The sequence below is a fragment of the Salvelinus fontinalis genome, chromosome 15, assembly GCF_029448725.1.
Source record: "Salvelinus fontinalis isolate EN_2023a chromosome 15, ASM2944872v1, whole genome shotgun sequence".
Lineage (NCBI taxonomy): Eukaryota > Metazoa > Chordata > Actinopteri > Salmoniformes > Salmonidae > Salvelinus > Salvelinus fontinalis.
In genome coordinates this window covers 3,480,489-3,602,614 of record NC_074679.1, presented here as the reverse complement: position 1 = coordinate 3,602,614, position 122,126 = coordinate 3,480,489, and the positions used below count along the sequence as shown (strand labels likewise).

The 122,126-nt window shown below is 46.6% G+C and overlaps 5 protein-coding genes and 1 gene segment (V, D, J or C); 1 reads left to right on the top strand and 5 right to left on the bottom strand.

Moving 5' to 3' along the window:
- Positions 1–13,457: 13,457 nt before the first annotated feature.
- LOC129811276 (arginase-2, mitochondrial-like) lies at positions 13,458–24,938 on the bottom strand. The gene is made up of 8 exons (XM_055862452.1): positions 24,690–24,938; positions 24,510–24,582; positions 20,761–20,935; positions 20,136–20,295; positions 19,205–19,299; positions 16,491–16,595; positions 16,204–16,340; positions 13,458–15,801 (listed from the first exon to the last, which is right to left on the bottom strand). The coding sequence occupies exons 1-8, from the start codon at positions 24,798–24,800 to the stop codon at positions 15,614–15,616; spliced, it is 1,044 nt and encodes a 347-aa protein (XP_055718427.1). The 5' UTR covers positions 24,801–24,938; the 3' UTR covers positions 13,458–15,613.
- A 943-nt stretch (positions 24,939–25,881) lies between these two features.
- On the top strand, positions 25,882–73,761 carry LOC129811275 (RNA-binding protein 25-like). Of its 2 annotated transcripts, none has more exons than XM_055862451.1 (18): positions 25,882–26,041; positions 26,395–26,506; positions 26,827–26,876; positions 26,979–27,155; positions 30,832–30,889; positions 39,062–39,222; positions 39,606–39,803; positions 45,173–45,256; positions 49,789–50,111; positions 50,741–50,852; positions 52,372–52,461; positions 52,622–52,695; positions 57,930–58,080; positions 60,273–60,750; positions 63,598–63,908; positions 68,664–68,762; positions 72,715–72,762; positions 73,174–73,761. In XM_055862451.1, the coding sequence occupies exons 2-18, from the start codon at positions 26,413–26,415 to the stop codon at positions 73,264–73,266; spliced, it is 2,601 nt and encodes an 866-aa protein (XP_055718426.1). In that variant the 5' UTR covers positions 25,882–26,041; positions 26,395–26,412; the 3' UTR covers positions 73,267–73,761. The 2 variants fall into 2 exon arrangements, with proteins under 2 accessions (XP_055718426.1, XP_055718425.1); XM_055862450.1 differs by having other exon boundaries at positions 30,832–30,904.
- Positions 73,762–77,698: 3,937 nt separating this feature from the next.
- On the bottom strand, positions 77,699–81,780 carry LOC129811220 (proline-rich protein HaeIII subfamily 1-like). Its single transcript, XM_055862379.1, has 3 exons — positions 81,700–81,780; positions 78,227–79,037; positions 77,699–78,168 (listed from the first exon to the last, which is right to left on the bottom strand). The coding sequence occupies exons 1-3, from the start codon at positions 81,778–81,780 to the stop codon at positions 77,699–77,701; spliced, it is 1,362 nt and encodes a 453-aa protein (XP_055718354.1).
- Positions 81,781–89,710: 7,930 nt separating this feature from the next.
- LOC129811274 (T cell receptor beta chain MC.7.G5-like) lies at positions 89,711–116,116 on the bottom strand. Its single transcript, XM_055862449.1, has 9 exons — positions 115,878–116,116; positions 115,563–115,715; positions 115,298–115,449; positions 109,217–109,230; positions 95,972–96,012; positions 92,359–92,709; positions 92,134–92,163; positions 91,843–91,949; positions 89,711–91,020 (listed from the first exon to the last, which is right to left on the bottom strand). Exons 1-9 carry the CDS (start codon positions 115,924–115,926, stop codon positions 90,997–90,999), a joined length of 921 nt encoding a protein of 306 aa, XP_055718424.1. The 5' UTR covers positions 115,927–116,116; the 3' UTR covers positions 89,711–90,996.
- Positions 116,117–116,438: 322 nt separating this feature from the next.
- Positions 116,439–117,501, bottom strand: LOC129811219 (T cell receptor beta variable 6-6-like). The segment is given in 2 exon segments: positions 116,439–116,830; positions 117,453–117,501. Coding segments are annotated over 2 exon segments (441 nt in total).
- Positions 116,662–118,586, bottom strand: nitr11a (novel immune-type receptor 11a). Its single transcript, XM_055862448.1, has 2 exons — positions 118,378–118,586; positions 116,662–118,189 (listed from the first exon to the last, which is right to left on the bottom strand). Exons 1-2 carry the CDS (start codon positions 118,427–118,429, stop codon positions 117,792–117,794), a joined length of 450 nt encoding a protein of 149 aa, XP_055718423.1. The 5' UTR covers positions 118,430–118,586; the 3' UTR covers positions 116,662–117,791.
- Positions 118,587–122,126: the final 3,540 nt, after the last annotated feature.

Sequence of the window (122,126 nt, the reverse complement as noted above, 5' to 3'; positions counted from 1 at the left end):
CCTCCCTATAGGCTGTCTCGTTGTTGTCGGTGATAAGGCCTACCACTGTTGTGTCATCGGAAAATTGAATGATGGTGTTGGAGTCGTGCCTGGCCATGCAGTCATGAGTGAACAGGGAGTACAGGAGGGGGCTGAGCACGCACCCCTGAGGGGCCCCTTTGTTGAGGATCAGCGTGGCGGATGTGTTGTTACCTACCCTTACCACCTGGGGGCGGCCCGTCAGGAAGTCCAGGATCCAGTTGCATAGGGAGGTGTTTAGTCCCAGGGTCCTTAGCTTATTGATGAGCTTTGAGGGCACTATGGTTTTGAATGCTGAGCTGTAGTCAATGAATATCATTCTCACATAGGTGTTCTTTTTGTCCAGGTGGGAAAGGGTAGTGTTGAGTGCAATAGAGATTGCATCATCTGTGGATCTGTTGGGGCGGTATGCAAATTGGAGTGGGTCAAGGGTTTCTGGGATGATGGTGTTGATGTGAGCCATTGCCAGCCTTTCCAAGCACTTCATGGCTACAGACGTGAGTGCTACGAGTCGGTAGTTATTTAGGCAGTTTACCTTAGTGTTCTTGGGCACAGACACTGTGGTGGTCTGCTTAAAACATGTTGGTATTACAGACTCGGACATTGAGAGGTTGAAAATGTCAGTGAAGACACTTGCCAGTTGGTCAGCGCATGCTCGCAGTACACGTCCTGGTAATCCGTCTGGCCCTGCGGCCTTGTGAATGTTGACCTGTCTAAAGGTCTTACTCACATCGGCTGTGGAGAGCATGATCACAGAATCTTCCGGTACAGCTGGTGCTCTCATGCATGTTTCAGTGTTATTTTCCTCGAAGTGAGCATAGAAGTACTTTAGCTTATCTGGTAGGCTCATGTCACTAGGCAGCTCTCGGCTGTCGGCTTTCCTTTGTAGTCTGTAACGGTTTGCAAGCCCTGCCACATCCAACAAGCGTCAGAGCCGGTGTAGTACGTCTCGATCTTAGTCCTGCATTGACGCTTTGCCTGTTTGATGGTTCGTCGGAGGGCATGGCAGGATTCCTTATAAGCTTCCGGGCTAGAGTCCCGCTCCTTGAAAGCAGCAGCTCTAGCCTTTAGCTCAGTGCTGATGTTGTCTGTAATCCATGGCTTCTGGTTGGGGTATGTACGTACGGTCACTGTCATCGATGCACTTATTGATGAAGCCAATGACAGCTGTGGTGTACTTCTCAATGCCATTGGAGGAATCCCGGAACATATTCCAGTCTGTGTGTATCATCTGCTTCCAACTCACACTCTCAAACACGTAGATCCCCTGAATGCAGCTCACTCTCCAGATCCCAATCACCTGAATTCTGATCACCTGTTCACACACCTGCATATCATTTACACACACTATTTAGTTCAGTTCTTTGCAACCCATCATTGGGTCAGGTGGGCATGATTTGAAAGCTTGGTTTATTGCCCAACTAAAGTAGCTAAGTTATAAAATATGATCTTACAGGGGTTATGCTTTTACAAGGCAATTCAGAGAAACAGAATTTTGGTGTCCACCGAAAGGAGTGATGAGTGCAGGTGCCACGGCAAATGTTCTTCACAATAAACTACCCGGTGTGTTCCATGTCATCTGGTAACGACGTCAAACGGGCTCATTCTGTTCAGAACTACCCGGTGTGTTCCATGTCATCTGGTAACGACGTCAAACGGGCTCATTCTGTTCAGAACTACCCGGTGTGTTCCATGTCATCTGGTAACGACGTCAAACGGGCTCATTCTGTTCAGAACTACCCGGTGTGTTCCATGTCATCTGGTAACGACATCAAACGGGCTCATTCTGTTCAGAACTACCCGGTGTGTTCCATGTCATCTGGTAACAACGTCAAACGGGCTCATTCTGTTCAGAACTACCCGGTGTGTTCCATGTCATCTGGTAACGACGTCAAACGGGCTCATTCTGTTCAGAACTACCCAGTGTGTTCCATGTCATCTGGTAACGACATCAAACGGGCTCATTCTGTTCAGAACTACCCGGTGTGTTCCATGTCATCTGGTAACTGTACATCAAACATAGTGATCATAAACATTGACACTTTATATGAAATGTATTTTATGATTGGAAATGTGAAGTGCACATTTGGACTCGCAGGTGTTTAGTTTGCTTGTATGAAATCAAAGCGGTATTTATTATAATCCTCAACGGCTCATCTTTTCAGAATACATCAAGTCCTCTTCATTTACAGAATTCATCTCACTCAGACAACAACACATTTTCTAAAGTTTCCCAATTAGCAGGAAGGATGGGGATGGGGGCAACTTCCTGTCAGGTGGTGCTCAAGTTCAGAACAGCTGTCAGTCAAAACCCCCATACAGAGCTGTGAAGAACAGAACCAGAGCTCTGAACAGATGTATAACATGTTACTGGACAGCCTGACCTGATGTATAACATGTTAGTGGACAGCCTGGCCTGATGTATAACATGTTACTGGACAGCCTGACCTGATGTATAACATGTTACTGGACAGCCTGACCTGATGTATAACATGTTACTGGACAGCCTGACCTGATGTATGACATGTTACTGGACAGCCTGACCTGATGTATAACATGTTACTGGACAGCCTGACCTGATGTATAACATGTTACTGGACAGCCTGACCTGATGTATAACATGTTACTGGACAGACACTACATTCCAGTTTAGTCGCTTATTAGTGGCCAAATCTGCCATTTTCAACCCGTGTACGGGTATGAGTGTAAAGGGTTAAGCAGGGAAGGGGGCACTCATGTTTCTGGGATATGTAGTGGAATGGCAGGTGACACCAGGTGGTTGTGGGACCAGGACACAGCGATAAAAGAGTATAAAGTAACAGGAAGTAGCTATGCAGATCCAGGAGGTGGTGGGAACAGGACACAACAGGAGGTGGGGATAAGAGTATAAAGTAACAGGAAGTAGCTATGCAGATCCAGGAGGGGGTGGGACCAGAACACAACAGGAGGTGGGGATAAGAGTATAAAGGAACAGGAAGTAGCTATGCAGATCCAGGGGGGGGTGGGACCAGGACACAACAGGAGGTGGGGATAAGAGTATAAAGTAACAGGAAGTAGCTATGCAGATCCAGGAGGTGGTGGGAACAGGACACAACAGGAGGTGGGGATAAGAGTATAAAGTAACAGGAAGTAGCTATGCAGATCCAGGAGGGGGTGGGACCAGGACACAACAGGAGGTGGGGATAAGAGTATAAAGGAACAGGAAGTAGCTATGCAGATCCAGGAGGGGGTGGGACCAGGACACAACAGGAGGTGGGGATAAGAGTATAAAATAACAGGAAGTAGCTATGCAGATCCAGGAGGGGGTGGGAACAGGACACAGCACACAGTAGGATATAGGGGCTCCCGAGTGGTGCAGGAGGCGTCACTACAGTCCCTGTTTCGAATCCAGGCTGCATAACATCCGGCTGTGATTGAGAGTCCCATAGGGCGGCGCACAATGGGCCCAGCGTAGTCCAGGTTTGGCCCGGGTAGGCCGTCATTGTAAATAAGAATTTGTTCTTAACTGACTTGCCTAGTTAATAAAGGTTAAATAAAAAATAATAATATATATATATAAATATAGGAACGTGTCCATCATGACTGTCAGGGCTAAACCAGACAAAAAAGGTGTGTCTATAGATTGGGATTAAGCCTTAGGTCAGAGATGAAGCAACTACTTTTCCACGTATGGACAGCCTGACCTGCCGTTTTATTGTGTGCAAAATTATGGGATATCAACACAATCCTGAACAATGGGTCATCTCAATACTTAACTGATTTCCAGTTATACATTCTTACCCTGCAGTGAACTCTGACTGCTCACCAGAGGAGGGCATCAGTTGCAACACCATGAGATGGTGCAATCTCTTTTGGGATCTTCCCAAACTTTCGTAAGAAAGACCACAACCTCCATTTGTTCTCTGTCAACAAGCTCGCTACCAGTCACATATCTGGTCCTATCAGTGACCTGAATTCTCTGTCAACAAGCTCGCTACCAGTCACATATCTGGTCCTATCAGTGACCTGAATTCTTTTTTTTTTGGGGGGGGGGGGGGGGGGGTTCATAGAAACGATTCATAGAAACGTATCAAGCGATTCATGAATGTCTTACTACCCGGGTGGTTAAATATTCAATACATGATCTAATGTAACATCAAAGCTAACATAGATTGACGTATCAATTTGACCTGTAAATGAAGCTTCAGCTGGTAACCGTGGTAATAATGAAGAAATGTTGTGATGTTTAGTCCCTGCGTTGCTTTCAGGTCAATGCTTCAATTCTCCATCAATTCTTTCTCTGAAAAGGGTGTCAACATACTGACATATCTAAGCCTTTATACTTAAGGCATGAACGAATCCACATATATTCAGAAATATATCATATCTGTAGTTATTACCTGATCATTTATCTCTCCGTATTTATAAAAAAAAAAAAAAAAACTTAATTTCAGCTGAGACAATTTTCTGACCGTTTTCCTTTTAAAACAATAATGCAAATAATGAATTATACAAAATGATTTGTGATACAGTAAATGGTCATTTGCAAGGGTATTACTTAAACCCTTTTGCTCTTTGGGGAATGTAGGTCATTCACGCTGTACATTAACACACAGAAACAGCACATCCTCCAAATAATTACTCTCATAGAACAAATAGTCCCGTAGAGATCTTTTTACATGCACACAATATAGCTGGGTCACCCCGTCACCTAGCATCTAAGAATGTGTTTCTTAGATGCTTGGTTACACATGTTTTGTTTGATAACAGTCTCCAGGTTCAACATGTACAAGCAAACAATAACAGGGAGAAGGGAGAATCTAAACAGCAGTTACCTTGCCAACTACGTCAGTCAACTAGTAGTGGCACGTTTCTGCTCTGCTTGCGCAACACACCTGAAGCACACATATATCACATCCCTTCCTGTGACACTAGCTTGTCTTTATATATCAGATCCCCTTCCTGTGACACTAGCTTGTCTTTATATATCACATCCCTTCCTGTGACACTAGCTTGTCTTTATATATCAGATCCCCTTCCTGTGACACTAGCTTGTCTTTATATATCAGACCCCCTTCCTGTGACAGTAGCTTGACTTTATATATCACATCCCCTTCCTGTGACACTAGCTTGTCTTTATATATCAGATCCCCTTCCTGTGACACTAGCTTGTCTTTATGTATCAGATCCCCTTCCTGTGACACTAGCTTGTCTTTATATATCAGATCCCCTTCCTGTGACACTAGCTTGTCTTTATATATCAGATCCCCTTCCTGTGACACTAGCTTGACTTTATATATCACATCCCTTCCTGTGACACTAGCTTGTCTTTATATAACAGATCCCCTTCCTGTGACAGTAGCTTGACTTTATATATCACATCCCCTTCCTGTGACACTAGCTTGTCTTTATATATCAGATCCCTTCCTGTGACACTAGCTTGTCTTTATATATCAGATCCCTTCCTGTGACACTAGCTTGTCTTTATATATCACATCCCTTCCTGTGACACTAGCTTGTCTTTATATATCAGATCCCTTCCTGTGACACTAGCTTGTCTTTATATATCAGATCCCTTCCTGTGACACTAGCTTGTCTTTATATACCACATCCCCTTCCTGTGACACTAGCTTGTCTTTATATATCAGACCCCTTCCTGTGACACTAGCTTGTCTTTATATATCACATCCCTTCCTGTGACACTAGTTTGTCTTTATATATCAGATCCCCTTCCTGTGACACTAGCTTGTATTTATATATCAGATCCCCTTCCTGTGACACTAGCTTGTCTTTATATATCAGATCCCCTTCCTGTGACACTAGCTTGTCTTTATATATCAGATCCCCTTCCTGTGACACTAGCTTGTCTTTATATATCAGATACCCTTCCTGTGACACTAGCTTGTCTTTATATATCAGATCCCCTTCCTGTGACACTAGCTTGTCTTTATATATCAGATCCCTTCCTGTGACACTAGCTTGTCTTTATATATCAGATCCCCTTCCTGAGACACTAGCTTGTCTTTATATATCAGATCCCTTCCTGTGACACTAGCTTGTCTTTATATATCAGATCCCCTTCCTGTGACACTAGCTAAACAAGCATACAATGCATTGAAATAAGCCCACACCAAATCAAATCAAATTGTATCTGTCACATACACGTGGTTAGCAGATGTTGATGCGAGTGTAGCGAAATGCTTGTGCTTCTAGTTCCGACCATGCAGCAATATCTAACGAGTAATCTAACCTAACAATTTCACAACAACTACCTTATACACACAAATGTAAAGGGATGAATAATGTACATATAAATATATGGATGAGCGATGGTGTGCGGCATAGGCAAGATGCAGTAGATGGTATAGAGTACAGTATATACGTATGAGATGAGTAATGTAGGGTATGTAAATGTTACTTAAAGTGACTAGTGATACCTTTATTAAGTCCATTTATTTAAGTGGCCAGAGATTTGAGTCAGTATGTTGGCAGCAGCCTCTCTGTGTTAGTGATGGCTGTTTAACAGTCTGATGGCCTTGAGATAGAAGCTGTTTTTCAGTCTCTCTGTCCCAGCTTTGATGCACCTGTACTGACCTCGCCTTCTGGATAATAGCGGGGTGAACAGGCAGTGGCTCGGGTGGTTGTTGTCCTTGATGATTGATCTTGTTGGCCTTCCTGTGACATCGGGTGGTGTAGGTGTCCTGGAGGGCAGGTAGTTTGCCCCCGGTGATGCGTTGTGCAGACCTCACTACCCTCTGGAGAGCCTTGCGGTTGAGGGCGGAGCACTTGCCGTACCAGGCGGTGATACAGCCCGACAAGATGCTCTTGATTGTGCATCTGTAAAAGTTTGTGAGGGTTTTAGATGACAAGCCAAATTTCTTCAGCCTCCTGAGGTTGAATTGGCGCTGATGCACCTTCTTCACCACGCTGTCTGTGTGGGTGGACCATTTCAGTTTGTCCGTGATGTGTACACCGAGGAACTTAAAACTTTCCACCTTCTCCACTACTGTCCCGTCGATGTGGATAGGGGGCACTCCCTCTGCTGTTTCCTGAAGTCCACGATCATCTCCTTGGTTTTTTTGACGTTGAGTGTGAGGTTATTTTCCTGACACCACACTCCGAGGGCCCTCACCTCCTCCCTGTAGGCTATCTCGTCGTTGTTGGTAATCAGGCCTACCACTGTAGTGTCATCTGCAAACTTGATGATTGAGTTGGAGGCGTGCATGGCCACGCAGTCGTGGGTGAACAGGGAGTACAGGAGAGGGCTGAGAATGCACCCTTGTGGGGCCCCAGTGTTGAGGATCAGCAGGGTGGAGATGTTGTTTCCTACCTTCACCACCTGTGAGCGGCCCGTCAGAAAGTCCAGGACCCAGTTGCACAGGGCGGGGTCGAGACCCAGGGTCTCGAGCTTAGTGACGAGTTTGGAGGGTACTATGGTGTTAAATGCTGAGCTGTAGTCAATGAACAGAATTCTTACATACGTATTCATCTTGTCTAGATGGGTTAGGGCAGTGTGCAGTGTGATTGCGTTTGCATCGTCTGTGGACCTATTGGGGCGGTATGCAAATTGGAGTGGGTCTAGGGTGTCAGGTAGGGTGGAGGTGATATGGTCCTTGACTAGTCTCTCAAAGCACTTCATGATGACAGAAGTGAGTGCTACGTGGCAATAGTCATTTAGTTCAGCTACCTTAGCTATCTTGGGAACAGGAACAATGGTGGCCCTCTTGAAGCATGTGGGGACAACAGACTGGGATAGGGATTGATTGAATATGTCCGTAAACACACCAGCCAGCTGGTCTGCGCATGCTCTGAGGACGCGGCTGGGAATTCCGTCTGGGCCGGCAGCCTTGCGAGGGTTAACACGTTTAAATGTTTTTCTCACGCTGGCCATGGAGGAGAGCCCAGGCTTTGGCCGCGGGCCGTGTCAGTGGCACTGTATTGTCCTCAAAGCGAGCAAAGAAGTTATTTAGCCTGTCTGGGAGCAAGACATCCTGGTCCGCGACGGGGCTGGTTTTCTTTTTGTAATCCGTGATTGACTGTAGACCCTACCACATACCTCTTGTGTCTGAGCTGTTGAATTGCGACTCTATTTTGTCTCTGTACTGGGACTTAGCTTGTTTGATTGCCTTGCGGAGAGAATAGCTACAAAGAAGAAGCCCAACAGTGCAGCTCAACCTTTAAACGTGAATCATCTTTTGACATCAGTCTTCCTGTTTTCAGAGGAGCTTAAGAGATTGGTGAGATATTTAGCTGAAAGACAAGGGGAAGCATAGGAAGTGACACTATGACAGTCACGTAGTCAATGACTGGAACGAACTGCAAAAAAAAATCACTGAAGCTGGAGACTCATATCTCCCTCACTAGCTTTAAGCACCAGCTGTCAGAGCAGCTGTCAGAGCAGCTCACAGATCACTGCACCTGTGCATAGCCAATCTGTAAACAGCCCATCCAACTACCTCATCTGTTATTTATTTTGCTCCTTTGCACCCCAGGATCTCTACTTGCACATTCATCTTCTGCACATCTATCACTCCAGTGTTTAATTGCTATATTGTAATTATTTCACCACTATGGCCTATTTATTGCCTTACCTCCCTTATCCTACCACATTTGCACACACTGTATATAGACTTTTTCTATTGTATTATTGACTGTGTGCTTGTTTATGTGTAACTCTGTGTTGTTTGTGTCGCACTGCTTTGCTTTATCTTGGCCAGGTCGCAGTTGTAAATGAGAACTTGTTCTCAACTGGCCTACCTGGTTAAATAAAGGTTAAATAAAATAAATAATAGGTTAATATCCACTTTTTTTTTTAGCACGTAATCATTAATTTTCTACACCAGGGGGCACTAGTGAGCTGTAATGGTCACTGACTAAACCTCGATTACATAAACCTCCTACTGGCATACAGGTTAAATTCACCTCTAACTAGTACTACCATGAACTGAGTAGACATTTCACTTATGATTTGTTTAAATGGCACATGTTTCTCATTGGTCAATCTCCATATCTGTATGTAGATGATGTGTCAATTCTTTAGTCTATAATCCTGATTGTGTCAGCACCATTGCACCAGGTCAAATTCTTGTTACCTGTCAGTGTGCTCGTTGATTAAAGGTGATTATGATTCCAGGAGGAAGGGCATGGAGCAAAGAGCTGTTCTTACCATAACACCATGTCCACCAAGCTGCTCTGTACCACAGGGACCTGGGGAAGCCTCAAGAGAGAGGGGAAGAGCTCTGACCTGTCCTCCTCCTCCCGGCCAGCGGGGGGCACCTGCCTACAGCATCTTCTCTCAGAATGAACACAAGTGTGAGTCTACTGACTTACATGGTGTATTGGGAGGTTGCCCCTAGACACTGATCTGAGGGGTCAGTTTTGCATCCCCCCCCCCACTAATGGTTAAGGTTACAATTGGGCAAAGGGGAAGTTGATCCTAGATCTGTACCGAGGAGTAACTTACATACACCATTCACCTTAGCCCTACAGTACGATGAGTAGTGTAGTTTACAACTGGTAGCGGTAAAGACGATACAGTCCTGATATGTGGAGATATTGAGATGCAAGACAACATTCCTGAAAGGGACACAAAGAACCTATTCAGGGCTTAACTGTTCACCTGACAGCGTATTCCACTTTCCATGCAGGTATTGATGATGATTGATTTATATTATCTGTTTGGTTTCAGAGCTTCAGCTTCAGTCTCAGAGGGTCTTGCTGCTCCAGGGACACGACCACCTGAACAACGCCAGTCAGAGTATAGAGAGGAGTCAGCGCATCGCCGCAGAGACAGACCAGATCGGCGCTGACATCATCCAGGAGCTGGGTGATCAGAGAGAACAGCTTGAAACCGCACCAGAGACAGAGCGAGTCTGGAGACATAAGGCTCTGAGTAGGAAGGTATTGGGGAAGCTTCTCCTGGTAGGAGAGCTGATCTAGGATCAGTTTTGTAGATCAGAATGAATGAGATGATATGGACAGATCCTAGATCAGAATGAATGATATGGACAGATCCTAGATCAGAATGAATGAGATGATATGGACAGATCCTAGATCAGAATGAATGAGATGATATGGACAGATCCTGGATCAGAATGAATGAGATGATGTGGACAGATCCTAGATCAGAATGAATGAGATGATATGGACAGATCCTAGATCAGCACTCCTACTTTGAGATGCTTTGTGGATATGGGCCTTGGTGTCAGAACTATGGCAGGCTGGTCCCGAGTCTCTCCCAGCCTGGTCCCGAGTCTCTCCCAGCCTGGTCCCGAGTCTCTCCCAGCCTGGTCCCGAGTCTCTCCCAGCCTAGTCCCGAGTCTCTCCTAGCCTGGTCCCGAGTCTCTCCCAGCCTGGTCCCGAATCTCTCCTAGCCTGGTCCCGAGTCTCTCCTAGCCTGGTCCCGACTCTCTCCTAGCCTGGTCCCGAGTCTCTCCTAGCCTGGTCCCGAGTCTCTCCGAACTGGCAGAGGCGTGAAAGCCTGTCGATCCTGCTGAGGCATTGGAGTACGATGATCCGGCGGAGGCGTAGCAGCCTGACTAGCCGGCTGGGCGTCAAAACCTGACGATCCAGCTGAGGCCTGACGTGGGATGGGCGCCTTCTGAGCCAACCAGGGCAAGAAACCTCTTAAGCCAGCTAGGACGTGACAGCCCGGCAAGCTAGCTTAGGCAATCCCGGTTGCATCGGTGTTGAGCCCTGGACCCGACATCACCACCAACGAGAATGTCAGCACTCCCCGATGCTTCGTATGGTGGCTTCTGCATTCTGTAAGGACCGACGCCGGCGATGAGAAGCAGGTACAGGGAGCCAAACATATGATAAGGAACAGACATAAAACAAGACAGGAACAGCGTCAGCACATAGGTAAACAAGGACATAAGACAATCAATGCTGAAGCGGGGAACAGAGCGGGGAACCAGACAGATATAGGGGAGGTAAAGACAGAGGTGATTGAGTCCAGGTGAATCCAATAATTGCTGATGCGCGTGACGGGGGAAGGCAGGTGTGCGTAATGATGGCAGGAGTGCGCAATGCTGGGTAGAATGGCGCCCTCGAGCGCCAGGGGGGAAGAGCCTAGAGCAGGCGTGACAATTATATCTGTCTATCAATTCAATTCAAGGGGCTTTATCGGCATGGGCAACATGTGTTAACATTGCCAAAGCAAGTGAGGTAGATAATATACAAAAGTGAAATAAACAATAAAAAATGAACAGTTAAACATTACACATACAGAAGATTCAAAAGAATAAAGACATTACAAATGTCATATTATGTATATCTATCTAGACCTCCTCCACAACACTGGTTATATCTGTCTAGATAGACCTCCACCAATAAAATAATAGTATCGTGATTACAAATAGAACAGGGGCGTGGTGTAGTACATTCCATGTAAAGGAACAATAAAGTAATTGAATCGCACCGAGTAGTGATTTTAAAATAGAACAGGGGCGTGGTTTAGTACGTTCCATGTAAATGAACAATAAAGTAATTGAATCGCACCGAGTAGTGATTTTAAAATAGAACAGGGGCGTGATGTAGTACGTTCCATGTAAATGAACAATAAAGTAATTGAATCGCACCGAGTAGTGATTTTAAAATACAACAGGGGCGTGGTGTAGTACGTTCCATGTAAATGAACAATAAAGTAATTGAATGGCACCGAGTAGTGATTTTAAAATACAACAGGGGCGTGGTGTAGTACATTCCATGTAAATGAACAATAAAGTAATTGAATGGCACCGAGTAGTGATTTTAAAATAGAACAGGGTCATAGTGTAATGTAGATAACAGCATGGTGTGTTGTTAAGGGCACCTGTTACTATCCCATGACTTCCCACAAGTGGCTGAACAGTTATTGTTATCTTCCTCTGTTCTACTCAGGGAAGTGTTTTTCCATTCAGCATCAACCCCCAGGGAAGTATAGCTTTCTTCATAACAGAGATACAAACTAACTCCCTTAATAAATATGAATATTAATGACTGTATTAAGGAAGTAATTCAAATACTGAGCTATAATGTATGCTCAAAATATTTGGCAAATTATATTATTTTATACCCAATACAACTGCTCAGAGAAATATATTTTGTTTAGGGGAGAGTGGGGGTAAATTGAACCAAAAGGGGTGAAAGTTGAGCCTCCCTTGTTTCTAGGAAACCACACACAAAATGTATAATTTGACTAAATATGTAGGAAGAGGTCGGTCGTCATTTCCATGGAGTCTGTGAATCAAAGAAACCACATGGGAAAAAGTAGCAAGCAAGAAAAACATATTTTCACCAAGTCAAATGAACATATGATGCTTGTATCTAAACCAAAGTAGATCGTTTTAAGATTGTTCTATACATCAGTTCTGGTCTCTATAAGCTACAATATGAAGTCCTACACCTAGCATGACAGTGCATCCATATAGCTGTGTGGGCTAATACAGTCAAAATGTTGAGCCATTACCACAAGCCTGTTCTCCCCAATTAAGGTGCCACCAACCTCTTGGTGGGGAAAAAAAGAATCGCAATTGCATTTCCTTGATTCCTCACTTCCTCTCTCCTCGCCTCCTTCTCAAAACCCATTGGATGAGAAGGTACGAGAGGAGGAACCGTTCTCATCCAATGGGTTTTGAAGAGGAGGCAAGGATTTTACCAGGGTCTTCTCACTATTCCCTGTGTCCTTTACTTGAAATCCTCTCCTTGCTTCCTACTGAAGTTGAGAGAGAAATGCGGGGAGAGGACAGGATGAAAGACTATATAGTGACAGCCTTTTAGAGTATGTGATTATTCCAGAACATATCGGTGTTGTCACGTTCCTGACCTGTTTTCTGTTGTTTGGTATGTGTTTAATTGGTCACGGCGTGAGTTTTGGGTGGGTAGTCTATGTTATGTGTTTTCTATGTTGGGTTAATGGGTTGCCTGGTATGGCTCTCAATTAGAGGCAGGTGTTTGGCGTTTCCTCTAATTGAGAGTCATATTAAGGTAGGTTGTTTCACATTGTTTGTTGTGGGTGGTTGTCTTCCGTGTCAGTACATGTTACCACACGGGACTATTTCGGCTTGTCTGTTCCTGTTCGTATGTTCTTTGTTTCATGTAAGTTCGTAAGTTTAGGTCTGTTTAGTTCGTTTTGTTGTTTTGTATTTCTAAAGTGTTATTTCGTGTTTCGTCGTTTTTGTCTAATAAATCATTATGTCCACATACCTCGCTGCGTGTTGGTCTGATCCATGCTCCTCCTCATCCGAGGAGGAGGAATATGACGATGATCGTTACAGGTGTCTTGTAGCCTCATGAAACCAGACTGGGCACACTAAACTCTCCATATACTGTGTAGACCTGGTTATATAAGACTGAACATTATATAATAGACTAAAACCAACTAGACTTGCTCAGCCAGTCATAAGCCACGCGTCTCCGCGGTAACTAGTAATGAACACACATCTCCGTGGTAACTAGTAATAAACAGACTGACGTCATTGTGGAAGACTAAATTACTTTATTTAAAATACAGATTCAGTGGTCACATCAAAAGGCATGTTTTTACATTTAGTAAATAAAATAATTATTTCACTCTTATCAGCATTTACCATATCCATTACGTACACTACTTTTAACTTATAGACATTTACTGGAGAAAAACGTTACCTAGTCATTTAAAACTGTTACAAATGTAAAACCATACAGTAAATACATAAACATGGATTCATAATGATGATTATTCAAATGTAAAACTACAAAACACAATACTTCTAATAAAATGTGTCAAAACCACATCTGGTCCAAAAGTGCATAAGCTTCACTACAACAACTCAACTGGCACAGCATCCCTACCAACTGGCACAGCATCCCTACCAACTGGCACAACATCCCTACCAACTGGCACAGCATCCCTACCAGCTGGCACAGCATCCCTACCAGCTGGCACAGCATCCCTACCAACTGGCACAACATCCCTACCAACTGGCACAGCATCCCTACCAACTGGCACAGCATCCCTACCAACTGGCACAACATCTCTACCAACTGGCACAACATCTCTACCAACTGGCACAGCATCCCTACCAGCTGGCACAGCATCCCTACCAACTGGCACAGCATCCCTACCAACTGGCACAGCATCCCTACCAACTGGCACCGCATCCCTACCAACTGGCACCGCATCCCTACCAACTGGCACAGCATCCCTACCAACTGGCACAGCATCCCTACCAACTGGCACAGCATCCCTACCAACTGGCACAGCATCCCTACCAACTGGCACAGCATCCCTACCAACTGGCACAACATCCCTACCAACTGGCACAGCATCCCTACCAACTGGCACAGCATCCCTACCAACTGGCACAGCATCCCTACCAACTGGCACAACATCCCTACCAACTGGCACAACATCCCTACCAACTGGCACAACATCCCTACCAACTGGCACAGCATCCCTACCAACTGGCACAGCATCCCTACCAACTGGCACAGCATCCCTACCAACTGGCACAACATCCCTACCAACTGGCACAACATCCCTACCAACTGGCACAACATCCCTACCAACTGGCACAGCATCCCTACCAACTGGCACAGCATCCCTACCAACTGGCACAACATCCCTACCAACTGGCACAACATCGCTACCAACTGGCACAACATCCCTACCAACTGGCACAGCATCTATCTCTACCAGCTGGCACAACATCCCTACCAACTGGCACAGCATCTATCTCTACCAGCTGGCACAGCATCCCTACCAGCTGGCACAGCATCCCTACCAGCTGGCACAGCATCCCTATGACAACTCAACTGGCACAGCCACTACGTATTTAGCTGAGGTATATGTCCAAACCAAACAGTAGTAGAATAATAATAACAGTCTGATCCTAAACGTAGTTTTGAGGCAGTTTCATGCTTGTCGTCGTGTCCGGCTTCATAAAACCCCATTACAGAGCTGCAGCGTCAAGTCATCAGCAATGTTGTGTTTTTGTAATTATGTCTATGGCATACCACTGATCACCATGTCTATGGTATACCACTGATCACCATCAAATACAGTCAACATTTCCCTAGTGGAGCTGGGGAGGCTGTCTTTCCAAGGCCAGGGAGACCAGCTGATCACAATCAATTACAGTTTACATTTTAGATGACAGCTTTCTATAGCCTGGGTACCCGTCTGTTTGTGTGACTATTTTGTGCGATTCCTTGTCCTGACAAACATATGACACGATAGCAAAGCTCTGGGCCCAGGCTAAGTTTTTCCAAGTCCTCTTAGTAAATAAGGCATATTAGCCTTTAACTGGGCTTATTAGTTATTATAAGTTCAGTCATGATTGAGGTTTGACTGACTGTTGAACAGTTTGCCATACAGCACCACACACACACACACACACACACACAAGATGTAACAAAACACTTTTCAACTACTGCATCAGCGTGTGTGTATGTAAAGTCTTTTAGAATTCAGGAATGCCAAGTGGTCATATGTTGAAAGTTCTTAGTCTTCTAGAAGCTGTGTTCTAGAAGCTGTGTGTTCTAGAAGCTGTGTGTTCTAGAAGCTGTGTGTTCTAGAAGCTGTGTGTTCTAGAAGCTGTGTGTTCTAGAAGCTGTGTGTTCTAGAAGCTGTGTGTTCTAGAAGCTGTGTGTTCTAGAGCCGGAGCTGTTCCGTGTCCTCTTTAAGCGTTTGCGACTCCTGAGTGATGGGACCTCCCTCACGGGTCTGCCCTAGGGCGGATGCGATGACGTCCACCGCCATGGAAGCAGTGCTCTCCACCGCCTCACGACTCGCCCCCAGGTCTGGGTTGACCTCAACAAGGTCCATCACTGACAACAACCCTGGAGATTAAACACAAAGTACAATCTATTAGTTTCAGATCATTTGGTAGAACGTTTGCAGACAGAAATGTTACTTCAAACATAGAAACTGGACGTCAAACAATGTTTCAGATTTAAATGTTACTTCATAGACAATGTTTATATTCTCATCGTACCATAAGTATAAATATAATGAAGGTTACGTATCCACTATTCTCATCCTACCAAGAGTCGGCCATAACTTAGAGGAAAAGGCTCCAAGTTTAATGACAGACCTTTCCTCATTGTTTCTTATGAATGTGTTAGTGTGACTGTGGCTGATCATTATCCGTGCATTTCGGTGTCTATGACTGCCATGTGAATATATATATTTTAAACTTTTATCTTCTCAAAACAGAATACTTATAGCATGCCCTAACATACCTGTGTTGTGGATCTCCTCTGTGATCCAGATTCCTTCTCTGTAAGTCAGACCTCCGTTCACTGGTGTTCCTGTGGCTGGGGCCAGAGACGGGTCCATCGCATCAATGTCAAAACTCAGATGGATCGGCCGCTGCTTCCTGTTGGACAAGAGAAGAAGAAAACGGGTTCAGAATACAGTTCAGCGAATCAACTTTCAACTCAAATTCAACTGTCAACTGAACACATCCAAACTGTCAACTAAATACATCCAAACTATCAACCACAATGGTATAGTGTAATTAAATTACCTTGACAAGAGGTGGTCGAAAGTGACTTCCATGACTCTCTGGATACCGAGCCTGTCGATGTCTCTCATTGTGAAGTACTGGACACCCAAGTCCTTCAGGATGTCGCTGTGAGGAGAAAGGAGAGTAGAATGTCATTAGTATCATGTCTGGAAGTATATTTGGATGTTACGGGTGTAAATTTCACATTTGAGTCAGTTAGCAGACAATCTTATCCAGATCAACATACTATCACAATACAGAAACACAAAGACGAATGTGTGCAAACCAAGTGACTGTGGTTTACCTGTGGTATGACTGGTATGTGGTTGTCCCAGAATAATGGGCCTTGTTTACGTGGGTGCAACATTATGAAACGTTCACATAGAAAATGTTTACTATTACTTACAATCATCCAATGTTGAACAAGCTGATGCTGGGCCTAAGTAATGCAATAAACTCTTCTTTTGGTTGGTGATGTGAAAGGTGATATGTATCATGTTAAGAGGGGAACTTCATCTTAGAATGATAAGTACGTACATAAATGGAGGACACCAAGATGAAGAAATATGTGGTTGTCCCACATACCCACACACCTTAAGTTGAATGCACTGTGAGTCACTCTGAATGCACTGTGAGTCACTCAGAGTATCTGCTAATGACTAAAATGTAATGAAAGTGTATACTACTGCTACACGTTTGTTTGTTTATTTGCGTTGTTTGTAACTTATTTTGTACATAATGTTTGCCGCTATCGTCTCTTATGACCGAAAATAACTTCTAGACATCAGGACTGTGATTACTCACCATGGACTGGCAGAATTCTATTGTTCCTTTATTGAGTCTGACGAGCCCGACGCGAATGATATACCGCTTTCTCGGGAACAGGCCCAGATCCCCGTGATTTGCGTTTAGAAGAGGCAGAGAAAAAGGGGCAAGAAGGCGGGCTGCCGTCTGAAAATTTGTAGGCGATTGAATAAACCTCCACTTCCTTCCATTCTGCTAGCAAACGTGTAATCTTTGGAGAATAAAATAGTTGACCCACGCGGAAGATTAAACTACCAACGGGACATTCAAAACTGTAACATCTTATGCTTCACGGAGACGTGGCTGAACGACGACACAATCAACATACAGCTGGCTGGTTATACGCTGCACCGGCAGGATAGAACAGCGGCGTCTGGTAAGACAAGGGGCGGTGGACTATGTATTTTTGTAAATAACAGCTGGTGCAGGAAGTCTCGAGCTATAGCTCGCCCGAGGTAGAGTTTCTCATGATAAGCTGTAGACCACACTATCCACCTAGAGAGTTTTCATCTGTGTTTTTCGTAGCTGTCTACATATCACCACAGACTGATGCTGGCACTAAGACAGCATTGAATGAGCTGTATTCCGCCATAAGCAAACAAGAAAACACTCACCCAGAGGCGGTGAACCATCAAGGCGACGAACCATAATTTACTACAGCTCAGCGTTCAACACCATAGTGCCCTTAAAAGCTCATCAATAAGCTAAGGACCGTGGGACTAAACACCTCTCTCTGCAACTGGATCCTGGACTTCCTGACGGGCCGCCCCCAGGTGGTAAGGGTTGATCCTCAACACAAGAGCCCCTCAGGGGTGCGTGCTCAGTCCCCTCCTGAACTCCCTGTTCACTCATGATTGCAGAGCCATGCACGACTCCAACACCATCATTAAGTTTGCAGATGACACAACAGTGGTAGGCTTAATCACCGACAACGACGAGACAGCCTATAGGGAGGTCAGAAACCTGGCTGTGTGGTTCCAGGACAATAACCTCTCCCTCAATGTGATCAAGACAAAGCAGATGATTGTGGACTACAGGAAAAAGAGGACCGAGCACGCCCCCATTCTCATCGACGGGGCTGCAGTTGAGCAGGTTGAGAGCTTCAAGTTTCTTGTGAGATTTGGCATGGGTCCTCAGATCCTCAAAAGGTTCTACAGCTGCACCATTGAGAGCCTGACTGGATGCATCACTGCCTGGTATGGCAACTGCTCGGCCTTCGACCGCAAGGCACTACAGAGGGTAGTGTGAACGACCCAGTACATCACTGGGGCCAAGCTTCCTGCCATCCAGGACCTCTATACCAGGCGGTGTCAGAGGAAGGCCCTAAAAATTGTCATAGACTCCAGACACTCTGGTCATAGACTGTTTTCTCTGCTACCACACGGCAAGCAGTACATGAGCACCAAGTCTAGGTCCAAGAGGCTTCTAAACAGCTTCTACCCCCAAGCCATAAGACTCCTGAACAGCTAATTAAATGGCTACCCAGACTATTTTCATTGCCCCCCCCCCCCCCCCCCCCTCCTCCTCCTCTTTTACACTGCTGCTACTCTGTGTTGTTGTCATCTATGCAGTCACTTTAATAACTCTACCTACATGTACATATAATCTAAACTAACCGGTGCCCCCGCACATTGACTCTGTACTGGTACCCCCCTGTATATATTCTCGCTATTGTTATTTTACTGCTGCTCTTTAATTACTTGTTACTTTAATCTCTTATTCTTATCCGTATTTTTTTTTTTACGGTATTGTTGGTTAGGGGTTTTTCAGTCAGCATTTCAATTTAAGTCCTACACCTGTTGTATTTGGCGCATGGGACTAATAAAATGTGATTTTTACCTACTGCTATACTACTACTTAAACCAAGGGTTTTAACTGTGTGTTATAATCCAGATGATTGTACTTAGTAGTGTACAGAGAAGTGTACTTACTACTCTCCCGGGTCTACGTCTCTCAGGCCAATGTAGACCAGGTCTTTAGCCGACAGGAAGGGCTTCACCCAGGAGAAGCCTGGCAGCTCTGGCATCTACAGACAACAATGACAAGAGGTGAGTATCAGGGCAGAGGAGTTTCACTGTCGTGAAGTGTAGCCTTGTTGTCGTGACAATAAAGCCTGCTCTCAGAACATGACATCATAACAGAACATCCAATAGGAGTAGGCTATACAGCACAAACAGATCTGGGACCAGGCTTGCCCTGAGACATGGTTGTAGACTCCTATGGTATCTTAATGAAGGTTATACAGCACAAACAGATCTGGGACCAGGCTTGCCCTGAGACATGGTTGTAGACTCCTATGGTATCTTAAAGAAGGCTATACAGCACAAACAGATCTGGGACCAGGCTTGCCCTGAGACATGGTTGTAGACTCCTATGGTATCTTAAAGAAGGCTATACAGCACAAACAGATCTGGGACCAGGCTTGCGCTGAGACATGATTGTAGACTCCTATGTTATCTTAAAGAAGGGTATACAGCACAAACAGATCTGGGATCAGGCTTGCCCTGAGACATGGTTGTAGACTCCTATGGTATCTTAAAGAAGGCTATACAGCACAAACAGATCTGATCTGGGACCAGGCTTGCCCTGAGACATGGTTGTAGACTCCTATGTTATCTTAAAGAAGGCTATACAGCACAAACAGATCTGGGACCAGTCTTGCGCTGAGACATGGTTGTAGACTCCTATGGTATCTTAATGAAGGTTATACAGCACAAACAGATCTGGGACCAGGCTTGCGCTGAGACATGGTTGTAGACTCCTATGGTACCTAAACGATAACAGATAGTTATAATAGTCTACAGGCTTGTCTCGTGGGAAGAACCAGGCTAGTGAGAATGCCCCAAGGCCTCATTCTCTTACCTTGTTCTGCAGCTCTTTGATCATGAAGGCCACCGACTGTCCGTGGAGGTTGCCTGAGGGAGAGGTGAAGGGCGTGTTTATGTCAGCGTGGGCATCGACCCAGATCAGACACAGGTCAGGACACTGCCGGGCGTGGCCTTCCACTGAACCAATGGCCAGGCTGCGAGGAGAGAGACATCAGGAAGTGAGTTAGAATCCGATCACCGTTATTCCACCCTCCCAGGGAACACGGACCTATATGTGTCACTATCATAAAGAAACTGGTTACTGCCAGTTTCCAATGTCCCTACTTAACCCAGAGTTTAGTGTTCGACCATCTCTGCAGCACTCCACCAGGCCTTTATGGTAGAGTGGCCAGACGGAAGCCACTTCTCAGTAAAAGGCACCATGACAGCCCGCTTGGAGTTGGCCAAAACACACCTAAAGATTCTCAGACCACGAGAAACAAGATTCTCTGGTATGATGAAACCAAGATTGAACTCTTTAGTCAGAGAGTTCTAGGGTCCTAAGCCTGCCTAGTACTTAATTTCATAACACTGTCAATGTTGACAGTTCTATAAGTCGCTGTTGCTGAAATAACCACAGTGTTCTCTGAGAACATGACGTGGGTTGTTGTGGTATGTACCTGTGGTCTCCTCCAAGCATGATGGTAGTGTGTCCGGCTTCCACAGCGTTGCTGACGGCCCCTGACAGCAGTTTGTTAGCTCTGCCCACAGTGCGAGGGAAGGGGACGTGCATGTAGGGCTCGTCCTTCTCCAGATGCTGGAAGCTCAGGTCTCCAAAGTCATGCACTGGGTAATCTGTATGAGGAAATTAAAGGTATTTTTTATGTTCATTATTGTTAAAAAAATATATATTAAAAAAATTGATTAATTTAACAGCAAATGGATGAATTGTTGGGAGTATTTTGTTAATGGCTAAGTGCATAACTAATGGATTCCTGAGACCTAGAAGTCGCCCCAGATCTAGAAACAGCCTTGGCTTTTCTGGGTTTGTTGGATGGACTTTGCTTTTAGAGCTTGTTGTGCTATGGTGCGTGCGAAGGGATGTGAGTTTGTGGCCCAGACGGTTGTGGCGGAATTTTCACTATCACATTAAGCTACACGCATACATACATACATACATACATACATGAAGTCTGAAGTTTTTCAACCACTCCACAAATGTCTTGTTTACAAACTATAGTTTTGGCAAGTCGTTTAGGACATCTACTTTGTGCATGACACAAATCATTTTTCCAACAATTGTTTACAGACAGATTATTTCACTGTATCACAATTCCAGTGGGTCAGAAGTTTACATACACTAAGTTGACTGTGCCTTTAAACAGCTTGGAAAATTCCAGAAAATTATGTCATGGATTTAGAAGCTTCTGATGCTACCAAATACTAATTGAGTGTATGTAAACTTCTGACCCACTGGGAATGTGATGAAAGAAATAAAAGCGGAAATAAATCATTCTCCCAACTATTATTCTGACATTTCACATTCTTAAAATAAAGTGGTGATACTAACTGACAGGCAATTAATTTTTACTAGGATTATAAATGTCAGGAATTGTGAAAAACTGAGTTTAAATGTATGTAAACTTCTGACTTCAACTGTATATATATTTTTTTACCTTTATTTAAGTAGGCAAGTCAGTTAAGAACAAATTCTTATTTACAATGACAGCCTACCGTGGAACAGTGGGTTAACTGCCTTGTTCAGGGGCAGAACGACAGATTTTTACCTTGTCAGCTCAGGGATTCGATCCAGCAACCTTTTGGGTTACTAGTCCAACGCTCTAACCACTAGGCTACTTTCCACCCCAAAGGCATTAGGTCTTTCTCCAGGCTCTGATGTCCAACCCCCTCTACCCTTGCTCTCCTTACACCCCCCCCTCTCATATCATCTCTGATTGCCAAGACGTAGTCATTCAAGCTGTCGCTGGAACCCCTGTATGTCTGACTGGGCAATACTTTCCATGTCTTCCATTTCCCATGTGTGTCCTCTCAGGTTTCTCCAAGATAAGATCACCTCGTTGCTACCACTGCTACGGTGGCAACGAAGTAAACACAAAGGAATTTGTTGGAAATTGGGTTGCAATGCACCCCCCATCTACTAGTACTGGCACCTCGGACTAATGACGAGTTGAAGTAAACAAGGGATTTTAAACAACATCTGTGGGTGACAATATTCCACCGGAATGGTGGGTGTAGAGTTACTCTGCTGATTAAGAGGGGATCAACGTGGTACCTCGTTATGTCTAATACACCCCCCCCCCCCCCCCCCCGTGTTACCATCTTAGACCACTGGACAGGAATAGCTGAATCCAGTACTCGGGGGGGGGGGGCATCTCTGTTCATGCAATCATGATCTAATACAGTGTGTATTTACACTTGACGCAATGTCAGTGATATTTGATGCAGTTCAAAGGGATGTTTCCCCATCTTGACAATGACTGAACATCTCAGTCTTCTAGATATTAAAAAGAGGATATCATTTGTTATTCTCCCCGTTGCCAAATTGGCATCAGAAAAAGTTATTTTACTTTTCATACTTTTTGTTTTTAATAAACTTCTCATCTCAGCAGTTTGAAGTCCACTTTTACAAACAACTAAAATAGCACCATGTAGCATATCAAGTGAATGTGATTTTACGAAACAACTGAAATAGCACCATATTGCATATCAAGTGAATGTGATTTTACAAGAGATCATGAGTGATATCAACAAGGCACATGCTTGGACACAGCAGGAGATGAACAAAGCATCGGTCTCAAAGCTCTCGATAGACTAAAGGCGTTTACTTTAGGATGAGTAAACTGGAACATTTTGTTCCCAATGAGCTGCAAATTACAATAGAGGTCACAAATTCTTATAAATGTACCAGTAGTCTGAGCTCATATAAAAGCACTTTAAATGCCATAAAATCCCCCTGGACTAGTGTATTTAAAAATGGTGTTTCTTAAAGACTTTGGGGTTTGATGTCTTGTTAAAAGTATGCCAGTGGTCCACATCCAACAACAGAGAGAGAGAAAAAAAACACAATCTAAAGATAGGCTTCTCATATTACACTGCAGACTGTCCCTGGGAACGGTTGACTGGGTGGGACTTGACTGGGTGGGACGGTTGATTGGGTAACTGCCAGAAAAGCACCTTTGCCTGTGCCATGAGTGCAAGCTGTTGATCTGTCCCACAGCTGAGTGCTCAGGGATGAGATGGGGCTAAGATTACAGGAAATGACTTGCACATTCCAGAACTGAACGTGGGGATCTCTACACTGGAACATTTGTGTCTCACTTTAACTTTTACACTCAACTAGGTGTAGGCTTGCTTGCTGCACTTCATTCAGATGTGTTGTGTGTGTGCTGAGACATCATAGGCCTCACTATTTATGACCTGACAATAATCCCATTGGTTTAGAAGTGGAATCATCTTGTCTGAGGAAATGAATGCCCCTCTGCTCAGACCGGTCCATATAGTCTCCTAAGGCAGACAGGTAGCCTCACACATGGACAATGTTCTACGATTTACCAACTAATGCTTTAATGCGACACGTTTTGCAGGGGAAAAACTCGTTCTGTGTGGCATCCCTAGCCAAGCCTAGCCTATGTAGATTATTTTATCTTTTCACAATTAAGATCTGACCCTTTTAATTATTAATTATTAGGATGTGTTTGCATATTGTCTTTCGCAATTTGTGCGCCTACTTGCTCAGATTGGTCCACGGTCTGAAACAAGCCCACGGTTTACTCTGGATTGGAAGACAGTTTGGGTATTACCAAAGACAGCAACGTTATCGTATGCAGTCACATGGAGCCGGATGTGTGATACAATCTAACTGTTAGGTTTACACAAACTATTTTTTCGTACCATCTTTCAAACATTCAAGACGGCGATAGGGGCTCCAATTAATCTATTATAGGCGGGAGGGTACAAAGGGAAAGCTGTAGTCCTAAATGGGAGGAGAGAGTTCGCTTTTTCGGGGAAGGCTCTGTATGTGCGTAGGGGGTGACGACAGCAGAGACTTGCTCATTCTTTCTCGCCCATGTGGCCCAACAAAACCGCTCTTTTACCGTTTTATTTTCGAGATAATAATCGTTTTAGATAAAAAAAAAAAACATCTGTTTAGATCGCCAGCAATCAAGATCTAAACAATATCCTAATTATGGTTGTTTTCTTTGTTTGGCAACATTAGCTTAGACCCATTTATAGTAAAAGACTGATGTAATACATGCTTTACTTCCCCTAATAGAAGGAAAAGAAGAAGCAGCTCTCACATGAACCATTAACCTATTTCAGGGTTAGAATAAGTTTTCTATAGAATTATTTTAATCCAACAGTACATTTCTAAGTTTGTTTTATAATTTTAAGATTTTCCATCACTTACCCAGATGTGAAAGTCTCTCGATCAGACCAGCATCTCTGATGGCTTTGGGTCCATTTTCCACCCCTCTCCTTTTCTAAAAGAAAAAACGACAACGTTCAATAATTCTGGTAAACGAAATAGCCTAATCAAAAAATCATATTCAATAAATGAATCCTAATAGTATATGAGCTTTTTCCTTACCTGTCCTTTTGAGAATGGGGCTCCTAAAACAGCCACAGAATGAGTTCTGCTCTGACAGGTATTGTTGAGTTGCGTCCGTAGAAGACGACACAGTGGCCCTCTTAAAGTCATTCTAAAATCCTATTTAATTTGTCCGTTAACTTCAAAATAATTGATAACAACCGTTTAACGACCAAGGCTGCGATTCAAACGCTCTTCTGTAAGATCCCCCGTCTCTCTTATGATGTTGATGCTCTGCCGGGGGCTGGTCTTATGCTCCCTTTGATCTCATTAATATTCATGAGATGCCAAGAGCACGATCAACAGAAATGTGTAACCCTTAATTTATCTCTAAACATCACTTGGCCGTATTATTATTTTATTTTTTTATACCCCAAATCAAATTATTATTATTTTATTTTTGATTTAACCTTTATTTAATTAGGCACGTCAGTTAATTAAGAACAAATTATTATTTACAATGACGGCCTACACCGGCCAAACCTCATTGGGGAACGTGCGTCAATACCATATGCCACACCTTCGCACTAGCCAATGAGATGTGTCCAATAGATGGGTTTGTTCCGAAGGAGTGTCTTGTGTTTCTGAAACGCACCCATGATCCCGCAATTTCGCAGGGGTGGAAATTTCCACCAACACAGCAAACTGCGGTTGACAAACATGTTGCTTGACCTCGATGTCTGCTTTCCGTAATTGTGCAAAACATATTAGATATCAGTCTGTACCCTATGTTTACATGCAGTGGAGTGTGACCTATTGGCCATATACCAATTTGATATTTGAATAAGCCTGTTTTTTTTTGGGGGGGGGGGGGGGCTAAGAAAGGCTTATTAAAATAGCAAATAGGTATATTTTTTATTATGGGCTATTCAGTAAAAGTCAACCATTGTTTTTATTTTGTGGAAATACAATAATTTAGATGAATTGTGTTGTTGTTATTGAAGAATATAATGTAACAGAACGTTGCCCGTGGGTACAGCTTCTCATCACCTAAATACAGTGGTTTGTGTCTGTTCTGTTGACCTGTTTTGGAGCAAAAACATACAAACCTAAACGGTGGTATGGGGCCAGGCTACCGTACTATAATAAACAGGGGTATTTTGGACCAGTATGTACCTCTGTCGCCCCCAAGTGTTGAAAAATTGTAAACGTTTATTTTTATTTTTTAAATGGCATATCCCATAATGCATTGCAAAAAATACAGGTCCTTGTTACAGGCATAACGTAGCTAGCAAGTTAGCTATTGACGACCGATCAAATATCGTTCATATAGTAATTTAGACTGACTTATATGAAAACAGATATAATACATTGATACAAGAGTACATTGTGTGCACGCCGCCTGTTTTCAGGTATGTTAACACTAAACTATTTTAGTAAAGGGCCATAACGGTAGCAAAGTTAGCTAGCTAGCTAACTTGCGTGGTAGCGGTGGTATCTACCAGCTAGCAGGAAATGTGAACTAGAAAACGCTTTTGTTGCATTGATTAGCTAACCAGCCAGTATATAGAATTTAACCTTCTTTGTGGAATGTTTAAATGCATGGCTATTATAGGTTGTGTTGTGTAACCAAATATCTACGATAGCAGTAACCTAAGCTAGCCGGTATAGCTAGCCTAGCTAGTTTATCCCCGCAGGCCAGAATCTATCCATGGGTACCCCCATGGTAGTCCCTAAACCTGTGCGTCTCTTCTTGTTCCCCCAGGTCAATCCACCTCCCAAGATGTCGTACCCCCCTCACCTGAACCGCCTCCCCCAGTTGCCCCCCGGGATTCGCCCTCCCCACTTCGCAGGGTTCCCCCAGGGAGTCCCAGCAGGTGGGATAAAGTCTAGTAGAGCTGGGCAATATGGACAAATATCCATATCGCGAAAAATTGCCTGAATTGATGCGATAACGATAAATAGAACGATACGTTTATAACATTCATGTGCACCACCGTTATTTTTTTAATTTTTATATTTCAAACAACTACTAGTTTGTTGGTTGTAGTCATCAATTGTCCCATTAACAATCACCCATATTAGCAAACATATTTCATTGATATCAGATCATTCTTCGTCCACTTTAAGGGATATTGATCTACGGAGTGAAGAGTTTGAAGGTGATAGATTATGATGTCTCTCGGTCTTCTCCCAGGTACGCCCATGATTCCAGTCCACATGGGGATAATGACCTCTGCACCTACGGTGAGCTTGAACTGTTATTATCACACACACAAAGTATAAGTTCATCACACTGGCTGGCAGACAACTCTTATTTCCTAATGTGTTTACTGTGTTTTATTGCAGGTCCTGGTTCCTACCACAGTGTCTATGGTCCAGACGCCTCCTGCTCAGAGGAAAGATCTGAACCCAGTCAGAACCAAGGAGATCCAGGAGGGGGGCAGTGGAGGTCCCACCACTACAGTGTTTGTAGGGAACATCTCAGAGAAGGCTTCTGACATGCTGGTCAGACAACTGCTAGCGGTAAGCAGACCTGGGATTGAAAACATGGGTTGGAATTTTATATAGAAATACTTTTGTCCAGCTGAACCAAATCACACAAACACACAGGGGTTAAAGTTCTCAGTCACTGTGACGGATTTCTGTCGTATGGATTCTGGAGAGGTCGTTTTTCAGATCAGTCGGGGGGTTTGGAGATCACATAGCCTAATACAGAAGCATGTCTGTTCTACAAAATATATTCCCAAATAAATATATTCCCTTTATTAAATATATTCCTTTTATTAAATATATTCCCTAATAAGTTCTCAAATATGACATTTTCTCTGTTACGCTGTGTGCACTGCACTGACATGCATGATTGTTGCTGACACTCTGATGGTCAGATGAAGTGAATTAAACAATCTGTAATGCTTACCACCACGGCGCTCGACACAGACAGCGGTGTCTAGCCTAATGTAGCCTGCTGGTAAAGTCATTCAAAGCCTCTACTTTATCACTCAGGATGTAACTTTCCAGTCTACTATTTTTGCAATGTAATGTTGTTTGGAACAAACTCAGACAAACCTATAGAATAGTTGACCTGTTTACTTTAGTCGGCTTGTTCAATGCCAGATAAATATTCCTATCGAGGCGCATTGAAGTTGCAAGAGCCAACCTTGTTCCTGGAGAGATACCTACTGTAGGTTTACATGTATCTAGTCCAGGGCTCTCCAACCCTGTTCCTGGAGAGATACCTACTGTAGGTTTACATCTATCTAGTCCAGGGCTCTCCAACCCTGTTCCTGGAGAGAGACTCTCCTGTAGGTTTACATCTATCTAGTCCAGGGCTCTCCAACCCTGTTCCTGGAGAGATACCTACTGTAGGTTTACATCTATCTAGTCCAGGGCTCTCAAACCCTGTTCCTGGAGAGATACCTACTGTAGGTTTACATCTATCTAGTCCAGGGCTCTCCAACCCTGTTCCTGGAGAGATACCTACTGTAGGTTTACATCTATCTAGTCCAGGGCTCTCCAACCTTGTTCCTGGAGAGATACCTACTGTAGGTTTACATCTATCTAGTCCAGGGCTCTCCAACCCTGTTCCTGGAGAGAGACCCTCCTGTAGGTTTACATCTATCTAGTCCAGGGCTCTCCAACCTTGTTCCTGGAGAGATACCTACTGTAGGTTTACATCTATCTAGTCCAGAGCTCTCCAACCCTGTTCCTGGAGAGAGACCCTCCTGTAGGTTTACATCTATCTAGTCCAGGGCTCTCCAACCCTGTTCCTGGAGAGATACCTACTGTAGGTTTACATCTATCTAGTCCAGGGCTCTCCAACCCTGTTCCTGGAGAGAGACCCTCCTGTAGGTTTACATGTATCTAGTCCAGGGCTCTCCAACCCTGTTCCTGGAGAGAGACTCTCCTGTAGGTTTACATCTATCTAGTCCAGGGCTCTCCAACCCTGTTCCTGGAGAGATACCTACTGTAGGTTTACATCTATCTAGTCCAGGGCTCTCCAACCCTGTTCCTGGAGAGATACCTCCTGTAGGTTTACATCTATCTAGTCCAGGGCTCTCCAACCCTGTTCCTGGAGAGAGACCCTCCTGTAGGTTTACATCTATCTAGTCCAGGGCTCTCCAACCCTGTTCCTGGAGAGATACCTACTGTAGGTTTACATCTATCTAGTCCAGGGCTCTCCAACCCTGTTCCTGGAGAGATACCTCCTGGAGGTTTACATCTATCTAGTCCGGGGCTCTCCAACCCTGTTCCTGGAGAGATACCTACTGTAGGTTTACATCTATCTAGTCCAGGGCTCTCCAACCCTGTTCCTGGAGAGATACCTACTGTAGGTTTACATCTATCTAGTCCAGGGCTCTCCAACCCTGTTCCTGGAGAGATACCTACTGTAGGTTTACATCTATCTAGTCCAGGGCTCTCCAACCCTGTTCCTGGAGAGATACCTACTGTAGGTTTACATCTATCTAGTCCAGGGCTCTCCAACCCTGTTCCTGGAGAGAGACCTACTGTAGGTTTACATCTATCTAGTCCAGGGCTCTCCAACCCTGTTCCTGGAGAGATACCTACTGTAGGTTTACATCTATCTAGTCCAGGGCTCTCCAACCCTGTTCCTGGAGAGATACCTACTGTAGGTTTACATCTATCTAGTCCAGGGCTCTCCAACCCTGTTCCTGGAGAGAGACCCTCCTGTAGGTTTACATGTATCTAGTCCAGGGCTCTCCAACCTTGTTCCTGGAGAGAGACCCTCCTGTAGGTTTACATCTATTTAGTCCAGAGCTCTCCAACCCTGTTCCTGGAGAGATACCTACTGTAGGTTTACATCTATCTAGTCCAGGGCTCTCCAACCCTGTTCCTGCAGAGATACCTACTGGAGGTTTACATCTATCTAGTCCAGGGCTCTCCAACCCTGTTCCTGGAGAGATACCTACTGTAGGTTTACATCTATCTAGTCCAGGGCTCTCCAACCCTGTTCCTGGAGAGATACCTACTGTAGGTTTACATGTATCTAGTCCAGGGCTCTCCAACCCTGTTCCTGGAGAGATACCCTCCTGTAGGTTTACATCTATCTAGTCCAGGGCTCTCCAACCCTGTTCCTGGAGAGATACCTACTGTAGGTTTACATGTATCTAGTCCAGGGCTCTCCAACCCTGTTCCTGGAGAGATACCTACTGTAGGTTTACATCTATCTAGTCCAGGGCTCTCCAACCCTGTTCCTGGAGAGAGACCCTCCTGTAGGTTTACATATATCTAGTCCAGGGCTCTCCAACCTTGTTCCTGGAGAGAGACCCTCCTGTAGGTTTACATATATCTAGTCCAGGGCTCTCCAACCCTGTTCCTGGAGAGATACCTACTGTAGGTTTACATCTATCTAGTCCAGGGCTCTCCAACCCTGTTCCTGGAGAGATACCTACTGTAGGTTTACATCTATCTAGTCCAGGGCTCCCCAACCCTGTTCCTGGAGAGATACCTACTGTAGGTTTACATGTATCTAGTCCAGGGCTCTCCAACCCTGTTCCTGGAGAGATACCTACTGTAGGTTTACATCTATCTAGTCCAGGGCTCTCCAACCCTGTTCCTGGAGAGATACCTACTGTAGGTTTACATCTATCTAGTCCAGGGCTCTCCTGAGATACAGTGCCTTAGACCGCTGCTCCACTTGGGAGACCCATATTCATGGTCCAATATTTTAATATATTTTTTACCAATATGTTATTGGGCTCATTTCTGGAGGTAAAAATGATAGTTTTGTTGATATCAGAATAATAAATAAAATAAAATCGTTGTGGAGTAGAGTATCCCCCCGTAGCGCTTCCCGTAAAGGGACTGGAATTGGTCATGATGGTCATGACTTTCTGACATGAAAGGGCAGGTTACCTTTGACCCCAGACAATCCATCTGAGATCAATACATGTTTCAGTCATATTACTGTAAAACCCTGCACACAATGTATCTTCAGGAAAATGACCCATTTCTAGTTTGTGTTCTGGTTCTTCTCACGGTTTTTCTTTTTCCTTTCTTCATCCTGTTCTTCGGGTTCTTTGGGTTGTAGTCTGTGTTAAAATGTAAAACACTTTGTGACAACTGTTTTTTGAATGTAAAAAGGGCTTATATGAACCAATGTGATTGAATGATGATCACTCTGACATTTTGGTGTTTAGTCTCAGATAAGGTCCCCTCTGTCCTTTCCTCCATCTTGTAGAAATGTGGCCTGGTCCTGAGCTGGAAGAGGGTCCAAGGGGCTTCTGGGAAACTGCAAGGTAAAAACAAAACAGGTACAATACTTCTACTCTACTTTCCCTCCTTTCCTTGTTATGTTGTTACAGCCACGTGACCGCCAAGTCTGTGTTGTTACCGCCATGTTACCGCCACGTTACCGCCACGTCTGTGTTGTCACCTCCACGTCTGTGTTGTCACCTCCACGTCTGCGTTGTCACCTCCACGTCTGCGTTGTCACCTCCACGTCTGCGTTGTCACCTCCACGTCTGCGTTGTCACCTCCACGTCTGCGTTGTCGTCTCCACGTCTGTGTTGTCGTCTCCACGTCTGTGTTGTCACCTCCACGTCTGTTGTCACCTCCACGTCTGTGTTGTCACGTCTGCGTTGTCACGTCTGCGTTGTCACCTCCACGTCTGCGTTGTCACGTCTGTGTTGTCACGTCTGTGTTGTCACGTCTGCGTTGTCACGTCTGCGTTGTCACCTCCACGTCTGCGTTGTCACCTCCACGTCTGCGTTGTCGCCTCCACGTCTGCGTTGTCGCCTCCACGTCTGTGTTGTCACCTCCACGTCTGTGTTGTCACCTCCACGTCTGTGTTGTCACGTCTGTGTTGTCGCCTCCACGTCTGTGTTGTCACCTCCACGTCTGCGTTGTCACCTCCACGTCTGCGTTGTCACCTCCACGTCTGCGTTGTCACCTCCACGTCTGCGTTGTCACCTCCACGTCTGCGTTGTCGTCTCCACGTCTGTGTTGTCACCTCCACGTCTGTTGTCACCTCCACGTCTGTGTTGTCACCTCCACGTCTGCGTTGTCACCTCCACGTCTGCGTTGTCACCTCCACGTCTGCGTTGTCACCTCCACGTCTGTCACCTCCACGTCTGTCACCTCCACGTCTGTCACCTCCACGTCTGTCGTCTCCACGTCTGTCGTCTCCACGTCTGTGTTGTCACCTCCACGTCTGTGTTGTCACCTCCACGTCTGTCACCTCCACGTCTGTGTTGTCACCTCCACGTCTGTCACCTCCACGTCTGTCATCTCCACGTCTGTGTTGTCACCTCCACGTCTGTCACCTCCACGTCTGTGTTGTCACCTCCACGTCTGTCACCTCCACGTCTGTGTTGTCACCTCCACGTCTGCCTAGTTACCTCCAAGTCTGTTTTGTCACCTCCACGTCTGTGTTGTCACCTCCACGTCTGTCATCTCCACGTCTGTGTTGTCACCTCCACGTCTGTGTTGTCACCGTCTGTGTTGTCACCGTCTGTGTTGTCGCCTCCACGTCTGTGTTGTCGCCTCCACGTCTGTGTTGTCGCCTCCACGTCTGTGTTGTCGCCTCCACGTCTGTGTTGTCACCTCCACGTCTGTGTTGTCACCTCCACGTCTGTGTTGTCACCTCCACGTCTGTGTTGTCACCTCCACGTCTGTGTAGTCACCTCCACGTCTGCCTAGTTACCTCCACGTCTGTGTAGTCACCTCCACGTCTGCCTAGTCACCTCCACGTCTGTGTTGTTACGTCTGCGTTGTCACCTCCACGTCTGCGTTGTCACCGCCACGTCTGTGTTGTCACCTCCACGTCTGTGTTGTCATCTCCACGTCTGTGTTGTCACCTCCACGTCTGCGTTATCACCTCCACGTCTGCGTTATCACCTCCACGTCTGTGTTGTCACCTCCACGTCTGTGTTGTCACCTCCACGTCTGCGTTGTCACGTCTGCGTAGTCGCCTCCACGTCTGCGTTGTCACCTCCACGTCTGCGTTGTCACCTCCACGTCTGCGTTGTCACCTCCACGTCTGCGTTGTCACCTCCACGTCTGCGTTGTCACCTCCACGTCTGCGTTGTCACCTCCACGTCTGCGTTGTCACCTCCACGTCTGCGTTGTCACCTCCACGTCTGCGTTGTCACCTCCACGTCTGTCACCTCCACGTCTGTCACCTCCACGTCTGTGTTATCTCCACGTCTGTCTTATCTCCACGTCTGTCACCTCCACGTCTGTCGTCTCCACGTCTGTCGTCTCCACGTCTGTCGTCTCCACGTCTGTGTTGTCACCTCCACGTCTGTGTTGTCACCTCCACGTCTGTCACCTCCACGTCTGTGTTGTCACCTCCACGTCTGTCACCTCCACGTCTGCGTTGTCACCTCCACGTCTGCGTTGTCAGCTCCACGTCTGCGTTGTCACCTCCACGTCTGCGTTGTCGCCTCCACGTCTGCGTTGTCGCCTCCACGTCTGTGTTGTCGCCTCCACGTCTGTGTTGTCGCCTCCACGTCTGTGTTGTCACCTCCACGTCTGTGTTGTCACCTCCACGTCTGTGTTGTCACCTCCACGTCTGCCTAGTTACCTCCAAGTCTGTTTTGTCACCTCCACGTCTGTGTTGTCACCTCCACGTCTGTCATCTCCACGTCTGTGTTGTCACCTCCACGTCTGTGTTGTCACCGTCTGTGTTGTCACCGTCTGTGTTGTCGCCTCCACGTCTGTGTTGTCGCCTCCACGTCTGTGTTGTCGCCTCCACGTCTGTGTTGTCGCCTCCACGTCTGTGTTGTCGCCTCCACGTCTGTGTTGTCGCCTCCACGTCTGTGTTGTCGCCTCCACGTCTGTGTTGTCGCCTCCACGTCTGTGTTGTCACCTCCACGTCTGTGTTGTCACCTCCACGTCTGCCTAGTTACCTCCAAGTCTGTTTTGTCACCTCCACGTCTGTGTTGTCACCTCCACGTCTGTCATCTCCACGTCTGTGTTGTCACCTCCACGTCTGTGTTGTCACCGTCTGTGTTGTCACCTCCACGTCTGTGTTGTCACCTCCACGTCTGTGTTGTCACCTCCACGTCTGTGTTGTCACCTCCACGTCTGTGTTGTCACCTCCACGTCTGTGTTGTCACCTCCACGTCTGTGTTGTCACCTCCACGTCTGTGTAGTCACCTCCACGTCTGCCTAGTTACCTCCACGTCTGTGTAGTCACCTCCACGTCTGCCTAGTCACCTCCACGTCTGTGTTGTTACGTCTGTGTTGTCACCTCCACGTCTGCGTTGTCACCTCCACGTCTGTGTTGTCACCTCCACGTCTGTGTTGTCATCTCCACGTCTGTGTTGTCACCTCCACGTCTGCGTTATCACCTCCACGTCTGTGTTGTCACCTCCACGTCTGTGTTGTCACCTCCACGTCTGCGTTGTCACCTCCACGTCTGCGTTGTCACCTCCACGTCTGCGTTGTCACCTCCACGTCTGCGTTGTCACCTCCACGTCTGCGTTGTCACCTCCACGTCTGCGTTGTCACCTCCACGTCTGCGTTGTCACCTCCACGTCTGCGTTGTCACCTCCACGTCTGTGTTGTCACCTCCACGTCTGCGTTGTCACCTCCACGTCTGCGTTGTCACCTCCACGTCTGCGTTGTCACCTCCACGTCTGTGTTGTCACCTCCACGTCTGCGTTGTCACCTCCACGTCTGTGTTGTCATCTCCACGTCTGTGTTGTCACCTCCACGTCTGTGTTGTCACCTCCACGTCTGTGTTGTCACCTCCACGTCTGTGTTGTCACCTCCACGTCTGTCACCTCCACGTCTGTCACCTCCACGTCTGTCACCTCCACGTCTGTCACCTCCACGTCTGTCACCTCCACGTCTGTCACCTCCACGTCTGTCATCTCCACGTCTGTCACCTCCACGTCTGTCACCTCCACGTCTGTCACCTCCACGTCTGTCACCTCCACGTCTGTCACCTCCACGTCTGTCACCTCCACGTCTGTCACCCCCACGTCTGTCACCCCCACGTCTGTCACCTCCACGTCTGCGTTGTCACCTCCACGTCTGCGTTGTCACCTCCACGTCTGCGTTGTCACCTCCACGTCTGCGTTGTCACCTCCACGTCTGCGTTGTCTCCTCCACGTCTGCGTTGTCACCTCCACGTCTGCGTTGTCACCTCCACGTCTGCGTTGTCACCTCCACGTCTGCGTTGTCACCTCCACGTCTGCGTTGTCACCTCCACGTCTGCGTTGTCACCTCCACGTCTGCGTTGTCACCTCCACGTCTGCGTTGTCACCTCCACGTCTGTGTTGTCACCTCCACGTCTGCCTAGTTACCTCCACGTCTGCCTAGTTACCTCCACGTCTGCCTAGTTACCTCCACGTCTGCCTAGTTACCTCCACGTCTGTGTTGTCACCTCCACGTCTGCCTAGTTACCTCCACGTCTGCCTAGTTACCTCCACGTCTGCCTAGTTACCTCCACGTCTGCGTTGTCACCTCCACGTCTGCCTAGTTACCTCCACGTCTGCCTAGTTACCTCCACGTCTGCCTAGTTACCTCCACGTCTGCCTAGTTACCTCCACGTCTGTGTTGTCACCTCCACGTCTGCCTAGTTACCTCCACGTCTGCGTTGTCACCTCCACGTCTGCGTTGTCACCTCCACGTCTGCGTTGTCACCTCCACGTCTGCGTTGTCACCTCCACGTCTGTGTTGTCACCTCCACGTCTGTGTTGTCACCTCCACGTCTGTGTTGTCACCTCCACGTCTGTGTTGTCACCTCCACGTCTGTGTTGTCACCTCCACGTCTGCCTAGTTACCTCCACGTCTGCCTAGTTACCTCCACGTCTGCCTAGTTACCTCCACGTCTGTGTTGTCACCTCCACGTCTGCCTAGTTACCTCCACGTCTGCCTAGTTACCTCCACGTCTGCCTAGTTACCTCCACGTCTGCCTAGTTACCTCCACGTCTGCCTAGTTACCTCCACGTCTGCCTAGTTACCTCCACGTCTGCCTAGTTACCTCCACGTCTGCCTAGTTACCTCCACGTCTGCGTTGTCACCTCCACGTCTGCCTAGTTACCTCCACGTCTGCGTTGTCACCTCCACGTCTGCGTTGTCACCTCCACGTCTGCGTTGTCACCTCCACGTCTGCGTTGTCACCTCCACGTCTGCGTTGTCACCTCCACGTCTGCGTTGTCACCTCCACGTCTGCGTTGTCACCTCCACGTCTGCGTTGTCACCTCCACGTCTGTGGTGTCACCTCCACGTCTGTTACCTCCACGTCTGCGTTGTCACCTCCACGTCTGCGTTGTCACCTCCACGTCTGCGTTGTCACCTCCACGTCTGCGTTGTCACCTCCACGTCTGCGTTGTCACCTCCACGTCTGCGTAGTCGCCTCCACGTCTGCGTTGTCGCCTCCACGTCTGCGTTGTCGCCTCCACGTCTGCGTAGTCGCCTCCACGTCTGCGTAGTCGCCTCCACGTCTGCGTTGTCACCTCCACGTCTGCGTTGTCACCTCCACGTCTGCGTTGTCACCTCCACGTCTGCGTTGTCACCTCCACGTCTGCGTTGTCACCTCCACGTCTGCGTTGTCACCTCCACGTCTGCGTTGTCACCTCCACGTCTGTGGTGTCACCTCCACGTCTGTTACCTCCACGTCTGTGTTGTCACCTCCACGTCTGCGTTGTCACCTCCACGTCTGTGTTGTCACCTCCACGTCTGTGTTGTCACCTCCACGTCTGTGTTGTCACCTCCACGTCTGTTACCTCCACGTCTGTGTTGTCACCTCCACGTCTGCGTTGTCACCTCCACGTCTGCCTAGTTACCTCCACGTCTGCGTTGTCACCTCCACGTCTGCGTTGTCACCTCCACGTCTGTGTTGTCACCTCCACGTCTGTGTAGTCACCTCCACGTCTGTGTAGTCACCTCCACGTCTGTGTTGTCACCTCCACGTCTGTGTTGTCACCTCCACGTCTGCCTAGTTACCGCCACGTCTGCCTAGTTACCGCCACGTCTGCTTAGTTACCGCCACGTCTGCCTAGTTACCTCCTAGCCTGCGTTGTCTCCGCCACATCTCTAGAATCTCATGGTTGACCAGCCTGTTTCCATAGTGAGGTGATGAGGCCAGCTTCATGTTAACTGTTTCCATAGTGAGGTGATGATGCCAGCTTCATGGTAACTGTTTCCATAGTGAGGTGATGAGGCCAGCTTCATGATAACTGTTTCCATAGTGAGGTGATGAGGCCAGCTTCATGTTAACTGTTTCCATAGTGAGGTGATGAGGCCAGCTTCATGTTAACTGTTTCCATAGTGAGGTGATGAGGCCAGCTTCATGTTAACTGTTTCCATAGTGAGGTGATGATGCCAGCTTCATGGTAACTGTTTCCATAGTGAGGTGATGAGGCCAGCTTCATGTTAACTGTTTCCATAGTGAGGTGATGAGGCCAGCTTCATGTTAACTGTTTCCATAGTGAGGTGATGAGGCCAGCTTCATGTTAACTGTTTCCATAGTGAGGTGATGAGGCCGGCTTCATGTTATATTAATGAGGTGGCTCTAGTTCTGTACAACAGATGGTTTGCTGCTTGGGTTTTTAGAGATAAATGCACATGTTTTGATCGCTGATGTAAATCACAGTTCATTTTATTCAAAATAAGATTTTAAACAGGACATAGTTTAGATGTGTCTTTCTCTGTCAGCTCGGTACTAACTCTTGTCCTGTCTTAGTCTGTCAGCTCGGTACTAACTCTTGTCCTGTCTTAGTCTGTCAGCTCGGTACTAACTCTTGTCCTGTCTTAGTCTGTCAGCTCGGTACTAACTCTTGTCCTGTCTTTCTCTGTCAGCTCGGTACTAACTCTTGTCCTGTCTTTCTCTGTCAGCTCGGTACTAACTCTTGTCCTGTCTTAGTCTGTCAGCTTGGTACTAACTCTTGTCCTCTCTTTCTCTGTCAGCTCGGTACTAACTCTTGTCCTGTCTTAGTCTGTCAGCTTGGTACTAACTCTTGTCCTGTCTTAGTGTGTCAGCTCGGTACTAACTCTTGTCCTGTCTTAGTCTGTCAGCTCGGTACTAACTCTTGTCCTGTCTTAGTCTGTCAGCTCGGTACTAACTCTTGTCCTGTCTTAGTCTGTCAGCTCGGTACTAACTCTTGTCCTGTCTTAGTCTGTCAGCTCGGTACTAACTCTTGTCCTCTCTTTCTCTGTCAGCTCGGTACTAACTCTTGTCCTCTCTTTCTCTGTCAGCTCGGTACTAACTCTTGTCCTGTCTTAGTCTGTCAGCTCGGTACTAACTCTTGTCCTGTCTTTCTCTGTCAGCTCGGTACTAACTCTTGTCCTGTCTTTCTCTGTCAGCTCGGTACTAACTCTTGTCCTGTCTTTCTCTGTCAGCTCGGTACTAACTCTTGTCCTGTCTTAGTCTGTCAGCTCGGTACTAACTCTTGTCCTGTCTTAGTCTGTCAGCTCGGTACTAACTCTTGTCCTGTCTTAGTCTGTCAGCTCGGTACTAACTCTTGTCCTCTCTTTCTCTGTCAGCTCGGTACTAACTCTTGTCCTGTCTTAGTCTGTCAGCTCGGTACTAACTCTTGTCCTGTCTTAGTGTGTCAGCTCGGTACTAACTCTTGTCCTGTCTTAGTCTGTCAGCTCGGTACTAACTCTTGTCCTGTCTTAGTCTGTCAGCTCGGTACTAACTCTTGTCCTGTCTTAGTCTGTCAGCTCGGTACTAACTCTTGTCCTGTCTTAGTCTGTCAGCTCGGTACTAACTCTTGTCCTCTCTTTCTCTGTCAGCTCGGTACTAACTCTTGTCCTCTCTTTCTCTGTCAGCTCGGTACTAACTCTTGTCCTGTCTTAGTCTGTCAGCTCGGTACTAACTCTTGTCCTGTCTTTCTCTGTCAGCTCGGTACTAACTCTTGTCCTGTCTTTCTCTGTCAGCTCGGTACTAACTCTTGTCCTGTCTTTCTCTGTCAGCTCGGTACTAACTCTTGTCCTGTCTTAGTCTGTCAGCTCGGTACTAACTCTTGTCCTGTCTTAGTCTGTCAGCTCGGTACTAACTCTTGTCCTGTCTTAGTGTGTCAGCTCGGTACTAACTCTTGTCCTGTCTTAGTCTGTCAGCTCGGTACTAACTCTTGTCCTCTCTTTCTCTGTCAGCTCGGTACTAACTCTTGTCCTGTCTTAGTCTGTCAGCTTGGTACTAACTCTTGTCCTGTCTTAGTCTGTCAGCTCGGTACTAACTCTTGTCCTGTCTTTCCCCACCGGAGCGTTCACTATTAACCACCCTCTGTAACATTAGTGAAATCTTCCATGTCTCTCTCTCTGTCTCCATCTTCCTCTCCTCCCTCTCTCCCTCTCCGTCTCCATCTTCCTCTCCCCCGCTCTCTCTCTTTCACTCTCTCCCTCTTCGTCTCCATCTTCCTCTCTCCCTCTCACTTTTTCTCTCTCTCTCTCCATCTTCCTCTCCCCCCTCTCTCGCTTTCACTCTCTCCCTCTGTCTGTCTCTTTCTCCGTAGCGTTTGGTTTCTGTGAGTACAAGGAGCCAGAGTCCACCCTGCGTTCCCTGCGTCTGCTACATGAGCTGCTGCTGGGAGACAAGAAGCTGCTGGTCAAGGTGGATGCCAAGACCAAGGCCCAGCTAGAAGAATGGAAGGCTAAGAAGAGGAGCGCCAACGGGGTGAAAACACACACACACACACACACACACACACACACACACACACACACACACACACACACACACACACACACACACACACACACACACACACACAAAACGGGGTGAGTAGTAGACCTAAGTCCTGTCTATCATGAGAGGTGATGGAGAACAGACTCAGATTTTATTTAACCAGGCAAGTCAGTTAAGAACACATTTTTATTTACAATGACCGCCTACCCCGGGCAAGACCCGGGCGACGCCGGGCCAAACCCGGGCGACGCCGGGCCAAACCCGGGCCAATAGCGTGCCGCCCTATGCGACTCCCAAATTCTAAATATCACATCCATTAGACATGGGAATTCATAATAAGAACCTCTCTGCTTTCTGTTTGTGTCTCATAGGGAGCCATGTCAGAGGACGTGCTCAAGGAGGAAGAGGAGGAGGAGGAGGAGGATCTTGATGAGGACACAAAGCGTCGTGACCAGATAGTGAAGGGGGCCATCGAGGGGTTGATCCGGGAACACGGCAGTGAGCTCAACGCCCCTTCTCAGGACGGAGACAACCAGCCCCGCAAGAAGAAGAGAGAGAAGAAAGAGGAGGTAGTAGCGTCCGTTCCACCGTAGAGAGGAGGTAGTAGCGTCCGTTCCACCGTAGAGAGGAGGTAGTAGCGTCCGTTCCACCGTAGAGAGGAGGTAGTAGCGTCCGTTCCACTGTAGAGAGGAGGTAGTAGCGTCCGTTCCACCGTAGAGAGGAGGTAGTAGCGTCCGTTCCACCGTAGAGAGGAGGTAGTAGCGTCCGTTCCACCGTAGAGAGGAGGTAGTAGCGTCCGTTCCACCGTAGAGAGGAGGTAGTAGCGTCCGTTCCACCGTAGAGAGGAGGTAGTAGCGTCCGTTCCACCGTAGAGAGGAGGTAGTAGCGTCCGTTCCACCGTAGAGAGGAGGTAGTAGCGTCCGTTCAACCGTAGAGAGGAGGTAGTAGCGTCCGTTCCACCGTAGAGAGGAGGTAGTAGCGTCCGTTCCACCGTAGAGAGGAGGTAGTAGCGTCCGTTCCACCGTAGAGAGGAGGTAGTAGCGTCCGTTCCACCGTAGAGAGGAGGTAGTAGCGTCCGTTCCACCGTAGAGAGGAGGTAGTAGCGTCCGTTCCACCGTAGAGAGGAGGTAGTAGCGTCCGTTCCACCGTAGAGAGGAGGTAGTAGCGTCCGTTCCACCGTAGAGAGGAGGTAGTAGCGTCCGTTCCACCGTAGAGAGGAGGTAGTAGCGTCCGTTCCACAGTAGAGAGGAGGTAGTAGCGTCCGTTCCACTGTAGAGAGGAGGTAGTAGCGTCCGTTCCACCGTAGAGAGGAGGTAGTAGCGTCCGTTCCACCGTAGAGAGGAGGTAGTAGCGTCCGTTCCACCGTAGAGAGGAGGTAGTAGCGTCCGTTCCACCGTAGAGAGGAGGTAGTAGCGTCCGTTCCACCGTAGAGAGGAGGTAGTAGCGTCCGTTCCACCGTAGAGAGGAGGTAGTAGCGTCCGTTCCACAGTAGAGAGGAGGTAGTAGCGTCCGTTCCACTGTAGAGAGGAGGTAGTAGCGTCCGTTCCACCGTAGAGAGGAGGTAGTAGCGTCCGTTCCACCGTAGAGAGGAGGTAGTAGCGTCCGTTCCGCCGTAGAGAGGAGGTAGTAGCGTCCGTTCCGCCGTAGAGAGGAGGTAGTAGCGTCCGTTCCGCCGTAGAGAGGAGGTAGTAGCGTCCGTTCCGCCGTAGAGAGGAGGTAGTAGCGTCCGTTCCACCGTAGAGAGGAGGTAGTAGCGTCCGTTCCGCCGTAGAGAGGAGGTAGTAGCGTCCGTTCCGCCGTAGAGAGGAGGTAGTAGCGTCCGTTCCGCCGTAGAGAGGAGGTAGTAGCGTCCGTTCCGCCGTAGAGAGGAGGTAGTAGCGTCCGTTCCGCCGTAGAGAGGAGGTAGTAGCGTCCGTTCCGCCGTAGAGAGGAGGTAGTAGCGTCCGTTCCGCCGTAGAGAGGAGGTAGTAGCGTCCGTTCCGCCGTAGAGAGGAGGTAGTAGCGTCCGTTCCGCCGTAGAGAGGAGGTAGTAGCGTCCGTTCCGCCGTAGAGAGGAGGTAGTAGCGTCCGTTCCGCCGTAGAGAGGAGGTAGTAGCGTCCGTTCCGCCGTAGAGAGGAGGTAGTAGCGTCCGTTCCGCCGTAGAGAGGAGGTAGTAGCGTCCGTTCCGCCGTAGAGAGGAGGTAGTAGCGTCCGTTCCGCCGTAGAGAGGAGGTAGTAGCGTCCGTTCCACCGTAGAGAGGAGGTAGTAGCGTCCGTTCCACCGTAGAGAGGAGGTAGTAGCGTCCGTTCCACCGTAGAGAGGAGGTAGTAGCGTCCGTTCCGCCGTAGAGAGGAGGTAGTAGCGTCCGTTCCGCCGTAGAGAGGAGGTAGTAGCGTCCGTTCCGCCGTAGAGAGGAGGTAGTAGCGTCCGTTCCACCGTAGAGAGGAGGTAGTAGCGTCCGTTCCACCGTAGAGAGGAGGTAGTAGCGTCCGTTCCACCGTAGAGAGGAGGTAGTAGCGTCCGTTCCACCGTAGAGAGGAGGTAGTAGCGTCCGTTCCACCGTAGAGAGGAGGTAGTAGCGTCCGTTCCACCGTAGAGAGGAGGTAGTAGCGTCCGTTCCACCGTAGAGAGGAGGTAGTAGCGTCCGTTCCACCGTAGAGAGGAGGTAGTAGCGTGGTATACATTTATATCTACAATAGAGATGTATGTTTGTAAATTGGTGTAGAATTGCATGTATGACTGCAAGCTACTAGTAAGCTACCACTTCTTTCTGGCAGAACTGAAATTGGGATTGGCCTGTCACTTTATCATTAACCTACTGTAAGTCCTAGTCCCAGTTCGAGGATTTAAAAGGTCCAATGACTCCGTTTAAAAAAAAAATCTCAATATGAAATCATCTCTGAATTGTTTTCAATAGAAAATGTCAAAAATTTACAAAAATAGCTTCTTAGCAAAGAGCAATTTCTCAAGCAGGAAATTAGCTATGACTGTCTGGAAGTGGTCTGAGTGTAGAGGGGAGACACTGAACATGTGCTGTTATTGGCAGAGAGGTTTAGAACTCTCTTTCTTATTGGTCTATTAACTAAATTACTGCCTGGTGATGTCACTGTGGAATGCCAAAACTCCATTCCACCAAAACACGTTGAAATTTCAGGCTGTCTTTTCAAACAGCTCTTAAACTAAAAGGGCATTATCAAAATGATCACAATTTCACTGTATTATTTTAACATATTAATGTGGAAATATATATAAAACACAGGAAATCACATTTGAAATGCGCTGGCCCTTTAAATCCTTGAGTCACCATTTTGTGATGAGAGATTGTCATTTTATCAATCTGATTTGCATATTGGGTGTGTTTGTTTCTTTACTTACAGTGCCTTGAAAAAGTGTTCATCCCACTTGCCGTTTTTCCTATTTTGTTGCATTACAACCTGTTTATTGAAATGGATTTGTTTTTCATGTAATGGACAAACACAAAATAGTCCAAATTGATATAGTGAAATTAAAAAAATTACTTGTTTAAAAAAAAAAAAGGACAAAATAAATATGCAAAAGTGATGCGTGCATATATATTCACCCCCTTTGCTCTGAAGACCCTAAATTAGATCTGCTGCAACCAATTACCTTCAGAAGTCACATAATTTGTTAGATTGCACACAGGTGGACTTTATTTAAGTGTCACAGGATCTCAGTGTATATATACAGCTGTTCTGAAAGGCCCCAGAGTCTGCAACACCACCAAGCAAGGGGCACCACCAAGCAAGCGGCACCATGAAGACCAAGGAGCTCTCCAAACAGGTCAGGGACAAAGTTGTGGAGAAGTACAGATCAGGGTTGGATTATAAAAAAATTATCTGAAACTTTGAACATCCCACAAAGCACCATTTTAAAATCCATTATTAAAAAATGGAAAGAATATGGCACCACAACAAACCTGCGAAGAGAGGGCCTCCCACCAAAACTCATGGACCAGGCAAGGAGGGCGTTAATCAGAGAGGCAACAAAGAGATCAAAGATAACCCTGAAGGAGCTGCAAAGCTCCACAGCGGAGATTGGAGTATATGCCCAGAGGACCACTTTAAGCCGTACACTCCACAGAGCGGGGCTTTACGGAAGAGTGGCCAGTAAAAAAGCCACTAAAGAAAAAATAATCAAACATGTTTGGTGTTCGCCAAAAGGCATGTGGGAGACTCCCCAAACATATGGAAGAAGGTACTCTGGTCAGATGAGAATAAAATTGAGCTTTTTTTGCCATCAAGGAAAACGCTGTCTGGCGCATCACCCCGAGAATGTTTTTTTGTCGGCAGGGACTGCGAAACTGGTCAGAATTTAAGGAATGGTGGATGGCGCTAAATACAGGGAAATTCTTGAGGGAAACCTGTTTGTCTTCCAGAGATTTGAGACTGGGACAGAGGTTCACCTTCCAGCAGGACAATGACCCTAAGCATACTGCTAAAGCAACACTCGAGTGGTTTAAGGGGAAACATTTAAACGTCTTGGAATGGCCTAGTCAAAGCCCAGACCTCAATCCAATTGAGAATCTTTGCTATGACATAAAGATGGCTGTACAACAGCGGAACCCATCCAACTTGAAGGAGCTGGAGCAGTTTTGCCTTGAAGAATGGGCAAAAATCCCAGTGGCTAGATGTGCCAAGCTTATAGAGACATACCCCAAAGAGAATTTCAGCTGGAATTGCTGCAAAAGGTGTCTCTACAAAGTATTGACTTTGGGGGGGTGAATAGTTATGCACGCTCAAGATTTCAGTATTTTTTTTGTCTTATTTGTTGTTTTTTTCACAAAAAAATATTTTGCATCTTCAAAGTGGTAGGCATGTTGTGTAAATCAAATGATACAACCCCCCCCCCCCAAAAATCTATTTTAATTCCTGGTTGTAAGACAACAAAATAGGAAAAATGCCAAGGGGGGGGTGAATGAATACTTTCGCAAGGCACCGTATGTTCCAGGAGGACATCAACGCCGTAGAGATTAAATAAAGTTGGTTAATGTAAATACGAGCTACCAACAAAATGCTACTAATGAATATATTATGTATTATATATTATATAATATATATATTAATGATTCTGGTTGACCTGAAATCATAAAGATGTTCCCACCCCATCTGTCATATTTAAATAATAGCCAGGTGCCATTTTGTGGTGAGAGAATGCCATCTTATCAAACTCATTTACATACATTTACCGGACACCCTTTCAAATTTATTTGGCTCTTTTAGCCACACCCGTTGCTGACCGGTGTATAAAATCAAGCACACAGCCATACAATCTCCATGGACAAACATTGGCAGTAGAATGGCCCGTACTGAAGAGCTCAGTGACTTTCAACGTGGCACCATCATAGGATGCCACCTTTCCAACGAGTCAGTTCGTAAAATGTCTGCCCTGCTTGATCTGCCTCGGGTCAACTATAAAGTGGTGTTATTGTGAAGGGGAAACGTCTAGGAGCAACAACGGCTCAGCCGCAGAGTGGTAGGCCACACAAGCGCACAGAACGGAACCACCGAGTGCTGAAGCACGTAAAAATCGTCTGTCCTCGGTTGCAACGCTCACTACCGAGTTCCAAACTGCCTCTGGAAGCAACGTCAGCACAATAACTGTTCGTCAGGAGCTTCATGAAATGGGTTTCCATGGCCGAGCAGCCGCCAAGCGTCGGCTAGAGTGGTGTAAAGCTTGCCCCCCATTGGACTCCGGAGCAGTGGAAACACGTTCTCTGGAGTGATGAATCACACTTCACCGTTTGGCAGTCCGACGGACGAATCCGTCAGGTGGCCACATACTTTTGGTAATGTAGTGTATGTACAGTAGTCTGTTTCGTGACTTGTGTTCCTGTACTGTACCACCTCCAGTCATCTGATAACCTGTTTCGTGACTTATGTTCCTGAACTGTACTACCTCCAGCCATCTGATAACCTGTTTCATGACTTGTTTCCTAGGAGGACATCAATGTGATGGAGATGGAGGATGACAAAAGAGACCTGATATCCAGAGAGATTTCTAAGTTCCGGGACACTCACAAGGTAACACTGTTCTCTTACCTTCCCACTCACATTAGGCTTTGGAGAGAAAGAACTACAATACCCACATCTACATTACACCTAGTGTAGTTTCAACATCCTGTTACCAATTGGACTCCAAATTCATGTATTGACCACTCTTCCTAAGATCATTCATTCAAATTGTCAACAACATTAGTTGAGATATTTGCTCATTTTGTGCGTTTTGATCAATTGAACTTGATAAAAATGTCATATTTATAAACAATATGTATCCATCAGTCGATAATGCCATGCTATTTCAGTAAAGGGTTAGAACCATCTGAACACCAGCTGACAGCTCAGGCAGAACAGAAAGACAGGAAGCGTGAGTTAAAGGCGAATGACCGAAGGGGCAGATTCAGAGAGGCACACATGCTATTTCAGTAGCCCCTAAAGATCGTAGTGGAACGGATGTGAAATGGCTAGCTAGTTAGCGGTGGTGCGCGCTAGCAGCCTTTCAGTCGGTGACGTCACTCGCTCTGAAACCTAGAAGCAGTGGTCCCCCTTGCTCTGCAAGGGGCCGCGGCTTTTGTGGAGCGATGGATAACGATGCTTCGTGGGTGACTGTTGTGTGCAGAGGGTCCCTGGTTCGCGCCCGTGTCGGGGCGAGGGAACGGTTTAAAGTTATACTGTTACAGTAGCACCAACTGTTAACAATAGTGACTTGGGATGAAACTACCAGCTAGAGAGTAGGGTGGACGCAATGTAATGGTTCTTTAACGCTAATCTATTGATTATAACCCCACCGTTATGGTAGACGACATTATTGGTGACTAAAGCAAGATGAATCTCAGAGCTTTGGGGAAAATGTGCGCGGACGTAAGTCTCATTTTTAATTTCTTCTCTCTACGTCTCGGGCGCTCCTTTCTCGAGGACTTGCATAGGGGCAGCTGGCTCTGAGACTGTTACTGCACTATATAGGGTGCCGTTTTGGACCCGACGCTGGTCAAAAGTAGTGTAATATGTAGGGATATTGGATACAAGCTTGTGTTTGTAGCTACTAGCTAGTTGCCATGGTTAACAGGAGGCCCACTGGCAGTGTGAATAGAAGGCCAGAGAGAGAGAGAGACCAGTAAACAGCAGGTCCTAGTGGTGTACAGTGAAAGTATTCAGACCTCTTGACTTGTTCCACATTTTAGTTACGTTACAGCCTTATTCTAAAAATGATTAAATCGTTTTTTTATACTCCATAATGACAAAGCAAAATTTTGCAAATGTTTATCTTTAAAAAAAATATTACATTTACATAAGTATTCAGACCCTTTACTCAGGACTTTGTTGTCGCATCTTTGGCAGCGATAACAGCCTTGAGTCTTCTTGGGTATGACGCTACAAGCTTGGCACACCTGTATTTGGGGAGTTTCTCCCATTCTTCTCTGCAGATCCTCTCAAGCTCTGTCAGGTTGGATGGGGAGCGTCGCTGCACAGCTGTTTTCAGGTTTCTTCAGAGATGTTCGATCGAGTTCAAGTCTGGGCTCTGGCTGGGCCAGTCAAGGACCTTCAGAGACTTGTCCCGAAGCCACTACTGCATTTTGGCTGTGTGCTTAGGGTCGTTGTCCTGTTGGAAGGTGAACCTTCACCCCAGGCTGAGGTCCTGAGCGCTCTGGAGCAGGTTTTCATCAAGGATCTCTCTGTACTTTGCTCCATTCATCTTTTCCTCGATCCTCACTAGTCTCCCAGTCCCTGCCGCTGAAAAACACCCCCACAGCATGATGCTACCATCACTATGCTTCACCATAGGGATGGCGCCAGGTTTCCTCCAGACGTGACGCTTGTCATTCAGGCCAAATCTTGGTTTCATCGGACCAGAGAATCTTGTTTCTCATGGTCTTAGAGTTCTTTAGGCGCCTTTTGGCAAACTCCAAGCCGGCTGTCGTGCCTTTTACTGAAGAGTGGCTTCCGTCTGGCCACTCTACCATAAAGGCCTGATTGGTGGAGTGCTGCAGAGATGGTTGTCCTTCTGGAAGGTTCTCCCATCTCCACAGAGGAACTCTGGAGCTCTGTCAGAGTGACCATCGGTCACCTCTCTGACCAAGGCCCTTCTCCCTCGATTGCTCAGTTTGGCTGGGTGGCCAGCTCTAGGAAGAGTCTTGGTGGTTCCAAACATCTTCCATTTAAGAATGATGGAGGCCACTGTGTTCTTGGGAACCTTCAATGCTGCAGACAGTTGTTTGGTACCCTTACCCAGATCTGTGCCTCGACACAATTCTGTCAATTCACGGTCAACTGTGGGACCTTATATAGACAGGTGTGTGCCTTTCCAAATCATGTCCAATCAATTGAATTTACCACAGGTGGACTCCAATCAAGTTGTAGAAACATCTCAAGGATGATCAATGGAAACGGGATGCACCTGAGCTCAATTTAGAGTCTCATAGCAAAGGGTCTGAATACTTATGTAAGGTATTTCTCTTTTTATATTTAATACATTTTCCCCCAAAAAAATTACCGATTTTTGCTTTGTCATTATGAGGTAGTGTGTCGTTGTGGGGTATTGAGTCTTTGTGGGGTATTGCATCGTCGTGGGGTATCGCGTCGTCGTGGGGTATCGCGTCGTCGTGGGGTATCGCGTCGCCGTGGGGTATCGCGTCGCCGCCGTGGGGTATCGGGTCGCCGCCGTGGGGTATCGGGTCGCCGCCGTGGGGTATCGGGTCGCCGCCGTGGGGTATCGGGTCGCCGCCGTGGGGTATCGGGTCGCCGCCGTGGGGTATCGGGTCGCCGCCGTGGGGTATCGGGTCGCCGCCGTGGGGTATCGGGTCGCCGCCGTGGGGTATCGGGTCGCCGCCGTGGGGTATCGGGTCGCCGCCGTGGGGTATCGGGTCGCCGCCGTGGGGTATCGGGTCGCCGCCGTGGGGTATCGGGTCGCCGCCGTGGGGTATCGCGTCGCCGCCGTGGGGTATCGCGTCGCCGCCGTGGGGTATCGCGTCGCCGCCGTGGGGTATCGCGTCGCCGCCGTGGGGTATCGCGTCGCCGCCGTGGGGTATCGCGTCGCCGCCGTGGGGTATCGCGTCGCCGCCGTGGGGCATCGCGTCGCCGCCGTGGGGCATCGCGTCGCCGCCGTGGGGCATCGCGTCGCCGCCGTGGGGCATCGCGTCGCCGCCGTGGGGCATCGCGTCGCCGCCGTGGGGCATCGCGTCGCCGCCGTGGGGCATCGCGTCGCCGCCGTGGGGCATCGCGTCGCCGCCGTGGGGCATCGCGTCGCCGCCGTGGGGCATCGCGTCGCCGCCGTGGGGCATCGCGTCGCCGCCGTGGGGCATCGCGTCGCCGCCGTGGGGCATCGCGTCGCCGCCGTGGGGCATCGCGTCGCCGCCGTGGGGCATCGCGTCGCCGCCGTGGGGCATCGCGTCGCCGCCGTGGGGCATCGCGTCGCCGCCGTGGGGTATTGAGTGTAGATTGAGGATTATTTTTGAATTTAATCCACTTTAGAATAAGGCTGTAATGTAACAAAATGTGGAAGAAGGGGTCTGAATACTTTCCGAATTCACTGTATAAACCAAATCAAATTGTTTTGGTCACATACACGTGTTTAGCAGATGTTATTGCAGGTGTAGTGAAATGCGTGTGTTCCTAGCTCCAACATTGCAGTAGTATCTAACAATACACACATTTAAAAGTAAAATAATGGAATTAAGAAATATATAAATATTAGGATGACCAATGTCGGAATGGCATTGACAAAAATACTTTATATACATATGAGTAAAGCAGTATGTAAACATTATTAAAGTGACTCGTGTTCCATTATTAAAGTGGCCAGTGATTCCATGTCTATGTATATGGGGAAGCAGCCTCTAAGGTGCAGGGTGGAAGCCGGCTAGTGATGGCTGTTTAACAGTCTGATGGCCTTGAGATAGGAGCTGTTGCGTAGGGAAGGAGTTCAGTCCCTCAGGGCTTTGAGCTTTGTGGTGACTTTGGTCGTCCATGTACAGCGTCCTCACTAATGCATTCCTTTTGTCCAGGTGGGTGAGGGCAGTGTGCAGTGCAATGGCGATTGCTTCGTTCCGTAGGGATGTTGGGATTACTGCACAGTTTCCTAGACCAGTGCATGCATTCTTTTACACGCGAGTCCAGTTCTGGTGTCACATGGTCCTCTGGAAGCAACGTCAGCACAATACCTATTCGTTCGGGAGCTTCGTGAAATGGGTTTCCGTGTCCGAGCAGCCGCACACGAGCCTAAGATCACCATGCGGAATGCCAAGCGTCGGCTGGAGTGGTGTAAAGCCTGCCGCCATTGGACTCTGGAGTTGTTTAAACGCGTTCTCTGGAGTGATGAATCACGCTTCACCATCTGGCAGTCCAACGGACGAATCTGGGTTTGGCGGATGCCAGGAGAACGCTACCTGCGCCCAAATGCATAGTGCCAACTGTAAAGTTTGGTGGAGGAGAAATAATGGTCTGGGGCTGTTTTTCATGGTTCAGGTAGCTTGTTCTCACTGCTGTTGTTTAACTGTGTTGTCTACGGGGAATACAGCAGTAGAGTGACTAACACAGGGGTACCCGTCTTCTTCCTGTAGAAACTGGAGGAGGAGAAGGGAAAGAAAGAGCAGGAACGGCAAGAGATCGATAAGGACAGGAGGGAGAGGGACAAAGAGAGGGAGCGAGAGAGGGAGCGCCGGGACCGCGAGAGGGAGAAGGAGAGAGAGAAGGAGAAGGAGAGAAACGACAACAACAACAAGGAGAGAGAGCGGGACAGAGACCGGGACCGGATCGATCGGGAACGTGAACGGACGAAGGAGAGGGAACGAGGAGAGAGGGAACGAGGAGAGAGGGAACGAGGAGAGAGGGAACGCGTGAAGGAGCGGACTCGAGAAGACAGCAAAGACCGCAGTAGATCCAGGTTGGTATGAGGTTAACGCTGAAACAGCCTGAACCAAGATCCAGGTCGGTATGAGGGCCTGAACCAGGATCCAGGTCGGTATGAGGGCCTGAACCACGATCCAGGTCGGTATGAGGGCCTGAACCAAGATCCAGGTCGGTATGAGGGCCTGAACCAGGATCCAGGTCGGTATGAGGGCCTGAACCACGATCCAGGTCGGAATGAGGTCCTGAACCACGATCCAGGTCGGAATGAGGGCCTGAACCACGATCCAGGTCGGTATGAGGGCCTGAACCACGATCCAGGTCGGCATGAGGGCCTGAACCACGATCCAGGTCGGAATGAGGGCCTGAACCACGATCCAGGTCGGAATGAGGGCCTGAACCACGATCCAGGTCGGTATGAGGGCCTGAACCACGATCCAGGTCGGTATGAGGGCCTGAACCAAGATCCAGGTCGGTATGAGGTTAACGCTGAAACAGCCTGAACCAAGATCCAGGTCGGTATGAGGGCCTGAACCAGGATCCAGGTCGGTATGAGGGCCTGAACCAGGATCCAGGTCGGTATGAGGATCCTAGATACTCTGAATAGAGGTGCTGGTCAGTTGTAGAAGTGGCGAGTGTTTTTGAACCCACGTCTCTTCCCTGTAGAGAACGGAGCCGCGATGAGAAGAAACACGACCGTGAGGAAGATCAGGAGGAGGCGTACGAACGCAGGAAACTGGAGAGGAAGATGAGGGACAAGGAGACTGCCTACCAGGAAGTAAGTTTGACATGTAGTCCATGTTGACGAGGCCTTAAGGCCGAATTTATACCCTACGCAAATACACAACGCAAAAAAACTACATTAGCTACAGAGGAATGGTAGTCCTGTGACGTTGCAGAAATACACACACACAAATACACGCGCAGCCCTGCAACTCCACACAGGTATACACGATTAACTTATTTTGCTAACAGCTTTCTTGCGTTAGATACGTGTGTAGGGTAAATTAGGGTTCACCACTGCAATATACTGTCGTAGCATGGAACACAACCAGTCTGATAACTCTTTGTGATTCCCTCAGGCTTAAGGCACTTAGGAGTGTGTTCCAAATGACACCCTATTTCCTATATAGGGAACACGGTGGCATAGGGCTCTGGTCTAAAGTAGTGCACTATATAGGGAACAGGGTGGCATAGGCCTCTGGTCTAAAGTAGTGCACTATGTAGTGCACTACTTTAGACCAGAGCCCTATTCCCTATAAAGTGCACTACTTTAGACCAGAGCCCTATTCCCTATATAGTGTACTACTTTAGACCAGAGCCCTATTCCCTAATAGTGCACTACTTTAGACCAGAGCCCTATTCCCTATATAGTGCACTACTTTAGACCAGAGCCCTATGCCACCGTGTTCCCTATATAGTGCACTACTTTAGACCAGAGCCCTATTCCCTATATAGTGCACTACTTTAGACCAGGGCCCTATTCCCTATATAGTGCACTACTTTAGACCAGAGCCCTATTCCCTATATAGTGCACTACTTTAGACCAGAGCCCTATTCCCTATGTAGTGCACTACTTTAGACCAGAGCCCTATTCCCTATATAGTGCACTACTTTAGACCAGGGCCCTATTCCCTATGTAGTGCACTACTTTAGACCAGAGCCCTATGCCACCGTGTTCCCTATATAGTGCACTACTTTAGACCAGAGCCCTATTCCCTATGTAGTGCACTACTTTAGACCAGAGCCCTATTCCCTATGTAGTGCACTACTTTAGACCAGAGCCCTATTCCCTATATAGTGCACTACTTTAGACCAGAGCCCTATTCCCTATATAGTGCACTACTTTAGACCAGAGCCCTATTCCCTAAATAGTGCACTACTTTAGACCAGAGCCCTATGCCACCGTGTTCCCTACATAGTGCACTACTCTAGACCAGAGCCCTATGTCACCCTATTCACTATATAGTGCACTACTTTAGACCAGAGCCCTATGCCACCGTGTTCCCTACATAGTGCACTACTTTAGACCAGAGCCCTATGCCACCGTGTTCCCTATATAGTGCACTACTTTAGACCAGAGCAGGGTTTCAGTTGAGACACAGCCACTGTGCTCATACTGGCTCTGTCTTCAATTAAACACCTGTCTTATGTATAGATGCAAATTACAGTTGCTTTGGATGCTGATTGGCTGAAACAGCATTCCGGCTGTGTGTGTGTGTGTGTGTGTGTGTGTGTGTGTGTGTGTGTGTGTGTGTGTGTGTGTATATATCAGATGTTATTGCTCTTCTTCTCAGCGTCTGAAGAACTGGGAGATCAGAGAGAGGAAGAAGGCTCGGGACTACGACAAAGAGAACCAGCGAGAGGAGGAGAGACGCCATGAGATGGTCAGAGAGATGGTTCTTTATATATGCCTTCTATAAAGTATACGTTCTCTCTGATACTTGTAATCAGTTTAGTTGTCCTGTGCCTCTGATTCTGTCTAACTCTGTGATGTGTGGATACTTTGAGTTAGTATGTGATCCAGTGTTCGTCCTCTTCCTCCAGACGAAAGAAGGCAAGCGTCTGAAAGAGTTCCTGGAAGATTATGACGATGACAGAGATGAGTCAAAATACTATAGGTGAGTCGACACCGTTTATAACAGAGATGAGTCAAAATACTACAGGTGGTGAGTCGACACCGTTTATAACAGATGAGTCAAAATACTACAGGTGGTGAGACGACACCGTTTATAACAGAGATGAGTCAAAATACTACAGGTGAGACGACACCGTTTATAACAGAGATGAGTCAAAATACTACAGGTGGTGAAACGACACCGTTTATAACAGAGATGAGTCAAAATACTACAGGTGGTGAGACGACACCGTTTATAACAGAGATGAGTCAAAATACTACAGGTGAGACGACCCCGTTTATAACAGAGATGAGTCAAAATACTACAGGTGGTGAAACGACACCGTTTATAACAGAGATGAGTCAAAATACTACAGGTGGTGAAATGACACCGTTTATAACAGAGATGAGTCAAAATACTACAGGTGGTGAGTCGACACCGTTTATAACAGATGAGTCAAAATACTACAGGTGAGACGACACCGTTTATAACAGATGAGTCAAAATACTACAGGTGGTGAGACGACACCGTTTATAACAGAGATGAGTCAAAATACTACAGGTGAGACGACACCGTTTATAACAGAGATGAGTCAAAATACTACAGGTGGTGAGACGACCCCGTTTATAACAGAGATGAGTCAAAATACTACAGGTGGTGAGACGACCCCGTTTATAACAGAGATGAGTCAAAATACTACAGGTGGTGAGACGACACCGTTTATAACAGAGATGAGTCAAAATACTACAGGTGGTGAGTCGACACCGTTTATAACAGATGAGTCAAAATACTACAGGTGAGACGACACCGTTTATAACAGAGATGAGTCAAAATACTACAGGTGGTGAGACGACACCGTTTATAACAGAGATGAGTCAAAATACTACAGGTGGTGAGACGACACCGTTTATAACAGATGAGTCAAAATACTACAGGTGAGACGACACCGTTTATAACAGAGATGAGTCAAAATACTACAGGTGGTGAGACGACACCGTTTATAACAGATGAGTCAAAATACTACAGGTGGTGAGACGACACCGTTTATAACAGAGATGAGTCAAAATACTACAGGTGGTGAAACGACACCGTTTATAACAGAGATGAGTCAAAATACGACAGGTGAAACGACACCGTTTATAACAGAGATGAGTCAAAATACTACAGGTGAGACGACACCGTTTATAACAGAGATGAGTCAAAATACTACAGGTGGTGAGACGACACCGTTTATAACAGAGATGAGTCAAAATACTACAGGTGAGACGACACCGTTTATAACAGATGAGTCAAAATACTACAGGTGGTGAGACGACACCGTTTATAACAGAGATGAGTCAAAATACGACAGGTGAAACGACACCGTTTATAACAGAGATGAGTCAAAATACTACAGGTGAGACGACACCGTTTATAACAGAGATGAGTCAAAATACTACAGGTGGTGAGACGACACCGTTTATAACAGAGATGAGTCAAAATACTACAGGTGGTGAAACGACACCGTTTATAACAGAGATGAGTCAAAATACTACAGGTGGTGAGACGACACCGTTTATAACAGAGATGAGTCAAAATACTACAGGTGGTGAGACGACACCGTTTATAACAGAGATGAGTCAAAATACTACAGGTGAAACGACACCGTTTATAACAGAGATGAGTCAAAATACTACAGGTGGTGAGACGACACCGTTTATAACAGATGAGTCAAAATACTACAGGTGAGACGACACCGTTTATAACAGATGAGTCAAAATACTACAGGTGAGACGACACCGTTTATAACAGAGATGAGTCAAAATACTACAGGTGAAACGACACCGTTTATAACAGAGATGAGTCAAAATACTACAGGTGGTGAGACGACACCGTTTATAACAGAGATGAGTCAAAATACTACAGGTGGTGAGACGACACCGTTTATAACAGAGATGAGTCAAAATACTACAGGTGGTGAGACGACACCGTTTATAACAGAGATGAGTCAAAATACTACAGGTGAAACGACACCGTTTATAACAGAGATGAGTCAAAATACTACAGGTGGTGAGACGACACCGTTTATAACAGATGAGTCAAAATACTACAGGTGAGACGACACCGTTTATAACAGATGAGTCAAAATACTACAGGTGAGACGACACCGTTTATAACAGAGATGAGTCAAAATACTACAGGTGAAACGACACCGTTTATAACAGAGATGAGTCAAAATACTACAGGTGGTGAAACGACACCGTTTATAACAGAGATGAGTCAAAATACTACAGGTGGTGAGACGACACCGTTTATAACAGAGATGAGTCAAAATACTACAGGTGGTGAGACGACACCGTTTATAACAGAGATGAGTCAAAATACTACAGGTGAAACGACACCGTTTATAACAGAGATGAGTCAAAATACTACAGGTGGTGAGACGACACCGTTTATAACAGATGAGTCAAAATACTACAGGTGAGACGACACCGTTTATAACAGAGATGAGTCAAAATACTACAGGTGAGACGGCACCGTTTATAACAGAGATGAGTCAAAATACTACAGGTGAGACGACACCGTTTATAACAGAGATGAGTCAAAATACTACAGGTGAGACGACACCGTTTATAACAGATGAGTCAAAATACTACAGGTGAGACGACACCGTTTATAACAGAGATGAGTCAAAATACTACAGGTGGTGAGACGACACCGTTTATAACAGATGAGTCAAAATACTACAGGTGAGACGACACCGTTTATAACAGAGATGAGTCAAAATACTACAGGTGAAACGACACCGTTTATAACAGAGATGAGTCAAAATACTACAGGTGGTGAGACGACACCGTTTATAACAGAGATGAGTCAAAATACTACAGGTGGTGAGACGGCACCGTTTATAACAGATGAGTCAAAATACTACAGGTGGTGAGACGACACCGTTTATAACAGAGATGAGTCAAAATACTACAGGTGAAACGACACCGTTTATAACAGAGATGAGTCAAAATACTACAGGTGGTGAGACGACACCGTTTATAACAGAGATGAGTCAAAATACTACAGGTGAGACGGCACCGTTTATAACAGAGATGAGTCAAAATACTACAGGTGGTGAGACGGCACCGTTTATAACAGAGATGAGTCAAAATACTACAGGTGGTGAAACGACACCGTTTATAACAGATGAGTCAAAATACTACAGGTGGTGAAACGACACCGTTTATAACAGATGAGTCAAAATACTACAGGTGGTGAGACGACACCGTTTATAACAGATGAGTCAAAATACTACAGGTGAGACGACACCGTTTATAACAGATGAGTCAAAATACTACAGGTGAGACGACACCGTTTATAACAGAGATGAGTCAAAATACTACAGGTGAAACGACACCGTTTATAACAGAGATGAGTCAAAATACTACAGGTGGTGAGACGACACCGTTTATAACAGAGATGAGTCAAAATACTACAGGTGGTGAGACGACACCGTTTATAACAGAGATGAGTCAAAATACTACAGGTGGTGAGACGACACCGTTTATAACAGAGATGAGTCAAAATACTACAGGTGAGACGACACCGTTTATAACAGAGATGAGTCAAAATACTACAGGTGGTGAGACGACACCGTTTATAACAGAGATGAGTCAAAATACTACAGGTGGTGAAACGACACCGTTTATAACAGAGATGAGTCAAAATACTACAGGTGGTGAGACGACACCGTTTATAACAGAGATGAGTCAAAATACTACAGGTGAAACGACACCGTTTATAACAGAGATGAGTCAAAATACTACAGGTGAAACGACACCGTTTATAACAGAGATGAGTCAAAATACTACAGGTGGTGAGACGACACCGTTTATAACAGATGAGTCAAAATACTACAGGTGAGACGACACCGTTTATAACAGAGATGAGTCAAAATACTACAGGTGAGACGGCACCGTTTATAACAGAGATGAGTCAAAATACTACAGGTGAGACGACACCGTTTATAACAGAGATGAGTCAAAATACTACAGGTGAGACGACACCGTTTATAACAGATGAGTCAAAATACTACAGGTGAGACGACACCGTTTATAACAGAGATGAGTCAAAATACTACAGGTGGTGAGACGACACCGTTTATAACAGATGAGTCAAAATACTACAGGTGAGACGACACCGTTTATAACAGAGATGAGTCAAAATACTACAGGTGAAACGACACCGTTTATAACAGAGATGAGTCAAAATACTACAGGTGGTGAGACGACACCGTTTATAACAGAGATGAGTCAAAATACTACAGGTGGTGAGACGGCACCGTTTATAACAGAGATGAGTCAAAATACTACAGGTGGTGAGACGGCACCGTTTATAACAGAGATGAGTCAAAATACTACAGGTGGTGAGACGACACCGTTTATAACAGAGATGAGTCAAAATACTACAGGTGGTGAGACGACACCGTTTATAACAGAGATGAGTCAAAATACTACAGGTGGTGAAACGACACCGTTTATAACAGAGATGAGTCAAAATACTACAGGTGGTGAGACGACACCGTTTATAACAGATGAGTCAAAATACTACAGGTGGTGAAACGACACCGTTTATAACAGAGATGAGTCAAAATACTACAGGTGAAACGACACCGTTTATAACAGAGATGAGTCAAAATACTACAGGTGAAACGACACCGTTTATAACAGAGATGAGTCAAAATACTACAGGTGGTGAGACGACACCGTTTATAACAGATGAGTCAAAATACTACAGGTGAGACGACACCGTTTATAACAGAGATGAGTCAAAATACTACAGGTGGTGAGACGACACCGTTTATAACAGAGATGAGTCAAAATACTACAGGTGGTGAGACGACACCGTTTATAACAGAGATGAGTCAAAATACTACAGGTGAGACGACACCGTTTATAACAGAGATGAGTCAAAATACAAGCTGTTGGAACTGGTCTGTGGAAACCACAAACAAAGGAGCCTGCTGTGTTGGGTCTGGCACACTGTAACAGAGCTCTGTTCCAATGCTATTTTTAAATCATTTCACAAACTCAAGTTGGGCTTGATTTGAGTTTGCGTGGTGTAAAGAAATAGCAAACCCCGCCCATCTGACGCAATAGGCAGCCTAAAGCAAACGCTAAGTATTTGAATGATTACAAATAGTATCCAGGTATGTGGCGTTAATCTGTATGACTGACTGTCTGTCTCTCTGTCCCCCCTCCCCCTCTCAGGGGTAGTGCATTACAGAAGCGTCTGAGAGACCGTGAGAAGGAGACGGAGCTGGATGATCGAGACCGGAAGAGGGAGAAGGAGGAGCATGATCAGATCAGACAGAGACTGTTGGCTGAGGGACACCCAGACCCTGAGGCCGAGTTGCAGAGGGTATGTCTGTCTGTCTTGTGGAACAGGAGCCAGTCATACCGTCTGTCTGTCTGTCTGTCTTGTGGAACAAGAGCCAGGCATACCGTCTGTCTGTCTGGCTGTCAGTCTTGTGGAACAGGAGCCTGGCCTCCTGTCTGTCTCGTGTGCCTCCTGTCTGTCTCGTGTGCCTCCTGTCTGTCTCGTGTGCCTCCTGTCTGTCTCGTGTGCCTCCTGTCTGTCTCGTGTGCCTCCTGTCTGTCTCGTGTGCCTCCTGCCTGTCTCGTGTGCCTCCTGCCTGTCTCGTGTGCCTCCTGCCTGTCTCGTGTGCCTCCTGCCTGTCTCGTGTGCCTCCTGCCTGTCTCGTGTGCCTCCTGCCTGTCTCGTGTGCCTCCTGCCTGTCTCGTGTGCCTCCTGCCTGTCTCGTGTGCCTCCTGTCTGTCTCGTGTGCCTCCTGTCTGTCTCGTGTGCCTCCTGTCTGTCTCGTGTGCCTCCTGTCTGTCTCGTGTGCCTCCTGTCTGTCTCGTGTGCCTCCTGTCTGTCTCGTGTGCCTCCTGTCTGTCTCGTGTGCCTCCTGTCTGTCTCGTGTGCCTCCTGTCTGTCTCGTGTGCCTCCTGTCTGTCTCGTGTGCCTCCTGTCTGTCTCGTGTGCCTCCTGTCTGTCTCGTGTGCCTCCTGTCTGTCTCGTGTGCCTCCTGTCTGTCTCGTGTGCCTCCTGTCTGTCTCGTGTGCCTCCTGTCTGTCTCGTGTGCCTCCTGTCTGTCTCGTGTGCCTCCTGTCTGTCTCGTGTGCCTCCTGTCTGTCTCGTGTGCCTCCTGTCTGTCTCGTGTGCCTCCTGTCTGTCTCGTGTGCCTCCTGTCTGTCTCGTGTGCCTCCTGTCTGTCTCGTGTGCCTCCTGTCTGTCTCGTGTGCCTCCTGTCTGTCTCGTGTGCCTCCTGTCTGTCTCGTGTGCCTCCTGTCTGTCTCGTGTGCCTCCTGTCTGTCTCGTGTGCCTCCTGTCTGTCTCGTGTGCCTCCTGTCTGTCTCGTGTGCCTCCTGTCTGTCTCGTGTGCCTCCTGTCTGTCTCGTGTGCCTCCTGTCTGTCTCGTGTGCCTCCTGTCTGTCTCGTGTGCCTCCTGTCTGTCTCGTGTGCCTCCTGTCTGTCTCGTGTGCCTCCTGTCTGTCTCGTGTGCCTCCTGTCTGTCTCGTGTGCCTCCTGTCTGTCTCGTGTGCCTCCTGTCTGTCTCGTGTGCCTCCTGTCTGTCTCGTGTGCCTCCTGTCTGTCTCGTGTGCCTCCTGTCTGTCTCGTCTGCCTCCTGTCTGTCTCGTCTGCCTCCTGTCTGTCTCGTCTGCCTCCTGTCTGTCTCGTCTGCCTCCTGTCTGTCTCGTCTGCCTCCTGCCTGTCTCGTCTGCCTCCTGCCTGTCTCGTCTGCCTCCTGCCTGTCTCGTCTGCCTCCTGCCTGTCTCGTCTGCCTCCTGCCTGTCTCGTCTGCCTCCCGCCTGTCTCGTCTGCCTCCCGCCTGTCTCGTCTGCCTCCCGCCTGTCTCGTGTGCCTCCCGCCTGTCTCGTGTGCCTCCCGCCTGTCTCGTGTGCCTCCCGCCTGTCTCGTGTGCCTCCCGCCTGTCTCGTGTGCCTCCCGCCTGTCTCGTGTGCCTCCCGCCTGTCTCGTGTGCCTCCCGCCTGTCTCGTGTGCCTCCCGCCTGTCTCGTGTGCCTCCCGCCTGTCTCGTGTGCCTCCCGCCTGTCTCGTGTGCCTCCCGCCTGTCTCGTCTGCCTCCCGCCTGTCTCGTGTGCCTCCCGCCTGTCTCGTGTGCCTCCCGCCTGTCTCGTGTGCCTCCCGCCTGTCTCGTGTGCCTCCCGCCTGTCTCGTGTGCCTCCCGCCTGTCTCGTGTGCCTCCCGCCTGTCTCGTGTGCCTCCCGCCTGTCTCGTGTGCCTCCCGCCTGTCTCGTCTGCCTCCCGCCTGTCTCGTCTGCCTCCCGCCTGTCTCGTCTGCCTCCCGCCTGTCTCGTGTGCCTCCCGTCTGTCTCGTCTGTCTCCTGTACTACAGAGTAAAATCAGCCAGCTGGTTAACTTTGGCACAGAAATTAGAAATGTTGATCAGTGTGTGTATTGTACCTGTCAAATGGGGACAATACACACTAATCAACAAGGCACATTCATGACGTTTTGTTTTTCTTTATCTTCATTTGTAAAGTGTGTTGAGACTTTAAATAAATTGTGATTTGATTTGAAAACAAGATGGAGGAGGAGGCAGAGCGGAGGCGGCAGCCCCCAGTGAAGCCGGAGCCAGAGGAGGAGGTGCAGCAGGAGAAACCAAACCGAGAGAGGGAGCACCGAGAGAGGGAGCACCGAGAGAGGGAGCACCGAGAGAGGGAGCACCACAGGGACAGGAGAGGAGGAGGAGGAGGAGGAGGAGCAGCAGACAGGCCTCCTCCCGAACACCCTCAGTCCCAATCAGACGATGACGTGGAGGATGGAGAGGAGCTTGACGATCGTGACGGGGAAGACTCGTCAGACGCCAGGACACACCCACACCTCAAGCCCACACTGCGGCCAATCACGTCGGCACCCTCTGTGTCGTCGGGCAGCGGCGGCGCCACGCCCAACTCCCCTGGCAACGAGTCTCCGTGTGGTATCATCATCCCTCATGAGAACTCTCCAGAAGCCCAGCCCACAGATGAACACCGGCCCAAGATAGGCCTCAGCCTCAAACTGGGTGAGTTAGCACCAGTCTGACTGGGCGAGTTAGCACCAGTCTGACTGGGCGAGTTAGCACCAGTCTGACTGGGCGAGTTAGCACCAGTCTGACTGGGCGAGTTAGCACCAGTCTGACTGGGCGAGTTAGCACCAGTCTGACTGGGCGAGTTAGCACCAGTCTGACTGGGCGAGTTAGCACCAGTCTGACTGGGCGAGTTAGCACCAGTCTGACTGGGCGAGTTAGCACCAGTCTGACTGGGCGAGTTAGCACCAGTCTGACTGGGCGAGTTAGCACCAGTCTGACTGGGCGAGTTAGCACCAGTCTGACTGGGCGAGTTAGCACCAGTCTGACTGGGCGAGTTAGCACCAGTCTGACTGGGCGAGTTAGCACCAGTCTGACTGGGCGAGTTAGCACCAGTCTGACTGGGCGAGTTAGCACCAGTCTGACTGGGCCAGTTAGCACCAGTCTGACTGGGCCAGTTAGCACCAGTCTGACTGGGCCAGTTAGCACCAGTCTGACTGGGCCAGTTAGCACCAGTCTGACTGGGCCAGTTAGCACCAGTCTGACTGGGCCAGTTAGCACCAGTCTGACTGGGCCAGTTAGCACCAGTCTGACTGGGCCAGTTAGCACCAGTCTGACTGGGCCAGTTAGCACCAGTCTGACTGGGCCAGTTAGCACCAGTCTGACTGGGCCAGTTAGCACCAGTCTGACTGGGCCAGTTAGCACCAGTCTGACTGGGCCAGTTAGCACCAGTCTGACTGGGCCAGTTAGCACCAGTTAAGAATGCAGGGGTTAAAGATTCTCACTCACTGTGACGGATTTCCGTCATGATTGTTGTAGGGGGGTGTGTTCATAGATAAAAAACAAAGGCCTTAAAATGTCCAAACTCGTCTCAGCCAAAATTATAATAGTACCACACCAACCTAATGCAGTTCAAACTACAATAAACTGGCAGCAACCTCCCTTTAACTAAAATGGCAACCCAACTTCGTCTGGCGGGGCAGTAACAGTCCAGCGACATTTCACATCAGAGGGAGCGCATTGGAGAGGACAACAGTCTCCTGCAGTGTAAAGCACTGGAACCAGAGAGAGAAAATGAATGTAAGTTTCACCTGTTGACTTCTGGGCTTGCAGTTTCACCTGTTGTCTTCTGGGCTTGCAGTTTCACCTGTTGTCTTCTGGGCTTGCAGTTTCATCTGTTGACTTCTGGGCTTGCGGTTTCATCTGTTGACTTCTGGGCTTGTAGTTTCACCTGTTGACTTCTGGGCTTGTAGTTTCACCTGTTGACTTCTGGGCTTGCAGTTTCACCTGTTGACTTCTGGGCTTGCAGTTTCACCTGTTGACTTCTGGGCTTGCAGTTTCACCTGTTGACTTCTGGGATTGCAGTTTCACCGGTTGACTTCTGGGCTTGCAGTTTCACCTGTTGACTTCTGGGATTGCAGTTTCACCTGTTGACTTCTGGGCTTGTAGTTTCACCTGTTGACTTCTGGGCTTGCAGTTTCACCTGTTGACTTCTGGGCTTGCAGTTTCACCTGTTGACTTCTGGGATTGCAGTTTCACCGGTTGACTTCTGGGCTTGCAGTTTCACCGGTTGACTTCTGGGCTTGCAGTTTCACCGGTTGACTTCTGGGCTTGCAGTTTCACCGGTTGACTTCTGGGCTTGCAGTTTCACCGGTTGACTTCTGGGCTTGCAGTTTCACCGGTTGACTTCTGGGCTTGCAGTTTCACTGACTGTCTGTCGGATACACCTGGTGGCTGGTTTGTTTGTCGTAGCTTTGCAACAATGTTGCTACCACTCCATGCGATCGAAGACCGGCGCGGTCCCAAAAGATAACCACGAGCTAGAGCGCTAACACCTAGAGCGCTAACACCTAGAGCGCTAACACCTAGAGCGCTAACACCTAGAGCGCTAACCCTGGCGAGCGACTTAAACACAGTTCACAAACTAAACGAGCTGAAAATAAACAAGCCTTCTGCAGAGTTGCACACACACACTGTCAAACATGCTAACTGATAGCTCCTTCGGCTCGATGTGGAGAACTATCTTTTCCGCCTCCTTCCCCGACAGCCGACGCCACCCACAAAGTGTCAGCGCACGGCGGTTGTTTTCGCCACAATGGTATGTGTGTTGGGTACAGAGGTGAGGTAGTCATTCAGAAAATCATGTTGAACACTATTATTGCACACGGTGTCCATGTAACTTAGTATGTGACCGGTTAAGCAGATTTCTACTCCTGACCTTGTTTAAGCTTGTCATAACAAAAGGGGTTGAATACTTATTGACTCAAGACATTTCAGCTTTTTCATTTGTAATTAATTTGTAAACATTTCTAAAAAATAAATAATAATAATTAGACTTTGTGTTATTGGGTATTGTGTGTGTGTGTGTGTGACACAATCTTTTAATTTCAAGCTGTAACACAACAAAATGTGGACAAAGTCAAGGGCTGTGAATACTTTCTGAGGACGTTAAACGTTTTACATCTGTATGCTAAAGGTACCATAACTTTTCTTCTAATAGATTTAAAAGTGAGTAGTTACGTTGACGTCATCGTTTCTCAGCCCGGCCTTATAGATTTGGCCCTTCATTCACTATAATACACTGTTTCATTCCATCTCGCTCTCTCGCTCTCTCACTCTCTCTCTCTCTGTCTCTCTGTTTCTCGCTCTCTCCTTCCCTACAATAACTGACTGTCTCTCTCTCTCTCTCTCCTTCCCTATTATAACCCACTGTCTCTCTCTCTCTCTCTCTCTCTCTCTCTCTCTCTCTCTCTCTCTCTCTCTCTCTCTCTCTCTCTCTCTCTCTCTCTCTCTCTCTCTCCTTCCCTATTATAACCCACTGTTTCTCTCTCTCTCCTTCCCCAGGCGCCGGCGCCAGCCCCAACCATCAGATCCACACTGCGACTAAACGTAAGAAGCTGTCCAATGTCGACAGCGTCTTCAACAAGTTTGGAGAGGAGGAGGCCGACGAGGCGCCTCGTAAACGTAAGCTGGTTCCGCTGGACTACGGTGAGGACGATAAGAGTTTGGGTCTGGACGGGGCAGAGGTACCTGGAGGGAAGGGAGGACCAAACACAGAGGAGAAACGGAGACACATCAGGAGTCTGATTGAGAAGATCCCTACGGCCAGACCGGAACTGTTTAACTACCCTCTGGACTGGACTGCTGTGGACTCGGTAAGGAGGATGAGGGGGCAGTGGAGAGAGGAGGGGAGAGAGAGAGAGGAGGGGAGAGAGAGAGAGGAGGGGAGAGAGAGAGAGGAGGGGAGAGAGAGAGAGGAGGGGAGAGAGAGAGAGGAGGGGAGAGAGAGAGAGGAGGGGAGAGAGAGAGAGGAGGGGAGAGAGAGAGAGAGAGGAGGGGAGAGAGAGAGAGGGAGGAGGGGAGAGAGAGAGAGGGAGGAGGGGAGAGAGAGAGAGGGAGGAGGGGAGAGAGAGAGAGGGAGGAGGGGAGAGAGAGAGAGGGAGGAGGGGAGAGAGAGAGGGAGGAGGGGAGAGAGAGAGGGAGGAGGGGAGAGAGAGAGAGAGAGGAGGGGGAGAGAGAGAGAGAGAGGAGGGGAGAGAGAGAGAGAGAGGAGGGGAGAGAGAGAGAGGAGGGGAGAGAGAGAGAGAGGAGGGGGAGAGAGAGAGGAGGGGAGAGAGAGAGAGAGAGGAGGGGAGAGAGAGAGAGAGAGAGGAGGGGAGAGAGAGAGAGAGAGAGGAGGGGAGAGAGAGAGAGAGAGGAGGGGAGAGAGAGAGAGAGAGGAGGGGAGAGAGAGAGAGAGAGGAGGGGAGAGAGAGAGGGAGAGGAGGGGAGAGAGAGGGGGAGAGGAGGGGAGAGAGAGAGGAGGGGGAGAGAGAGAGAGAGAGAGGAGGGGAGAGAGAGAGAGAGAGAGAGGAGGGGAGAGAGAGAGAGAGAGGGAGGGGAGAGAGGAGAGAGAGGGAGGGGAGAGAGAGAGAGAGGAGGGGAGAGAGAGAGAGAGAGGAGGGGAGAGAGAGAGAGAGAGAGAGGAGGGGAAGAGAGAGAGAGAGAGAGGAGGGGAGAGTGAGAGAGAGAGAGGAGGGGAGAGAGAGAGAGAGAGAGGAGGGGAGAGAGAGAGAGAGAGAGAGAGAGGAGGGGAGAGAGTGAGAGAGAGGAGGGTGAGAGTGAGAGTGAGAGAGTGAGAGGTGGGGAGTGAGAGAGTGTGAGAGGAGGGGAGAGAGAGAGAGAGAGAGGAGGGGAGAGTGTGAGAGAGTGAGGAGGGGAGTGAGAGAGAGTGAGAGGAGGGGTGAGAGAGAGAGGAGAGGTGGAGGGAGTGAGAGAGAGAGAGGAGGGGAGAGAGGAGGGAGAGGAGGGGAGAGAGGAGAGGAGGGAGGAGATGGGGGTGAGGGAGGGGGTGAGGAGAGGAGGAGAGAGGAGAGGAGGGGAGAGGTGGTGAGTGTAGGGTGGAGAGTGAGGAGAGAGAGGACAGAGGAGTGAGAAGGAGGGGGAGTGAGTGTGGGAGGGGAGTGAGTGAGGGGGGGAGAGAGTGAGGGAGGGGAGGGGAGAGTGGGTGGGGAGGTGGAGAGAGGGAGGGGAGGGGAGAGAGGGACAGAGGAGAGAGAGGGACAGAGGAGAGAGGGACAGAGGAGGGAGGGACAGAGGAGAGAGAGGACAGAGGAGAGGAGAGAGGACAGGGGAGAGAGAGAGGACAGGGGAGAGAGAGAGGACAGGGGAGAGAGAGAGAGGACAGGGGAGAGAGAGAGAGAGAGAGAGAGAGGAGGGGAGAGAGAGAGAGAGAGAGGAGGGGAGAGAGAGAGAGAGAGAGGAGGGGAGAGAGAGAGTGAGAGGAGGGGAGAGAGAGAGAGAGGAGGGGAGAGAGAGAGAGAGGAGGGGAGAGAGAGAGAGAGGAGGGGAGAGAGAGAGAGAGGAGGGGAGAGAGAGAGAGAGGAGGGGAGAGAGAGAGAGAGGAGGGGGAGAGAGAGAGAGAGGAGGGGAGCGAGAGAGAGAGAGAGAGGGAGAGGAGGGGAGAGAGAGAGGAGAGGAGATGGGGAGAGGGAGGGGAGAGGAGAGGAGATGGGGAGAAGGAGGGGAGAGGAGGAGAGAGAGGACAGAGGAGAGAGAGGACAGAGGAGAGAGAGGACAGAGGAGAGAGAGGACAGAGGAGAGAGAGGACAGAGAGAGAGAGGAGGGGAGAGAGAGAGAGGAGGACAGAGAGAGAGAGGAGGACAGAGAGAGAGAGGAGGACAGAGAGAGAGAGGAGGACAGAGAGAGAGAGGAGGACAGAGAGAGAGAGGAGGACAGAGAGAGAGAGGAGGACAGAGAGAGAGAGGAGGACAGAGAGAGAGGAGGACAGAGAGAGAGGAGGACAGAGAGAGAGGGAGGGGAGGGGAGAGAGGACAGAGGAGAGAGAGGACAGAGGAGAGAGAGGACAGAGGAGAGAGAGGACAGAGGAGAGAGAGGACAGGGGAGAGAGAGAGGACAGGGGAGAGAGAGAGGACAGGGGAGAGAGAGAGGACAGGGGAGAGAGAGAGGACAGGGGAGAGAGAGAGGACAGGGGAGAGAGAGAGGACAGGGGAGAGAGAGAGGACAGGGGAGGAGAGAGAGGACAGGGGAGAGAGAGAGGACAGGGGAGAGAGAGAGAGGACAGGGGAGAGAGAGAGAGGGGACAGGGGAGAGAGAGAGGGGACAGGGGAGAGAGAGAGGGGACAGGGGAGAGAGAGAGAGGACAGGGGAGAGAGAGAGGACAGGGGAGAGAGAGAGGACAGGGGAGAGAGAGAGGACAGGGGAGAGAGAGAGGAGAGCGAGGGGAGAGAGAGAGGACAGGGGAGAGAGAGAGGAGAGAGAGAGGGGAGAGAGAGGAGAGAGAGAGGGGAGAGAGAGGGGAGAGAGAGGGGAGAGAGAGGAGAGGAGGGGAGAGAGAGGAGATGAGAAGAGGGGAGAGAGGAGATGAGAAGAGGGGAGAGAGGAGATGAGATGAGGGGAGAGAGGAGATGAGATGAGGGGAGAGAGGAGATGAGATGAGGGGAGAGAGGAGATGAGATGAGGGGGAGAGAGGAGATGAGATGAGGGGAGAGAGGAGATGAGATGAGGGGAGAGAGGAGATGAGATGAGGGGAGAGAGGAGATGAGATGAGGGGAGAGAGGAGATGAGATGAGGGGAGAGAGGAGATGAGATGAGGGGAGAGAGGAGATGAGATGAGGGGAGAGAGGAGATGAGATGAGGGGAGAGAGGAGATGAGATGAGGGGAGAGAGGAGATGAGATGAGGGGAGAGAGGAGATGAGATGAGGGGAGAGAGGAGATGAGATGAGGGGAGAGAGGAGATGAGATGAGGGGAGAGAGGAGATGAGATGAGGGGAGAGAGGAGATGAGATGAGGGGAGAGAGGAGATGAGATGAGGGGAGAGAGGAGATGAGGGGAGAGGGAGATGAGTAGAGTTGGGGAGAGGAGAGCGAAGAGAGTTGAGGAGAGAGGAGACCTGGTCTTATGGATAGATTATGGGGATTTACATCAACAGACTCATTTAGGAGGAACTCTTCTAGCCTGGTCCCTGATCTGTTTATCATTTCAACTCCCAATAGATTTCCCCCCCCACCATTCACTAGTGACAAGGAGTGGAATGATAGCACAAACAGACTGGTACCCAGGCTAGAGCTCTTTTCCCTAAATATAGAGTGATGGATTCTGGGTCCTAAACTTGAAATAGGGTTTATTATCAGGTATTCTATTGAAATATTGAGTGCTATGGTTTTGAGTGTCTACACCAGAGGTTAATGGGTATCTGTAGGAGGAAGTGTGTGAAACTAAGCTTGGAATGTACTGAGAGTGTTTGAGAGAACGATCACACAAGGCAGGCATTGATAAGGGGAGAGAGTCATGGATTAGTGATGAACGGGGGTGGGGGGTCGAGTTTAGGTCACGTTTAAGGGAGAAGGAACAGTTTATTGTCCGTATCACTTTAACTTCCTGCCTAGCAGTAAAGATGCAATGTTTAGCGAGGGGGAGGTGACTCCACCCCAAAGTGGGGTACGTATACCACCACTATAGTAAACATGTTAATAGAGGAGGAGGTGACTCCACCCCAAAGTGGGGTACGTATACCACCACTATAGTAAACATGTTAATAGAGGAGGAGGTGACTCCACCCCAAAGTGGGGTACGTATACCACCACTATAGTAACCATGTTTATAGAGGAGGAGGAGGTGACTCCACCCCAAAGTGGGGTACGTATACCACCACTATAGTAACCATGTTTATAGAGGAGGAGGTGACTCCACCCCAAAGTGGGGTACGTATACCACCACTATAGTAACCATGTTTATAGAGGAGGAGGAGGTGACTCCACCCCAAAGTGGGGTACGTATACCACCACTATAGTAAACATGTTATAGAGGAGGAGGAGGTGACTCCACCCCAAAGTGGGGTACGTATACCACCACTATAGTAAACATGTTTATAGAGGAGGAGGAGGTGACTCCACCCCAAAGTGGGGTACGTATACCACCACTATAGTAACCATGTTTATAGAGGAGGAGGTGACTCCACCCCAAAGTGGGGGTACGTATACCACCACTATAGTAAACATGTTTTTGTCGACTCGGCTGTTCGATAGAGAAGTTGACCCTGAAAGTTGTGTTATAATCTCTTTTAGTTACGCTTTGTAGGTTTCGTATTTATACTTTGTCGTTCCCGAGGTCTGGAATAAAGTCTCTCGTTTGTAAATTAGAGTTTGGATGCAGTCGGACTGCGAGACGAATTACTCTTATTTTCTTCTTCGTCTTGTCCCGGAGAATCTTGTCGGAGATGTGCTCTCTCCCCTTTTACATTTCCGAGGCGCCGCGGCGAACCATTTAATCGCACCGGTATGAATTTGGCGTGTGTGTTATGTAAAAGGGGGTAAAAAAATAAATAAAAATGGTGTCGGGAGTTGGGACTGTATTTCCCGTTTCTCTTTTTAAAACACACCAAGTCTACCACCTTTGTTCTTCTCCTCAGACTCTGATGGACCGTCGCATCAGACCTTGGATCAACAAGAAGATTATAGAATATATCGGAGAGGAGGAAGCTACGCTAGTCGACTTTGTTTGTTCGAAGGTGAGTCGTACTCGTCTGTCTGCACTAACTGTATGTGGCTCAGAGAGTCTGTTAAATGACTCCCTACTGTATGTGGCTCAGAGAGTCTGTTAAATGACTCCCTACTGTAGTGGCTCTGGATCAGAGAGTCTGCTAAATGACTCACTACTGTAGTGGCTCTGGATCAGAGAGTCTGCTAAATGACTCACTACTGTAGTGGCTCTGGATCAGAGAGTCTGCTAAATGACTCACTACTGTAGTGGCTCTGGATCAGAGAGTCTGCTAAATGACTCACTACTGTAGTGGCTCTGGATCAGAGAGTCTGCTAAATGACTCACTACTGTAGTGGCTCTAGATCAGAGAGTCTGCTAAATGACTCCCTACTGTAGTGGCTCTAGATAAGAGAGTCTGCTAAATGACTCCCTACTGTAGTGACTCTGGATCAGAGAGTCTGTTAAATGACTCCCTACTGTAGTGGCTCTGGATCAGAGAGTCTGCTAAATGACTCCCTACTGTAGTGGCTCTAGATAAGAGAGTCTGCTAAATGACTCCCTACTGTAGTGACTCTGGATCAGAGAGTCTGCTAAATGACTCCCTACTGTAGTGGCTCTAGATCAGAGAGTCTGCTAAATGACTCACTACTGTAGTGACTCTGGATCAGAGAGTCTACTAAATGACTCCCTACTGTAGTGGCTCTAGATAAGAGAGTCTGCTAAATGACTCACTACTGTAGTGGCTCTGGATCAGAGAGTCTACTAAATGACTCCCTACTGTAGTGACTCTGGATCAGAGAGTCTGCTAAATGACTCACTACTGTAGTGGCTCAGGATCAGAGAGTCTGTTAAATGACTCCCTACTGTAGTGGCTCTGGATCAGAGAGTCTGTTAAATGACTCACTACTGTAGTGGCTCTGGATCAGAGAGTCTGTTAAATGACTCCCTACTGTAGTGGCTCTGGATCAGAGAGTCTGTTAAATGACTCCCTACTGTAGTGGCTCTGGATCAGAGAGTCTGCTAAATGACTCACTACTGTAGTGGCTCTGGATCAGAGAGTCTGTTAAATGACTCACTACTGTAAGTGGCTCTGGATCAGAGAGTCTGCTAAATGACTCACTACTGTAGTGGCTCTGGATCAGAGAGTCTGCTAAATGACTCACTACTGTAGTGGCTCTGGATCAGAGAGTCTGTTAAATGACTCCCTACTGTAGTGGCTCTGGATCAGAGAGTCTGTTAAATGACTCCCTACTGTAGTGGCTCTGGATCAGAGAGTCTACTAAATGACTCACTACTGTAGTGGCTCTGGATCAGAGAGTCTGCTAAATGACTCACTACTGTAGTGGCTCTGGATCAGAGAGTCTGTTAAATGACTCCCTACTGTAGTGGCTCTGGATCAGAGAGTCTGCTAAATGACTCACTACTGTAGTGGCTCTGGATCAGAGCGTCTGCTAAATGACTCACTACTGTAATGGCTCTAGATCAGAGAGTCTGCTAAATGACTCACTACTGTAGTGGCTCTGGATCAGAGAGTCTGTTAAATGACTCCCTACTGTAGTGGCTCTGGATCAGAGAGTCTGCTAAATGACTCACTACTGTAGTGACTCTAGATCAGAGAGTCTGCTAAATGACTCACTACTGTAGTGGCTCTGGATCAGAGAGTCTGCTAAATGACTCCCTACTGTAAGTGGCTCTGGATCAGAGAGTCTACTAAATGACTCCCTACTGTAGTGACTCTGGATCAGAGAGTCTGCTAAATGACTCACTACTGTAGTGGCTCTGGATCAGAGAGTCTGCTAAATGACTCACTACTGTAGTGGCTCTGGATCAGAGAGTCTGTTAAATGACTCACTACTGTAGTGGCTCTAGATAAGAGAGTCTGCTAAATGACTCACTACTGTAGTGGCTCTGGATCAGAGAGTCTGCTAAATGACTCACTACTGTAGTGGCTCTGGATCAGAGAGTCTGCTAAATGACTCACTACTGTAGTGACTCTGGATCAGAGAGTCTGCTAAATGACTCACTACTGTAGTGGCTCTGGATCAGAGAGTCTACTAAATGACTCCCTACTGTAAGTGACTCTGGATCAGAGAGTCTGCTAAATGACTCCCTACTGTAAGTGGCTCTGGATCAGAGAGTCTGCTAAATGACTCACTACTGTAGTGGCTCTGGATCAGAGAGTCTGCTAAATGACTCACTACTGTAGTGACTCTGGATCAGAGAGTCTGCTAAATGACTCACTACTGTAGTGACTCTGGATCAGAGAGTCTGCTAAATGACTCACTACTGTAGTGGCTCTGGATCAGAGAGTCTGCTAAATGACTCACTACTGTAGTGGCTCTGGATCAGAGAGTCTGCTAAATGACTCCCTACTGTAGTGGCTCTAGATAAGAGAGTCTGCTAAATGACTCACTACTGTAGTGACTCTGGATCAGAGAGTCTGTTAAATGACTCACTACTGTAGTGGCTCTGGATCAGAGAGTCTGCTAAATGACTCACTACTGTAGTGGCTCTGGATCAGAGAGTCTGTTAAATGACTCACTACTGTAGTGGCTCTGGATCAGAGAGTCTGCTAAATGACTCACTACTGTAGTGGCTCTGGATCAGAGAGTCTGCTAAATGACTCACTACTGTAGTGGCTCTGGATCAGAGAGTCTGCTAAATGACTCACTACTGTAGTGGCTCTGGATCAGAGAGTCTGCTAAATGACTCACTACTGTAGTGGCTCTGGATCAGAGAGTCTGCTAAATGACTCACTACTGTAGTGGCTCTGGATCAGAGAGTCTGCTAAATGACTCACTACTGTAGTGGCTCTGGATCAGAGAGTCTGCTAAATGACTCACTACTGTAGTGTCTCTGGATCAGAGAGTCTGCTAAATGACTCACTACTGTAGTGGCTCTGGATCAGAGAGTCTGTTGCTAAATGACTCACTACTGTAGTGGCTCTGGATCAGAGAGTCTGCTAAATGACTCACTACTGTAGTGGCTCTGGATCAGAGAGTCTGCTAAATGACTCACTATTGTAGTGACTCTAGATCAGAGAGTCTGCTAAATGACTCACTACTGTAGTGTCTCTGGATCAGAGAGTCTGCTAAATGACTCACTACTGTAGTGGCTCTGGATCAGAGAGTCTGCTAAATGACTCACTACTGTAGTGGCTCTGGATCAGAGCGTCTGCTAAATGACTCACTACTGTAGTGGCTCTAGATCAGAGAGTCTGCTAAATGACTCACTACTGTAGTGGTTCTGGATCAGAGAGTCTGCTAAATGACTCACTACTGTAGTGTCTCTGGATCAGAGAGTCTGCTAAATGACTCACTACTGTAGTGGCTCTGGATCAGAGAGTCTGCTAAATGACTCCCTACTGTAGTGGCTCTAGATCAGAGAGTCTGCTAAATGACTCACTACTGTAGTGGCTCTGGATCAGAGAGTCTGCTAAATGACTCACTACTGTAGTGGCTCTAGATCAGAGAGTCTGCTAAATGACTCACTACTGTAGTGGTTCTGGATCAGAGAGTCTGCTAAATGACTCACTACTGTAGTGTCTCTGGATCAGAGAGTCTGCTAAATGACTCACTACTGTAGTGGCTCTGGATCAGAGAGTCTGCTAAATGACTCCCTACTGTAGTGGCTCTGGATCAGAGAGTCTACTAAATGACTCACTACTGTAGTGGCTTTGGATCAGAGAGTCTGCTAAATGACTCACTACTGTAGTGGCTCTGGATCAGAGAGTCTAAATGACTATAATATTAATGGGTGGGAGAGAGAAGCTGTTAGTGTCTGGTCAGGATAAAGGAGCATGTGTTGTTTTCAGTCCTTCACATTGACCATGTAGATGCCAGGATGACGTCAAAGGTATTGGTGATTGACCCCGGTGTTTACTGCCGTTTACGTGTAACGTAACCTCTGCAGTGGGCTGTTGTGATTGTCGTCATCTGTCATGGTGTTTGACCAGTTTTGTTATGTTGTTGTCCCGAAAGGTCATGTCTCACGGTACACCGCAGGGGATCTTGGATGACGTTGCCATGGTGAGTGGATCATTAGACCATCGTTTTTAACATGGTCATAGGAACGATCTTCAAGGCTGAACCAGTTTAGTGATCGTATTTTACCACGTCTAAGCTACTTCTGGCTTGTTCAGTCTTTGAGGAATACATGTACTTGCTACAAACTGAGATGTGTAGTTGTCTCACGTAGTTATGTTAAAGATAAATGCACTTAACTGTAAGTGGATAATAGTCTGCTAAATGACATGTGAAATGTAAAAAATGATACGTAAAATCCTACATTTTGAGTTAGTTATAAAAGTGTAAAAAAACAAGACCACTCACTCATTGAATGATGTATTGTCCCTGCAGGTACAGGTACAGTACTACTATCTAGTACTACATAACCGGTATTAAGAGACGAGACCACTGACTGATGTATTGTACCTGCAGGTTCTGGACGAAGAGGCAGAGGTGTTCATAGTTAAAATGTGGAGGCTGTTGATCTACGAAACGGAGGCCAAGAAGATTGGACTGGGGAAATGAAGACTAGTACCACTACAGTACTACGATCTAGTACTACTACAGTATTACTGGTGTCAGGGACAGTTTTTCCCTCTGGCTTCAAGTCTCTTTATTTCTCTGACTGATCGACGGATCACACGGACACTTCTCACTCACTAGGGTGTCGAGGCTATGAACATGGGCCTGTTACTAGTCCCCAACCACCCTCTACCGCTCTCCAAACCCCCTTCTACCGCTCCCCGACCCCCTCTACCGCTCCCCAACCACCCTCTACCGCTCTCCAAACCCCCTCTACCGATCCCCAACCCCCCTCTACCGCTCTCCAAACCCCTTCTACCGCTCTCCAACCCCCCTCTACCGCTCTCCAAACCCCCTCTACCGCTCTCCAACCCCCCTCTACCGCTCTCCAAACCCCCTCTACCGCTCTCCAAACCCCCTCTACCGCTCTCCAATCCCCCTCTACCGCTCACCAAGCCACCTCTACCACTCACCAAACCCCCTCTAACCACTCACCAAACCCCCCTCTACCCACTCTCCAAACCCCCCTACTAACCCGCTCCCCAATCCCCTTCTACCGCTCACCAATCCCCTTCTACCGCTCACCAATCCCCTTCTACCGCTCACCAAACCCCCCTCTACCGCTCACCAAACCCCCTCTACCGCTCACCAAACCCCCTCTACCGCTCACCAAACCCCCTCTACCGCTCACCAAACCCCCTCTACCGCTCACCAAACCCCCTCTACCGCTCACCAAACCCCCTCTACCGCTCCCCAACCCCCTCTACCGCTCACCAAGCCCCCTCTACCACTTACCAAACCCCCTCTACCTCTCCACAAAACCCCATTCCATCAGTAAAGATCAACAGCTGCTGTCTGTGTGTGTCTGCAAGAGAGAGTTTGACTGTGTTGAATGTGAAAGTGCCCACAGAGGCTTCACTGCATGGTATCCAAATGGTTTGTTTCTAAGCTGGTGGGAGAGAGCCTGTCAAAACCAGCTCAGCTGTGTGTTTTTACCCATGCTTATTTTGTCTGCTCCACTGCGCCTCACTGACACATTGGGCTTTATGGTTTAGTATTGTCAGGGAGGTATCTTATCTCCTTGGTACCGTCTGATTGGAGGATTCGCTCCACTGTGTGATCTAATGATGAAATTAAAGAAGCTTTTAAAATAAAAAAAAAATGAAGTGTTCAATTTGTTCAAACTGAACATGTAGAAATAAGATGTCAGTATTGGATGTAATTATTTCGTTTTCTGTTTTTCACTGAAGGATAGAGTTGAATGAACCTCGTAACATTGCACCAATACCCTAGTTACGTACTCTTAATTACCCCAATACCATAGTTACGCACTCTTAATTACCCCAATACCATAGTTACGCACTCTTAATTACTCCCAATACCCTGGTTACGTACTCTTAATTACTCCAATAGCCTAGTTACGTACTCTTAATTACTCCAATACCATAGTTACGTACTCTTAATTACCCCAATACCCTAGTTACGTACTCTTAATTACCCCAATACCCTAGTTACGTACTCTTAATTACTCCAATACCCTGGTTACGTACTCTTAATTACCCCAATACCATAGTTACGCACTCTTAATTACTCCAATACCATAGTTACGTACTCTTAATTACTCCAATACCCTAGTTACGTACTCTTAATTACTCCAATACCATAGTTACGTACTCTTAATTACTCCAATACCATAGTTACGTACTCTTAATTACCCCAATACCCTAGTTACGTACTCTTAATTACCCCAATACCCTAGTTACGTACTCTTAATTACTCCAATACCCTGGTTACGTACTCTTAATTACCCCAATACCATAGTTACGCACTCTTAATTACTCCAATACCATAGTTACGTACTCTTAATTACTCCAATACCCTAGTTACGTACTCTTAATTACCCCAATACCATAGTTACGTACTCTTAATTACTCCAATACCCTAGTTACGTACTCTTAATTACTCCAATACCCTAGTTACGTACTCTTAATTACTCCAATACCCTGGTTACGTACTCTTAATTACTCCAATAACCCTAGTTACGTACTCTTAATTACTCCAATACCATAGTTACGTACTCTTAATTACTCCAATACCATAGTTATGTACTCTTAATTACTCCAATACCCTAGTTACGTACTCTTAATTACTCCAATACCATAGTTACGTACTCTTAATTACTCCAATACCATAGTTACGTACTCTTAATTACTCCAATACCCTGGTTACGTACTCTTAATTACTCCAATACCATAGTTACGTACTCTTAATTACCCCAATACCATAGTTACGTACTCTTAATTACTCCAATAGCCTAGTTACGTACTCTTAATTACCCCAATACCATAGTTACGTACTCTTAATTACTCCAATACCCTGGTTACGTACTCTTAATTACTCCAATACCATAGTTACGTACTCTTAATTACTCCAATAGCCTAGTTACGTACTCTTAATTACCCCAATACCATAGTTACGTACTCTTAATTACTCCAATAGCCTAGTTACGTACTCTTAATTACTCCAATACCCTGGTTACGTACTCTTAATTACTCCAATACCATAGTTACGTACTCTTAATTACTCCAATAGCCTAGTTACGTACTCTTAATTACCCCAATACCATAGTTACGTACTCTTAATTACTCCAATAGCCTAGTTACGTACTCTTAATTACCCCAATACCATAGTTACGTACTCTTAATTACTCCAATACCCTAGTTACGTACTCTTAATTACTCCCAATACCCTAGTTACGTACTCTTAATTACCCCAATACCATAGTTACGTACTCTTAATTACTCCAATACCCTGGTTACGTACTCTTAATTACTCCAATACCCTGGTTACGTACTCTTAATTACCCCAATACCATAGTTACGTACTCTTAATTACTCCAATACCCTAGTTACGTACTCTTAATTACTCCCAATACCCTAGTTACGTACTCTTAATTACCCCAATACCATAGTTACGTACTCTTAATTACTCCAATACCCTGGTTACGTACTCTTAATTACTCCAATACCCTGGTTACGTACTCTTAATTACTCCAATACCCTAGTTACGTACTCTTAATTACTCCAATACCCTGGTTACGTACTCTTAATTACTCCAATACCCTAGTTACGTACTCTTAATTACTCCAATACCCTGGTTACGTACTCTTAATTACTCCAATACCCTGGTTACGTACTCTTAATTACTCCAATACCCTAGTTACGTACTCTTAATTACTCCAATAGCCTGGTTACGTACTCTTAATTACTCCAATACCCTGGTTACGTACTCTTAATTACTCCAATAGCCTGGTTACGCACTCTTAATTACTCCAATAGCCTGGTTACGCACTCTTAATTACTCCAATAACCCTAGTTACGTACTCTTAATTACTCCAATAGCCTGGTTACGCACTCTTAATTACGCCTCTCTCGGACGATCTGAAGTCTTTCATTTGTGATGATTCAAATGCAGCGTTATTTCACGACTGTTTGAGAATGAAGATCACAAGGTGTTTAAACCCTATCTACGGAGACTAAAGGTCCAGTGGCCAGTCTGACCCCCCCCCCCCCTCACTACTAACAGTGTTTAAACCCTATCTACGGAGACTAAAGATCCAGTGGCCAGTCTGACCCCCCCTCACTACTAACAGTGTTTTAAACCCTATCTACGGGGACTAAAGATCCAGTGGCCAGTCTGACCCCCCCCCCCCCCCCCCCCCACTACTAACAGTGTTTAAACCCTATCTACGGGGACTAAAGATCCAGTGGCCAGTCTGACCCCCCCCCCCCCCCCCCCCCCCCTCACTACTAACAGTGTTTAAACCCTATCTACGGAGACTAAAGATCCAGTGGCCAGTCTGACCCCCCCCCCCCCTCACTACTAACAGTGTTTAAACCCTATCTACGGAGACTAAAGATCCAGTGGCCAGTCTGACCCCCCCCCCCTCACTACTAACAGTGTTTAAACCCTATCTACGGAGACTAAAGATCCAGTGGTCAGTCTGACCCCCCCCCCTCACTAACAGTTTATAATATAGGTCACGTATGTGCAAGTTTTCAAACACACTGAAACAGAACCATACCAAAGAGTACTGAACATAAACACCAGAAGTCATATAACTATAACACTATATTCACTTTTCTTTTTATAATAATGACTAGAATTCACTGTTTGAAACATTTATTAAACAATGAACATCAGTCGTTCCACTTTGATCACGGTGTGTCATCCAGGGAGGATAATTGTCATCCAGAAGGGGGCGCTGTTTCTGTGCTTTTTAGAGCTCAGTGATTAGAAAGACAGGGAATCAGATCACCACCCTATATCATGTTGTTGTTCGTGTCTGTGTTGTCCGTCTGAGGGCTGATGCGTTCAAATTTACACACAGAGCTATGGAGGCAAGGACTGACCATCCACGATGTCACAATTATAGTTATAGGTCCAGGTTGGGGCTCTGTAGAGGGGAAGGGTCCAGGTTGGGGCTCTGTAGAGGGGAAGGGTCCAGGTTGGGGCTCTGTAGAGGGGAAGGGTCCAGGTTGGGGCTCTGTAGAGGGGAATGGTCCAGGTTGGGGCTCTGTAGAGGGGAAGGGTCCAGGTTGGGGCCCTGTGGAGGGGAAGGGGCCAGGTTGGGGCTCTGTGGAGGGGAAGGGTCCAGGTTGGGGCTCTGTAGAGGGGAATGGTCCAGGTTGGGGCTCTGTGGAGGGGAAGGGTCCAGGTTGGGGCTCTGTGGAGGGGAAGGGTCCAGGTTGGGGCTCTGTGGAGGGGAAGGGTCCAGGTTGGGGCCCTGTGGAGGGGAAGGGTCCAGGTTGGGGCCCTGTGGAGGGGAAGGGTCCAGGTTGGGGCCCTGTAGAGGGGAAGGGGCCAGGTTGGGGCTCTGTGGAGGGGAAGGGTCCATTTTGGGCTCTGTGGAGGGGAAGGGTCCCTTTTGGGCTCTGTGGAGGGGAAGGGTTGAGGTTGGGGCCCTGTGGAGGGGAAGGGTCCAGGTTGGGGCCCTGTGGAGGGGAAGGGTCCAGGTTGGGGCCCTGTGGAGGGGAAGGGTCCAGGTTGGGGCCCTGTGGAGGGGAAGGGTCCAGGTTGGGGCCCTGTGGAGGGGAAGGGTCCAGGTTGGGGCCCTGTGGAGGGGAAGGGTCCAGGTTGGGGCCCTGTGGAGGGGAAGGGTCCAGGTTGGGGCCCTGTGGAGGGGAAGGGTCCAGGTTGGGGCCCTGTGGAGGGGAAGGGTCCAGGTTGGGGCCCTGTGGAGGGGAAGGGTCCAGGTTGGGGCTCTGTAGAGGGGAAGGGTCCAGGTTGGGGCCCTGTGGAGGGGAAGGGTCCAGGTTGGGGCTCTGTAGAGGGGAAGGGTCCAGGTTGGGGCCCTGTGGAGGGGAAGGGTCCAGGTTGGGGCCCTGTGGAGGGGAAGGGTCCAGGTTGGGGCCCTGTGGAGGGGAAGGGTCCAGGTTGAGGCCCTGTGGAGGGGAAGGGTCCAGGTTGGGGCCCTGTGGAGGGGAAGGGTCCAGGTTGGGGCCCTGTGGAGGGGAAGGGTCCAGGTTGGGGCCCTGTGGAGGGGAAGGGTCCAGGTTGGGGCCCTGTGGAGGGGAAGGGTCCAGGTTGGGGCCCTGTGGAGGGGAAGGGTCCAGGTTGGGGCCCTGTGGAGGGGAAGGGTCCAGGTTGGGGCCCTGTGGAGGGGAAGGGTCCAGGTTGGGGCCCTGTGGAAGGGAAGGGTCCAGGTTGGGGCCCTGTGGAGGGGAAGGGTCCAGGTTGGGGCCCTGTGGAGGGGAAGGGTCCAGGTTGGGGCCCTGTGGAGGGGCACTAGTTTAAAACCTGGAACACTTGGAGCCAGTTTCCAGCATTCAGATTAAAAACCCAGTGCTGCATGGACTAAAAAGCACTTTCAATTTATAATCTCCATTGAAGGTGCTTTTTCAGTCCAGGACTGGTCTTAATTAACCTGCGTCTTGGAAACTGTCCCTTTAACTCTGAACCGCCAAACAGACTCCAACAGCCCTTAGGTCTTCTGCATCTATGGAAAAGGACTGTCATCATGTTTCAATAATTCCCTGTGTAAAAATCGATGGGACTCTCATCAAGAATCAAAGGGACTCTCATCAAGAATCAAAGGGACTCTCATCAAGAATCAAAGGGACTCTCATCAAGAATCAAAGGGACTCATCATGAATCAAAGGGACTCATGAAGAATCAAAGGGACTGAATCTTTGTTTAGCTGCACCTGTTCAGATAGAGCTGTATAATCAAGATCATGCTTTCATTCAGGGAATGTACTATACGATCTATGTCAAGTTGAACCACTCTACCACTAAGAGGGACTGGTTGCTGTGGAGCTAAGAGGGACTGGTTGCTGTGGAGCTAAGAGGGACTGGTTGCTGTGGAGCTAAGAGGGACTGGTTGCTGTGGAGCTAAGAGGGACCCCCTCCCACACAGAGACACAGACACATTCATCTGTGAGGTCAGGTTTCTTCTCTCCTTGTAGTCAGCTACAGGTAGATTTTTCTTTAAACTGAATCAATTCAACAGTCACTCCATTGTTCTTCCACTGACAAATTGTCTTCCTACTGTACCAGATAAATTCCACTCTTAATCACTGTTTTATCAACTCATAAAAGGGGGGCTGAGTCTTTCGTGAACCTCTTGAACAATGCCTCTTGACTCTCACCAAGTCCCTACAGAATTGTCATCAGCTTGAAGAACTCAAGATTCTCCATAGGAAGCATTGGCAGTAAAGAAAATAGTCCGTACCCCTCATAACCACTAGAGGTCAGGCTAAACCTGACTGGTACTACCACTCATAACCACTAGAGGTCAGGCTAAATCTGAGACTGGTGTACTACCACTCATAACCACTAGAGGTCAGGCTAAACCTGAGACTGGTGTAGTACCACTCATAACCACTAGAGGTCAGGCTAAACCTGAGACTGGTGTAGTACCACTCATAACCACTAGAGGTCAGGCTAAACCTGAGACTGGTGTAGTACCACTCATAACCACTAGAGGTCAGGCTAAACCTGAGACTGGTGCTACCACTCAAAACCACTAGAGGTCAGGCTAAACCTGAGACTGGTGTACTACCACTCTTAACCACTAGAGGTCAGGCTAAACCTGAGACTGGTGCTACTACTCATAACCACTAGAGGTCAGGCTAAACCTGAGACTGGTTGTTACGAATCCCTTTGGCCCGACAGTCTAGGGGGGATGGTAATGGGACCCGTAACATAACTCATGCAAATTATAGTATTGAAAACGTAACAGTGAGAACAAATAACACAGACAACTTAATTACCGTCAAACACTAAATGTTTATTTATAAAACACACGGTAATGGGGGGGGAGCAGGAAAAGGGGCTGAGCTGGACCCAAGGAATGAAACAATAATCCAAAAACACCCCTAAACTAGACTAGCCTATTTCAACAAATACTAACTAACTAACCAATAAATACAGGGGGTGGTCCGCCCAGTTCTAACTAGTGTTTATATACAAAGTATTCCTACGGGTAGTGTATGCCCAAGGGCGTCTTATCTTGGTTACCCCCTTTTCCCACCATCAAGCACACTCTCAAACACCATAACAAACACAATACTCACAGGTGGGGACAAAGTGACATGTAGACGCAAAACCACACAATGAATCTACAGACATATGGCATTGACAGAGAGATTGAGCTGGGGAGAAAACAACTGACAGGGGTTTTAAACCAAGGGAAAGGGACTGTGATTGGGTAAGGGAAAAGGAGCAGGTGTCTTCCGATTAGCGACTGATTGATGACTGATTGGGGAATGATGATGGTCACCTGTGAGTAGGGGAGAAGGAGAGAAAAGAAATACATACAGGATACACACAGAACACTTGTATCTGTAACACTGGTATACTACCACTCATAACCACTAGAGGTCAGGCTATACCTGAGACTGGTGCTACCACTCATAACCACTAGAGGTCAGGCTAAACTTGAGACTGGTGCTACCACTCATAACCACTAGAGGTCAGGCTAAACCTGAGACTGGTACTACCACTCATAACCACTAGAGGTCAGGCTAAACCTGAGACTGATGTACTACCACTCATAACCACTAGAGGTCAGGCTAAACCTGAGACTGGTACTACCACTGGATCTGTTTTGTGTGTGTGTGTGTGTGTGTGTGTGTGTGTGTGTGTGTGTGTGTGTGTGTGTGTGTGTGTGTGTGTGTGTGTACACCCACTTTAGTGTGACTTTCAGATGTTATTCTTTTTAACGTGGTGACACCTGTAGTTTCCACTTCTTCAGTCATTTTTACAGGAACCAGTCATGAAGTTGCCCACTATTCTCTTATTCCAGTGTAAGTTTAACCCTCCATTAGATAACATAACACTAGTCCGCAAGGGTGACTGGTATCCTGAAGGTTTTAAAGTATTTGTTCCCTTTACAGTCCAGTATTTCTGACCAGGGCCTACAGGGAATAGGTACTGGAATAGCATACACCCCTGCAGCATCCGTAGGGCGATGGGGCCCGCGAGCTATCTGGAGTTCGGGTCGCCCAGATAGCATATTAACACGCCATAAGTTATGAAATAAATGTTTAGAATGACAGGAAATTAACGTTAAAATTGCAGATTTTTCTTTGTCTCGTGTCAAAATGTGTAGAATAGCAGGAAATTGGATCAGAGAATCTTGGAAGTCAAGACAATCCTTGGGAATTTTCTTTGTACTTTGAATGTTATTAATTTCCGATGTTGACTCTATGTCTGGAAATTCCCTTGTTCGGAGAAAAAGATCCCAATTTCAAACTCTCCGAAAAAGTTTTTAAAATAAAAAATATATTAACTGAAAAATTATCTTATGTAGTTTCTTGCAATAGCTCTCTGTGACTTTAAAGAATATTTAACTCAAAACTATGATTCTGAAAGGATTCGTCCGGAGATTTGGTCAATTGTTGTCAACTCCACTGTTCTACAACATATGCTTGAACAATGGAAGTATCGGCTGTGCAAGACCTAAGGGATAATGTTTGGTTTATTAATGTTGTTTTATGTTGTAAATCTAGAAAAACATGCCAAACTGCTAATGAAATTAGCCTTGGAGCATTTCATAGTTCTATAAAACAAAACAAAAAGAAGCTTGGAGAAGTCAATGGGTCTGGAGACAGTCTGCTGCTCCTCCAGACCCACTGACATCTCCAAGCTTATTTTTTTATACTGTCTGGTCTGTCTAGTCTGTCTGGTCTGTCTAGTCTGTCTGGTACTGTCTGGTCTGTCTGGTCTGTTGAGTCTGTCTGGTCTGTCTAGTACTGTCTGGTACTGTCTGGTACTGTCTGGTACTGTCTGTCTGGTACTGTCTGGTCTGTCTGGTCTGTCTGTTCTGTCTAGTACTGTCTGGTACTGTCTGATACTGTCTGATACTGTCTGATACTGTCTGTCTGGTCTGTCTGGTACTGTCTGGTACTGTCTGGTCTGTCTGGTCTGTTGAGTCTGTCTAGTCTGTCTGGTACTGTCTGGTCTGTCTGGTACTGTCTGGTACTGTCTGATACTGTCTGGTCTGTCTCATCTGTCTAGTCTGTCTGGTCTGTCTGGTACTGTCTGGTACTGTCTAGTCTGTCTAGTCTGTCTGGTCTGTCTGGTCTGTCTGGTACTGTCTGTCTGGTACTGTCTGGTCTGTCTGGTCTGTCTAGTACTGTCTGGTTTGTCTGGTACTGTCTGATACTGTCTGATACTGTCTAATCTGTCTGGTCTGGCTGGTATGTTTAGTCTGTCTGGTCTGTTTAGTCTGTCTAGTCTGTCTGGTACTGTCTGGTCTGTCTAGACTGTCTGGTACTGTCTGGTCTGTCTGGTACTGTCTAGTCTGTCTGGTCCTGTCTGGTCTGTCTGGTACTGTCTGGTCTGTCTAGTCTGTCTGGTACTATCTCGTCTGTCTAGTACTGTCTGGTCTGTCTGGTCTGTCTAGTACTGTCTGGTTTGTCTGGTACTGTCTGGTACTGTCTGGTCTGTCTAGTCTGTCTGGTACTGTCTGGTCTGTCTGGTCTGTCTAGTACTGTCTGGTCTGTCTGGTCTGTCTGGTCTGTCTGGTCTGTCTAGTACTGTCTGGACTGTCTGGTACTGTCTGGTCTGTCTGGTCTGTCTAGTCTTCTGGTCTGTCTAGTACTGTCTGGTCTGTCTAGTACTGTCTGGACTGTCTGGTACTGTCTGGTCTGTCTGGTCTGTCTAGTCTTCTGGTCTGTCTGGTCTGTCTAGTACTGTCTGGTCTGTCTAGTACTGTCTGGTCTGTCTGGTACTGTCTGGTCTGTCTAGTACTGTCTGGACTGTCTGGTACTGTCTGGTCTGTCTGGTCTGTCTAGTCTTCTGGTCTGTCTGGTCTGTCTAGTCTTCTGGTCTGTCTGGTACTGTCTGGTCTGTCTGGTACTGTCTGGTACGTCTAGTCTGTCTGGTACGTCTGGTACGTCTGGTCTGTCTGGTCTGTCTAGTCTGTCTGGTCTGTCTAGTCTGTCTGGTCTGTCTAGTTCTGTCTAGTCTGTCTAGTCTGTCTAGTCTGTCTGGTATTGTCTGGTATTGTCTGGTATTGTTTGGTCTGTCTGGTACTGTCTGGTCTGTCTGTCTGGTCTGTCTAGTCTGTCTAGTCTGTCTAGTCTGTCTGGTACTGTCTGGTCTGTCTAGTCTGTCTGGTACTGTCTGGTCTGTCTGGTCTGTCTGGTCTGTCTGGTCTGTCTGGTACTGTCTGAAACTGTCTGGTCTGTCTGGTACTGTCTGGTACTGTCTGGTACTGTCTGGTACTGTCTGGTCTGTCTGGTACTGTCTGGTCTGTCTAGTACTGTCTAGTACTGTCTGATGCTGTCTGGTCTGTCTGATACTATCTGATCTGTCTGGTACTGTGCTGCCAGCGCCCAAACTATGACAGATCTGGCAGGGCAATGTACAAAAACCCACCATCACTCACACACACACACACACACACACACACACACACACACACACACACACACACACACACACACACACACACACACACACACCATCACTCACACACACACACCATCATTAAGAGTCATTAACTCTCACAGGGACAACATGTTACAGCAGGCACTGTCAATGGTCTTTTGAAATAGAGTGTTTAAATGTGGTGCTGCTATTAACAGTGAGTTGATTACAGGAACCATGATCTTCTCCACTTTCCAGATCAACAGATTGCATGGTGCTGTAACAGCCATCAGAGCTGGAACACTGTATTCCCAGGGACCCACAGTAACAGGACTGGAGACAGGAGTCTTAGAAACTCCTTTCAGAACAGTGTAGGGAGTTGTATATAATGTATACATTCATAGAACATAGTTAACACAGGGGAGATATTAAACAGTGTAGGGAGTTGTATATAATGTACATTTACATTCATAGAACATAGTTAACACAGGGGAGATACTAAACAGTATAGGGAGTTGTATATAATGTACATTTACATTCATAGAACATAGTTAACACAGGGGAGATACTAAACAGTGTAGGGAGTTGTATATAATGTACATTTACATTCATAGAACATAGTTAACACAGGGGAGATACTAAACAGTATAGGGAGTTGTATATAATGTACATTTACATTCATAGAACATAGTTAACACAGGGGAGATACTAAACAGTGTAGGGAGTTGTATATAATGTATACATTCATAGAACATAGTTAACACAGGGGAGATACTAAACAGTATAGGGAGTTGTATATAATGTATACATTCATAGAACATAGTTAACACAGGGGAGATACTAAACAGTATATGTATTGGGCACTCCACTAAACAAGATATCCTACACTACTTGTCATTTCTTTGCACCAGATTCAACAGAAACAGCTGTGTATGTGACTGTGACAACATATGTGACACAGATAGAAATGGAACATTCTCCCGCGTCAAACCCTCTGTGACAAACGGTTGTGTTTGCAGAAACCCGAGGAGAGCAGAGGGAGGGTTTGGGTTGTGGTGAGATGGAAGGGTACATGTTCGTTGTTTCTCATCATCCTGCCTGTGTTTCAGCTCTCAGGGTGTTGTGTCTCTCTCACCACATCCTCTCAGTGGCTGTTTCTCTCTCTCTCACCACATCCTCTCATTGGCTGTTTCTCTCTCTCTCCACCTCCACCCCCACAGAGCTGCAGGCCTCCTGGGCTCAGTTTCACCTCAACCGCTAACACCCCCCCCCACTCCTCTACGTGATGGAGAGAGCATCGAACTTCCTGTCACCTTGCTGTTGTTTCGTTGCTCAACCACTTGTATCATATTATATGCCTTTTGCAACTAGTATCAGTCAAATATAATAACTTACAGAGCAGCCGTTAAGTTATTCTTAACATCGTATGTTCAACATGATTTCAGACATCAACTCAAAGTTTTGAATAAATATAAATCTTTTAGCTCAGTGAGGATGTTGCCTGTAATCCATGGCTTCTGGTTGGGGTATGTACTAAGTACGGTCACTGTGGGACGACGTCATCGGCGCATTTATTGATGAAGCCAATGACTGATGTGGTGTACTCCTCAACGCCATCGGAGGAATCCCGGAACATATTCCAGTCTGTGCAAAACAGTCCTGTAGCTTAGCATCTGCTTCATCTGACCACTTTTTAATAGGCCGAGTCATTGGTGCTTCCTGATTTAGTTTTTTCTTGTAAGCAGGAATCAGGAGGATATAATTATTATCAGATTTGCCAAATGGAGGGCGGGGGAGAGCTTTGTACCTGTCTCTGTGTGTGGAGTAAAGGTGGTCCAGAGTTTTTTTCCCTCTGGTTGCACATTTAACATGCTGATAGAAATTTGGTAAAACAGATTTAAGTTTCCCTGCATTAAAGTCCCCGGCCACTAGGAGCGCCGCCTCTGGATGAGCGTTTTCCTGTTTGGTAATGGCCTTATATACAGCTGGTTGAGTGTGGTTTTAGTGCCAGCCTCAGTCTGTGGTGGTATGTAAACAGCTACGAAAAATACTGATGGAAACTCTCTCGGTAGATAGTGTGGTCTACAGCTTATCATGAGATATTCTACCTCAGGCGAGCTATAGCTCGAGACTTCCTTAGATATTGTGCACCAGCTGTTATTTACAAAAATACATAGTCCACCGCCCCTTGTCTTACCAGACGCTGCTGTTCTATTCTGCCGATACAGCGTATAACCAGCCAGCTGTATGTTGATAGTGTCGTCGTTCAGCCATATCTCCGTGAAGCATAAGATATTACAGTTTTGAATGTCCCGTTGGTAGTTTAATCTTCCGCGTAGGTCATCTATTTAATTTTCTAAAGATTGCACGTTTGCTAGTAAAATGGAAGGCAGTGGGGGGTTTATTCGATTGTCTACGAATTCTCAGAAGGCAGCCCGCCCTTCGGCCCCTTTTTCTCCGCCTTCTCTTCACGCAAATTACGGGGATGTGGGCCTGTTCCCGGGAAAGCAGTATGTCATTCACGTCAGGCTCGTCAGACTCATTAAAGGCAAAACAGAATTTGTTTTTGGTCAAAAGAGACGGTACCAGCAACATTATGTACAAAATAAGTTACCAACAATGAAACAATTGGTTAGGAACACGTTACCATCTTCTCCAGAGCCTGTAACTATTCCCCTGTTTGTTGCTGTAAATGAGAATGTGTTCTCAGTCAACTCATCCTGTAACTATTCCCCAGGTCGTTGCTGTAAATGAGAATGTGTTCTCAGTCAACTCATCCTGTAACTATTTCCCAGGTTGTTGCTGTAAATGAGAATAAGTGATAATCGGTGTGATAAGAAGTGATAATCGGTGTGATAATCGGTGTGATAATCGGTGTGATAATCGGTGTGATAATCGGTGTGATAATCGGTGTGATAATCGGTGTGGTAATCGGTGTGATAATCGGTGTGATAATCGCTGTGATAATCGGTGTGATAATCGCTGTGATAATCGCTGTGATAATCGGTGTGATAATCGCTGTGATAATCGGTGTGATAATCGGTGTGATAATCGGTGTGATAATCGGTGTGATAATCGGTGTGATAGGGAGAAAACTGAGGATGGATCAACAACATTGTTGTTTTTCTACAATATTAACCTTTTTTTATTTTATTTTATTTTTATTTCACCTTTATTTAACCAGGTAGGCCAGTTGAGAACAAGTTCTCATTTGCAACTGCGACCTGGCCAAGATAAAGCAAAGCAGTGTGAACAGACAACAACACAGAGTTACACATGGAGTAAACAATAAACAAGTCAATAACATAGTAGGGGAAAAAAAGAACAAAAAAAAGAGTCTATATACAGTCTGTGCAAAAGACATGAGGAGGTAGGCAATAAATAGGCCATAAGAGCGAATAATTACAATTTAGCAGATTAACACTGATGATAAATCATCAGATGATCATGTGCAAGTAGAGATACTGGTGTGGAAAACCTAACTGACAGAGTGAAAAGAAGGAAGCCACAAAATATTCCAAAACATGCATCCTGTTTGCAACAAGGTACTAAATTAAACTGAAAAAAATGTGGCAAAGAAATTAACTTTATGTCCTGAAAACAAATTGTTTTGTTTTGGGCAAATCCAACATCACTGAGTACCACTCTTCATATTTTCAAGCATGGTGGTGGCTGCATCATGTTATGGGTATGCTTGTCATCGGCAATAACTAGGGAGTTTTTTAGGATAAAAGAAAAGGAATAGAGCTAAGCACAGGCAAAATCCTTGAGGAAAACCTGGTTCAGTCTGCTTTCCGACAGACACTTTGAGACAAATTCACCTTTCAGCAGGACAAAGCCAACTGACATGACACTGACATATGAAAAGCCAACTGACATTTACTCCTGAGGTGCTGACTTGCTGCACCCTCGACAACTACTGTGATTATTATTATCTGACCATGCTGGTCATCTATGAACATTTGAACATCTTGGCCATGTTCTGTTATAATCTCCACCAGGCACAGCCAGAAGAGGACTGGCCACCCCTCATAGCCTGGTTCCTCTCTAGGTTTCTTCCTAGGTTCTGGCCTTTCTAGGGAGTTTTTCCTAGCCACCGTGCTTCTACACCTGCATTGCTTGCTGTTTGGGGTTTTAGGCTGGGTTTCTGTACAGCACTTTGAGACATCAGCTGGTGTAAGAAGGGCTATATAAATACATTTGATTTGATTTGACAATAACCTTAAACACAAGGCCAACTGGAGTTGCTTACCAAGAAGATAGTGAATGTTCCTGAGTGGCTTAGTTACAGTTTTGACTTCAATCGGCATGAAAATCTATAGCAAGAATGATTCACAACCAACTTTGACTGTCACGTTCCTGACCTGTTTTCCTTGTTTTTGTATTGATTTAGTATGGTCAGGGCGTGAGTTGGGTGGGTTGTCGATGTGTGATATTTTGTTGGGGTTTTTGTGTGTTCGGCCTGGTATGATTCTCAATCAGAGGCAGCTGTCAATCGTTGTCCCTGATTGAGAATCATACTTAGGCAGCCGGGGTTTCACGTGTGTTTTGTGGGTGTTTGTATTTCGTGTCAGTGTTCGTGCCACACGGGACTGTTCTTCGGGTAGATTCTATTTGTTATTTTGTTTCGTTTAGTGTTCAGTTTATTTCTTAATAAAACATGGACACTTTCCACTCTGCGTTTTGGTCCGATCCCTACACCTCCTCTTCAGACGAAGAGGAGGAAATCTGCCGTTACATTGACAAAGCTTGAAGAATTATACAAATAATAAAGGGCAAATATTGTGCAATCCAGGTGTGGAAAGCTCTTAGAGGTTTACCCAGAAACACTCTCAGCTGTAATCGCTGCCAAAGGGAATTCTAACATGTATTGACTCAAGGGTATAAATATTCATGTAAATGAGATAATTCTATATTTCATTCACAATAAATTTGTAAAAATGTCTAAAAACATGTTTTCCCTTTGTAATTTTCGGTATTGTGTGTAAATGGGTAAATGTGTTAATATTTAATCCATTTTGAATTCAGGCTGTAACAACAAATGAACACTGAACACTTTCTGAAAGCAATGCATAACTGTTCCACCTGAGCGTAGGTAGGACTGAGACCATGATGCACTGCAGCACTGCAGAGTGGCACGGAAACTTCCTCTCTGTGTGGGCAGGAAGCAGGAAGCGGTGTGTTTCTCAGAAAACGGATGTGATACAGACATAAACATCACAATATACTCCCTCGATGGAAAGAAACATGTTACAGTTGAAATCAAACATTGTAGAGAGTTTCTGCTCCAAAGAGCACAGAATCTATCTACCATGTCTTGACCTTATTTCAGGTGGTTATTTCCTGTATCTCTGGGTAATCTCACAGTGTATCATGTTCAGTAATCACCCACATGCTGGGGGGGGGGGGGACTGTAAACCGGATTACATGCCAGTATATGTATTGAAGAGCTTGATAATGACTGTGTATTGATTTCTGAAATGAGCTCTTTGAGGGAAGTCCGTCGTAATGAATCATTCACGGTTTCAACATTACTAACTTCTCTTAGGTGGAAATAAGTTTCAGTCAAATATTCACATTTCCAACTTTATTATTGAGTAACAAGTGAGTAATAGAGTAACAATTGATGAAAATCAGCCCCAATGTATTTTTAGAAAGCCTCTTCTTTACTATAGCAGATGTCACAAAGTGTTAAAGCTAAGTGTTACCTGACAACTCAGACTGATGAAATGACACTTGAGCAAACTAATTATATATGTCTTTTATTTATCCTTTATTTAACGAGGATTAAGAACAAATTCTTATTTACAAGGCTGGTCTACCGGGGCCAAACCCGGACGCTATCGGGGCCAAACCCGGACGACGCTACATGCACATTATCGAATGTGTTATTCAAAAGGGAAAACATTGAAATTGGAAAGCAACATGTATTTATACTGTACACACTATGATGTAAATCCTGCAACAAAAATAATACAGAAATGAACATAAATGTTGGTTTTTTAAGTTAATGGAAAATGTAAATATTGTTTTGACACACTTCCTGAATGAACTCATATACACTGAGTGGACAAACCATTATGAACACCTGCTCTTTCCATGACATAAATTGACCAGGTGAATCCAGGTGAACGCTATGATCCCACTTGTTAAATCCACTTCAATCAGTGTAGATGAAGGGGAGGAGACGGGTTAAAATGTTATGCCTTGAGGATTGTTATGCCCTGAGACAATAGAGACATGGATTGTGTGTGTGCCATTTAGAGGGTGAATGGGCAAGACAAAATATTTAAGTGCCTTTGAAGGGGGTATGGTAGCAGGTGCCAGGTGCCCCGGTTTGTGTCAAGAACTGCAACGCTGCTGGGTTTTTCATGCTCAACAGTTTCCTGTGTGTATCAAGAATGGTCCACCAGCCAAAGGACATCCAGCCAACTTGACACAACTGTGGGAAGCCTTGGAGTCAACATGGGCCAGCATCCCTGTGGAACGCTTTCGACACCTTGTAGAGGCCATGCCCCGACTAATTCAAGGGGGGGGGGGGGGTTTGCAACTCAATATGAGGAAGGTGTTCTTAATGTTTTGTACACTCAGTGAATACATGAATAAAGATTGTGTTTATTGGGGACGATAAAATACATCCTCACATTGTAGAGTGACAGTTAATAGAAAGCACACTGTACATTGTAATCACATGACAGACATGGGTTTGTTCTTCGTCCCAGATGGCACCTTATTCCCTTTATAGTGCACTACTTTAAAGTGCACTACTTTTCACCAGAACCTTATTCCACACATGACGCACTCCAGTCCACCGAGCTCAGCTTCCACGGGTGGCCGGACCTCGGTCAGCGATCAATTACATCTGTTTATCTGAGGAGCGCTGTATGGGAAACACAGAGATACAGGATGAAGACAGTATGGTGTCTGTATGGGAAACACAGAGATACAGGATAAAGACAGTATGGTGTCTGTATGGGAAACAGAGATACAGGATGAAGACAGTATGGTGTCTGTATGGGAAACACAGAGATACAGGATAAAGACAGTATGGTGTCTGTATGTGAAACACAGAGATACAGGATAAAGACAGTATGGTGTCTGTATGTGAAACACAGAGATACAGGATAAAGACAGTATGGTGTCTGTATGGGAAACAGAGATACAGGATGAAGACAGTATGGTGTCTGTATGGGAAACACAGAGATACAGGATAAAGACAGTATGGTGTCTGTATGGGAAACACAGAGATACAGGATAAAGACAGTATGGTGTCTGTATGGGAAACACAGAGATACAGGATAAAGACAGTATGGTGTCTGTATGGGAAACACAGAAATACAGGATGAAGACAGTATGGTGTCTGTATGGGAAACAGAGATACAGGATGAAGACAGTATGGTGTCTGTATGGGAAACAGAGATACAGGATAAAGACAGTACGGTGTCTGTATGGGAAACACAGAGATACAGGATAAAGACAGTATGGTGCCATTTTAGAACCTTAATTAGCACAAAGCTAGCCTGGTCCCAGATCTGTTTGTGCTTTCCTGCCAACTCCTACAGTATGTCATTGTCATGCTGACCATAAGAGTTGGCAAGACAACACAAACAGATCTGGGACCAGGCTGGCTAGCACAAGACATCGTTTGAAGAAGAGAGAGAAAGCTGTGTGATGTCCCTCATCATAGTAGCAGTAAACTCACCTGGAACTTCCAAATCAGAGCCATGACGACCAGGCCGTAGAAGGTACTCTTAGCGATGAAGATGCTGTAGGCCAGCTTGGCAGTCTTAGTGCTCCTCACATAGTACTCTACAAGGACAATAAGACATTGAAATGACCTTGACTAAGATGGTGTCAGGGAATATTGTTCTGCAAATTAGGCATGACTAAATATGATAGTATTGTAAACAGTATTATGTAAACTATAGGTTATATGTATGCCATGTATTTGGCATGAACAATAAGTAGGTCAGTATAGAATGGGCACATTTACCTGTCGTAATCCCTCCATCACCACCTTGACCTGGAAGAAACAGAGCAGTGTTTCACATGACACAGGCTAGTGTACATCCTAGTTCTACATAATACTGTAGAGAAGCTTACTAGTTTACTTACTACTTTACTAGAGAATGACACAAAAGACAAGCATACTATTGTCGTTCAATGAAACCTGTTTCTTCTCATAAACAAGGAGTTTTAGTTCATCAGTTGACCATACCTTCTTCTCCGTTAATGTGATCTGCAACATATATGTCAGTGGTCCCATTGAAGAAGCGGACGGTGCAGGTGAATCTGTTAGAGGCCTTGTTCCATTTCTTGGCTGGGACTCTCAGTCTGCTGGTGATACTGTAGAGTTTGTTTTTACCACTCAAGGCCGTGTTGTCGGTCCCAACTCCATCGGTGATGTTGGCGCCTCCATTCAACTGCCAGAACACAGTGACGTGGTCGGGGTAGAAGTCGGTGGCCACACACACCAGGGTCTTCTTCTTCTTCTTGTTTCTATCTTCACACTCCTTAGTGGAGGGTGGAAGGACTTTCACTTTGGGTGGAGAGATAGTGAGGCCTGGCTCTGCAGGGAGGAAATAGACAAAGATTTAACCTTTAACAGTCAATCAATGGCTCTGTTTGTTGTTGACTCAGACCTGAACCTGTGGGCTTTAAAAGAGACGAGACAGAAATGACACCTATTAGCTGGTCCTGTCTTCCTCCTTCTATAAACCGGTCCTGTCTTCCTCATTCTGTAAACCGGTCCTGTCTTCCTCCTTCTATAAACAGGTCCTGTCTTCCTCATTCTATAAACCGGTCCTGTCTTCCTCATAATATAATCTAGTCCTGTCTTCCTCATAATATAATCTAGTCCTGTCTTCCTCCTTCTATAAACAGGTCCTGTCTTTCTCCTTCTATAAACCGGTCCTGTCTTCCTCATAATATAATCTAGTCCTGTCTTTCTCATTCTTGACAGTAACATCAAGGAAACATGAACCACCAAATTCTGTGTCCAGACAAGCACATAATTACACAGCATTTCATTCAGCAGCTCAGAGTGAACCTCTTTGTAACCCGGCTGCCAAAGTCACTGTCAAGACCGTAGAACATGAAAGCTATAATATACGATTATTACCGTATTTTTTTTGACAGTATTTTGACAGTATTATTACAGCGTCCTTACCCAGAACTGTTAGCTTAGTTCCCTCTCCAAAGTAGGCAGGATAAGCACCAGAGCACACCACATACTCACAGACAGAAAACCAGCATGATGCCAGCTAGCAAGTACTGCAGTTGCTGAAGTTTGTCTTTAACAAAGGGGGATAGTACTGTATTTGCTGTAGTTTGTCTTTAACAAAGGGGCTAGTACTGTATTTGCTGTAGTTTGTCTTTAACAAAGGGGGGTAGTACTGTATTTCTAAGCATGTTTATGTCGACAGAGCTTAACTCCTTTTCTCCGTTAGCTCTATTCACAGGACTAAAACAAACCTGGGTATTTTCCCCTCCTGAATATTTGTATGTTCAACTAATGTACCAAATCAATCAACTAGAATTCAACCCATTATTACAAATGATTTCAATATTGTGTATAAATACTTTTAAGAGGTAAATCTCTTACCTAGAACAGTGAGTCTGGTTCCTGGACCAAACTCTGACTTCTCCGTGTTCCACAGAGAGATACCATGCTATACATTACAGGCTCTGTAGTTTCACCCAGTGAGTCTGGTTCCTGGACCAAACTCTGACTTCTCCGTGTTCCACAGAGAGATACCATGCTATACATTACAGGCTCTGTAGTGTGACCCAGTGAGTCTGGTTCCTGGACCAAACTCTGACTTCTCCGTGTTCCACAGAGAGATACCATGCTATACATTACAGGCTCTGTAGTTTGACCCAGTTCTGACCCAGTTCTACTACGTTCCTTGGTCTGAACTATTAAACGGTTTCTTCAAACTGATCTAATACCATATAGATTCATACAAACCAACGTCGGGGAGGATTTCCAACATTCATGTATACGTATCTATTTCTCTACATCTCTGGTTCACACACGTTTAGAAATAATCCAAAGTCTCTGTCATTAACAGATACATCTATATGGGTTGTATCTATAATTTACAATTGGCTCATTCATCCCCCTCCTCTCCCCTGTAACTATTCCCCAGGTCGTTGCTGCAAATGAGAACGTGTTCTCAGTCAACTTACCTGGTAAAATAACGGTTAAATAAATAAAATAAAATAAAATAAATAAAATAAATAAGAGTCTATACACATTTAATCATCATGTTTCTCACCCAGAACTGTGAGTTTGGTGCCGCTGCTGAAGTATGGCTGGTTGAGGTTCACACTGATACGAGGCTACAGAAAGAGCCCTCTTCTCCCGACTCTAGCAGAGTCTAGTTATATACACCCTAATATGCTTCTCACGAGACTAGCAGAGTCTAGTTATATACACCCTAATATGCTTCTCACGACTCTAGCAGAGTCTAGTTAAATACACCCTAATATGCTACTCCCGACTCTAGCAGAGTCTAGTTATATACACCCTAATATACTTCTCACGATTCCAGCAGAGTCTAGTTATATACACCCTAATATGCTTCTCACGACTCTAGCAGAGTCTAGTTATATACACCCTAATATGCTTCTCCCGACTCTAGCAGAGTCTAGTTAAATACACCCTAATATGCTTCTCACGAGACTAGCAGAGTCTAGTTAAATACACCCTAATATGCTTCTCCCGACTCTAGCAGAGTGTAGTTATATACACCCTAATATGCTTCTCCCGACTCTAGCAGAGTCTAGTTAAATACACCCTAATATGCTTCTCCCGACTCTAGCAGAGTCTAGTTATATACACCCTAATATGCTACTGTTTGCTGTTACAATATTTTGGTGCTATTCTATAAAACATTTCTACATCACAAGATAAATGACAGATACTGTATCAGATTATATCATCCTAGTTTTTTGCTTTTACCTCAGACTGTGAGTCTAGTTCCATTGCCGAAGTAAGTCTGTGTCTTGAAACTCACCGCTCCTGACAGAGCTGATAACAACTAGAACCATGAGAGATGTAGACTGGGTCTGGGCATAGAGCCGGACCACTTTATACCTCAGTACCATGAGAGATGTAGACTGGGTCTGGGCATAAAGCCGGACCACTTTATACCTCAAAACTAGGTCTGATACCTTGTTGTATAAAATGTTAGAGGAACATAACTGATCGTTTTACTGTGATCCAGTTACATTAAAATAACCTTAGTTTAAAGAGTAAATGTTTTTATATTGCAGAATATTTTACATGTTTTCTCCACGCTAGTACATAACATTTGGTCGTATATTTTCTTACCTAAAACGGTGAGTTTGGTGCCGGCTCCAAAGTGTGCTTCCGAGTACGAGCACAGAGCGACAACGGGCCTCCTAAAGTCTCTGACTACGACTCTGGGCTTTCTCACCCTTCGTTACTCTGTTAGAACTACATTCAAATACTCTTCACAGTAACTCAGCAACAGATATAATCTAAATTATAACCAAATACATTATTGTGAGTATTTTTCTAATGAAATGTAAGTTGTTTCCAACTCCAGCTAGGTATATTTTATTATTTAGGTGTTTTGTCTCACCTAGAACAGTTAACCTGGTTCCTCCACTGAAGTAATCCTGTCTGACTCTGACAGCACCGCGGATTTACTCTTAACGTGACCACGTCAGGAGGACAATCAAAGACCCAGTCATTCTGTTACAGTACAATTCACCTAAAAATCATACAACCACATACATTATAACCACATAGCTTACATGGTTTATAACCACATAGATGACTGCAAGGTGTCATTTCTTACCTAGGACAGTTAACCTGGTTCCTCCACCGAAGTACGCTTGGCTGGCACTGTTAGCACAGTACAGTGGAACCCTGCTCTAATATAGACTTAGTCTCCAGCTGTGCTGTTTTTCTAGAACTTTCCATGTCGATCATGACCTTTGATAAATCTATTCTCCTAATACCAACCAACACCCTGTTCTTACCAGTTTGGAACACAGAGATGAGACAAACATACTATAATCTACTAGGATATCAAATCTCTCTTCTCACAAGTATGTTGTCTAACTCAAACGACACACGAGGCAAACATAGAGTACGGATTACTTACCGAGAACTGTCAATTTGGTGCCTGAACCAAAATGTGCCTCATAGTTGGCACAGTGTATACAGCCTTAACATCAAAAAGCATTGAGTGGAGTAACACTGGTAGGAACTGATCTAATGGACTGAATCCATAACTAACTATCTCCTCACATCACTACGCTACTAGACCACACATAGAGTCCCATTAGTTCCATCATGGTGAATATTCTCTTACCCAGAACAGTCAGTTTGGTTCCTGCTCCAAAGATCGCAGGATCATAGTTGTCACAGTGAAGACATACTGAGCAGTAATATACCAGCCGCTACTGCCTTGTTCTATGCATTTGGCATCAGAAATACTCTCTTGCTTTTAGTCAATCATTCATGTTTTTAATGAAGAAAGAAAGTTCAAAAATCATCAATTTCACAATAAGAAAGGTGAAAGTATTTACCTAAAACGGTGAGTTTGGTTCCATTGCCAAAGAAGGCTGGTTGGTTTGAAGTCACAGTGTTTTCACATCAACCCTTTAGTTCAGCTTGACCATGGACACTTTATGAGACTCTCATTGGCAAACGAAGCATCTTCAGGATTACATATTTATATACATCTTAATGAATCTTTAAGAAGTTAACTTACCTAAAACGGTGAGTTTGGTTCCATTCCCAAAGTAGGGCACACTTCCAGTGTCACATCGCTACTCTCCTATTCCAAAAATACCTCAGAACTCTCTGTCATTCACCCTCTAGGGAAAATGAACAGAGATACTCAGAGATAAAGAGAACAGATACTACCTCAGATCTCTCTGTCATTCACCCTCTAGGGGAAATGAACAGAGATACTCAGAGAACAGATAATACCTCAGATCTCTCTGTCATTCACCCTCTAGGGAAAATGAACAGAGATACTCAGAGAACAGATAATACCTCAGATCTCTCTGTCATTCACCCTCTAGGGAAAATGAACAGAGATACTCAGAGAACAGATAATACCTCAGATCTCTCTATCATTCACCCTCTAGGGGAAATGAACAGAGATACTCAGAGAACAGATAATACCTCAGATCTCTCTATCATTCACCCTCTAGGGGAAATGAACAGAGATACTAGGAGATAAAGAGAACAGATAACACCTCAGATCTCTCTATCATTCACCCTCTAGGGGAAATGAACAGAGATACTCAGAGAACAGATAATACCTCAGATCTCTCTATCATTCACCCTCTAGGGGAAATGAACAGAGATACTAGGAGATAAAGAGAACAGATAACACCTCAGATCTCTCTGTCATTCACCCTCTAGGGGAAATGAACAGAGATACTCAGAGAACAGATAATACCTCAGATCTCTCTATCATTCACCCTCTAGGGGAAATGAACAGAGATACTAGGAGATAAAGAGAACAGATAACACCTCAGATCTCTCTGTCATTACTTGTTAGATATTACCGCATGGTCGGAACTAGAAGCACAAGCATTTCGCTACACTCACGCATTAACATCTGCTAACCATGTGTATGTGACAAATACAAATACAATTTGATTTGATTTGATTCATTCACCCTCTAGGGAAAATGAACAGAGATACTCAGAGATAGAGAGAACCCAACCTAATCATGAGAAAACAAAAAGATAATTACTTGACACATTGGAAAGAACTTACAAAAAAACAGAGCAAACTAGAATGCTATTTGGTCCTAAACAGAGAGTACACAGTGGCAGAATACCTGACCACTGTGACTGACCCAAAACTTAAGGAAAGCTTTGACTATGTACAGACTCAGTGACCATAGCCTTGCTATTGAGAAAGGCCGCCGTAGGCAGATCTGGCTCTCAAGAGAAGACAGGCTATGTGCACACTGCCCACAAAATGAGGTGGAAACTGAGCTGCACTTCCTAACCTCCCGCCCAATGTATGACCATATTAGAGACACATATTTCCCTCACATTACACAGATCCACAAATAATTTGAAAACAAACCCTGATTTTGATAAACTCCCATATCTACTGGGTGAAATAACACAGTTTTATTTTTTTAAATTTTTTTATTTCACCTTTATTTAACCAGGTAGGCCAGTTGAGAACAAGTTCTCATTTACAACTGCGACCTGGCCAAGATAAAGCAAAGCAGTGCGACACAAACAACAACACAGAGCTACACATGGAATGAACAAAACATATAGTCAATAATACAGTAGAAAAAGTCTATATACAGTGTGTGCAAATGAGGTAGGATAAGGGAGGTAAGGCAATAAATAGGGCTATAGTGGCGAAGTAATTACAATTTAGCAATTAAACACTGGAGTGATAGATCTGCAGAAGATGAGTGTGCAAGTAGAGATACTGGGGTGCAAAGGAGCAAAAACATTAATAACAGTATGGGGGATGAGGTAGTTGGATGGGCTATTTACAGATGGGTTATGTACAGGTGCAGTGATCTGTGAGCTCCTCTGACAGCTGGTGCTTAAAGCTAGTCACCTTCAGTGATTTTTGCAATTCATTCTAGTCATTGGCAGCAGAGAACTGGAAGGAACCAGTGAGATATACCTGCTGGAGCGCGTGCTACGGGTGGGTGCTGCTATGGTGACCAGTGAGCTGAGATAAGGGTGGGGCTTTACCTAGCAAAGACTTATAGATGACCTGGAGCCAGTGGGTTTGGCGACGAATATGAAGTGAGGGCCAGCCAACGAAAGCATACAGGTCGCAGTGGTGGTTAGTATATGGGGCTTGGTGACAAAAGGATGGCACTGTGATAGACTGCATCCAATTTGCTGAGTAGAGTGTTGGAGGCTATTTTGTAAATGACATCGCCGAAGTCAAGGATCGGCAGGATAGTCAGTTTTACGAGGGTATGTTTGACAGCATGAGTGAAGGATGCTTTGTTGCGAAATAGGAAGCCGATTCTAGATTTAATTTTGGATTGGAAATGTTTGATGTGAGTCTGGAAGGAGAGTTTACAGTCTAACCAGACACCTTGGTATTTGTAGTTGTCCACATATTCTAAGTCAGAACCGTCCAGAGTAGTGATGCTAGTTGGGCGGGCGGGTGCGGGCAGCGATCAGTTGAAGAGCATGCATTTGGTTTTACTTGCATTTAAGAGCAGTTGGAGGCCACGGAAGGAGTGTTGTATGGCATTGAAGCTCGTTTGGAGGTTAGTTAACACAGTGTCCAACGAAGGGCCAGAGGTATACAGAAGGATGTCGTCTGCGTGTAGATGGATCAGAGAATCACCAGCAGCAAGAGCAACATCATTGATGTACACAGAGAAAAGATTTGGCCCGAGAGTTGAACCCTGTGGCACCCCCATAGAGACTGCCAGAGGTCCGCACAACAGGCCCTCCGATTTGACACACTGAACTCTATCTGAGAAGTAGTTGGTGAACCAGACGAGGCAGTCATTTGAGAAACCAAGGCTGTTGAGTCTGCCGATAAGATTGTGGTGATTGACAGAGTCGAAAGCCTTGGCCAGGTCGATGAATACAGCTGCACAGTATTGTCTCTTATCGATGGCGGCTATGATATCGTTTAGGACCTTGAGCATGGCTGAGGTGCACCCATGACCAGCTTGGAATCCAGATTGCATAGCGGAGAAGGTACGGTGGGATTCGAAATGGTCGGTAATCTGTTTGTTAACTTGGCTTTCGAAGACCTTAGAAAGGCAGGGTAGGATAGATATAGGTCTGTAGCAGTTTGGGTCTAGAGTTTCTCCCCCTTTGAAGAGGGGGATGACCGCGGCAGCTTTCCAATCATTGGGGATCTCAGACGATATGAAAGAGAGGTTGACCAGACTAGTAATAATAGGGGTTGCAACAATTTCGTCTGATAATTTTAGAAAGAAAGTGTCCAGATTGTCTAGCCCTGCTGATTTGTAGGGGTCCAGATTTTGCAGCTCTTTCAGAACATCAGCTATCTGGATTTGGGTGAAGGAAAAATGGAGGAGGCTTGGGCAAGTTGCTGTGGGGAGTGCAGGGCTGTTGACCAGGGTAGGGGTGGTTAGGTGGAAAGCATGGCCAGCCGTAGAAAAATGCTTATTGAAATTCTCAATTGTCATGGATTTATTGGTGGTGACAGTGTTTCCTAGCCTCAGAGCAGTGGGCAGCTGGGAGGAGGTGCTCTTATTCTCCATGGACTTTACAGTGTCCCGTAACTTTTTGGAGTCTGTGCTGCAGGATGCAAGTTTCTGTTTGAAAAAGCTAGCCTTTGCTTTCCTAACTGCCTGTATATATTGTTTCCTGACTTCCCTGAAAAGTTACACATCACGGGGGCTATTCGATGCTAATGCAATACGCCACAGGATGTTTTTGTGCTGGTCAAGGGCAGTCAGGTCTGGAGTGAACCAGGGGCTATATCTGTTCCTGGTTCTACATTTTTTGAATGGGGCATGCTTATTTAAGATGGTGAGGAAGGCATTTTTAAAGAACAACAAGGCATCCTCTACTGACGGTATGAGGTCAATATCCTTCCAGGATACCCGGGCCAGATCGATTAGAAAGGCCTGCTCGCTGAAGTGTTTTAGGGAGCGTTTGACAGTGATGAGGGGTGATCGTTTGACTGCAGACCCATTACGGACGCAAGCAATGAGACAGTGATCGCTGAGATCCTAGTTGAAGACAGCAGAGGTGTATTTGGAGGGCAGGTTGGTTAGGATGATATCTATGAGGTTGCCTGTGTTTACGGATTTGGGGTTGTACCTGGTCGGTTCATTTATCATTTGGGTGAGTTTGAGGGCATCAAGCTCAAATTGTTGGATGCCGGGGTGTTAAGCATGTCCCAGTTTAGGTCACCTAACAGTACGAGCTCTGAAGATAGATGGGGGGCAATCAATTCACATATGGTGTACAGGGCACAGCTGGGGGCAGAGGGTGGTCTATAACAAGCGGCAACGGTGAGAGACTTGTTTCTGGAAAGGTAGATGTTTAAAAGTAGAAGCTTGAATTGTTTGGGTACAGACCTGGATAGTAAGACAGATCTCTGCAGTCTATCTCTGCAGTAGATTGCAACTCCACCCCCTTTGGCAGTTCTATCTTGTCGGAAAATGTTATAGTTAGAGATGGAAATTTCAGGGGTTTTGATGGCCTTCCTAGGCCAGGATTCAGACACAGCTTGTTAATTTATATTGTTTATTTCACTTTTGTATATTATCTACTTCACTTGCTTTGGCACTGTTAACATACAGTGGGGCAAAATAGTATTTAGTCAGCCACCAATTGTGCAAGTTCTCCCACTTAAAAAGATGAGAGGCCTGTAATTTTCATCATAGGTACACTTCAACTATGACAGACAAAATAATTTTTTTTCTTCCAGAAAATCACATTGTAGGATTTTTAATGAATTGATTTGCAAATTATGGTGGAAAATAAGTATTTGGTCACCTACAAACAAGCAAGATTTCTGGCTCTCACAGACCTGTAACTTCTTCTTTAAGAGGCTCCTCTGTCCTCCACTAGTTACCTGTATTAATGGCACCTGTTTGAACTTGTTATCAGTATAAAAGACACCTGTCCACAACCTCAAACAGTCACACTCCAAACTCCACTATGGCCAAGACCAAAGAGCTGTCAAAGGACACCAGAAACAAAATTGTAGACCTGCACCAGGCTGGGAAGACAGAATCTGCAATAGGTAAGCAGCTTGGTTTGAAGAAATCAACTGTGGGAGCAATTATTAGGAAATGGAAGACATACAAGACCACTGAGAATCTCCCTCGATCTGGGGCTCCACACAAGATCTCACCCCGTGGGGTCAAAATGATCACAAGAACGGTGAGCAAAAATCCCAGAACCACACGGGGGGACCTAGTGAATGACCTGCAGAGAGCTGGGACCAAAGTAACAAAGCCTACCATCAGTAACACACTACGCCGCCAGGGACTCAAATCCTGCAGTGCCAGACGTGTCCCCCTGCTTAAGCCAGTACATGTCCAGGCCCGTCTGAAGTTTGCTAGAGAGCATTTGGATGATCCAGAAGAAGTTTGGGAGAATGTCATATGGTCAGATGAAACCAAAATATAATTACTTGGTAAAAACTCAACTCTTCGTGTTTGGGGGACAAAGAATGCTGAGTTGCATCCAAAGAACACCATACCTACTGTGAAGCATGGGGGTGGAAACATCATGCTTTGGGGCTGTTTTTCTGCAAAGGGACCAGGACGACTAATCCGTGTAAAGGAAAGAATGAATGGGGCCATGTATCGTGAGATTTTGAGTGAAAACCTCCTTCCATCAGCAAGGGCATTGAAGATGAAACGTGGCTGGGTCTTTCAGCATGACAATGATCCCAAACACACCGCCTGGGCAACGAAGGAGTGGCTTCGTAAGAAGCATTTCAAGGTCTTGGAGTGGCCTAGCCAGTCTCCAGATCTCAACCCCATAGAAAATTTTTGGAGGGAGTTGAAAGTCCGTGTTGCCCAGCAACAGCCCCAAAACATCACTGCTCTAGAGGAGATCTGCATGGAGGAATGGGCCAAAATACCAGCAACAGTGTGTGAAAACTTTTTGAAGACTTACAGAAAACGTTTGACCTCTGTCGTTGCCAACAAAGGGTATATAACAAAGTATTGAGATAAACTTTTGTTATTGACCAAATTCTTATTTTCCACCATAATTTGCAAATAAATGCATAAAAAATCCTACAATGTGATTTTCTGGATTTTTTTTTCTCATTTTGTCTGTCAGAGTTGAAATGTACCTATGATGAAAATTACAGGCCTCTCTCATCTTTTTAAGGTTTTTGTATGGAAGTGAATGGGAGGAGGTTTTTGTACGGAAGTGAATGAGAGGAGGTTTTTGTACGGAAGTGAATGAGAGGTTTTTATACGGAAGTGAATGAGAGGAGGTTTTTGTACGGAAGTGAATGAGAGGAGGTTTTTGTATGGAAGTGAATGGGAGGAGGTTTTTATTGTATGGAAGTGAATGAGAGGAGGTTTTTGTACGGCGTCTCTATGAGAATATATCACCGTGGCCCCCTGTCCCCACAGTGTTAAAGCATCACACAAAAACACTAATTCTCTCTCGTTCTCTCGTCTTTCTCTCCCCTCCTTCCCCCCACGCTGTCTCTCTCTCTATCTCTCTACCCATCTCTCCTTCTCAGTATCTGTCTGTAGCAGCAGGTGTGTTGATCTGGGGGTTCCTGAAGAAACGGACTCTTTCTATTTCTGTCAGCAGCACTAAGAAAAGCAGAAGGGGGGAAGCAGAAAGAGAAGACAGGAGGAAAGGAGGGGACAGGTAATGTTTTGTTTTGCGCTTCGTCCTATAATGGAGTTGACACCTCTCTAAGTCTCTAAAACGCCTCCCCTCTTCACCCAACAACCCCCCCCCTCTTCACCCCCCCCCCCTCTTCACCCAACAACCCCCCCCCTCTTCACCCAACAACCCCCCCCCCTCTACACCCAACCCCCCCCCCCCCCCCCCCCTCTCCTCCCCTCTTCACCCAACAACCCCCCCCCCCCCTCTCTCCATGCAGCATCATGTGACAGTAACTGTCTGTCAGAGAGCACGGCTGTCAACCTCAGGTCCTAAACTTCCAGAACCATCTAACGTGATTGTAACTTCCATTTGATCATATCTGCTGTAGTAACAGTATCATTTTATTGTTACATTTTGTTTTTAAAAACAGAACGATGTAAAATCAATCAGGGATTAATATTTAGGGGGAATCTGAAATATGTTTTCTTTTTGTTTTATATCTCAAATCATGGAATTTAATTGAATCCAGAATAGAGTAGACTTCTGGTTTGATTTCTGTGTAATCTGACATTTACCCTCCAGAGGTCAGTGTATAATCTAGGATAGATTAGACTCCTGGTTTGACTTCTGTGTAATCTGACATTTACCCTCCAGAGGTCAGTGTATAATCTAGGAAAGATTAGACTCCTGTTTTGATTTCTGTGTAATCTGACATTTACCCTCCAGAGGTCAGTGTATAATCTTGGATAGATTAGACTCCTGGTTTGACTTCTGTGTAATCTGACATTTACCCTCCAGAGGTCAGTGTATAATCTAGGAAAGATTAGACTCCTGTTTTGATTTCTGTGTAATCTGACATTTACCCTCCAGAGGTCAGTGTACAATCTAGGATAGTTTAGACTCCTGGTTTGACTTCTGTGTAATCTGACATTTACCCTCCAGAGGTCAGTGTATAATCTAGGATAGATTAGACTCCTGGTTTGACTTCTGTGTAATCTGACATTTACCCTCCAGAGGTCAGTGTATAATCTAGGATAGTTTAGACTTCTGGTTTGACTTCTGTGTAATCTGACATTTACCCTCCAGAGGTCAGTGTATAATCTAGGATAGATTAGACTCCTGGTTTGACTTCTGTGTAATCTGACATTTACCCTCCAGAGGTCAGTGTATAATCTAGGATAGTTTAGACTTCTGGTTTGACTTCTGTGTAATCTGACATTTACCCTCCAGAGGTCAGTGTATAATCTAGGATAGTTTAGACTTCTGGTTTGACTTCTGTGTAATCTGACATTTACCCTCCAGAGGTCAGTGTATAATCTAGGATAGTTTAGACTTCTGGTTTGACTTCTGTGTAATCTGACATTTACCCTCCAGAGGTCAGTGTATAATCTAGGATAGTTTAGACTCCTGGTTTGACTTCTGTGTAATCTGACATTTACCCTCCAGAGGTCAGTGTATAATCTAGGATAGTTTAGACTCCTGGTTTGACTTCTGTGTAATCTGACATTTACCCTCCAGAGGTCAGTGTATAATCTAGGATAGTTTAGACTCCTGGTTTGACTTCTGTGTAATCTGACATTTACCCTCCAGAGGTCAGTGTATAATCTAGGATAGTTTAGACTCCTGGTTTGACTTCTGTGTAATCTGGCATTTACCCTCCAGAGGTCAGTGTATAATCTAGGATAGTTTAGACTCCTGGTTTGACTTCTGTGTAATCTGACATTTACCCTCCAGAGGTCAGTGTATAATCTAGGATAGATTAGACTCCTGGTTTGATTTCTGTGTAATCTGACATTTACCCTCCAGAGGTCAGTGTATAATCTAGGATAGTTTAGACTCCTGGGTTGACTTCTGTGTAATCTGACATTTACCCTCCAGAGGTCAGTGTATAATCTAGGATAGTTTAGACTCCTGGTTTGACTTCTGTGTAATCTGACATTTACCCTCCAGAGGTCAGTGTACGATCATCTCTGAGAAACATCTCCCTTTTAAATCAAATAGTTTAATTTGATAGAAGGGTAGGCCTATATACCAGGGACACCTGGATGACAGTCAGACAGTCAGAGAAACCCCCATATACTGTTTGTTATATCTATCTTTGAAGGTGTAGAACCACTGACTTGGCCGGCAGGTAAGACGACAACAACTCTAGTATAATGGATGGCACATGGCCTCTCCTATCTCATAGGATCAGCTATAAGACGACAACAACTCTAGTATAATGGATGGCACCTGGCCTCTCCTATCTCATAGGATCAGTTATAAGACGACAACAACTCCAGTATAATGGATGGCACCTGGCCTCTCCTATCTCATAGGATCAGCAATAAGAGGCCTCTCCTATCTCAAGCACTGGGGGACACCAGTAGTGAGATATCAACCACACTAGCTGAACTACCCCCCCCCAGAGATATCAACCACACTAGCTGAACTACCCCCCCCCCCCCCCCAGAGATATCAACCACACTAGCTGAACTACCCCCCCCCCCCAGAGATATCAACCACACTAGCTGAACTACCCCCCCCCCCCCCAGATATATCAACCACACTAGCGGAACTACCCCCCCCCGCCCCCCCCAGAGATATCAACCACACTAGCTGAACTACCCCCCCCCCCCCAGAGATATCAACCACACTAGCTGAACTACCCCCCCCCCCAGAGATATCAACCACACTAGCTGAACTACCCCCCCCCCCCCCAGAGATATCAACCACACTAGCTGAACTACCCCCCCCCCCCCGAGATATCAACCACACTAGCTGAACTACCCCCCCCCCCCCAGAGATATCAACCACACCAGCTGAACTACCCCCCCCCCCCCACCAGAGATATCAACCACACTAGCTGAACTACCCCCCCCCCAGAGATATCAACCACACTAGCTGAACTACCCCCCCCCCCCCCAGAGATATCAACCACACTAGCTGAACTACCCCCCCCCCCAGAGATATCAACCACACTAGCTGAACTACCCCCCCCCCCCCCCAGAGATATCAACCACACTAGCTGAACTACCCCCCCCTGAGATATCAACCACACTAGCTGAACTACCCCCCCCCAGAGATATCAACCACACTAGCTGAACTACCCCCCCCAGAGATATCAACCACACTAGCTGAACTACCCGCCCCCCAGATATATCAACCACACTAGCTGAACTACCCCCCCCCCCCAGAGATATCAACCACACTAGCTGAACTACCCCCCCCCCAGAGATATCAACCACACTAGCTGAACTACCCCCCCCCCCCCCCCAGATATATCAACCACACTAGCTGAACTACCCCCCCCCCAGAGATATCAACCACACTAGCTGAACTACCCCCCCCCCCCAGTAATATCAACCACACTAGCTGAACTACCCCCCCCCCCCCAAGATATATCAACCACACTAGCTGAACTACCCCCCCCCAGAGATATCAACCACACTAGCTGAACAACCCCCCCCCAGTAATATCAACCACACTAGCTGAACTACCCCCCCCCAGATATATCAACCACACTAGCTGAACTACCCCCCCCCCCCCAGATATATCAACCACACTAGCTGAACTACCCCCCCCCCAAAGAGATATCAACCACACTAGCTGAACTACCCCCCCCCCCCAGAGGTATCAACCACACTAGCTGAACTACCCCCCCCCCCCCAGAGATATCAACCACACTAGCTGAACTACCCCCCCCCCCCCCCCCTTAGAGATATCAACCACACTAGCTGAACTACCCCCCCCCCCCCAGAGATATCAACCACACTAGCTGAACTACCTCCCCCCCCCCCAGAGATATCAACCACACTAGCTGAACTACCCCCCCCCCCCCCCAGAGATATCAACCACACTAGCTGAACTACCCCCCCCCAGAGATATCAACCACACTAGCTGAACTACCCCCCCCCCCAGAGATATCAACCACACTAGCTGAACTACCCCCCCCCCCCAGAGATATCAACCACACTAGCTGAACTACCCCCCCCAGAGATATCAACCACACTAGCTGAACTACCCCCCCCCCCCCCCAGAGATATCAACCACACTAGCTGAACTACCCCCTCCCCCCAGAGATATCAACCACACTAGCTGAACTACCCCCCCCCCCCCAGAGATATCAACCACACTAGCTGAACTACCCCCCCCCCCCCAGAGATATCAACCACACTAGCTGAACTACCCCCTCCCCAGAGATATCAACCACACTAGCTGAACTACTCCCCCCCCCCCAGAGATATCAACCACACTAGCTGAACTACCCCCCCCCCAGAGATATCAACCACACTAGCTGAACTACCCCCCCCCCCAGAGATATCAACCACACTAGCTGAACTACCCCCTCCCCCCAGAGATATCAACCACACTAGCTGAACTACCCCCCCCCCCCCAGAGATATCAACCACACTAGCTGAACTACCCCCCCCCCCAGAGATATCAACCACACTAGCTGAACTACCCCCTCCCCAGAGATATCAACCACACTAGCTGAACTACCCCCCCCCCCCCAGAGATATCAACCACACTAGCTGAACTACCCCCCCCCAGAGATATCAACCACACTAGCTGAACTACCCCCCCCCCCCCCCCAGATATATCAACCACACTAGCTGAACTACCCCCCCCCCCAGAGATATCAACCACACTAGCTGAACTACCCCCCCCCCCCAGTAATATCAACCACACTAGCTGAACTACCCCCCCCCCCCAAGATATATCAACCACACTAGCTGAACTACCCCCCCCCAGAGATATAAACCACACTAGCTGAACAACCCCCCCCCAGTAATATCAACCACACTAGCTGAACTACCCCCCCCCAGATATATCAACCACACTAGCTGAACTACCCCCCCCCCCAGATATATCAACCACACTAGCTGAACTACCCCCCCCCCCAAAGAGATATCAACCACACTAGCTGAACTACCCCCCCCCCCAGAGGTATCAACCACACTAGCTGAACTACCCCCCCCCCCCCAGAGATATCAACCACACTAGCTGAACTACCCCCCCCCCCCCCTTAGAGATATCAACCACACTAGCTGAACTACCCCCCCCCCCCCCAGAGATATCAACCACACTAGCTGAACTACCCCCCCCCCCAGAGATATCAACCACACTAGCTGAACTACCCCCCCCCCCAGAGATATCAACCACACTAGCTGAACTACCCCCCCCCCCCCAGAGATATCAACCACACTAGCTGAACTACCCCCCCCAGAGATATCAACCACACTAGCTGAACTACCCCCCCCCCCCCCAGAGATATCAACCACACTAGCTGAACTACCCCCTCCCCCCAGAGATATCAACCACACTAGCTGAACTACCCCCCCCCCCCCAGAGATATCAACCACACTAGCTGAACTACCCCCCCCCCCCCAGAGATATCAACCACACTAGCTGAACTACCCCCTCCCCAGAGATATCAACCACACTAGCTGAACTACTCCCCCCCCCCCAGAGATATCAACCACACTAGCTGAACTACCCCCCCCCCCCAGAGATATCAACCACACTAGCTGAACTACCCCCCCCCCCCAGAGATATCAACCACACTAGCTTAACTACCCCCTCCCCCCAGAGATATCAACCACACTAGCTGAACTACCCCCCCCCCCCCAGAGATATCAACCACACTAGCTGAACTACCCCCCCCCCCCCCAGAGATATCAACCACACTAGCTGAACTACCCCCTCCCCAGAGATATCAACCACACTAGCTGAACTACCCCCCCCCCCCCCCCCCCCCCCCCCCCGAGATATCAACCACAATTCCAACCCCATCTAACCCCACCCCCCCCATCTCACAGTTCCAACTCCATCATCACGCCATCACGGCTTGGTGCCAGGTAAATATCCTCTCCCTCAACGTTAGCAAAATAAAGGAGCTGACTGTGGACTTCAGGAGGAACCAGGCTGGACACACCCCCGTCCTCATCAACGGGGCCGCCGTGGAGATGGTCAAAAACTTCAAGTTCCTCGGCGTACACATCAATCAAGTTTATTTTATATAGCCCTTTGTACATCAGCCAATATCTCGAAGTGCTGTACAGAAACCCAGCCTAAAACCCCAAACAGCAAGCAATGCAGGTGTAGAAGCACGGTGGCAAAGAAAAACTCCCTAGAAAGGCCAAAACCTAGGAAGAAACCTGGAGAGGAACCAGGCTATGAGGGGTGGCCAGTCCTCTTCTGGGGGAACTGAAATGGTCAAACCACACGGACACAATTGGTGAAGAAGACACCATTGAGAGCACACTGTCAGGCTGCATCACACATTACATCTGTACCCTGTGACTGGTAACTCTCTACATCTAAATATTTGAACAGTGCCCTCCGCAGTGCCCTCCGCAGTGCCCTCCGCAGTGCCCTCCACAGTGCCCTCCGCAGTGTCCTCCGCAGCAGCTTGTATGAGCTATAGTTCCCACTTGTAGTCATACTATTTATACTATAAACTACAGCTAACTATTTGAATGGCTGATGGCTTCATAGTGGGGGATCTTGGAATAGTATGAATGTAAAGGACTGAATGTACAAAACATTAAGAACACCTTCCTAATATTGAGTTACACCCCCCCTTTGCCCTCAGAACAGCCTCAATTCGTCAGGGCATATGGACTCTACAAGGTGTGGAAAGCGTTCCACAGGGATGCTGGTCCATGTTGACTCCAATGCTTCCCACTGTTGTGTCCAGTTGTCTGGATGCCCTTTGGGTGGTGGACCATTCTTGGGCTCCCGAGTGGCGCAGCGGTCTAAGGCTCTGCATCTCAGTGCTAGAGGCGTCACTACAGACCCTGGTTCGATTCCAGGCTGTATCACAACCGGACGTGATCAGGAGTCCCATAGGGCGACGCGCAATTGGCCCAGCGTCGTCCGGCTTAGGGTTTGGTCTGGGTAGGCCGTCATTGTGAATATGAATTTGTTTAACTGACTTGCCTAGTTAAATAAAGGTTAAATAAATTATTGAAACAGACAGGAAACTGTTGAGCGTGAAAATCCCAGCGGCGTTGCTGTTTTTGACACACACAAACTGGTGCGCCTGGCACCTACTACCATACCCCGTTCAAAGGTACTTAAATATTTTGTCTTTCCCATTCACCCTCTGCATGGTACACATACAGAATCCATGTCTCTATTGTCTCAAGGCCGTGCTGTGGGCGGAGTTTGCCATTGGACCAGTGGAGACTCGTCATTCAGGGCAGGTGGGGCTGACCCACATTTTTTGGGGGCTTGCCTGTTTTTTCATGTTATTTTGGCATTAATACGAGTCACATATCAGTTCGCAAACAATGTAAAAAATAAATATATATATCATTGAGTTAATATAGCTGCATACAAACATGGTCTCTTTTTTGTTTTCTTGAGTAAGGCAGCTCCGTAATGCAGGTGTTTCAGCCCAGCTCAGTGCTTCCGGTGGAGGTGGGGCAAGCCAGCAGAAAATAGTAGTGTTGTGCCGTGATTGGCTCAGTGTTCTGTCACTCATGGGGAAACTACATCACCAGTCCGTAGTAATGGTAGACATGGAAAATTGTAGCCCTTTTTGGTCCTGTCATTTAGTTATATTACAAGTGCCCTTCCAGGAAGGCTCAAGGTCATTGGCAACAGATACAATGACAACAAATCACGTTATACACTACCGTTCAAAAGTTTGGGGTCACAAAACACATCCTTGTTTTGAAAGAAAAGCTATTTTTTTTGTCCATTAAAATAACGTCAAATTGATCAGAAATACGGTGTTGACATTGTTAATGTTGTAAATGACTATTGTAGTTGGAAACGGCTGAATTATAATGGAATATCTACTTAGGCGTACAGAGGCCCATTATCAGCAACCATCACTCCTGTGTTCCAATGGCACGTTGTGTTAGCTAATCCAAGTTTATCGTTTTAAAAGGCTAATTGATCATTAGAAAACCCTTTTGCAATTATGTTAGCACAGCTGAAAACTGTTGTTCTGATTAAAGAAGGAATAAAACTGGCCTTCTTTGGACTAGTTGAGTATCTGGAGCATCAGCATTTGTGGGTTCGATTACAGGCTCAAAATGGCCAGAGACAAAGACCTTTCTTCTGAAACTCGTCAGTCTATTCTTGTTCTGAGAAATGAAGGTTATTCCATGCAAGAAATTGCCAAGAAACTGAAGATCTTGTACAACGCTGTGTACTACCCCCTTCACAGAACAGTCAAACTGGCTCTAACCAGAAAAGAAAGAGGAGTGGGAGGCCCCGGTGCACAACTGAGCAAGACAACAAGTACATCAGAGTGTCTAGTTTGAGAAACAGATGCCTCACAAGTCCTCAACTGGCATCTTAATTAAATAGTACCCGCAAAACACCAGTCTCAACGTCAACAGTAAAAAGCCGACTCTGGGATGCTGGCATTCTAGGCAGAGATGCAAAGAAAAAGCCATATCTTAGACTGGCCAATAAAAATAAAAGATTAAGATGGGCAAAAGAACACAGACACTGGACAGAGGAACTCAAAATTTCAACCCTTTGAGTCCTGCCTTATAGTTATATTACAAGTGCCCTTCCAAGAAGGCTCAAGGTCATTGGCCACAGATAAAATGATGTCAAATCACGTTATACGTACAGCAGCTTTGATTGGACTGATCATGTCAACATCTTACTTTCAAAGTCTTAGCTAGCAGTCATCATCATGAATCAATTCGACAATCTACTGGCAAATCCTTTTTAATCCTTGTCATATAAAGAGAAATAATGAAGAGAAATTAAGGAATAAACATATCGGTGCTCATCGACCGTTGGACATAAAGATTACACAACAAGTTGGAAATTGCAAATTCAAAAATGACTCATTTGGAAGTAATAAGTGGCTCACTGCAAGCGTTGCCAAGCAACCACTAGCCTGCTATTCAATGTGGCTGTGTTTTTCCACCCAGCGTTCCCACCATAAATCTAGAGAATGTCAGATTTTGATGACAAAGTTTGATGACAAAAGACCGCCGCGCCTCCTTCCTGTTTAAGTGAGCACATCGCAAGGTCAGTCCCAAAATGTCTTGTATGCTGCTGCATAAATTATGTAATATGCCAGGGAGATATGTGAACTGTAGCTGAGAAAGTAATACTAAGTGTATGTTGTGTAGTAAGCTGTTAGTAGCCCATGTGCCTAATAATTTAGTCTATTTTCACCTCTTAATTTTGCCTACTGTTATAACCAGTTCTAGAGAAATGTCATCATTGAATATTGTAAGAGCTTTCAGTGTCTGCTTATTCGCCCCCTTTATTTATCCTACGGTTCTGACTTGGTGTACAGGGAGAACTCTGTAAGAACTGCCCATGTTCTCAATTCTGTGGCTGTACATTTCAAAAGTACGGAACAAATAGTTACGTCCGTCGTCGCTCATTAATGTCTTAATCGAAATTACGAATTGCCTCTTCTACGTTCTATGTCTTCCCCTCGTGCCATAGTTTGTACAACTCAATTGTCAGTAGAAACCACATTTGTTTAACTTCTTATGGCTGAAGGGGCAGTATTGAGTAGCTTGGATGAAAGGTGTCCATATCAAACGGCCTGCTTCTCAGTCATAGTTGCTAATATTTGCATATTATTAGTAGTATTGGATAGAAAACACTCTAAAGTTTCTAAAACTGTTTGAATTATGTCTGTGAGATTAACAGAACTCATATTGGCAGGCAAAATCCTGAGTTGAAATCAAAACAGGAAGTCAGAAATCTGAGCTTGTATGTATTCACCAGAGTCCCTATAGAAATCCCCTTGAGATATGAATGATTGTGCACTGCCTAGGGGTTCCACTAGATGTCAACCATCAATAGAAATTATAATGAGACTTCTATGATGTTGTGGGAGAGAATGATAGCAGAATCAGTCAGGTGTCCATCAAGCAGCCATTTTCTGATCATGCTTTTTCCTCGTGGAAGTACCTTACGTTCCATTGCTCACGAAGACAAGAAGGAATACTCCGGTTGGAACTTTATTGAAGCTATATGTTAAAAACATCCTAATGATTGATTCAGTACTTAGTTTGAAATGTTTCTTCGACCGGTAATATCACTTTTTGAAGTTTTGTCCGATATAACGCTGACCAGAATTAGCGTTTGGATATGTAAACCAGACGCGCCAACAAAAGAAGGTATTTGGACATAAATAACGGATTTCTTCGAACAAAACAAACATTTATTGTGGACCTGGGATTCCTGGTGTGCTTTCTGATGTAGATCATCAAAGGTAAGGGAATATTTATCATGTATTTTCTTGTTTATGTTGACGCCATCTTTGCGGCTGTGGTGTTTTCCTTTTGAGCGCCGTCTCAGATTATAGCGTGGGTTTCTTTTTCCGTACATTTTTTTTGTAATCTGACACAGTGGTTGCATTAAGGAGAGGTGTATCTATAATTCCATGTGTATAACTTGTATTATCATCTATATTTATGAGTATTTCTGTTGAAACGATGTGGCTATGCAAAGTCACTTGATGTTTTTGCCACTAGTGAATCTAGTCGCCTCAATGTAAACTCAGATTTTTTTATATAAATATGAATTTAATCAAACAAAACATGCATGTATTGTGTAACATGAAGTCCTATGAGTGTCATATGATGAAAATATTCGAAGGTTAGTGATTAATTTTATCTCTATTCTGTTTTTTGTGAAGCTATCTTTAGCTGGAAAAAATGGCTGTGATTATTGTGGTTTTGTGGTGACCTAACATAATCGTTTGTAGTCCTTTGCTGAAAAGCCTATTTGAAATCGGACACTTTGGTGGGATTAACAACAAGATTACCTTTAAAATGATATAAGACACATGAATGTCTGAGGAATTTTAATTATGAGATTTCTGTTTTTTTAATTTGGCGCCCTGCACTTCGACGACTGGCTGTTGTCATATCAGTCCCGTTAACGGGACTGCAGCCATAAGTCAGCCATATCAGCTATGTTGTTTTAAGGGCACTAAATGAGGCTGAATTAACTATTTCGCTGCTGTTGAGACTCCGCTGTTGGGACAGCTTTATATAGGCCCTAACAGTTTATGGGCACCGTTTGTCACCGTTATAGTGAAATTAACGTATTGTTTAGTGTTGTGTTGTGTAGAGGCTTTGGGGACACGCATCCCACATATTCTGTAGTTGCCCCGTCTAGATTTACATGCTAAAATCGCCACCGCTGGTGCCTACTGCTATTTGACATATCGTGGCCTGAGATTTGCTGAAACAAAAAAACACTACTACTTTGAATGACATGTCTGCTTCCTGCTTAGCCAATATTTGCAATAGCGATGGGAAAAAAAACCCCCAAACATTTCATCCCTATTTAGACTGTCTCTCTGGGTCTCTAGTGAGCATTATTTACAAAGAGAATCCATCAGCAGAAGCTATGAGAAGAAGAAAAGAAAAGGTCTGAGCGAAGTTGGATCAGCAGCGTTATTATAACGTTATTTTAACGTCATTTCATCTTAATGATCTGCACTGCTTGAAAGAGCAAATATAAATAAATGGTGGAGGACCCAGTGAGCAAACAGTGTGGAAAATATGTCATTTAATAGAAAATCTGGAGAGAGAGAGAGAGGGGGAGAGATATGAAATAAAAGTTAAAGTTAATCAGAAAAATTAACTAATTGTAGTAAGATAAGTTCCTATTTCTAACAAGAAAACTATTTGGTAGTAAAATAATTTCTTACTTCTAACAAGAAAACAAATTGGGTCTGTGCTGGATTCTGTATATTGTGACCTACTGTACACCCTTTGTCTCTCATTATCGCTGCTCTCACAGACCCTGATCACCTGACACCACAATACATGATACAAGACCAGAGTAGAAAGCTGGAGCCTCTGCGTTGGATTTCCTGTGCGTGCGTGTCAGGTTTTTAGCGAGAGACAGATATCTATCCACATCACTGTGTGACTGGCTGCGCAGAAATACACAGCAGAGTCTGCTGATGTTATGTTAGAGATGACCAGAGATCCCGTCAGGGTGTCCGCTCTCTTCAGCTGAAATCTCTCCTGGAACAGACCCTCGTAGTTAGGCTCTGTGGCGCTGTAACCGTACCCTATCAAAATCAAAGTTTATCATCAGGATACATGTGGTAGGATGAAAATGCACCTCTCCTCAACAACAATAGGGTTTAAGGTCAGTGGCAGTAGTCACATGATGGATCATCACCTATCAGAGTCATAGCAGGACTGGCCTGTTTCTGTTGGTACCACAGCATCACCACCAGGTTATTGTCATTGTGGCTACAGTGGACCTCCACACGGTCTCTTTCCTTCACTGTCAGGGAAGGAGACTGATGAAACTCAGCACACTTTACACGAGCTGTGAAATAGATAGTTCAGACAGAGGATGACGATGAGTTCAGAGTTCACCAAAGCTTGGGAAGAGAGAAGAGAGAGTGCTAATTTCGATGCAGTCCCATTTAACTTTAACACAAAACTTTAGCTATAATATTTAGTCATATTCAGATTGAGGAAATCTCACGTGGAAATAAGATGAAGAACAAGCCGAGTCCATATGTTGTTGGAGACATCCTTCTACACAGTGCCAGCTACCTCCCAAAGCTGTCTTGTGGAAAGAGAGTGAGTGAGAGAAGAGAGAGAGAAAGAGCTGAGAGAAAGTTGAGAGAGAGAAAGAGCAGAGAGAAAGAGAGAAAGAGGAGAGAGAGAGAGAGCGAGCTAGAGAGAGAGAGAGAGAGAGAGCGAGAGAGAGAGAGAAAGAGCAGAGAGAGAGAGCGAGCTAGAGAGAGAGAGCGAGCTAGAGAGAGAGAGCGAGCTAGAGAGAGAGAGAGCGAGAGAGAGAGAAAGAGCAGAGAGAGAGAGCGAGCTAGAGAGAGAGAGAGAGAGAGGGACAGAGAGAGAGAGAGAGAGAGAGAGAGAGAGCGAGACAGAGAGAGAGAGAGAGAGAGCGAGACAGAGAGAGAGAGAGCGAGAGCGCGAGTGAGAGAGAAAGAGAGAGTTTTATTCCTCATCACATTCTCTTGATTACTGTTCTAATATCTGGGCTGTACCTCCCCCTATCGGAGAGACACCCTGCCAGGCAACATCAGCCAGGTGCCAGAGAGAGCCTCCTTGGCAGCCTCCCAAAAGGTGATATTGTAACAGAGTTGAGCATCCCTGCTTCACTGTGTTGACTGGCAGCACACAGATACACTGCCTGGTCCTTTCTCTGCACCATCTGTACTGTCAGAGACCACTGTCTTACTGAGCTCATTCCTTCTGATCTCCAGACTCTGAAGCCAGACTTGAACTCTGCCTCATAGCTTGCTGATTCACCTACGAGCGAGGCCATTAGTTTCGGGCCCTCTCCCCGGAGGTGCCTGTACCAGTACATGTAGTCATAGCCTGCGTCCTGAGAACAGTGCATGTCCATGGAGGTGTTGGGGTGGCTACAGATGGAACTGGGCCACTGGCTGATCTCCACTGTCTGTATCACACCTGGAACATAGAGGAGGGAGAGAAGAGAGGAGAGGAGAGAGAGAAGAGAGGAGGGAGAGAAGAGAGGAAGAGAAGAGAGGAGGGAGAGAAGAGAGGAGGGAGAGAAGAGAGGAGATAGAGAAGAGAGGAGAGAGAGAAGAGAGGAGGGAGAGAAGAGAGGAAGAGAAGAGAGGAGGGAGAGAAGAGAGGAGAGAGAGAAGAGAGGAGGGAGAGAAGAGAGGAGGGAGAGAAGAGAGGAGATAGAGAAGAGAGGAGGGAGAGAAGAGAGGAGAGAGAGAGAGAGTAGAGGAGGAAGTGAAGAGAGGAGGGAGAGAAGAGAGGAGAGAGAAAAGAGAGGAGGGAGAAAAGAGAGGAGGGAGAGAAGAGAGGAGGAAGAAAGGAGGGAGAGAAGAGAGGAGGAAGATAAATGAATAGAAGAGTAGAGAAAACGAGACATTTCAGTCAAGAATTTAAAAAATGTAATCACTATTGTCCCAAAAATGTGCTAAGGTTTTCCATTTCAAGTCACATTTACATTTCAATAATTTAGGATGTAATTTACTGAGATCATCTCCCTCACTGTCTCCCTCACTGTCTCCATTTCAAGACATCAAGACATTGATTAGATAAATCCTCACGGTACCTGTGTGGAAGACGATGGAGACGGTGAGGCAGATGATAACTGTGATCATGTTGTCTCGGTAACTCGCTCTGGATAAGAGCGTCTGCTAAATGACTGAAATGAAATTGTGAATGTAGAGTGGGTGGAGAGATGACTGAGGTGACCATTTACAAACACACCGACATGTCTGAGGAGCGGGAATGGGCAGGAAATGACATCATCCCAACTTCTGTAACGACAACAAGATACACTGCCTACTTTGTTCCTTAACATGATGTGAATACCCTAAACCTAGAACAGGAAGACATCTAATAACCAAGGTAATCCAAAAACATTTACACCCTGTAGTGAAGTGAGTTCTCACTGTGTATGCCAGTCAAAGACTATGAACTGTGTGGTGTACCAGAGAGAAGGGTTTTTGTAGAGGAAGGAAGAGGATCTAGAGCAGCGTGCTAAGCTGGTCGCACAGAAATACTCCCCAGAGTCCTCTGTGGTAGGATCGGATATCTGCAGGTCTCCACGACTACCTGCGTTTCCTTGGAGACCGAAGCGATCGTTGGTAAAGTCTGTCTCTAGGTTGGCTGTGTTTGAGTACAGGTAGCCCACTAGTGTGAGGGCTCTGCTCTGTGCTGGTCGTCTGTACCAGTACATGTAGAAAACGGTTGAGGTGTTATGGCTACAGCTGAGACTACTGCTTTCTTTTGGCCTCACTATTACTGCTGCAGGCGTCTGGGAGATTCTGCTGCTGTTCAATGCTCCTTCATCAGAGACAGGAGATAGAAACACAAGGAGGAGAAGTTTCAGAAAGGAGGGGAAGATGGACATATCAAGCAAGAAGTTAGAGAAACATTAAGAAACAAAACCCTTATATGAATAGACAGAGGTTGTCCTCTTTAGATGTTTTCTGAGGTAATTTTTTTTCTTCCTGAAAGCTTGATGAGTTTACCTGGCAACAGGAGCAGTAGGATGGAGAAGTTAACAGAAGCTCCGACCGTCATTGTATTGTTCAACAGCGGAGGAAATATATTCAGTGTTCTCTAGGGGAAGGCAGCTGTCTGTTTGTCATCTTGAACTGAGCTACAGGATAGATGACTGTAGCAACACTGCCCCCGCTGGACAACAGATGAACTACATCTATATGTACACTACCACAGATAGAACAACGAGGTACATTAGGCCTGGCCAAAGGCCAGCGACCTGATTCAATACGGCCCGCGGAATCATGCTCAGATCACATAAAGAATTTGCGATAGTAAAGTAAGCATTTTTTAAAATTTGTTATTCAAATTAAAAGCCCAATAAATACTCAACTTTGTTATATATATATTTTTATTTTTATTTTTTTAATTTTTATTTCACCTTTATTTAACCAGGTAGGCTAGTTGAGAACAAGTTCTCATTTGCAACTGCGACCTGGCCAAGATAAAGCATAGCAGTGTGAACAGACAACAACACAGAGTTACACATGGAGTAAACAATAAACAAGTCAATAACATGGTAGGAAAAAGAGAATCTATATACAATGTGTGCAAAAGGCATGAGGTAGGCAATAAATCGAATAATTACAATTTAGCAGATTAACACTGGAGTGATAAATCATCAGATGATCATGTGCAAGAAGAGATACTGGTGTGCAAAAGAGCAGAAAAGTAAATAAATAAAAGCAGTATGGGGGTGAGGTAGGTAAATTGGGTGGGTAGTTTACAGATGGACTATGTACAGCTGCAGCGATCGGTTAGCTGCTTGGATAGCAGATTTTTAAAGTTGTTGAGGGAGATAAAAGTCTCCAACTTCAGAGATTTTTGCAATTCGTTCCAGTCGCAGGCAGCAGAGAACTGGAAGGAAAGGCGTCCAAATGAGGTTTTGGCTTTAGGGATGATCAGTGAGATACACCTGCTGGAGCGCGTGCTACGGGTGGGTGTAGCCATCGTGACCAGTGAACTGAGAAAAGGCGGCACTTTACCTAGCATAGCCTTGTAGATGACCTGGAGCCAGTGGGTCTGACGACGAACATGTAGCGAGGGCCAGCCGACTAGGGCATACAGGTCGCAGTGGTGGGTCGTATAAGGTGCTTTAGTAACAAAACGGATGGCACTGTGATAAACTGCATCCAGTTTGCTAAGTAGAGTATTGGAAGCTATTTTGTAGATGACATCGCCGAAGTCGAGGATCGGTAGGATAGTCAGTTTTACTAGGGTAAGTTTGGCGGCGTGAGTGAAGGGGGCTTTTTTCCGGAATAGAAAGCCGACTCTAGATTTGATTTTGGATTGGAGATGTTTGATATGAGTCTGGAAGGAGAGTTTGCAGTCTAGCCAGACACCTAGGTACTTATAGATGTCCACATATTCTAGGTCGGAACCGTCCAGGGTGGTGATGCTAGTCGGGCGTGCGGGTGCAGGCAGCGAACGGTTGAAAAGCATGCATTTGGTTTTACTAGCATTTAAGAGCAGTTGGAGGCCACGGAAGGAGTGTTGTATGGCATTGAAGCTCATTTGGAGGTTAGATAGCACAGTGTCCAGGGAAGGGCCGGAAGTATACAGAATGGTGTCGTCTGCGTAGAGGTGGATCAGGGAATCGCCCGCAGCAAGAGCAACATCATTGATGTATACAGAGAAAAGAGTCGGCCCGAGAATTGAACCCTGTGGTACCCCCATAGAGACTGCCAGAGGACCGGACAACATGCCCTCCGATTTGACACACTGAACTCTGTCTGCAAAGTAGTTGGTGAACCAGGCAAGGCAGTCATTAGAAAAACCGAGGCTATTGAGTCTGCCGATAAGAATATGGTGATTGACAGAGTCGAAAGCCTTGGCCAGGTCGATGAAGACGGCTGCACAGTAATGTCTTTTATCGATGGCGGTTATGATATCGTTTAGTACCTTGAGCGTGGCTGAGGTGCACCCGTGACCGGCTCGGAAACCAGATTGCACAGCGGAGAAGGTACGGTGGGATTCGAGATGGTCAGTGATCTGTTTGTTGACTTGGCTTTCGAAGACCTTAGCTAGGCAGGGCAGGATGGATATAGGTCTGTAACAGTTTGGGTCCAGGGTGTCTCCCCCTTTGAAGAGGGGGATGACAGCGGCAGCTTTCCAATCCTTGGGGATCTCAGATGATACGAAGGAGAGGTTGAACAGGCTGGTAATAGGGGGTGCGACAATGGCGGCGGACAGTTTCAGAAATAGGGGGTCCAGATTGTCAAGCCCAGCTGATTTGTATGGGTCCAGGTTTTCCAGCTCTTTCAGAACATCTGCTATCTGGATATGGGTAAAGGAGAAGCTGGGGACGCTTGGGCGAGTAGCAGCGGGCCGGGCGGGGCTGCTGGCCAAGGTTGGAGTCGCCAGGTGGAAGGCATGGCCAGCCATTGAGAAATGTTTGTTGAAGTTTTCGATTATCACGGACTTATCAGTGGTGACCGTGTTATCTATCCTCAGTGCAGTGGACAGCTGGGAGGAGGTGCTCTTGTTTTCCATGGACTTTACAGTATCCCAGAACTTTTTGGAGTTAGAGCTACAGGATGCAAATTTCTGCTTGAAAAAGCTGGCCTTTGCTTTCCTGACTGACTGCGTGTATTGGTTCCTGACTTCCCTGAACAGTTGCATATCACGGGGGCTCTTCGATGCTATCGCAGTTCGCCACAGGATGTTTTTGTGCTGGTCGAGGGAAGTCAGGTCTGGAGTGAACCAAGGGCTATATCTGTTCTTGGTTCTGCATTTTTTGAACGGAGCATGCTTGTCTAATATGGTGAGGAAGTAACTTTTAAAGAATGACCAGGCATCCTCAACTGACGGGATGAGGTCAATATCCTTCCAGGGTACCCGGGCCAGGTCGATTAGAAAGGCCTGCTCGCAGAAGTGTTTCAGGGAGCGTTTGACAGTGATGAGGGGTGGTCGTTTGACCGTGGACCCGTGGCGGATACAGGCAATGAGGCAGTGATCGCTGAGATCTTGATTGAAGACAGCAGAGGTGTATTTGGAGGGCAAGTTGGTCAGGATAATGTCTATTAGGGTGCACATGTTTACGGATTTGGGGTTGTACCTGGTGGGTTCCTTGATGATTTGTGTGAGATTGAGGGCATCAAGCTTAGATTGTATGACTGCCGGGGTGTTAAGCATATCCCAGTTTAGGTCACCTAACAGAACAAACTCTGAAGCTAGATGGGGAGCGATCAATTCACAGATGGTGTCCAGGGCATAGCTGGGAGCTGAGGGGGGTCGGTAGCAGGCGGCAACAGTGAGAGACTTATTTCTGGAGAGATTAATTTTTAAAATTAGAAGTTCAAACTGTTTGGGCATAGACTTGGAAAGTATGACAGAACTTTGCAGGCTATCTCTGCAGTAGATTGCAACTCCTCCCCCTTTGGCAGTTCTATCTTGACGGAAAGTGTTATAGTTGGGTATGGAAATCTCAGAGTTTTTGGTGGCCTTCCTAAGCCAGGATTCAGACACGGCAAGGACATCAGGGTTGGCAGAGTGTGCTAAAGCGGTGAGTAAGGCAAACTTAGGCAGGAGGCTTCTGATGTTGACATGCATGAGGCCAAGGCTTTTTCGATCACAGAAGTCAACAAATGAGGGTGACTGGGGACATGCAGGGCCTGGGTTTACCTCCACATCACCGAGGAACAGAGGAGCAGTAGGATGAGGGTGCGGCTAAAGGCTATCAAAATTGGTCGCCTAGAGCGTTGGGGACAAGGAATAA

What these genes read in the sequence shown, in the direction of transcription:
- LOC129811220 (XM_055862379.1), bottom strand. Translation starts at nt 81,780, where the DNA reads ATGCTATCTGGGCGACCCGAACTCCAGATAGCTCGCGGGCCCCATCGC. An exon ending in CAGGGGTGTATGCTATTCCA is followed by an intron (nt 79,038 to 81,699) that starts GTACCTATTCCC and finishes GCCCCTCCACAG; the next exon opens with GGCCCCAACCTGGACCCTTC. An exon ending in GGACCCTTCCCCTCCACAGG is followed by an intron (nt 78,169 to 78,226) that starts GCCCCAACCTCA and finishes TCCCCTCCACAG; the next exon opens with AGCCCAAAATGGACCCTTCC.
- nitr11a (XM_055862448.1), bottom strand. Translation starts at nt 118,429, where the DNA reads ATGACGGTCGGAGCTTCTGTTAACTTCTCCATCCTACTGCTCCTGTTG. An exon ending in CCTACTGCTCCTGTTGCCAG is followed by an intron (nt 118,190 to 118,377) that starts GTAAACTCATCA and finishes TCTCTGATGAAG; the next exon opens with GAGCATTGAACAGCAGCAGA.
- LOC129811276 (XM_055862452.1), bottom strand. Translation starts at nt 24,800, where the DNA reads ATGACTTTAAGAGGGCCACTGTGTCGTCTTCTACGGACGCAACTCAAC. An exon ending in GACGTAGACCCGGGAGAGTA is followed by an intron (nt 16,596 to 19,204) that starts GTAAGTACACTT and finishes TTCTCCTCACAG; the next exon opens with CGACATCCTGAAGGACTTGG. An exon ending in AGAGGAGATCCACAACACAG is followed by an intron (nt 15,802 to 16,203) that starts GTATGTTAGGGC and finishes TTTAATCTCCAG; the next exon opens with GGTTGTTGTCAGTGATGGAC.
- LOC129811274 (XM_055862449.1), bottom strand. Translation starts at nt 115,926, where the DNA reads ATGTCTCCAACAACATATGGACTCGGCTTGTTCTTCATCTTATTTCCA. An exon ending in GTTCTTCATCTTATTTCCAC is followed by an intron (nt 115,716 to 115,877) that starts GTGAGATTTCCT and finishes TCTATTTCACAG; the next exon opens with CTCGTGTAAAGTGTGCTGAG. An exon ending in TCACATTAACGGAGAAGAAG is followed by an intron (nt 92,164 to 92,358) that starts GTATGGTCAACT and finishes TGTTTCTTCCAG; the next exon opens with GTCAAGGTGGTGATGGAGGG.
- LOC129811275 (XM_055862450.1), top strand. Translation starts at nt 26,413, where the DNA reads ATGTCGTACCCCCCTCACCTGAACCGCCTCCCCCAGTTGCCCCCCGGG. An exon ending in TGGTCAGACAACTGCTAGCG is followed by an intron (nt 27,156 to 30,831) that starts GTAAGCAGACCT and finishes TCCATCTTGTAG; the next exon opens with AAATGTGGCCTGGTCCTGAG. An exon ending in AGAAGAGGAGCGCCAACGGG is followed by an intron (nt 39,223 to 39,605) that starts GTGAAAACACAC and finishes TGTGTCTCATAG; the next exon opens with GGAGCCATGTCAGAGGACGT.